Genomic DNA, 144179 nt, shown 5'->3' on the forward strand with positions numbered 1-144179 from the left:
GGCGTAAAACCCACCTCCCGATAGCTGTCTTGTTGATGATTCAGCCTATTGATACCTGATTTATATGATTCAGTACTATGACCTGTTGAACATATTCATGAGTAGCATATATGTTGACTTGATTATTCCATATATGCTTCAGATGAGTTGATATTGATTGTGGTGATATTGATGACTTACTCCATATTCTCTATGTTGAGTTCATGTTCATCTTGTTATTGATCTTGAGATTTCATCTCGAGCCATGATTATATTCTGTCTCATGTGCATAGTACTCTCTACTCCACTCACTGAGTATTCATATACTCACTCCCCAGTTTGGTGTTTTTGATTGCAGGGCAGGTATTGTATAGAGAGGAGCAGGGTTAGAGATTGTCTGCTAGCTGTGCCGCTCCATAGTATAGTATAATGTAGATAGAGGTTTATTCCCTTTTGGTGTATTATAAACCTTCTGTTGTATTTAGTGTATAGTTACAGTCATAGATCCTGTTGTGGATATGGGTTTGACCATGGATAGAATGGGAACCAGATTTTTATACAGTTGAGTTATATGCCTGTGATGATGTATTGATATATATTGTCCAGGTTCGTTATGTGACAGGTTATGTGATTGCTGCTCTGACAGGTAGCGTTGTTGTATGTAATGAGATAATCCTGACAGGTCACCATAGGAAAGATGATCATTTTGTGCATGCATCATGCCAAAATTTTCAGAATTTATTGATGATTAATAGGTAGTAGGGTTCTACGCGGTGGCTGGTGGCCTTATGCCTACCCGCACCCTAGGACCGTCGCGGCGGCCCGCCGGGAACGGGGCGGGGGTCGTGACAAAGCTTGGTATCAGAGCAAAGGTTAAACAAGAGTCCTGTCAGAGCAATAGGGTGAGTCAGGATTAAGTATAGGATTATACTATGGAGCATAGGATTTTTCTGTATATTCATTTATGAGTCATTTACAATTCAGTAAAATATATTATGGCTCTGTGTAACGACTGCCCTCTCTTTTTGACTCTTTTAGAGACATATAAAGAATACTTCCAAGAAAAATGGAGCCAGATATAGCATTGGATGCGGGTTCTGCACATGTCGAGCCCCAAATAGAAAAATCTCCTCCTGCTGATAGACGGAGGGTTGATGATCAAGGAGAGGTAGGAAGTAGAGATGCATTGATGGAACAGTTACTGGCGGAGAATCAGGCTCTGAGGGAGCAGATTGCTCGGGGGAAATCTCCTGCCCCGTCAGTAGTATCCATCCCACCTCCTGTAGCTGTGCCAAGAAGTTTGGCCAGGCGGGCTCTAGATGATGAGGGGATTACTGTACAGGAATTTCTGAGGCTCAGAACCCCGGAGTTTAAGGGGGAAGAAGGTGAAGATCCTCAAAGATTCCTGGAAGAGACTGAAAAGATGATACGGAGACTGCCCTGTTCTGATGCAAGGGCAATAGAACTTGTAGGGCTCACAATGAAAGAAGATGCCTGGGGCTGGTACCAGAGGCACGTGGAGGACAGATTGTACAGTAGGAATCCTCCAACCTGGGAAGAGTTCAGGCAAGCAGTGATGGATGAGTTTTTGTCTCCGGCTGAGAGGCAGAATCGAGCTCTTCAGTTTGAGAGGCTGAAGCAGATGCCTGGAATGAGTGTATCTGAGTACGCTCGTGAGTTCACTAGATTGGGGAAGTATGCTCCTTACATCATTCCCACTGAAGCTGCCAGGATAGAAAGATTCAAGCGGGGCTTGATTTCCCCGCTGTATAATGCAGTACTGGCAGTAGAGGTCCCCACCTTGTCTAGGCTGATTGATAAAGCAAAACAGTGGGAGATCAGAAACAAAGAGGAAAGAGCTGAAAGAGAACAGAGGAAAATGAGTAAGGGAAAAGGGCAAAGCAGCCGAGGTAGATCTGAGGGAGCAAGTCTCCCGGAGGACCCGACGGAGCAGTCTGTACGCTCAGCTCCACCTGCCCCACGTAAGAGGAAGTGGAGGAGAAGAGGTCAGTCACAGGATGCTTCTCTACCATCAGCACCTCGTCCTCCGGTCACTATGGCCAGAACTGAATCCAAATTCCAATCATGGCCAGTGTGTGGCATATGTGGGAAGCAGCACCCTGGCATATGCAGAATGGGTCAGGGAGTGTGCTACAGATGTGGACAGCCGGGTCATTTTGTCAGAGAATGCCCGCAGGGTGTCACCCAGCAGTTTGTGCCTTTAACATCCTACCCTTCTGTGCAGATGGACAGGCCTAGTAGTAGGGGGCCTGTAGGCAGAGGCAGAGGTCAGACACCAGCGTCACAGCAGAGTGCCGGACCATCTCAGCCATTAGCCCCAGCAGGCAGAGGGCAAGGAAGAGTGTTCACGGTAAATCCACAGGAGGCACGGGCATCGAATGCAGTTATGATAGGTATGCTCCTCATTGATAAGATTAAAGCTAGAGTGTTATTTGATTGTGGAGCTACCCATTCATTTGTGTCCCCTTATTTTGCTAAAAAGTTAGCTAAGGATAAGATATTAATGCATATTCCCTTAGCTATTAGTACATCTGTAGGGGATAGTATAGAAGCGAAGTATGTGTATCCTACCTATGTGGTAGAGATAGAAGGTAAAACACTTCCAATTGATATGATTCCCAATACCACACCGAGCAGAATATGAAGACCAGATACACTCACCCCTTTGAGTAATCAGGTAATTTACTCTTTTAAATTCGAGGACGAATTTTATATAAGGAGGGGAGGATGTAATAACTCCAAAATTTTTTTATATATAAAAAAAAGGGATAGAATAGTCCTTTAAAATTGATATAAGGGGTAAAATTGGAAGGAATCAAAAGATAATGGCATAGTTGTAGATGCATTGAAGTGGTAAGGGTAAAATTGGAAGGAATCAAAAGTTAATGGCATAACGGTAGATATGTTGAAGTGTTAGGGGCAAAATGAGAATTTAATAATATTAAACAAAGGATGAATAGTGCTTTGATGTGATTTAAAGAGGGGTTTTACTGTGGCGTTGGAATGAAACCGAGAAAGAGAAGGAAGGGGGGAAATCTCATGCGGTGGAAACACAGAGAGAAAAGAAAGAAAGAAAAAGAGAAGAAGAAGAAGAAGAAAGAAGAAGAGGAAGGGGATTCGAGGAGGAGAGGAATCCCGGTTGTGCTCCGAGCTGAAGGGAAGAACGTAGATCTCCTTCCCCTCTACGCAAGGACCTCGATTTTCAAAAAAGAAAAAGGTAAATATCCATCCCTATCTAGTCTTTTGATGACATTAGGCTATACAAAGGGTGAATATAGTCTAGAGGGGTCGGATAAGGGTTGTAGAGGCGGTTAAAAGAAGAAGAATCGGATTTTGACAAATTTTTCCGGCACTACGGAAAAACTGTGTCGAAGTCCCAACTTCGGCGAATTATTTAGGGGGTCAAACGGCCTCCGATGATGATGCATGTTATCTCTTTGGAATCCTCTATGAGTGTAGAATGTTAGGTAAAAATTTCATCAAATTTGGAGTCTGGAAAGTGGATCAAACCCGGGATGAAGTAACCGGCTGTCGGTCCGGGTTACTGTTCATCCGGGTGGAAAATAAGGGATTTCATGCTATAATAGGGTATTAAGCCTAGATCAAGCTAAAAGGGACATTGTACTCGTGCAAGGGAGTCCCTAATACACATAAATGATGAGTTAATTAATAGAAAAAAGAAAAAGAGAAAGAAAAGAAAAGATTTAGGGAACGGGGGAGTTGAATCAATTAAAGTTTCCTATATTATAATTGGCACGTAGATTATAGCCCTTGATACAAAACTAAATGTATTGTAAATGCATGTCACAGTTGGGCAAGAAGTTAGGGAGCAAGAAGAAGAAGCCCCTACTGCCTACCATAAAGTTTTGGAGGCGTATCAGGGCTGTGCCAGATTGACAGGTGAGTGGGAGTCATGTACTTTGCACTATGAGCATCCTTAATTCATTTTCATGAATGTCGCCAAGTGTGAATTGATTCCACTTGAGCATATTGATTGATATTGTAGTAGATTCCTCTATAATCTTGATTCTCCATGCTTGATTATTCTGTACATGCATTTGAGGGAACATTGAGAGGAATTACGAAGGGTTGATGAGTAATCAAATTGATTCCGAATTGTGAAATGATTTCTTTTGTAAATTGATTTCATTTCCTATATTTCAAAGACTTGTGAGTCGTAGCTTGATTATACTCCTTTATGAGTAGTTAAATTTGATCTGAATTGTGAAATAACTTCTTTTGTAAATTGATTTCATTTCCTCCATTTCAAAGATTTGTAGAGCCTTTTTAGTGGTATATTGAGTTGTATTGCACTTCCTTGACCCTCACTTCTAACCCTGATATTAGTTTATGATTGGGTCATGATCAAGTGAGTGGTAGTCTTGATTATACTCATTTTTAGTAGAGTATTGGGAGGGTGCATTATGGCATTTATGCATGGCTTGGCAGTATCTGCAGGACACCTATAGTCGATGGGGGTTGAACATCGGCCTTTGTGCACATAGTAGCCTTCTGGGTGGGCGGAGCCCAGTCCCTTCCTAGGGGGGACACGGCCCTAGGCGTAGGATCGGCCGGTCCTACGACTTATATTCTGCTTGCCGCCGGGCATAGTAAGACCCCGCGAGGTGCAGTATGGCTTTCCGCGGATGTAGAATTCCCGCGAGGTGCCGTTTAGTATGTAGATGTGAGATGGATTTCTGTTCTGGATACTGGCCAGCATTTATATGATCAGTGTGGTGTCTTATCCTGCATATGCATGTGACAGTAGGGAGTTGTTGCTGGTTCGCCTGGGGCGTAAAACCCACCTCCCGACAGCTGTCTAGCATTTATGTTATCGGTATGGTGTCTTATCCTGCATATGCATGTGACAGTAGGGAGTTGTTGCTGGTTCGCCTGGGGCGTAAAACCCACCTCCCGACAGCTGTCTAGTGATGATTTACATATTGGTGTGGTGTCATATTCGATGTCCATATGACAGTAGGGAGTTGTTGCTGGTTCGCCTGGGGCGTAAAACCCACCTCCCGATAGCTGTCTTGTTGATGATTCAGCCTATTGATACCTGATTTATATGATTCAGTACTATGACCTGTTGAACATATTCATGAGTAGCATATATGTTGACTTGATTATTCCATATATGCTTCAGATGAGTTGATATTGATTGTGGTGATATTGATGACTTACTCCATATTCTCTATGTTGAGTTCATGTTCATCTTGTTATTGATCTTGAGATTTCATCTCGAGCCATGATTATATTCTGTCTCATGTGCATAGTACTCTCTACTCCACTCACTGAGTATTCATATACTCACTCCCCAGTTTGGTGTTTTTGATTGCAGGGCAGGTATTGTATAGAGAGGAGCAGGGTTAGAGATTGTCTGCTAGCTGTGCCGCTCCATAGTATAGTATAATGTAGATAGAGGTTTATTCCCTTTTGGTGTATTATAAACCTTCTGTTGTATTTAGTGTATAGTTACAGTCATAGATCCTGTTGTGGATATGGGTTTGACCATGGATAGAATGGGAACCAGATTTTTATACAGTTGAGTTATATGCCTGTGATGATGTATTGATATATATTGTCCAGGTTCGTTATGTGACAGGTTATGTGATTGCTGCTCTGACAGGTAGCGTTGTTGTATGTAATGAGATAATCCTGACAGGTCACCATAGGAAAGATGATCATTTTGTGCATGCATCATGCCAAAATTTTCAGAATTTATTGATGATTAATAGGTAGTAGGGTTCTACGTGGTGGCTGGTGGCCTTATGCCTACCCGCACCCTAGGACCGTCGCGGCGGCCCGCCGGGAACGGGGCGGGGGTCGTGACAATGAGCTTCCAGCCTATCGAAAAAATGTCTTGACTATGTTATCGTTACAGAATTTAGGATTTATGGTATGGATACCATAAGGAAGCCATGAATTTTGAAGGCTTAATTATATTCCAACGATTACCTTAAATGGGGATTAGTAGGTTGTAGGACATTTCTTATCCTTGGATAAGTGACCTTGTTAGGTGAGCAGTGTCTGCTTTGGCTCTATACACATAAAAGATAGGAGTGAGGATATAGTTTTTCCTCCTTTTTATTATTTCTCCTACATATGCTTATAGCTTTAGACATATCACATAACCTAGTCTCTTTATTCACTTTTCCGGGTTTTTAAGGAACGGTGATGTGTCCCAATTCCTCCCCTTCCGTGCCAACTCCTTATATTTGCATCTTCACAATAATTCTATATATATATATATATAGAACTTTAAGTAGCATTTAGTAGTGACTAAAATACACTTTTATTTTGGCATAAATAAATGACTGCCAGACCTAAAAAGCAATTTTATTCTGACGTAAATAAACACAAAACATAAAACTAAACTAACTAATCTTTTTATCTATAAATTATTTTAAGCATAAAGATGTTCTAAATTACAATTGTTCATGATAGGTACTCATGTCCTATAGCAAGAATTTGAAGTTGGTGTTGCCCTAAATAGAAGATCTGATTGAGAAGAAACTTACCCCCTCCATAATTCACTTTAGGCAGTAATCTGCGAAACTCATTATTTGTAATACGACAACCAAGAAAAAAAAAAAATATTATAGAAACCTAATATATGCAGCAACTCTGATTATTCTTTTTTTTTTAGAATAAGATCATCACCATTACTTTTGCATTGTTTCCACACATTTGTGACCATCAGAAGTAATTTTATGAAAATTGCTCCTTTCAAATAAGAGGCTACCCCCTATAATGACAATTGTGTTGGAACTTTTATTACAGAAAATAGATACATGAACTATTTTATTTACAATGCTCTCAATAGGTGTACATTTTTTGCACCATTGTTTACAGCTCTTTCCATTTGAGTATCTTTGTAAGCTGTTACCGATACTGACTTTTCTACTAGTAGCGTATGAATATTATGTTGTCATTCCCTATGCTTTGCAGTATGTTATTTTGGATTCTCTCCTTTCATAATTACAAGAATATTATGTTGTCATGTGTAATGAATGATCTTTGATCTTGGAATTATTTTGGTGGAGGCACCGGCTCTTATTGTACAAGTTCTGCCTATCAGACTGTGGACACAAACAGTGAACACCAATCATTCAAATTAGCCGGACATGAACTATTAGTAGTATTATAGAATTTAACCTTCATATTTAAATTTGTTCTTGAAATATAAATTAGCCTTCAGTGATTATAGATGATAAGGATTTTTTTTAAGGTACATCTATATAGAAGCTTTCAGATCTGCAAATACTGCAAATAACTTTATCAGATTACCTGATTATAAGAGCATTGACATAAATCATCAGCCTGATTAGATCATTATCAGAAGAAAGAATCACAAATCGTGTTCCAAAGCTTTATCATGGCTGTCTGCTAGATTCTGCAGCAATAAATTCAGGTATTTGGTTCGTTCCAGGGTGAGAAATGCAGGCATTTGTTGCTTCTGTTGTTGTATTAGTTACTAGGCACTGACAAGAACCTACTACAAATGAAGACACTCAGGATATGGATGTTTACTGCTTTCTGTTTCTCCCTAGCTAACCAGAATAGAACTGCAATTGAAACACTGATGCTACGTGCTGAACCAGTAGATTGGCTTAGTTTGTACTCTTTGAAAGACCGGCTTTTTTTCATTTGGTTAAAAAAACTGTAATGTGTAGTATTTTTAAACAGGGTTTAGAAATTTCAAAAATTATTTTTTAAAAAAAATTAATATTCTAACGACGCTTTGAAGCGTCGCTAAAATTGCGACCGGAAATCAATTAGCGACGCTTTAAAGCGTCGCTAAATTATCGACCAGAAATCAATTAGCGACGCTTTAAAGCGTCGCTAGCTACCGACGCTGTAAATCGTTACATTACAGCTAGCGACGCTTTAAAGCGTCGCTAAGTTTGAAATTGCCGACGCTGAAAAGCGTCGGGAAAGCCTTTTTTTAGCGACGCTTAAAAGCGTCGTTAAAGGCCAAAAAATGCGTCGCTAATGACCATTATTCTTGTAGTGCACGTATCTTCCGCACCGCAAGGCAAGGATTTTTGTGTGGTCAATTCTGCCTTATATGTGCTCTATAGTTGCACTCAGTCTTTCTTTATATATCACAAAGGAAAATGGTAGGACTATCTTTCTGAAGAGAATAGTTTGAAATAAAACGTTAATGTTTTGTTTCCTAGGAAAAGGTTTCCTTCCAAAAACCCGGCTCTTCCTGTTTGTCCCAGTGAAAGGTTTACGTGAGTCTCTGGTGGTCTTGTCACATCTTTCAGAGATTTGCTTTAAGCATCAAAATATAGCTTAAGTTTGAAAGCATTTTTAAGTCATTACCGACAATTGATAAGCCTTTTTTTTCTCACTTAAAAGAAATAAAGTTGGCATGCACCTTTTGGCCGAAGCATGCATGATTTGAGCCCGGAGGCGTTTTGTATTTTCTTTTCCTTTTTGAGGTTATATATATATATTTTTTCCCGTTTTGAGCGTAAGGGATGCAAGAACCACCCGAGGGTATAGTTAATGGACAAAGGAAACTCAGCTTAATTTCCATTTACATAAGAAATTTTAGTTTTTTCTAAGAAGAGTTATATTTCCAAATATTCTCAACTAGCTAGCTGTGGTGGAGAATATGCTCGTCTCAACCTGCCACTAGTAACTTACAAAATGCAGTACTATAACTTCTGAATCTTTTCGTTCTGTTTGCTAAATATTTCAGGATACATTGACACAAGAAGATCAGTTGGACCAAGCAACATCTTACATAAAGAAGCTGAAGGAAAGGATTGAAAGATTGAAGAAGGAGAAGGAAATGGCACTGAGCTCTCAAAGACTTGATACTACCACTGGCAGGGTCTTGAGTAGCTTTAGATTGCCGGTGATTGAAGTAAGACACTCGGATTCCAGCTTAGAGGTGTTTATAGTCAGTGGGCTGAGCAAGGGATTCATTTTCCATGACGTTCTTAGTGTCCTTGAGGAAGAAGGAGCCGAAGCCATTAACGCCAGCTTCTCCATTGTGGGCGACAAGATCTTCTGCTCCATCCATTCTCAAGTAATCACCAATTCCCTTACTGGTGGTATCATGCAGACATGGATGAAACAAATTTCAAGTTAGACCTTTCAATTTTTTTCTTTTTTAAAGAAAAACGAAGATCGATGAACCTCGAGACACGCCTTGAGACTCAAGAATTAATACAAAGATTCTAGCAAGCCAAAATATAACACATCAATCATAACTTTAGAACTTCATCTTTGGGATCAACGGTGGTGCTGACTTCGCAAACTGGAGCATCTAATATTGTTTTTCTTGCTAGTTTGGTGCTCCAGTTTGATCTTTGAAGAGCAGACCGGGATATCCAAAGTTCTAATTAAGCTTCTATCTATAATCAGGCTCATGCTTTGCTATCTATAATTTGGATAATTTAGTTATGTGAATTTGACTGATAGCAGATGTTAGGGAAAAGAAACGGTTGACAAAAGATTGGCTTGCTTCATTTCACAATATACTATGTACGAGTATATATATATATAACTGAAGCAGGTGGAAGCACATTCAGTAACTTACTTTAGGGACTGTGCTTCTTCTTAGCATGTCCCTTGATCAAACTAAGTGTAATCACCTCAACTAAGGTGTACAAACTTTAAGTTTGAAGGAAGGGTGAATGAACTTCTAATGCATTAACTAATGGTCACTTCACTATTTTAACTTACAATATTGGATTACTTGATCATATCTGCAGGCCATTTCCTCTAGAATTGGTTTTGAAGCCCCAAGGGTACGCGAGAGATTGAAGCAATTAGTTTTGTGAGCATCTTCTGATTAAGAGCTAACACATAAGGTACTGTCACCATACTTGTTCGTTCGTTGGGGAACTAATGAAAATAAAAGGGAGAAAATATGTAGAGCCTTACACGGTATGAGTCAATGTACGTCCTCTTTGTTGTTTGTGCCTCTTTTTTTTTTGCTAATGTACGTCCTCCATGTTGTTTGTGCCTTTTGAGCGTTGTAACCTTAAAAAGAAATTGTTGTATGGAAGTTTTATATAATATCAGATTAATCTTGGTAGATCTTTTTGCAGATTATATGACGGTAAGGGGTTATTAAAAGCTGGAATCCTTAAAGTTCGAGAATGGTTTTTTCTTCTAAAAACAGGAAAAAAATGGACAAGTCAAAATTAAGAAGAATAGATGCAGGTGTGCTTGGATTAATAGCCAGTTCCCTGCCACCTTGAGCAGTTCAGCAAAATCCCAGTCTAGGTGCGGGTCGTATTTTTCGTATGAAAGAGGGATCATCTTCTTTCGCATAAATTTACTGTTGGATCACCGACTGCACGAAGCTCAAAAATGCTTCCAACTCTTTCATTATCTACCTGCACAGATCTTAGTGTGATGAGTGGTTGATTTAATGGTAGATTCACACGAAAGAAGATGAATCTTCCTTCCATGTGAAAGATACGACCTCGACCCCGACCCCGCACGTAAAGTTGTCTTTCGTGTGGAAAGAAAAAGTAATTGCTATATATGGACTTGAAAAGACTGCCAATTTAATATGAAAAAGGATACATACCAAACTAGCTATAAACAACAGGTAAAATGCCGATAATAAAGAGGTAGTGATATAAGAATAAAGATGGCCAACTCCACATCCCTCCCTGATTCTCTACAGCTACTCTGAAACAAGTGATGCCCCTTGTCTATAAGCATAAGCAAAAGGGCTTGGATTATATCTTTTGCACGAAAGGATGATTGATCTTTTTTTGACAATGTCAACCATTGGATCACACCTCGCACAAATATCAAAACACTCAAATATTCTCTTCCATCTGCTCACATAGATCTTAAGATAATCATTGCATGATTCAATGGTTGATGTTGCGAAAGAAGATGGATTATTCTTTTGTACGAAAGATACAACCCAAACCCTAAACAAGAAGCCATACTGATTGGATGACACATGAATTGTGCGCTTGGAATATGGTTTGCTGATTTTCTCAATAACAAACCAGAGTGTTTCTGGACATCTGTTCATGAGATAAACACCAAAAGTGGGCCACCATATGAGTACTTTAATTTAGATGAATTGGTGAGGAAGAAAATTGATAAGTCTAAAATGGGCTAACGTGGATAGTACTTTAAACTTAAGAGGTATTTATTAGGACACAAATGTTCACTGTTATGGTGTGGATACCAAGTCTCATGAACCACCCTAAAACTAGCTATTTTGACCTCAAGGCTTCATACATCCCAAGCCTGCAATAAAGAGGGAGAAAGAAGACCTAACATATTTTTAGCATGAATTCAATCGCAATAAGCCCTTAATATTCTGATGACATCCCTTTGTCTTTCAGCAGCATAGAAAACTGGGGAATGAGTGCTTCCTTGCATTTTACACTAATAGCCATCATTCTTGTAGAGGGCCACAATAAAGTTTAATTACAAACCAAGCATCCTTTACATGATACTAAACCACATTATTCATGATCTTAATCATTTCCTTGAAAAGAATAAAAAGTTAATCCACACAATATTGAAAAATAGAATAAAGGTTCCCTTGTTACTGAGATTGATGAACTGGTCACCCATCTAATAATGTCCTAACCATCAAATCAAGATAGAACATTGCCCTAGTCTGCTGAATTCTCTGATTCTTGGCCCTCACAATGAAGTGTGACATTAATTATTTTACTGCATTATCTTATGCTAACAAACTTTATTAACATAAAAAAGAAATAAAGAATCCTTCCCCTTGGACACAAATACCCCTCTACCTCATTACTAGAACTCGAAAGGCATTAGGGTCTTTTGGTCATTTCCTCTTCCATTCCGAGTATCACAGAGAGGAACCAAGAAAACACGACGGTTCCGACTGGCTCAGAGTCCCTCGGAAAAACTCCACTGGTTCTCTCTTTCGTCATTCCCTTCCCCACCTCGTGCTCTTGTTAATCTTTTCTCATGCCCAAGTTTTCGACAAATTCAAATCTTCTGAGGCCTTATATGACACTATTCTGGGTCATGTTTAATTATGTTCTTTTTTTGGCCTTCTTCTTGATCTCTGGTTCATCTTGGAATAGATAAGGGGAAGCATCACAAGGCCTCGTTTGTGAATTTTCCGACTTCAGTTTACCTATTCTTGGATCAAGTATAGGAGAATCTTTCTGTTTTTCAGGTAAAGATGAGAGTTTTATGGTTTCCGTTTTCTATAATTTAATCACTCGGTTTTATAATCATGTGGACTTTTTTCTTACATGAATGAAAACAAGAGCGGCCATCATTTTTTCGATGATTCTACTGAATTCTGTTTTCTTGTTGGTTGTGGTAACCCGAAGGTAATTTCAGGTTAATTCTTGATAGGTGTTTAAAGAATTGTATTTTTTTTGGGTTAAAGCAGTATTACCATCACCTGTTTGATTAAAGTTCTTGATAGGTCTTAATTTACGATAAGTACAACCAATTGTTTCCTATTCTACAGACTTGGAGTTGGATTTCTTCATAGTTTTCATTACTCTACACTGCATGTAGTTTTCTGAATACTCTCTCTCACAAAGAATTTATAGAACCATTTGCTTTTTTACAGTGGTATTTCATGATGACTTATGTTTAATGAAGAATTTATAGGAATATAGAGAAGATTTTAACTGTTGCAGCTAAATTGTGAGTATTTGCTATTGTATGCTGATGGTTATTACGGATTTTGATATATAATGAGGCCACCTTTTTTGGTTAGAAGTTTTGTTACATGACCTTCTATCACACTCTGCTAATATTCTACTTATTTTGACACTCATCTTGTAATACTCCTACGCTGTAAATATCTATTCTTTTCAATGAAGTCTTGGGTGGCTATTCGCCTCCCTTACGGTCAATATATATATCGATACATATATAATGCGGCCAATTCTTACAATTTGTACATTGGCATTTTGCTTCGTTACTTTTCCCCCGCTTTAAAGATAAGATGTCGACAATGGCTCCAAGAACTCTACTGAAGCTCCTTGATGGCATGAACGCGGGTGCCACCAAACCGATCAGGGAGCATCGGAGTGCACTCTTGCAAGTGACCGACATCGCGCCAATAGACCTTGATGAAAAGGATCTGATTTTTCCTGTTTTATCTATGCTAGCCTAACATTTGAACAAAATGACCTTGTCCTCAGCAACAAGATGCAGCTTGGGCAGTTCATGTATGTCAATAGTTTAGAGCTGGGATTGCCTGTTCTTATTGTCAAGGGTTCAAGGCAATAGTTTAGAGCTGGGATTGCCTGTTCTTATTGTCAAGGGTTCAAGGCCACTGCCTGGAAGAGTCCCATTGGTGGATCAGCCACAACCTATCGTGCCAATGATGCAGAATGGAGAAGGATCAGATACAATACTTACTAATTGTATGGCCTCTTCCACTCGTAGAAGAAGCTTATGGGGACCGAACATGATCCCGACAAGTGGCGTTTCTTCACCTGAGATAGGGAAGTCAACCATGTTGGATTTTGGTGGACCAGGCACAACCTATCGTGCCAATTATGCAGAATGGAGAAGGATCAGATACAATTCTTACTAATTGTGTGGCCTCTTCCACTCGTAGAAGAAGCTTATGGGGACCGAACATGATCCCGACAAATGCCGTTTCTTCACTTGAGATAGGGAAGTCAACCATGTTGGATTTTGGAGAAACAACGCCAGCTAAGGAAATAAATGGGGGACTGGGTAAGGAAGGATCAGAGATAGCTTTTAGATCACCAATGAGTGGGAACGTTCTAAGGTAATACATTGGAAGAAAAAAATGCCACTACAATATGGGAAAGCATCATCACTTCAAAATTTCGAAGGATGCAAAGCATGAGCAATGAAGGACTTGGAATCCTAAAGACTCGTTTATCCACTGTAGGTGCACTTATCCTCTTTCCTTTCATTTAATGAATTATTATTTTTATATTATGCTAGCACATTTTATAGTATTGAAAAAATTTACAGGACAAAGGTTGCTAGTAATAGCTGTAAATCTTTTGCCAATCATTCCTGTTCTTATCGATCTGCTAAAGTTAATCCATATGATTGAGAAGAAGTACTGCTCTTGGTCTAAGTAAATGGGAATCTAAGTAATTGGCAAAGAATGAAAAGTTTTGCTAAGACTAGAAAATACAATTCTATTATATAATTTTATATCTATAAATATCTTTGGACTCTACAAAATGTAATATGAGCACATATCAATTGGCTTTTGCTTAATTTAGTGTGCTAAGATAGGTTACAAACCCTTGTATGGCCGATTCGATCGAAATCTCAATTCATGGACAGGTTTTATCATATACTGAGTTTTCTTCTTCAATGCCCATGTGCTCAGGTTATATGGAATCACTACCGACATGTCAGTGAAAAAGAATATTATAAATGCAATACTTGCAATTTTATGTTTTCAAGTAATATGTTCTCATTGCAGTTATATTTGACCAAACCCAAGAAAAAAAGAAAAAGAAAAGAAAGCAGACACATGCTCTTTGCCCTAATACTTGCTAATCGTCATATATTTAGACATTTGAAAATTGCTCACTGCCCATTATAAGGTCTTTCACCATATAACCTGTTAATTATGTCAATGGATATGTGTACCTCCAGAGAAATGGTTTGGTTAGAGTGTGTTTTTACTTCTTTTTCTTTGAAGGAAAAATTAATGAAGGGGGAGGATGAAAACATCTAGGGTCGCAGGCATGAGGACAGAACAAAGAAATATGTTAACCTTATGTTCTGCCTGGCACTATTGAGATACTGAAAAATGAATAAGTTCTCTAAAAGATGTGAACATCCATTTGCCTATATTAGCTTATTCAGCTTATTTATAGGAGAACTCAGCGACGTCCCCCCAAGTGTTCAAAGTGTGAGAAGGGCAGCCTCCTTCCATGCATTTGATGAAAATTTCAAGTCAAGCAAACCTCACCAATTGCAAGGAACTCCAAAAAACTACAATTTTCTCACAATACCTGGAAAGCTCAGCGTACCAGGAAAGATATGGTGTCTTATTTTCTGCTTCTAGTTCTTTACTTGCATCTGTGAAAAGATTTGCTGACAACGCAATAAACTTTCAGGAGGCTATACAGCGGACGGCAGCATCAAGAAACACAGCTCCTTTTCTTTTTTCTTTTTTTTGGTGAAAAACGGCATTTTAAATTACTCTAATGTGAGCACATCCAGCCAAGCCATAAGAAAGTAAAGAGTATAAGGGAGTGGGAATGTCTGCTGCAGACGTCCAAAAAAACTCCGTAGAATACCGAGCTGCAAAGGAGGCAACCTAGTCTGCAACCCTGTTTGCCTTCCGGAACACATGTGTAATCTGAGAATCGCACATCTCCTGAACCAACCTTCTGATATTTCGAATGAGTAGGTGACCGTTCCCATACCTGTCCACGCCCTGGATCCAATCAAGCACCAAGGAAGAATCCCCCTTTAAATACACTCGCTCAGCACAAAAAACCTGCCTCGCATAAGACGAACTCTTTTAGGTCGTCTGAAGCTCTACCCCAATGATGCAGAACAGGAGGGCGTTGCTAATTGTTCGAGCAAGATGAAGGATCCAAAGACTCTGTGAACGCGTGGAAATCCCAGGAAATCTGGAAGAGATATGGCTGAATAATTCCTATTTCTGTTAGCTGGTTATTTGCTGAGAAATTTCTGTTTCTGTTTCGTTTCAGCGTCCTATTTAGTTTCTATTTCTGTTTCTTAGTTTATTTCTTAGTTTGTTTTAGTTTCCTATTATAGAGTTCTAATTTAGTTAGGACTCTAAATCTTAGGAGTGGCCTATAAAAGGGGCAGCGTCATGTTTGCAAGGGTCAAAAAAAGTTCATCAATGAAATTGTTTCCGGGAGTTTTCTGAAACTCTGAATTTATTCTGTTTTTTTTTTTTGGTTCAGCGTTTGTTGAATCCAATCCCTATTGTTTCCTCTGCGTCACCCAACAACCGGAAGGCCTGGTGTATGATGCCCACCTGCTGCGACCAACCTGCCCAGATAGTTTCTGATCATGAAATCAACACCTTCTGATATACCATCCGCCGACACACTGCCATCGAAGTTCACTTTGAGATAACCAGGAGGTGAGGGCACCCAAGAGACAAAGGAACCTAGGCGTTGTGACAGTAGTATGAGTGCCTTAAATGTCCCTAGTCATCTCAGAGGAAAACGTGACAATAGTAGCAGAGACCTTCCCCGCATGCAGCATGGCTCTATCCGCCACCAACCTCGGTAAGGACCTCCTGCCCTCGAAAATACTGGCGTTCCTATCCAGCCAAATATAGTGTGCCAAGTATGCTCTATGGATCCCCTCAGTAGCCGAATTGGGACTCCGTACGGAAGCTCTCAGCAGCTGAAACAAATCCTGCACAGACTTCACCGAGTGGGGAAGTGGCGCAAGTGCCTACCTCCATATCTCTCTAGCCCTAGAACATCGCTAAAGAATATAGTCACTGGTCTTCTCGATATCCGTACACAGCTCACAGCACTGCGTAACCCGCATACCTCGCTTGGCAAGCAGGCTCCTGGTCGGTAGGCATCTCCATGCTACCTTCCAGATAAAGAGTGCCACTCGCTGGTGAATCCGCATCCTCTAAATCCAGCCTCCATCAATCTGCCTAACAGGCTCCTTGCTGATTAGTGTATAGAGATCCCTGGCCTGCACTCACGACTGCCCCGACGGCAACTATACCAGCCTATTTGACTCCTCTCAGGCAGAAATCGATAGAGCCAATATTCTCTTTGTCAGCTGCTCCCCAAACACCTTCTGGACCACCCCGTCCCTCCACCGACCCCCATCTGGGTCCAACAAGTCACTGACCCTGCATCCTGCCAATCTCGCCGAATCCACCAGGGTTGGCAAGTGTCTGATCGGCTGCTCTATCACCCAGCTATCTTCCAAAATATCAATGGATCGCCCGTCCCCAATGGCCCATCTAATCTCTGGAAGCACTAAAGCTGCTCTAGCACACATCTCCCTCCAGACCGGTGAATGGTAACGGCCAGCTCGTGTCCCGGGAAACACAGCTCTTCAAGCACTAAGATGCTTCTGCAATTGAAGCTTTAGCTTGGGTTCTGGAGTAAGATAACCTATATGCTTTCCATATCATAAATCCTAAAAGTATTTAGATTTTGTGTAGGTCTCAGAGATGTTTTGGCCACTTGTAGGATGTTTTCGGACTCGAGCACGTCTGCAAGACCAGATGCTCCAGCTGTTTGTTTGGATCAGTTTCTAACCTTTCACAATAACATTGCAAGGGAAGTGATGAATATGGAGGCAATCCAAACTTCTACTGTTGTGGCCTGTGATAGAGAGCCCATCATGAACAAACCAATCATCAAGAAATATTTGCTTATTTTGCATGGAATAGCAGACAACGTCTGGTTGTACGGGCTCGCTAATGTTGAAGGAAGAGCAGAAGCATTATCCAAATTGGTTTCGTTCATTCCTGACAAACTGAGAGTAAACCTTGGCAAAAGTCCAAGATTAGATGTAAACAAGAGGTGGATCCTTGGCTAGACAACAACCAGGTTCTGCAGTTACTGATGAAAAGAAAGAACAGACTACTGGCTTGTTTAGCTTGATTAAATTGGCTAATCAGATACAAGCAGGCTTGTAATTGGTTATGGAGTTCTTGGAGGAAGCACTAGCAGCAGGTCTGAAGAATGCAATGGAATCATCAATGGTTGCTGATGGGAAGAAGCTGGACAGCTCTCCACAAGTCTTTAATCATGAAGGTCATCAACTGGGTAGAGGTGGAGCAAAGTGACAGCAGCAAGAGACCATTAGGGCAGCAGTGGTAGCAAGAAAGTTGAGGATAAAAGTAAAGAATCCTTACATCGGATTCCGGGATTGCATTAATTACATCATCCTATCTGTCTGTGACATACGATAATTTTTCTTTTTCTTCTCAAAATGATTAAGGATGGAAGTAAAGAATCTTTAAATTGGATTTTTTTTTCTTGTGCAATATATACTTTTAAGCAGAATTACACATTTTTTTAATGATTGATGAGATAAGGCTCTTCTGTTAGAAGCACAGATTGGTATGACTTCAAAGTAAAGCAAGAAATCTGGAGAAAGCAAGAGACAGGAAGGTCAACTGAGTGTTACAGGTAGTTATCAAAAAAACTAGTACAGGAAATCTGCCAAAAAAATAAAAGTATAGGAAATTATCAATCACTGTTTTGTGTTTGGTCTCAAATGCTGCGAGTTAGATTACTCAAGACATTCAATGATTGAAGACGCGTTGATGCCTTGATGCATAACTTGCCATAATAAACATCTGCATGCAATCATGATGGATGATATGATATTGATGTATTCCCCTGTACATTACCATTTGATGGGAGACGAAATCTAAATTATCAGATATTCATTACTTGGACCTAAAAGAAAACTTATAACATGGTATAACAATTGATGTGGAGGGAGAAATAAAAAATACATTAGGCATGGTGCTATAAGAAACTCTGGATTAATCTTAGCTTTTTTATTCATTTTGCTTAGGATAACAAAGGAAGCATCATGTAGACCAATGCATAAAATTTTCTTCTGGACCAACAGACAAAAATTCTGCATACAAGAAGATCAGCTTGAGTTTTTTCTTTTCTGTTTCAAGAGCTCAAGGTCCTTCATTTGCCGCTGGACAGCTTCTTTGGACAGAGGTTTTTTCTCTGGATAACTTGTTCTCTCACCTGCAGCAATTTGTTTTGCCATGGAACTTACTATCCTATCTATCTCAGATTTCCCAACTGAAGGAAAAACTGCATTCAGCATAATGCACAGTAATCTCTGATCCTCTCCTTCTATAGGATCTTTGCCAAAGCAGCACACATATATGGCCTCCAGAGCTTTCTCCACTCTGATCTCCATAGGAATTTCTGGAATTCCGGCCTTTAGATTTGCTCGTCTCTGCACAACCATATAGGATGTTTTAAGGCATTAAATCTCATTTTTAAGGCATTAAATCTCATGATTGAATATTAGTGAGAAAATAAAAAATGATGTAGGATCATAACCTTACAAGAAGACCCATTCGATCAGTGATGGTTGTATATGTAACTATGTCTAGAGTAGATAGCAATTCCAGAAACGCTTGTGGGTTTTGAACTTGATTATGATGATTATGGCTAACATGCGCAGTTTGAATAGTTGAAAGTAAATCCATAAACCACCAAGTGCTGAGGACATCTACAAAATGGCCAGAAGCCCCAAGCACAGGAGCACATCTGCCAGCATAACATCAGCGCAGGTTTGCAGAAGTTGAGCTTTAAGGGCTAGATCAAAGGCCAATCTTGGGCACAAGGCCTTATAATCCCTAGGCGCTAAAACAAATTTAAACCATGATCTTTCACGCTATGCACACAGTGTCACGAATGTCTACAAATGCCTCCAACAATGCCATACCAACAATGATGCAAGAAAACCTAGAGCATCTCAATGGGCCTCAGACACAAAACCTCCAAACAGAACAACTATTGAAACGCTTCCATTAAGCCCTGGTTAGTTTGCTCTGACTTGTTGGGAAAAAAGCACCTCAGTCGGCAAAGCTTATGCCTTCTCGTTCTCGCATGTCCACACTCCTCATCTGAAGGATTCAGATGCGTAACTTCAGAGCCACTAAACTGCTTGTCTGGTCATCATACTCATAAGATGTTGTACAGTTGTCCTAAAACCTGAGTCCAACTCCAGTTTGTGACAATTTCACAGATGACAGCTCCAGCAACCAATAAAAGTTCATATCAGGACAAAAATTAATTTTAGGAGCTAGAGGACAGCAGGACACCTAATATCCCCTCCCATCCACAGCTGGCGTAACTCAGTGGAATGGCATCTTCACAGAAGTATCTGAATATTTGAATCTAGGTACAACTACCGTGGCACTCTGATACATGCATGCCTATGCACGTACCCGCATGAAGAACAACCACACACCCGAGCGGGCTATTTGCCCGCGTGCACAGGTGTCCCATGATGTCCACGCAGTTATCTTAGGATTCTAGTTTGTTTCCTTGTTAACTTGGTCTCCTAGTTTGTTACGCAACGTGCAGGTTGTTTGGTGACTCATCCTACATAATAGGAATGAGAAGTAATAGTAGTAGTAGGGTAACGTGCAGGTCCTAACTTGTAGGATCATGCATGGACTCGATTGGCTATTTTAGAGTCCTTAATGTACTTTCCTAAGACATGAATATTAACATAGAAAACCGATCTTTGTGATCACTCTCGGAGATTCTGCCTCTCTCGAACGAGGCTACCCCTCTCACTTTCCATATTTTCTCTTTCCGTATCCACAAGAAAGCCACCACGGGTCGTAGAACTCGTAATAGTTCCAAGTCCTTGTTGACTGAGAGCTCTGCACGTAACACATTGGTATCAGAGCCAGGCATGGAGGACGAGCGGATCCACCGTATCGAGGTGGAGATCGGCAACCTCACTGTAGCTCAAGAGCAGGGTCGTTTCGAGATCCAAGAAATGTTTACCGCCTTGAATACCCGCCTCGACCAGCTCACCCCTCCACTTCCGTCCGACTGGGGAGAGACCTCCGCTGGTCACTCTATCGGTCAGCCCTCGGCTGGCTATTCTCTGGGTGGACGCTCCATTGTGCCGCGACTCACTAAGCTTGAATTCCCTAGATATGATGGGAAGGAGGACCCTACAAGCTGGGTTTGTCGGGCTGAGCAGTTTTTCAAATTTCAACACATCCAACCTCATGGACAAGTAGCCCTCGCTGCTTATCACTTGGATGGAGACGCTCAGCTATGGTACCAAATCGCGAAGGAGGATAGGCACTTATGCACGTGGACCACACTCAAATTCAGACTCCATGTCCGATTCGGTCCAACACAGTTCGAGGACTTCTTTGGCGATCTTACCAAGCTCCAGCAACGAGGAAGTGTTCGTGAGTACCAAACCCAATTTGAACGGCTTCTAACTCGTGCAAGTGCTCTTACTCCAAAGCAACAGATCGGGTGCTTCACAAGTGGGCTCAAGGAGCTCATCCGAGTGGAAGTGCAAGCCACCCAGCTCCTCTCCCTGTCAGCTGCGGTCGGCCTTGCTAGACTTTATGAAGCAAGGGCCGTGGCCGCCAACAAGAAGCCTCCTAGCTTCGCCAACCACGTCCCCTGTTAAGGAAGGTGGCATCACTCCCTCGATTACAACACCCACTATTCGAAGGTTCTCTCCCGCTGAGATCGAAGAGCGAAGGCAAAAGGGACTATGCTTTCATTGCAATGATAAGTACGGTCCCTGTCATGTGTGCAAAAACTTTTTTTCCTTGGAAGCTTGCTGGCCCGAGGAGGACAAGGAGGAATCCAAAGAACCACCAGACATAGGTCATGAGAACCCACTGGAGATCTCCCTTCACGCCATGTCTGGCATGTATGCACCACAAGCCATGCAGGTCTTGGGAAAGGTGTTGGTCCAACTGGTCACTGTTCTAGTGGACTCGAGGAGCATGCATAATTTTCTCAAGGAAGAGCTGGCGAAACGAGGGGGTTTAAAACCCGACTCGTGTGGAGGCTTGGAAGTCCAAGTAGCTAATGGCGAGAGGTTGTCCAACTTCGGCAAGTGCAAGGGGGTACCCATCGACCTCCAAGGAGTCCGCTTCGTGGTGGACTTCTATCTACTATCGCTTGAAGGCCACAAAATGGTCTTGGGCACCCAGTGGTTACCAACCTTGGGACCCATCTTATGGGACTTTTCTCAGCTCCAGATGCAATTTGAGATAGCTGGAGCGAAGGTATGTTTGCCTGGGTTATCAAATTCTCTTTCTAAACTTGTAAATGAGACAGATCTACACCGAGAATCCCAGCGACGCAAGGAGGGTCTAATCATTTAGCTGCATGCAATAGCTGGGGCACCCTCAGCTCACTCTCCGGAGGTTATGCATCTGGGTGTGCTTACCCTCTTGGAAGGCTTTTCGGATATCTTCGAAAAACCTACCCAGCTACCACCACCATAGGCCCACGACCATTGCATCCCTCTTCTACCCGGGAGCGCGCCCGTAAGCGTGCGTCCGTACCGATGCCCACACTTCCAGAAGATCGAGATTGAAAAGATGGTCAAGGAGATGCTATCATTAGGAGTCATCCGCCCCAGTCACAGCCCCTACTCCTCGCCAGTCATTTTGGTGAAGAAGCATGACGGATTGTGGCGCATGTGCATCGATTATCATGCCTTGAATAAGATCACGATTAAAGATAAGTTCCCTATCCCCATGATTGATGAATTATTGGATGAGCTTCATGGATCTCATTTTTTTCCAAACTCGATCTAAATCGAGGTACCATCAAACTCGGGTCCACCAAGAAGATGTGCCGAAGACCGCTTTTCGAACTCACCAGGGCATTATGAGTTTCTAGTAATGCCGTTAGGATTAAGCAACGCTCCCCCAACTTTTCAATCATTGATGAATGAGGTATTTCAACCTTATTTGCGCAAATTTGTGTTGGTCTTCTTCGATGATATTTTAATCTACAGCCGCATGATGCATGAGCATATACACCATCTTGATGTGGTGCTCACCACCTTGCGGGCCCATCACTTATTTGTGAAGAGGGAGAAGTGTACCTTCGGCCAGACCCAGGTGCTCTACCTGGGGCACGTCATCACCAGGGTGGGCGTCGAAGTGGACCAAGACAAAATCCAGGCGATGCTAGATTGGCTCAAGCCCATTAATCTCAAGTCTCTTCGTGGGTTTTTGGGGCTCATAGGGTACTACCGTAAATTTATCAAACATTATGGTAGTATTGTTGAACCTCTGACGGATATGCTCAAAAAGGACAATTTCATCTGGACATCCGCAACAGAGGAGGCCTTCGCAACTCTCAAAGCCGCAATGACCACCTCTTCTGTTTTGCGCCTCCCTGATTTCTCTCGGTCCTTTGTGGTCGAGTGCAACGCCAGCGGCTCCGACATCGGCGCAGTTCTGCAACAAGAAGGCCGACCCATTGCCTTCTTCAGCCAAGCCTTGCATGGACAGAATTTGGAGCTCTCCATCTATGACAAGGAGATGCTTGCCATCATCCTCGCCATTAGAAAGTGGCGACCTTACCTTCTTGGCCGGCCCTTTGTCATCAAAACCGACCAACGAAGCCTCAAGTACATGTGGGATCAACGTATTACAACAGATTCACAACAACGAGGTCTCTCCAAGCTAATTGGGTATTACTTCATAATTGAATAAAAAAAAGGGGTGAAAAACAAGGCCGCCGATGCTCTTTCTCAACAAGATCATGGAGATCTGCATGCCATATCCCAACCAATTTCTTGCTGGTTGAAACCGATCTGTGAAGAGATCGTTTCGAATCCAACACTGCAAAATTTGGTCAAGCTCATCAAGGAAGATGAAGACGTCGGCCCATGGAGGTATGAAGATGGAGTTCTTTTTTTTAAGAATCGGATATACTTGCTTCCCACGTCCGAGCTCCTCCCACTGATCCTCAAAGAATTCCATGCAACCATGCATGAGGGATTCCACAAAAATCTCCAGCGGATCCGAGCAATTTTTTTTTCTGGAAGGGGATGCGCAATTCTGTGTGACTTCATCCGGGATTGTGACATGTGTTAGCGTCACAAATCCCAGAATCTTTCACCTACTAGACTCCTTCAACCGCTCCCCATTCTAACAAAAATCTGGGCCCATATCTCAATGGATTTCACTGACGGACTCCCACAATCCAGGGGCAAATCGGTAATTTTTGTGGTGGTTGATCGCCTATCAAAATATGTGCACTTCATGGCATTGGCGCACCCTTACACTGCTATTAAGGTGGCGTAGGTCTTCTTCGAAAATATTTTTCAAACTTCATGGCATGCCAGAAAGCATCGTGTGCGATCGTGACCCCACATTCACAGGTGCGTTTTGTTCTAATCTTTTCAAACTACAGGGTATCAATTTCAATTTCAGCTCCGCCTATCATCCTCAAACCGATAGGCAAACCGAAATCGGACCCTTGAAATGTACCTTTGATGCGTCACATCCGATAGCCCCAAGGAATGGACTCCCTGGCTGCTGTGGATCGAGTACACCTACAACACCTCCTTCCACTCTTCCACTCGATCGACGCTATTCGAAGTCGTCTACAGTCGGCCGCCTCCATCCCTACTATCTTATGTGCTCGGGACGACCAAAATCGAGGCCGTCAATCAAGCCCTCAAGGGTCAAGATGAGATGTTAAAAATTATCTGTCAACGATTGATGATGAGTCAGAACTGAATGAAACAAATTTATGACCGCAAGCATCGTGAAGTGGAATTCTCCATGGGCGATTGGCTCTATTTAAAAAGGCAACCATATCGGCAAAAGAGCATGTCACGACAGATCAATCAAAAGTTATCTCCTAAATTTTATGATCTTATCAAATTGTCCTTAAAATTAGCCCAGTAGCCTACAAGCTTTCATTACCGTCTGGTTGCAAGCTACATCCAGTGTTCCACATCTCTCTACTCAAGAAGCAAGTTGGGCCACAGGAATTGGTCGAAGCTGTTCCACCCGATTATGAAACCCAAGATGATCTTCCCATCATCCCACAAGTAATCTTGGAGACGCGTGATCGACCATCCGGCAAACAAGTTCTGGTTCACTAGAAGAACCACTCACCAGCCGAAGCAACATGGGAAGACTTTCAAGATTTTACCACACGATTTCCCCATTTTGTCCTTGAGGACAAGGATATTCTCGGCATGGAGGAATGATACGTGCATGCCCATGCATGTACCCGCATGAAGAGCAACCACACACCCGAGAGGGCTATTTGCTCGTGTGGACAGGTGTCCCATGATGCCCACGCAGTTATCTTAGGATTCTATTTTGTTTCCTTGTTTACTTGGTCTCCTAGTTTGTTATGCAACGTGCAGGTTGTTTGGTGACTCATCCTGCATAATAGGAATGAGAAGTAATGGTAGTAGTAGTGTAATGTGCAGATCCTAACTTGTAGGGTCATGCATGGACTCGATTGGCTATTTAAGAGTCCTTAATGTACTTTCCTAAGACATGAATATTAACACAAAAAACCGATCTTTGTGATCACTCTCGAGATTCTACCTCTCTCGAACGAGGCTACCTCTCTCACTTTCCATATTTTTTCTTTCCTTATCCACAAGAAAGCCACCACGGGTCGTAGAACTCGTAACAGTTCCAAGTCCTTGCTGACTGAGAGCTCTACACGTAACACACTCAGCGTTCATCAGCAGGAGCGCACATCTCCATACCAAAACTGCACTAGCTAAAGGTCAAATTGTTGCAAAGTGATGCGCTCACATGTAAAAACATATATGTGGTGCTTCACCAGAACTACCCAGATGCTTGATACCGAGATGCCTTGGAACCGTTGACACTTGAAATATTTGCAATTAAGTATTCTTTGCAGGTCATTAAAAAATTATGACCAATGTCGGCACTCGAAGGGCACACCCTTTTTGAAGTGCCAAGGAGTGCCCTGCTATTTGTGAATGATGTTGATCCAATAAAATGCTGGGTCCATAGAGTTTTCTTTTCTTAAATTTGACATGATTATGTGAACAAAGTTTCGGTGATAAAAGATTATATAACAGAATTAAAATTATATATACTATCCTAAATTATAAATAGTTGTGCTGACCTCCTTTGCAGCAGACATTGCAGCAAAGAATGTCTCCTCTTCAAACTCAATATCATTGGAAATACGAAGCCTGGCTACTCCTTCCAATATTTCTTCAGACTTTAACAGGCCGGCACCAACAGCAGCCAACCAGCAGCACAAAAGAACATATAATGGATCCCCTGCCTATCCAAAAAAATAAAAAAAATAAAAAAAGTAAAGCTTGAGTCAAGTGAAGTTGCATGAATAGTGTAAAAGTCTCCTTCCTATTAAAAACTATATTAATTTCCATTTTCTTTTGATTATCTTGTCCTTATGATCATTAGCTGGAAAGTAGTCTATGGTGTCCTGAAAATCACAAATATAAAGCACAGCACATCAGAGACTCAAGAAAAATGCTAAAGCTGAAGTACTCCTTTTAAACTGTCTACTGTGCACAGGATAATCTATTGACTTAAAAACAGTGAAACTTATCACTAGCATTACTATGGAAAATGAAAATTCGATGGCTTTTCCATCTAAGTAAACAGAGAAATGGCTTATAATATTATAATTGCTGACACATTGACTAATATCGCATACAACAAACACAGCCAATGAAACTTCACTGGGAGGTGCAGTAGTTACTGAACTACATATTTCCAATAGATGCCACAAACTTAAATATTTCTCGTTTAGAGACTTCAAACAACTATTATAATTATGTGAGTCCACAAATGCCATTAAAGATATAAATTTTTGGAATACTAATATTAAGAACATACAGACATAAAAGATAGGTAACACGCAATAACCTAAAAGCCACCAACTAAAACTATTCTAAATTTAGTGTCGAAAACCGAACATTACTAAAAAGCGAACAAAAGGAAGAACATGACTGTTCAAAAATATGCCTTCTCGTTTTTTTTTGCCATTAACCATGAAAAGGGAATGTTCTACTGTAACTAGCGGTGCAACCATTAAAAAAAGGAGACTAATTTCTCAAAACTTAAATTTGTTCCAGATGGCGAACCCGGCCACGTCGGTCCTGGAACTCGTAGAAGGCACGGGAGTCGGTGATGCCGCACTTCTTGCCGACCCGCCGCCGGAACTCGGCGAAGTCCACGATGTCGCCGCCGACGCCCCCCTCGTCGCTGAAGATCCTCGTCAGGAGCCCCACCAACGGAAGCGACCCGATGACCTTGCTCGCAAACCCCGAGACTGAGTTGGGATTCCTCTCCATATACCCCACGACCCTAACGCTAACCCGACCCGACCGTCTTCTGCCGCCACCTCCGCCGCTGGAGGCGGAGCTCCGCCGAGAGGCGGAGAGGAAGACGAGGAAGGGCTTGGATTGGAGGAGGGAGGAGGAGAGATGAAGTTTTGGAGTTATCGTTATACTCTCCATGTCTCGCTGGAGAGTGGAGGTTGGTCGCGTCTGGCATTATCTCCTCTCGAACTAGGGGATGAGATCGAGGAACCGGACGGTATGGATACCTCCAGATACCTCTAGCTCTCTACCTTGTGGTCTCTCCCCTATTCCTAATTTCTGCAAAAATATTTTGGTTCGCGAAAAAAAAAGAAAAAAGTGCTGGGAGATGAAGAATCACCACTTATTTGATTAAAATTTTTAAATAAAAAATACAAAAATAGCATTTCTATAAAAATAAAATTATTATATTTTATAAAAAAATATAGAAAAGTCACTTTTCTGATTAGAAATTAATTTTTTTTTAAAAAACTACACTTAAACTATCAAAATTTATGAACTAATATATTTCAAACATTTTTTTTTAAATACTCAATCAAATATGCAAAAACTATTTTTAAAAAAAATATTCTGGTGAGAAAAAAGTTTCCAGCAAACTAAACAAATTCAAATTAATTTGATTTAATGATAATGATGAACTAATATCGAAAATGCAGAATATAAATGAACTTGGTTTAATTGAGCGAAATCTAGCTCTAGCTTGGTTCAATTTGCGATCGAACCAAGCTGAAGCTAGTTTATTGAAAACTTACGCTACTTGCAACTTGTTTAAGAGTTCTGATAAGCGCATAAGATCTCTCAAGCTATCGTACATGCACATGCGCATGTGCATGCAACAATTATATATTTTGCCAAAATTATGTCAGTTTGTAAAAGATAAAGATAAAAAATATTTTTATTTAAATATCAACTGAAAAAATTGTTTACTAATATTTTGAACAAAATCTAACAAAGCTCAAACAAGCCAAGCCACAAATAGATTAGCTTGTTTATTAATTCAAGAAGCTAAATTCAGGCCAAGCCCAAGCTGCTTACAAACCGCCCGGTTATTTGAAAGCCCTGCCCAGCACAAAGCACATCCGCTTAATATACCTAAAATAGCATTATAGGGCTCGTTTAGTTCGCGGGAAGAATTTTTTCTCCTAGGAATATGATTCCTGAAAAGCAGATTTCTAGAAAGAGGATGCCTAAGAAAGTACTTTTGCCATGTTTGGTTAACTATGGAAAAATGACAGATTTTCAAAATGCTTATGTTTGATTAACCATCTACTTTCCCGGAAAAGTTATGTATAATTTCTATCATACCCTTAATAAAAATTAGATCTTCAATGCCTCTTTAATGCTTCTTTAATGCCGAAGGGTCTTTTTGAAAAAAAATAAAAATGGAGTAATTTCCACCTCATGGGAAAATAACTTTCCCATGTTTCTCATGGGGAAATAACTTTCCCATGTTTCTCATGAGAAAGACTTTTCCATGAAATGTGGAAATCATATTTCCATAAAAATACAACTTTTCCATCTCTCTCTCTTGAAAACTCTAACCAAACAAAAGGCATCTCATTACTTTCCCGTTGACCACACTTTCCCCCCTTCTTTTCCCGCGAACCAAACGAGCCCATAGATGTAGGTAGACAACCTGGCCGAAGCACAATTTTAGCCCTCCTTTGTAAAGTAAGCAATATGAACATGCAAGGTACATGATCCTGCTGCGTTAATTAGATGCACCCATCAAAATGACCTTCAAGTAGGGTCAGCAATTTTACTAAGTATACAGTTAGCACAAACATCTCACAAGAAGTCAAGAATTGTTTTCTCAGTGAGAATTTGATTCCCTGAGACAAGAATGATGCAAGTTTTGACAAATTGACACATGATGCCCATCACAGCATCTATGGTATCTAACTTTTTGCTCTACTAATCTTAAATGTGTCATCTATAAGTTACTTCCTCATTCACTGATCTTCCTTTGATATCATACGGTCATTTGAAAATTGTTCAGGAACACGAAGTAACGGTAGCCGGATGTCACCAGGCTCCCCTAGCTGGCCACAAGCAGCCATCTGGTCATCCCCTCTGCTAAGTCGCAAGAAAACGACACACCCAGCTTCAGCCAGAATATTCCGGAACTCTATCATCTTCTCTTCGGGGGTAGGCTTGAAATGAGATCCATTGTGAGGGTTGAACGAGATGAGGTTGATCTTGCAAGGAATCCCATGAACGAGTTCTACAAGTCTCTTTGCATCCTCAATGCTTTCAAAGAAAGATGAAAACATCAAATTAGAGACCAGATACGAGAAACGAAAGAAAGGAAGAATAACCATTACGAAAGGCACACTCATGCATGAATTATATACACAACCAAATAATACTATCATTAGCTCTATCCAGTTCTTAAGGGACAACAAAATGGTTATTGAAGTAATCCTGAAGGCTTCCCTGTGTTTACTGGAGGTCATAGGTGCTAATTCAAAATATAACTAGGTGGAAATATAGGCGAACAAGCAAAATAAAAAGGTCACTAACATCCTATGATCAGTCTGTAATGCAATATCACATGGAGCACGCAATACATTGTTACTACAATTATTAAAATTATAATGCCATAAGAAGGCACTTGTGATGCTCTTGGACAAAAAAGAATTTGAGTTCCCTGCATCACCATGAACTCATAAAATTCTCATGCCATAAGAATGCACTAAGAAGCTAATGGATGACATAGCAGCTTAATTTATTAGTGTCCCGACCAAAAAAAATAAAAACACAGCCAGGAGTCAATTTTAACTGGAAAAGCAAATTGGACTATTGCAATCTTAAGAACAGTATCTGCAGTCCTAGAGAAAATTTCCCACATAAAGATGATTCAAGAGATCAGCACATCCCTGAATTTCTATCCATGTCTCCTAATTAATAGGCTTTCCTAAGGTGGACCAACACAATCAGGCTCAAACTGGCACATCTTAACGCAGATTTTGAACCAACACAATTGAAGCTACGTAATGCACTTTGCAATCTAAATCGTCATAGCTAAACCATGATAACTCTGGGCGAGAATATCTAAAATGCAAAATTGGTCAAATATAGTTGTGTCCTATATATATAAGTAAGATTTTTCTTATGGTCGAGTAGGTATCTGTCCTGCATGTGCCATTTAAAACTGTAATATGGAGTATGCAGAGTTCATATATTGATCTCAAACACAGCTCATCGTGTCGGTCAGAACCAAATCAGGATTTGATATTTGCAGTTACCTCTGAAAAAAAATTTGATATTTGCACACAATTTTCACCATTGTACTCCTTTGGTGTGAATCTTGCTAATGTTTTGAAAGGTGGCTGTGGCATGTGGGCAGTCAAGGGACTGCATAGCACATATTCATTGAGTGGATTGCATATGCAGGCACATATGCAGTTAGTATTTTAAGTATTTAAAAGTAAATAAAATGTGTTAAATACAATAACATAGCAATAATTCATACAAATAATAGCATTTTTAACAAGAGCAACATCTAGTAATTAGTGTTTATAACTTAATACTTAATTCCTAGCAGTAATAATGATCACATAATTAACATACTGATATTATTGATAATACAAGTGGCTAATCTGTGTGAAACCCAAATCCAACTAGAATATATGGTTGCACAATGTTCCATAAATGTGGTCAAGCAATGATATGGAGGCTGTGCATGCAGCTGCACAATTCTAACTGCATATGCATGCAGCCTGCTTGTAGTAACTGCATAAAGGGTATGCACCATGCAGTGTGGTCAGAGGACCACATATGCATGAGCGGCCACATATGCCACCGCATTTAAAACACTGAATCTAACTAAAAGATGGTTGTGCCTCATTAGAAATGCAAGAGTAGGAAAAGGTCTTACATATTGTCCCTATTAATGTCAGAATGGATCGAAATTACCACTGTCTATATGTCTTAGACAAATGGTCAGATGGGGTGTATTAGGTAGTCCTAGTCAGGAGTATTCACCATATCATAAATTGCATGGAGTACATGATTGTTACTCCTCTACCTTCTGGGGTAACATTTTGCAAACTTCGGCCCTGTAGTTTTTGCAAGATACAGCTTTGACTTTTGATAGCACAGAGCTTTATCAGACATGCCATCTGCAGGCTTATGTTGGTGCTTTATGAAGGTCACTAATGACTTCCAGCAAAATACGGTACAAGTATTATGACAGAAGATTATAATTTGGGAAGTTCAGAAGACTATTAAGCTAACTGGCAAGAGAAGCATAAATGCTGTGAAGAACAAAGCAGGTGATTCCAACCTGTCATTTACTCCTGCAAGCATCACATATTCAAATAGTATTTTATACTTAGGTTTGGACTGAAGTTCCACTCTTAAGGTCTCCAGCAGCAGGCTGAGATTGTATTTCCGGTTGATTGGCATGATCCAATTTCTGACCTGCATTTTTGTATTGGTCAAGCCATAGAAAACTTAGTTGCAGTGTAGTTGTCCATTGAAGTAAACTTGAAAATCACCTCATCTGTCGTGGCATTGAGACTAACTGCTAATGCACAGTTCGATTCACGAAGGAAGCGTTTCAATTGTGGGACAAGCCCACTGGTCGAGATGGTCACCTTGCGAGGGCTAAAATGAAGACCCTGCTCATCGACCATTATGGCTGCAGCTTTTATGACATTGTCAATGTTATGTAGTGGTTCACCCATACCCTAAACACAATAAATAGAAAAAAGAGATAGCTAGGAAGTATGAAATAAAATTGCCATCACTTGCATCAGAGTAAACAGAAGCCTGAAAAGAACTGATGTGGTGGAGGAAAATCAAATAAAACATATAATGAGGGTAAAGGGAAAGACATAACAGCGGAATGGTTGAATTTTCTTTAGAATTTTCTATAATTTACAATAAAGTTTCTTTTTGATCATAGAAAGTATAAAAGAAGGTGAGCCTTGGCGCAATGGTAAGGTTGCACCATTATGGCCTAGAAGTTATGGGTTCCAAATATGGAAAGAACCTTTCCTCATGCTAGGATAAGGCTGTGTACATCTGATACTCCCTAGACCTAGCAATGGCACAAGCCACATGTGATGGGTTGCCTTTTTTTTATTGCAAAAAGTATTATTGGTTTGAACTTAAAAATGATATATTATTAAAGAAAACAATCACATTACAAAATACCTATAGTCCATTTGCATAATACAAAACAACTTTACAAAATGCATATCCTTCATCCATTTTTTTTACATTTTAAATTTAATAATACCAGCATGCTTAATTTTTAATGTGACAAAAAGAACCATTAATTTGGGGGAGAACTCCTGACTATTTCAGCTGTTTCGGCATGACCACATTTATGATTGCAATTCAGTAGACAGAGGGTGCCCTAATATTTAATGTGGATCTAGCAAATCAGTTTTTATTTATCTTGATATGGATACTAAAGAACTAATGGCTTATGGATGTCTAGCTTCTTATGTCACTATTCAATCACTTTTCACCTCTCGCTTGCTTTGTTAACTTGCCTTTTTGTCTTAAAGTAATTAAATAATTTTTTACGGTGAATATTCCAGCAATTATCAGTTTCTGAAATTCACTTTAATACTTAATAATCAGGAAGGTGTGGTCAGCTGAAAGTTCTGCAACATGCACATTCCATGGGCTAGTCAGTTTTATTTCTACATCACATACGTTAGGTTCTTACTTTGGCTACAATCATCAGGTTATATAAATAGCAGTCCTACTCAAAGGCAAAGGAAATATGAGAAGTAAGACTTTAAAGAGGGAAAGAACTAAAGAGGTAGAATTAAAATTGCAACATATGATGATCCATATGATAAGCTAGCTCAAGGGAAAGCAACAAGAAGAAAATGTAAATTAGATAAATGCACGGGAGAGTAAACGGCGATTAATGGATCACTAGAGATGCATTAAGAGTGTCACAACTCACAAATACTATTTCAGTGGAATAGGGTACAACAAACAAAAATAAACATGGATATCTAAGAAAATTGATGAATTAAGGACTTCGATAAAAGTAATTAATTAGACAAACAACCAAGGGAGGATATGCATACCAAGACCCAATTCGGGCAACTGAATAAAGATACATTTGATTATGGTGCAAACAAACCAGATATGAGGACCAATATGGAATAACAGCAAAAGTTTAGGAATCATAGGGTAAAATAATGAAGTTTCATGACTAGATCAGTTGATGAGATATTGGAAAATAAGGTAATCAACCAACAGTCAAAAAGTATTGCAGTATTGATCTTCATAAAAATGAAGTTATTGGAGCAGGTGATGAAGCAAAGGTTAAGCAACATGAAAATATTCTGAGTGCTTACTTGGTTTTATGCCATGAAATGTCAGAAATTGTTGCCAATCCCTTAAAGAAATTGTTAGATACAATTAGAAAGAAGGAATGTCTCTCCATGGATTTTTATACAGTGCCATTAGAAGATTTTGATGTTCCGAAAGAAAGATGAATAATGGAGTCTAAGATCATGAAACTTTGTGGGAGGAAATGGTTGCAGCGAGACAACTAGCTCCTCATAGTCTCGTTGCACTCATCTAAACCAATTCAACCTTAGTAATGTTAAATAGGTAACAAGGTACATAACTTGCAAATGGCAAATTATTTCTTGATTTGTGAGAATAGTATGCAATAATAATCACAAGGAAACAGGTATCTATTTAAAGGCAATTACATCCATGCATATTGAGCATACTTGATGGAAAGGCATCACGAGTCATGGTGTCAGCCACTGATTGATTGGCTGCAAATCTTCTATGACACTGATGTCTCTAGCCATCACGAATCCTTGTCAACTTTTTTGTGATGTGCCAATAGGTGTAAAAAGTATGTCTAATTGATCATAAACATGCATCAAAAACAATTTCCTCTTTTACCTTTTCAATATATCATGTTCTTTACCGATATAATATATAAAAGAATCGCATGCTTACCATAAATACAACATTTGTAATAGATCCAAATTCACTGGAGAACAATCGGCGAGCAAAAACAGCCTGTTCAACTATTTCAGCTGTTGATAGATGTTTCCTTAAACCCATCCTACAAGTTTCTGAATCCAACTTAGCAAATCTGCAGCATATGCAAAACAAGAGGGGAGCATGAAGGTAGCCATACCTGCCAGTGTAGCAGAATTGACAATTCATAGCACAACCCACTTGACTTGAAACACAAACTGTAGTCCTCCCCCTACTGCAAGGAATCACAACTGTTTCTATCACCTGCCCGTCTTTCAAAACGAACAAAATCTGCAACCTCCTGTGAATTACAAAATTAATGAGGATATTCCCGGAATATGTGGAGAACGAGTTTCAGAAATCTGTGCCTCAAATTATAAGATTTGCTTAAGTGCAACCAAAAAGACATTTTATATAATTAGATGGGAGACCAAAACCACCTTTTGAGTTCCATCCGATGCTCTGAGAATTTCTTTCACTGACAATGCCTCTAGAATAGCATTTTCACTTATCATTTTCCTAAATTCTTTCTTTAAACCTGCAAAAGGTAAAAAGAAAGGTACAAAAATTTGTTTATGGACAATTTAAAATTTTAATTAAATTACTAAAAACAATATACTTAAGAAAAATATACACGTATATAAAAAATATACATGTATACACACACACATGTGTATGCGTGCATGCATATATGTATACAAATGTATATCTCTCCCTGCATCTGCGTGTGGGGCATACACGTAAGCCTTGACTCGCAAGCTTTATCTCATCTATGTGGGTTGAAGTTAGCTTAATGAGTCAAATCATGAATAAATAATGTTGAATGACGGCATAGGAATGAGACAGTGGTCTTGATGAGGAATTGGCATAGCTAAATGACTTGAGCCCTTTAGTATGTCTACCTAAAAAATCCTCTATCACATGCAAATCATGTAGATTTTATTTTGCCCATTAATGTCTAAGTTGCATCTTAATGCATAATGCAACAATGTTTTGATATTATAACAAGGTTCTCTAAGGTATGGGTCTGCACCGGGTCATTTTGGGAGGTACCAAAAACAGGAAGAGGAAAGGGGAGAGGGAGGAAAGGAGAGAGGAATTGAGAAAGGGAGAGGGAGAGGAAGGGTGGGAGGGAGAGGAACGGAGGGGGAGGATTAAACCTTAACCCTAACCCTAGCAGAGCACGAGAGAGAGAGAGAGAGAGAGAGAGAGGGGAGGAAGGAAGAGGGCCAAGAGGAACCCCAAAGAGAAAGAAAGAGAGGAGGATGCTTTCTAGTGACACCACGGGAGGGGTGATTGCAAGCATGCAGGGGTTGAGGCTTTCGAATGATCCAAGCCAGGGATGGTGGTGGGAGGCTTTTAACGAGCCAATGGTCGGGCTTTTTAACCAAACTAGGCTTTATTCAAATGTCAGGAGCCTCTAGGAGGATTTAATCGACTGGTTCTAATCCGACAGAGTGAACTCTCCCGATTTTCCATCAGTTTGGTTTTGGTACGCCTCAAACCAGGCAATTTGGGATGGTACAACAACCCTATACTATAAATTTCTTTTTTTCACTAAATAGGTGTTTACCTAGTGCCGCCCAAAATGCTTTCAAACATATAGTTCTAAGTAGTGTCTACTGAACCGACCTGTACCGGTCGGTTCAGCCCGTACCTGTACATGCTCGAACTGGTGCGAACCAATGGGGGGCAGCGCGTGGCTGTAGCCACATGCTAAGTACCAGCGCTGTGGCACTTTTTTTTAGAGCTGGCCAGAGGCACTTTCAAAAGTGCCACAGTGCCTCAACGGGTAGTTTTTCGGATGATTTCCACCCTGCCATGCGCTGTGGCACCATCAAAAGTGCCACAGCGAAGAGTAAATGGCGGCATTTGAAAGTGCCACAGCACTGGCCATTTACTTCACCCGTAGCGTGGTTGTCTTAGCATTTGTTCGGCTATAAAAGCCGAGCGATTTATCAGCCAAAGCCAGAAATAAGGTAAAAGAAAAAGCAGAGACAAAGGAGGAGGAAAAGAAGAGAAAGGCAAAGACAAAGACGTGAAAAAAATTTAGAAGGGTCAGAGAGCGTCGTTTTTCTTCAAGAAAAATCCAGCAAAACTAAATAAGGTAAAATTTCTTTCTCCTACATTGTTTTTTAATATTTCATTTAAATTGCTTAAAAAAATAAGTCAAAAATTGCCAAAAAAAAAGGAAATGATTAAATGATTCCATTTTGTCTTGAATTTTTTATATGTTGTCGATATATGGACGATGTTAATGGTGACATTAACTTTTGTTTTTACAGAATTTATATAATTTATAATTTAATTAAAAATTTTAAAATTAATTTTTAATTAAAAATAAATTTAAAATTTAAAAAAATTAATGTGGTCATAGAAATGGAGCCATCAAGGAGAGGGCAACCCCAAGAGCGTAATATTGGCTGAGAGCATGGGAAGATGCTCAGTGAACGACACTAGTTCCAATGCAATTATTGCCACAAGTGCTTCAAGGAAGAAGGCGTAACCAGATTAAAGCAACACTCAGCCGGTAATTCTTGTGAGATATCTGCGTGCTCAGAGTGCTCACCGAACATCCGTCAACTAATGAGGAAAAACCTCGCTGAGATCAAAGCAACCAAAGAGAGAGCTACAAAGCAGAAAGCGGACGTGGAATGCCAAACTGCAGAAGCACCTTCCTATCACTTCATGGAGTCACAGGAGGTCGATGGTCCAGATAAGGAGGCACAGATCTAGGCTGTCATGCAGGCGAGTCTGGATGATCGGTGGCAGCAGGAGGAGGTGGCGAGGCATCGGGCTCGATTTGAGCCTTCGTTTTTCGAGTCGGGCGCCGGTTCTGGTGGAAGCAGACAAGATCCAGAGTTTCAAAGGACCACCTCAGTCAGGGAGGGCGAGGGCAAAGGATGTAGCCGGATTGCATCTATCCTGGATGGTTTTGGTAGCCGAAAGAAGTCTTCCGGAGGAATTCCACCAGCAGTGTCAATTCATGATGTAGATCCACATGGCTTCCCCAGAAGAGATTCTAAGCAGCAAAGGGTAGACACAATATGGAAGAAGGAGAAGAAAAAGGATATATAACAAGCTATTGGATCCTGGTTCCACTTCAGCCACATCCCAGCAAATGCTGCAGATAATACATACTACAAGTCTGCCATTTCCGCCATACAGTCTGCCGGTCCCGATGTCGATCCTTCAGGCCCGAAGGACATCTACGGTGAGCTTCTTGACAACAATAAGGAGGAGCTACAGAATTGAATTGGCTCATATAAAAGCAAGTAGCCCACATATGGGCTCACTCTGATGTGTGATGGTTGGACCGGTCCGACAAAGCGGGCCATTATCAACTTTCTGAAATACTGTGATACGAAGACATTCTTCCACAAGTCAGTTGATGCTTCGGATAAGGTGCACAATGCCTCATACATCCTCAGACTTATGGAGGAGGTGATTGATTAAATTGGAAAGGAGAATGTCGTGCAGGTCGTCACTGATAATGGGACGCAATATAAGTTGGCTGGAGAGGTCTTGATGGAGCGGCGACCACAAATTTTCTGGACCCCATGTGCTGCACAATGCACCGACCTCATCCTAATGGACATTAGAAAGATCCGTAGGGTGCAATATACGGTGGAGATAGCCCAACGCATCACCAGGTATATTTATAGCCATACTTGGATTCTTTCATTAATGAGAAAGTATACAGGAGGAGAGATTTTTAGACCAGGAGTCATATGGTTTGCTACGAACTACATTGCACTTGATAGCCTTATCGAGAAGAAAGGAGCCCTACATCAGATGTTTGTCAGTCCCGAGTGGCAGAAAAGTAGATATGCCCAGGCCGGCACTGAAGAAAGCAGGATGGAAGACTTGGTAAGTAGACAGTCATTCTGGCAGTGGACCAATGTGATAGTCAAGGCTATCAAACCATTATATGAAGTACTGCGGGCCGTGGATAGCGAGAGGTACCCCCAGATGGGCTTGTTGTTTCACATGATGGAGAAGGCAAAGGCTCAGATCATGGAGGCAGATGTAGCCCATGCCCACGAGTACATCGACATTATTGAGCGGCGATGGGGAGCCCAAATGAGTAGAAAATTGCATCTAGCAGGTAAGCGATAATATTGATAATTATACTGATTGATATATTTGTATAATTATACTAAGATGGTGTCATCTATGTGCAGCATACTACCTAAATATCCGATTCCAGTACGAGAGTGGAATTGGTATGGATGATGAACTTCTTGATGCTCTGCGTAATGTTATTTATAAGATGGAGCCTGATCCAGAAGTCGTTGCGTCATGTATAGAAGAGATAACTATGATTTAGTAGCATATGCAAATATATTGGATCTTATATTCTTAATATACTACAAGTTTCTTTTTACTGACCAAATTATTTAGAGAGGGCAGCCACAGCTTTGGACAGCGACCAGCTGTCGTGAGCAAAATAACTATGAATTCAAGTACAATACAAATCTGCAAGACATTTTTGCAGCTGAATTATCTTCAACTATGAGGCCATCATATATGTAAAATGTAATTATCTTCAATATTTTTGCAGCTGCGTGGTGGATTCATTTTGGCGGATCCGCAAAAAATCTTAGGTGGATAGCTATCCGGATCCTCTCCCAAACGGTCTCTTCAAGTAGTTGTGAGCGCAACTGGTCCACCTTCGCCCTCATCCACAACAAACAGAGGAACTGTTTAACACAAAAGCGCCTCAACGACCTAGTTTATGTGCACTACAATCTGCGGTTGAGGCTAAAATGCATTCAGAAGAAAGTGAAGCTCAAGAATGCAGATCCTATCTATAGGATTTTTACAGATGATGATGATAATCCTATGCTCGACTGGCTTACGACCCAGTAGCAGGAGCCCGAGCTTGATGAGCTAGGATCGCCTCGACGACCAGCCAGCATCATAGCCGCCGAGGCTATGGTCGATCCACAGCAATGGACTGAGCACAACATTCCACGCACTCCTACAGCTGATAGGATGTGGCTAGAGGAGAGCCAGTCACCGCATGACTGGTACGACGCTTCCATTTAGAGAGATGATCCTCTCATGCGAGGACGAGGACGCTTTAGTACTTAATCGATTCGATCAGGAGGGCGTCTATCCCAGCAAACGAGAAAAGGAAAGAAAATGGCCCCAATGGAGAGTGTCAAGGAGACTTGGAGCAGCAGCAATCAAGGTTCTGGTGGTGATGGATCTACTAGCCATGGAGGAAGTGGAGGACAATATGGTACTACTTATGAGACACAACCGGAGGAAGGTTTTTGATACACCGGTGAGTCTCTATTTACACATGCTACACAAAATATGGACCACGGTAGGCCGTCTGATATAGGCCGGTCGGATACCATTGAATATCAAAGAAGAGCTCCTCGAGGTTGTTCAGGAGGCCAGGATGCAGCTGCAGATGACCTCCCATATGGAGTCGGATCCATTGATGTATCAAGTTCCAAGTCTTCCTATTATCCGCGACCTCAGCCAGCCTATGGATATGGTGCATCGAAGTCATCTTCTGATGGCTACTATCCTGCGCAGCCCGGAGGGTCTTACAGGTCGAATTTTGGTGCCGACATATTCGGATGGGCCCCTTCACAGCCATATTATCAAGACACCTCTCAGAGCCAGAGCTTCAGCAAGAGATCCGAGAGTTCTTATGACCCGACGCGCATTCCTCGGAGATTGAGTATACAAGACTACAACGCCGCTTGATTAGAGGGATGGGTTGATCTGCCTCTATATTATGCTGATGATCCAGATATAGACGAGAAGCATCGCCACTCGACCCGATTTTAGATATACGAGAGTGCTTTAAATGTATATAATTGATTGTATCTTAATTTCAAGATATTTTATGTTCTTCATCTCATTATTTGAATCATTTGGAAGTAATAAGTTGCATCATGTAGTTTTAATCTTAAACCTAAACATAGAAACATCAAAAAAAAATCCAAAAGTGAGAGAACTCCACAAAAAAAAATGACGATGGGGTCGAAACCAGGCCGAACCAGCCCCATCGTACGGTATCGGTTCGGCTCAGTTCGGCACCGATACCGTACTGTTACCGGAGCCGACCGGTACGTCAGTATGCTCGGTACCGCGTCCCTTGGTTCTAAGCAACATAAAACATAAATGCCTTCCGCAATAATGTTATCTCTGGATGTGCTAGAGAACTACTTTCAAAACTATACTTCACCTCCTATCCTAGTGCACCAAAATGCTTACCACACACCTTCCCTCACCTTTGCCACATGATTATTTTCATTTTCACTATTTGTAAATGACTGAATCAATAATTTCTACTGTTTGGCATTCCTTCAATATGACTTCTTCAATCCCCTTATAGCATATCAAGAAACTGAATGATGAAGAATGATTGTGGCTTTGATAAAGGACTTACAACCCAACCATGCCTTAAGAGTGATCCTATTTCAAGCATAACTTGCCTAACACTAAGTTACTAAGGTACTTGGTTTTAGTGCATTAAGAGCTTCATTCCCCAGCCAAAGAGGAAAAAGAACAAAGAACAAAAGAAAAGAAATCAAGTTCCTACCATTGCAAGTGCTTAGAGTAAGAACAGCATTTCAAGTACCAGTTGAGTGATTTAACAGAAAATTTCTTTTTCTAAGACTTTCTTTAGATAGACATATTATAAAAGAAAATGATGTGGAACACCCGAATGAAGCAAACAACAAAAAATAAGTTGCCTGGAGTATCTGTTCGATTTTTAGAATTAATAAATCGAATACTGTAAAGTATAAACCGAATTTAAAAAGGTCCATCAACCAATGCATGCAAGAAGGTGTTATCATAAGGGGGCGGGAGGATAGAGAGACCTGTCAATTCATCATAACAATGTGCCCAGCTGTTGTTTCCATATAGGCACTTCCACAACATCATGGCCTGCCCAGATCTAAATCCATATGATTGAACCCATTTCTGTCCAAAAAAAAAAAGATTGAGTTTTACCAGAACAAGTTTCTAGTAAACAACTACAGGCATATAAAAATGCACCCAAGATTACAAGAAAGCTCTCCAGTACTCCAAAATTGGATTTCTATTTTTTTTTCCCTTAATTTATACTAACATAACTCCGCATTTTCATTCGGGGAAAAAGAAGGTACTGCGAGTTATTAGTTAAAAGTAAGCGCGTTAAGGGATAGCAAGAAGAAAGAAGGTGAGGAAACGGTTAAAAAGAACAGCGCGCTTACTTCTAGTTCCGGGAATTCCATCTCCTTCAGCACAACCTTCGAGCTCGCTGGCTCACCGAAAACCAAGAAATGGATCATTGAACAAAAATGGAAGAAAAACACCGCAGAAAAGATGGGGATTTGTTGAGGATTCGAGAGGCAATACCCGATTCGGAACGGCTCCCGGATGGAGGAAGCGGGCGGCGAGGGAATCGAGAGAAGCAACGCCGGGGAAGAGCGAGGCGAGGATTGGAGGAAGGAAAGATGCCGAGAGAGGAGAGAGAGGTGGCGGTCCATCGGATCAAAGCCATGAGAGGAGGAGGAGGAGGAAGCGGGGATGGCGAACGGAGCTGCTCATATTATTTCCTTTTTAGGGGCGGGACTCCTCATTTTATCTTCTTTGTAGGGTTTGGGAGAGGGATTTGGGGCTAGGGCTTTTGGTGGACCGGGCCGGGCCCCAGACCGCGAGTGACCCGGAGAAAGGAAAGCCGGTTCGCATTTTGATGCTGGCCCCTTTCGGTGGATGATCGCAATGCACTACTTGCATTGGGGTTCTCCAATCAAGGTTAGTAACTTATGCTTAACATGGAGCTAAGTATTTAGCTAGCATAGGATCTAAATTATTAGGAGGGGCATCAATGTTTGACTAGTTTATAATTATTATTAGGATTTGAACTTTAAACCTTTTCCGCGTACAAATCCTTCAAAGAGGGACGCCAACGAACTAAGCTAAAATTATTATTGACCTTCTGAACCTCTTCGAAGTACATTATCCTAAAAGACAGTTGCCCAACTAAGCAAGCTAGATTGTTGTCGACTTTATCATTAGTTTCACATTTCTTGTTGATTATAGAAAAAAGGTAAAAAAATTTTGATCTCTCACCTCGGTAGGCAAGTTGCTTTTTTGCAACTTACATCGCTGCTACTGGAAGGTATGAACCCCCAAATCTAAGTGAGACGATGGTGGGGAACTCTAATAGGTTTTGGCTTCCCTCTTACTGATATGGAGCCCAAGACTGCTTGATGACTTTCGGTGTGGGGTCAGCTCGAGCGGAGATCGTCTGAAAAAATAGCAAACAAGCACACAAACAAGAATAGAAATATTGGCTATCACTATCTTTTGGCTAGCAATCAACTACCAAGTTGGCAACTCGTAAACCAGCAAGTCAACCTCTGTTAGATTTTCGGTCCAGTTTATTAAAGAAATTAACTCCACTTTCTCATTTAGGCTGATATGAACTGAAAAAGAAAGAAAGCCCTCATCTTTAGCATGGATATCGCTGGTATAAATGAATGAGGCTGGTTTGGATTTTTTTATAGAATTAGGCTGAAATTTTTTTAGGATTTGTGAATTGGACCAATACAACTAGCAAGATCACATGCTACATGTTGGGTTAGGCCTGTATTTATAAAATATCTTGAAGTGGGTCTGTCTGAATTCTATAAAAAGAAGAAAAAGACCAACACAGCCTGAATCCCACATGAAGAAAAAAAAAAAAAGACCAACACCGCCCATTCCAAAGCTATTCATGCATATTTTTTCTAACCTAGTCTACAACCTACGATTTTTCTAGTTATATTGGCCCAATCCATAAATTCTACAGAATTTTCAGCCCAATAGCATAGAAAAATCCAAACATCCCTTTATTTTTTTTCCTGAGTTTTTATATTTGTCTCACGACTTATCTGTTGACAATAAAACATAGACATGGCTGCTATGGATTTTGTCTTCGAGATATTATTCATAATATCTTCACACCGTTTTGTTTTGTTGAGAGAACTCTAATCCCTAAAGTAGGAAGGATAATTTTATGAGACTTTCCAATCGAGTCATCTCAAACCATGTCATTATCTATTCCACCACGTATCTCCTCTAGTTTTTCCGTGAAGAACCTTATGGAAGCATGACACCTTCTCCCACCAGTCCTAGGATTCCTCGCCCAATCCCTTTTCCCTGAGTCTCCCCATTCTAGAGGACAACTGCAATGTTGCATCCAATTCTGTTATATAGCTCTGAATGGTGCACTTTTCTCATACTGTTCTCATCCCCCCCCTCCCCCCCCCCCCCCCCCCCCCCCCCCAAAAAAAAAAAAAAAATTGAGGAGGAGGAGGGGGAGGAGAGCAATCCGGTCACGGGACATCTTCCCGTCCGGTGTCTTTTCCTCGGGCAACAAAGTCAAATAAAGATAAGCCCAGAGGTGAGTTTTCATGATGCTTCAAAGAACGAACCTCCCCCGTATAAAACTTCACCCATAAATGCATCCACCCGTGCGTCCTACCACGTCAACAATGGAAGTCCAACTAAAATCCGACATGTACGTCACGTTTTTGTCCACTTATTTGACCATTTTTCCTTGATACAACCTTCACTGCGCCATACCCAACGACCATGCCTCTAAAATACAAGCAGCGCTTCCCAGTATCGGAGGAGGCAGAGTCTTTAAAAACTAGGAAAAAACTTTCAACGTAAGAGATTGCAAGCAAAGTCAAATAGTACATAATCTTCTACTCTCTCTCTCTCCAGACATGGCTTAATCCATGGATTAAATAACAGCCATTATAAAATTATAAGATGACCATTGTAATGGTTTTAGATGTGGTTTACCATGTTATGTATGTCGATGATCAGCATCCAAATAATGACTGTTATATGTTTAACCATTATTTGATCAACTTTTGAATAAAGCAGTATATCTGAATTAAAATTTTCTGTTTTAATACACTTACCATGATCATGTAATATTAAAAATGATATTTTTTATGTATTTATTAAATATAATTATAAATATATTAGAATATATAAAATAAAAAATAATATAGAATTAATATAAAGCAATAAAAAATAAATATAAAGTATTAAATAATTATTAATAAATTTAATGTAATATAAATTGAACATATTTTTCTAAGAATAAATTTGAGAATTCGACTAAGGTTCCATTTGATAGAGATTTTGGTTGGCTAGAAAGCACTTTCTGATCCTCCAAAGGTACTTTTGGATGGAGTAGAGATGTTTAGTAAAAAAATCGGAAAGCTCTTTTAGCTTTCTAGCTAAAATAGTTTTTTTGGGAGAAGCTCAAAAATAAAGCTTATTTGAAACAGAATTTTTAGCGTGCGTCGGAAAGCTGTTTTGATTTATATTTTTTACTTTTTAGATCAAAATACCTATAATAAAATATTATAATTACAAAAAATAATTTTTTTTAATTTATTAATATATAATGATAATAATTATAATATTTTATATCTTTATTATATATTACATTACATTATATCATAATACATTGATATGTTATATTATATAATATCAAATTATGTTATATTATTATGCTACAGTATATAATATTATATTATAATAATATAATAATATAATATTATATTATAATAATTATATTATATTATATTATATTATAGTAATTTATACTATATGATATATTTATGTATCAACATCTATTATATTTTATTATGCTTTGTTGTATAATATTTGTAATATTTTTTATTATCATTTTGTCATACTCAAAATACTTTCTTACTTTGTTTACTAAACACATATTAAAATTATATGGCACTTTATAAGTGTAGTTACCAAACAGCAAATAGTTTTTTTATAAAAGTTCTACTTGAAAAAGCTATGCTTCAAAAAAATTTTATTATCAACGGCAAAATGAGGCCTAAGGTGGATCATCCATCAAGACTGAGTTGGATTACTGGAGTTTTTGATTAAAATATTTACTCGGGTACCATCGGACTACAAATCTTACTACCCGATCCGGATCGGGTGATCTTTGCATTGGACTCACGGTAATCTAGAGAGAGAAAGAAGGCAAGACCGTGGCAAACGAAAATTGACCGCGAGTATGCTTCCAACGCTGACAGAAAAAGTCACATTTGAGAGATACGTGTAATGGAAATGACGAGTCTTTGAGACTCTAAATATAGAGAGAGAAAGAGAATGAGAAAGATAATAAAAAAAAGAACACTGAGAGACCCCAACTGGGTCAGAGACACGTTGTCTTCAGGCAACCCATGTGCTCACATGGAACATAGAGCAAAGAGAAGCAGGAGAAGAGCAGGAGGCGAAGAGAGAAGAAGGGAGAGAAGGGAAGAGCTCTCATAGCTGCTAAGTTGATAAGGACGAAGAAGAAAACAAGAACTCGCACTTCTTGTAAACTCTTCTTGAGAGAACAGAGAGAGAGAGAAGGAGAGGAGATGAGGGAGGGGGGAGATGGGTTCCTGCGGGCGGACCAGATCGATCTGAAGAGCCTGGACGAGCAGCTGGAGAGGCACCTGAGTCGGGCATGGACGATGGAGAAGAAGAAGGAGGAGGAGAGAGAGGGCGGCGGCGGCCGAGGGGAGAGGCAGAGGCAAGAATGGGAGATCGATCCCTCTAAGCTGGTCATCAAAGGGGCCATCGCCCGGGGCACCTTCGGCACCGTCCACCGCGGTGTCTACGACGGCCAGGACGTCGCAGGTGAGACGACGACAAGAGTAAAAATCCAATCTTTAGCCACTCTGTCTGCTCTTTGTTTTGGTTCTTGGTACCAATTCGATCAGTTGTTTCTATTCTTGGTTTCTTGGTTCTTTGATCGTCCATCGGTACTCCGATTGATTTTTTCGCTCAGAAAGTTGGTAAAGTTTGATCTTTCATCGCTGGGAATATTTTTCTTTTCTTCTCTTGGCTTAATTTTTGAGATATCCGATTTGTTTTTGTTTCTTTGTTGTTTTTCTACGTTCAAATTTCGCTGTCTTTGTTGCCCAGTCTTTAATCTGTATCCTGTGAAGTTCCTGTCAATGTCGAATAAGTCACTTATCCTAAATGTGGGATATATTTGGTATTGTTTCTGTTTTGTCTTCATGGCATTTGGAAATTTTTCGTTCTTGATTTTATCGTTACGGCATTTGGATTTTTTTTTTCTTTTTTGAAGTGTGCTATATCCCGATTTTTTTTAGTATTTAGAAGCCTGCGAGTCTCACGGGTTGGGTTGGATCTGCTAATTGCTCCCGTGACCTTGGTTGGATAGGGTTTCTTGCTTTGAAACTTTCATGTGAACTCAACTAACCTCCAACCAATAGTAACTTTGAAGCAGGTGCGTACAGCAGTCATATTAGATATCAGCAAAATTGTGGAAAGACACTAACTTTTTATATTTTCTTTCATTATATATATATATATATATATATATATATATATATATATATATATATATATATATATATATATATATATATATTGACAGGCGAGAATATCCCCTTTGCTTAGGTCTAAAATCAATAATTAGGCACTGAAATCATAGATCTACGCTATTGTTCATGATCTATGCTACTAAAATACCTAGAAACTAAAACTTGTGTATTTTGATGTTCTCTAATTTATGCATCAAGTAGACACAAAAAATAATATGAGACCATATGTTGCTATGATCTAAGCATTAAAATCTATTGATTTTCAATCTATATAGAGTAGATTCTTAATTTAAATGCTTTATCATATATTTTGCACATTAGCACAATTAAAAAAATCCCTTTTTTGCCAACTTGATGCCTTTGTTAGAGACCATTGAAACACATGATTTTTAGTTTCTAAACATTTTTAGTGGTATAGATCATGATCAACAGTTTGGATTTTCAATTTGGGTGTCTAATTATTGATTTTTTGGATCCAAGATTAGATATTCTCTTCTCTCGGGAGGAGCATAGTCCATCCTATATATAAAGATGGAGATAGTGTGAGGATGTACAAACAAATACATACATACATACATACATGTGTGTGTGTATATACATAGGGAGACATATAGACTTGGCTATACTTAAGTGGATCTCTACTCAAATCTGGTCAGGTTTTGATCGGACAATGGATGTCCCACATCAATGATCCAAGCCATTGGATGTGATTGACCACTTCTAAACTGCTTACATACCAAGTCATATGATTTAGAGACCCTAGTCTATGCATCAAGTGGTCTGTAACCCCCCCTTCCTCCCAAAACAGAAAACAATGTCGTATTTTTTGGAACCTAACATTATAACATTTATCTTCCCACCAAAAAAAAAGAAGTAGCACTCTCTATTCTGACACTCACAAGATCTAAGCTGGATCTGGAGAAAATGCCTCCCGATATTTAAAAAGATAGAATGAAGGCAAATTTAGCATAAATTGCTCACATATAAATTTTATTTTGACCCAATAAAATAGTCATGTTGGATAAAATTTTGAAGTGGGCCCAAGTTTCAAATCAATTCTGGCTGAAATCTTGACTTTTCAGCTTCAATATCAAAATTTTGAATGGCATATCGAACCATGTTTAAGATGATAAAAAACATTAGATCACCATGTTCCTACATCCTTGGAGTTAAACTAGATGGGCTATATTTAAGTTCAGTAACTCAGAGCTGCAATCATTGCCAGAACTTATTTCTTTTATTTTTCTTCGAGTGAATGGTGGAAAATAGACAGTACCAAAACATATTTCATCAACATGTAAACCAAAGTGGTACAAGAGAGGTATTTGCCAAGTAAAAGTTTGATTTTCCTTAGAAATATCCAAACTAGTAGAATTCATACTCTGAGGTGGGACTTATATCAATAATAAACAACTGAGGGTCGTCATTACATTAAGCTAAAATATTCCATCCTTTCTTTGTTTCACTTCTTTGTGTCCCTGATAACCTGTCTTTAAGAGCACTCTGGACCACTTTTGTGTCAGTTCTTTTTGAAAATTCTTTGCACTCCATTTCCTATTTTCATAGTTTAAAAGTCCACATATGTGTTTTGCTCTTTTTTAGCAAAAAAAGCATAAAGCATAACCATCAGCACATGGAATGATTTTTGTGAATTGATTAATAATTCCATACTATTCTTTTGCAAATACTGGAGATAAATAATGCAATCTACTTACTGTGGTTATCTTTTTTCCTTGTTCTATTTGATAGATAATTTATCCAGAATGACATAAGCAAAAAAGTCTGATTATGTATTGTATCTTCATTCACTGTTGACTGTGAGCATCTTTTTTTGTTCTTTCTTTTCCACAGTGAAGCTGCTTGATTGGGGAGAAGAGGGTCACAGGACAGAAGCTGAAATTTCTGCACTCAGGACAGCTTTTTCTCAGGAAGTTTCTGTTTGGCATAAGTTAGATCATCCCAATGTAACCAAGGTAAAGTTTCATCGCATAAATGCATTTACTTTTCAAACAAACCCATTTAGGCATTGCCATGCTAAGTTACAGTTCTTTCTGTGCATTCAATGGATGTGGTGGGGGTCCTCTTCCATGCTTAGCAAGGTAAAAATCATGTTGTGAAAGTTAAGTGCTTCATTGATGAAGGCTACTATTTGGGCTAAACAAAGACTAGCATGCCGCATAGAAGGCGCAACTAAACAAATTTTCTTCTATTTAGTGGAGTTAAACCTTAATTCTACCTCGTCCAAACCTTAATTATATCAGTTTGACTTGTTGAGTTTCCAGTGTGTCATTTAATTGGGAAACAACTTAGTGTATGACATTAAAATTAATTTCTTAATTGTCTTTCATGTTTTCAACTCCCAGCAATGTTCTAGAGAAAGATAATTTAGGATAACATATGATATCTTCAAAGATTGGTGGGAGCAAAAGCAGAATCTAAAAACTTGACCTCTAGTTCAAATAAGTCGCCTTGCTGGATAAGACCACTTGGTTGAAGTGCGTTATATCCACATTTTCCACCGCATCTTTTTAAAGTTTTATGGTAAGTTATGACAGATTCATTCATGAGATCCTATTATCATAGACAATATTGAAAAAATGCTTCAGATCTTAAATCGCTCTTATTTTATTCAGGTGATATGGAATGTACTAGTACATATGCATGCTTATTACATGAGGAGATTAAAAAACAAGGTGTTCTTCTTTTAGATTTTTATAATTTCACAAAGCTATGACACCTTAAAATTCTCTTTTTTTGTTACTATGTTAGAATGATTGTTGTAACTTCCATTTTTGCATGCAGAAATATCGGGTCAATGGCTTCCTTCGTCAAATAATAACAACTTTTTATTATAACAATAATAACTATTTTTGATAGGGTCATAGGCAATATTAGTCTTATATTTTTGTCAAAATTCGATTCAAATGGATCACCAGACTCGATGTGGATCATCTTGGCCACTACGGGTATCCAAAAGGATCACTAGACTCGATGTGAATCACTTTGGCCAATATGAGTAGGGCTGGACAGGGTGCACGAGCAAGATCTGCCACATTAGGAAGCCAAATTGTGAGCTAAAATTTTGGAGCCTATAACTTGGTCATACGAATTCCAATTAAGATATATATTTTTTTTAATTGAGTAACTTTTCTACATCTCCAACTTAGGGCCAACCTGCTAAGGGGTTGAAATGGGCCGAAATTTCATCATTTAAGTCTCAAAATAGGCTGATCAAACCAAAAGTTTCTTTTCGAAAAAGACTTTGGTTAGGTGTATCTCTCAATCTGTGAAGAATTAGGTGAAGCAATAGAAGGCAAAATTGATGTAGAACTCGAGATCTACCTCTTGTACGATTTTATTTTTTTGGTGATTATTTCTATTAGTTCTATTTATTTTTGGAAAGTTAGTCTTATTTGAACTAGAAGAAAAATCCGACCCAAACTATACAAGGGAAGACCTCACTACTATTATAAATAGAGGCTATGAACCACAGTTTATGAGGGATGGATCATCAATAAAAGAAAAGGGAACCTTACTTTCATAATTTTTTCATCTTTTTCTATTTTTTTTAGAGATTCGAGATAGCGGGTTGGGAAAATTCTTCCTTCTCCTAAATCAGATCCAAATCTTAATTTATATATAGAAAAAGATCTCATACAGAAAACGTAGCACATTACTCTTTTAGTTTTCCTCTTGATATGTTTTATGTGTTACCTTTTTTCTGGCTACATTATTAGTAATCTTGCCTTTTCCATGATTACCATCTTAGTTACATGGAATTATGTACCTCTGAAATAACCCTAAGCCCCTAAAACCCTAGTGAAGGCACGATTCAATCCAAAGTCATTTCGTATAATTGGTGAAGATTTTACTATTTTAGTAAGTTGCCAAGGGGGAATGTGGGAGAAAATTGTGTGCAGTTTTGAGCTAGTTAACATTAGTGATTTTATATATCACCACAAACATTAGTGATTTTAAAGGTGGGGGATGAGGGGATTAGTGGTTTTGGTCAAGGATATTTTGAGGAAAAAAGTGACAGATGGAATCTGCTAAAGGAAATTTTCCAAATTCAAGATTCCCACTATGATAAGGTACAAGTAAAACAAAATATTATCATATTTGTCATACCTGGAGGATTAATTATGGCCGTAAGGGACAGTCTGATTGCCTATGATTCCATTTGCTTGCAATAAGGTTTGTACTGCAAATAGAAAAGCCACAATTTATATTTGCAAGTATCTATTTAATTTGCCAGCAATTATTGTAAGAGCCATTTTTTCTGTTTGAATTCTTGCAACTAACAAAGGCAAGGGAAATCATTGTGTTTGGTTGTCTCATGTTGAAAGAGGTGGGAAACTTGCAGTTAACTGCACAAGGTTACCCCCTTCAAAAGCAACAAATATCTTGACACTTCACAGAACTGACTCGGTATGGTCCGACTTGGATGGGTTGCCTGCGCCCAATCAATCCACTTATTCAAGAGTAAGGATGACATGGCACTTGGAGCTGATCAGGAAAACTAGCATATGTAATTCCTGCACTTTCTCACTTGATAATGATAAGATTAGGATAATTAATTGCTGCATTTCGATTAGAAGACTTTCTATCCTGTTACCAAGAATAAGGAATTAAGAAAAGAAATCTAAGACAAATATTGGGGGATTAAATGCTTAACTTTACTCTTACCATCTTGCCATAATAATTGAATACTTAGGATATTATCAGAATTTAGCATTGTTTGTGGCAAGGTTTTAAGTACTGACCTGTACTGGGTGGTTTGGGGGTTAAGGGTCTTGTATGCTGCTGTATTGACATATGGTATAAGTGTTGTGCCAACTTTGGTAGCATACCATGCGTTGGTACAAGGATGTACAGTACCATATCCTCCCGGTATGGAACTTGATATTGAGACTTAAAACCTTGATTTGTTGCAAATTTTGGAGGTGTTGGCATACGAGTTATGGCTTTTAGGATTGTTCCTTTACTTAAGCTACATATGATCGCCTAACGTTTGATTAGATCATCAATGGTCAAGATCGAGATTACATTATACCCAGAGTGGTTGGATGCAACTGCTTAAAAGGGCAGGCAGGTGAATCAGCTTTGTCTGGTCCACCTTGGACAACTCACCCCAGCTGACTTGATCCACTTGTTCAAGAATAAGGATGATGTGGCATTTCATAAGCCATCAAATTCACATGGTTTCTAGTAGTTGGAGTATGATATAAACAAGGGCCACACTAGCACTAGGTTCGCTAAATTGACCGGAAAGATGAAGTGGAGCAAATTCCGTAGATAAAACTTGTCCAAGGTAAGTCATGCATCATTTCTCTATCACTCTATCTACTTCTAACTATACTAGCAACCTGGCATGTTTGATGTGCTTTATAAAAAATTAATAAATCCTAACACTCTATAAAATTTTAGTATCTCTCAATCCTCTACATTTCCAGCAGTATCCTTATCCTTGAAGACCTACTCTTAAACTAGCACTATTTCCCAACTTCTTTTCAATTCCAAATTGCCCGTTTTTCTTTTCATAAACTTTCTCTAATTAAGCCCACCTTCTAATATAACTAGATGTTTTGCTAACCCTTGGGCTGTGCTCCCTTAGCAAGATCGAATGATGCACTAAAATAAGGAGTATGAGAAATTGCAGCCTAGAAATATATAGGTAGTATCTGAAGCCATGGCCTAGAAAAATCCTATGGCTAGGAAAATATATCTCCAAACTCCAGACTCCGCATACGTCAACAAATCTTGGACTCTTTGTCAATGGCACACATCAAAAACAAACTCATACTTCTGGGCATCCATTGGCTACCTCAAAATATTTAGACTCAATAAAAACAAAGTGCTCCTTCCTTATAAAAAAAAGAAGAGGAAAAGCAATAGAGTCACCTTCATACTCTTGCATACTTGCTAGCTTGCAGGATCTAGCTTTCTGTTCCAAATGGAATCCTATATCTTTCCTGCCATGTACCTCGAAAGACCCAACCTCGCCCACCAAGTATTTTAATCATCATCTTTCATAAAACTAGGGTGTCAAATCCCTTTTGTTCACCTAGATTTTGTCTCTTAGTGTTTGGCACAACAACATGCTTTTGTTGTTATTCTTTCTAATCTCTATGCATTTCATTGCTCCACTGAAATCTCCTATGCCCTACCATAAACACTCAATGCTCAATCATTCTGGAAAAGCTCCCATCCTAAGACTATATAAAAATGGGAATATTTTCTAAATTTTCAAGTCCCATGATTACCCATATTTCACCCTTAGATGGTGTCCTCACTCTAATCACAGCACGCCTTTCTAATCCTAGTCTGCTTGGATTCCTTGCCAATCTTCCTGCCCACCTTTCTGTCTCTCTGTTCATCCCATTTTATAGCTTATAGGAAACATACTCCAAAAGTAAACACAAGGTTTATATAATTTCTACATGTCATGGCAATCCATGAAATCGTACACTCCACACATTAACTTGTTCTTAATCAAAGCTGCTACTATGTAATTTAGTCTTCCAGTTAATAGTTGTAATTACCCTACGAGAACCACAAGATCTATTTATTTTCTTGGATTTTGAAATTCTTGATCTTAAAAAGAAGTCCATTTGCTTAAAGCTTACAGCGATCTCGCATATAACTATAACTATAGCTATATATATAGTTATAGTATTCTGCAGATTCCTTCTCTTTTAAATCCACTGCCATGTATATCTAATTTACAACAATTTGTGGATTATGCTGTGTATAATATCATCCATCACATGCACAAACTGCAGACAAGCTGATGCCCACTTTGTTTATCTGACATCCAAACATACTCGTATAATCCAATGTAAGCATGTATTTTGTACTTTTTTGGGGGGAAATGAAAAGGTGCACAAGCTCCTACCCTGTTGGTAAATGTTTTCCCTTTCAATTTGTTCAACTGACAATCTTAACATTAATTTAACCAGTCAATTTACTTTTCTACAGTTTATAGGTGCTACAATGGGTGCCGGAGATCTAAATATACAAACAGAAAATGGCCTTCTTGGCATACCAAGTAATGTATGCTGTGTTGTCGTCGAGTACCTTCCTGGTGGTGCACTGAAAACATTTCTTATCAAAAACCGGAGAAGAAAATTAGCCTTCAAAGTTGTCGTTCAATTGGCTCTTGATATTGCAAGAGGGTAATATCAGCGTCATCTGACTTATTTTATGGTTCGCTACTTACTACTATCTTTTAATATTAAGCTGTCTTGGAGAGAGGCAGTTAGTGCACCAAGAAAGAAAAAAAAAAGAGGCAGTCAAAGCAAATGAATATCTAATATATTACAGCTTCTAGCCTTCTGAAGAATTTGCTTCTTCTGCAGACTGAGTTATCTGCATTCAAAAAAGATCGTGCACAGAGATGTGAAGACAGAGAATATGCTTCTGGATAAGACAAGAACAGTAAAAATTGCTGACTTTGGCGTTGCTCGTGTTGAGGCTCAAAATCCTAATGACATGACGGGTGAAACAGGAACACTTGGTTACATGGCACCTGAGGTATGCCACCATCCTTTTCTGCAGGAATTGTTCAATGTCTGGCATAGCGTATTCCCTTCATTGACCTTTTTAAGGCATCATTTTTTTCGCAGATTAAATTGATCATGTAGGCTGAGAAATGATCCTCTTTTACTCCTGTACCTTGCTGATACAAGTACTGGGATGGTACAGTACATGCTGTACTGGCTAGTACAAGTCAGTAGTTTTAAACCTTGATTTGAATTGATTTGTATGAAACATTTAAAATATTTCAGTTGTTAATATCCTAGAAAGCTTTCCTACACACGAGAAAAAGGCCATCAGAACCAAACAGTGATTCCCAAATCAAAACCAAATAGTAATTCTATCTTACAAATGCAGTACCTTTTGAATATAACGTAAGATTAACTAGATGAGTTATTTCCAATATGCATTCTTCAGTTTCTATGGACCCATGTGCAGCTACTGTTTTTCTTTTTTTCATAGAAGCCTGTAGGGAAGGGAAAAAAAGAGGAGAAAAAAAAAAAATCCAATGCACGGCTCTTTTCCCACCAGAACTGCACTAAGAGATGCTTAAGAAGGATATAAGCAGGTTTCAAACTCATATTTTATTTTTTAACTGACCCTTCAATATTTTCACTCTATGGTAGTCTGCAAACTGCTGGTCTTCAGCTGGAAGCATCAAATTTTGGCGTAGTTATGTTTTCCGTTATTACCTGAAAAGATTTATAATTCCTTGGAAAATTTCAAGATCTTTTTAGCTGAATAATAAGTAGAAACATGGATTTCTTTCAATGTTCAATTTGGCTGATCTTTGCTTACAAGGAAAAAAAGATGTACTAAGAAAAGCATGTGACATTTTTTTCTAGCATGATGATTTTTCTGTGCAAGCTGCATTACCGTTCACCCATGACACTTCCTCTTATGCTCTTTAGTTTTGTATAGTCCAACTTATCACCAATGACTTGGCATCTAAATTGCATGCAGGTCCTCAATGGCAGTCCCTACAACAGAAAATGTGATGTTTACAGTTTCGGCATTTGCTTATGGGAAATATACTGCTGTGATATGCCATATCCTGATCTTAGCTTCTCAGAGGTTACGTCTGCAGTTGTTCGGCAGGTATACTTTCAATCCATGCATGCATCTTCACATCACTGCTAGAATGAATAGTTTCCAGCACTTAAAAGGTTGGACTTTGTTAATCGCAGAACTTGAGGCCAGAGATACCAAGATGTTGCCCAAGCTCTCTGGCCAATATAATGAAGAGATGCTGGGATGCGAACCCTGACAAGAGACCCGAGATGGATGGAGCGGTGGCTTTGTTGGAGGCGATAGACACATCAAAGGGTGGAGGAATGATCCCTCTTGATCAGCCCCAAGGATGTCTCTCATGCTTTCGCAAGAAGAGAGGCCCTTGATAACTCAAGACAGCAAACCAGGGCCCTTTAATCGCTCCAAGGATATAGACCTCGGCGATCAGATTGTACCTACCTAGGTAGACGAACCTGGTTTCCTGGAGCTGAGGCAGTGGGATCCTTGTTTTAGTTGAGGAGCTCTGCACATCTCTCAGTTCTATAAGATGATGTAAAGAATTTTTCATCTTTGTGTGCATTAAATCATTGGCCGGCCAGTTTTAGGATTAGCTGACTTTTCAGATGTCCTGTAAGATGATTCACATATAACCTATTCTAGTTTATTTTAATCTTCTTTTTAAATCTCCTTCTTTACAGAAAAGAAAGCAAGGTGCTCGCAATGAAGGAATTGTAATAAGAAATCGTTAGATGGTACTGCCTGTTGTATGCCATTTAGTGTTCCAAATAAGGATCAGGTGAAGATGGGACGAAGATGAGTTTTTCTCCGGTGACATTGTCATAATGTTTTCCAGTACCACCTCTTGCCACTTTCAAGGGTTGGGGCGGAGATAAGGGTAAAAAGGTGGAGATTAGCCCCTCTTGATCTTTAAAAAAAAATCACAATATTTTCTGGTTAATTATTTTTTCTGATATTTTTCTTCTCAAATATTCCTTGTTAACACCAGGTGTCAACTCCAGTGACCTCCATTTGCTTTGAGTCAGGCTTCCTCTTGTCCTATTTATTTTTCTGAAAAAAGAGGCGCACACATATTCACAAACAGCCACATCCATATTTGCGAGCTGCATAGACTAGGAAATAAATAGTATGATTATTAACAGAAACTATCATCATAGTTGGCAGGCATGATTGCATTTCTGCCCTTTAACCCCTCTTTATTCACCAACGAGATCTACAGTGCTGAAAAGCACATTTTAGAAGTTATGCTGGCATTCAAAGCTGCTCTAATATGTCACCATCAGCGCCGCTGAGGATTGAAATGCTACCTTGCAAAGCAACAAATACTTGCCAGAAGAATCCACATATGGTGAGCCTGCATACAAGATAACCAAACCAAAGCGTATCTCTTTCCGTAAAATTAGAGCTTGCCTTGATGGCAAGCTCTGGGTTTGATTATTCAAATGTGCATCCCCCGAAATCTAGAATTGGGTAATTAAATCATCGCCTGCCCTCCCTCCATTTCTCTCAGAAAAAAAAGTACCTTTTCCATTAAAGCACCAACAACTACCCTCCATTTTGGTTGTTGATTCAGAAATCTGAAAACGGCTTGTGTGTCCAAGTAATATCCGCTGCTAGATGGCTTATTCCCAAGGAAAAAACAGATGTCAAATTAGAGCTATATGAAGAGAACCTACTATATAGAATTAGTAAAATGTATAAACATAAAGGGATAGACTGCTCTTGGTAAGGAAAATATATTTTACTCAGACATTCAAAATATAATTGAGGAAGACTGAATTAGTCTGCAAGGATATAAATTGGGCGCCATTCTAAACATCCACTCTAACAATCATAACTCTATCAACATTAGATGCCTTTACATCTGTCAAGATTTTCTTTGTACAGACAATCTGGTTAAAGGCGGTCCACTGCATGAGGGATCTGGAAAGGGTCGGATGTATGCAGCATTATGCCTGCGTGCAGAGAGGCCGTTTGTGCTTTAAATCCATAAAACCTAGGCCACAATGGAGCAACCTTACCATTATACCAACGCTCACCCTCTACAAACCATCTAGTTGAGATCAAGAAAGGGACTGCTGAACAGTCACGATTCATTAGTATTTGCGGCCGCACCTAACCTGCGATTTCCCCCTGCTGAGGAAACTACCTTTTATGTGAAGAACTCTAAAGTATTTTCCAATCCTCCAAATGAAGAAGTCCACACATCTTCTCTTAATGCTTTAACCACCTTGATTTATTAGCTTTAATCACCTTCAGATATATTTAGAAAATCCTTCCAGCTGGTATGCTTCAGCTGCAGAATTGTTGCCGATCAACTTCAACAAAAATTTGCTCCTCCCGCAGCTATTTACTGCCAGTTCAGTTGCTTCGGAGTCTTCAGTTTTGTGATGATATGCAATCTTCAAAAAACAAAGACAGATGACAAACTGTTGCAGTTCCTGAATCCCTTAATACTGGTCACTATTCTCGTTAATTGCTGTCACTTTCAGAACTAGCAGAGGATGTGGATGATTCTTTTCCATCCTCCAGCCTAGCACTCTCAAGTTCTTCAAGTAGCAGCTTTTGGACTCTTTTTCTCAATCCAGATGCCTCTTCAGGTTTAAACCACTTGCGATCGAACTGTCAAAACAAAATGCCAGAGTGTAAAAAGCAAGGGGAATGAGTTGGCACCTGAATTTAAAGCACTATTAAATATTCTCAATTGCCTAACCCTGTCAAGGTCTTCCTTTCTCAGCCTTTCAGGAGCCTCTCTTATAAACCGCTCCATGAAGTATAGCACAAAGAGGCCACAGTCATACTCATTTTTCTGCTGGGGCACCTGTTAACGTAAGCAGGTAATATTCATTAAGTAATCTAGAACTATGGTATCTGGATTTCAGTTTTCGCAACTAGAAATGCAGAGAACATTGTAACATGAAGAATCACAACATCGCCCCCACAACACCGCCCCCCACCCCCCCAAATCAGATCTTGTCATCCGGGCGGGCAGCTTCCGGTCCGGGTGCTCAACTTTACTTTAGCCCCCAACAAAAAAAAAAAGGAAAAGGGAAAAGGGAAAATAAAACAACTAGAAGTCTATGAAATTGGAAAGAAAAATGTGCTGCGGCTAACAAGGTTGCAGAACCACATGGGATTACAAATAAATGTAGACAAGGGACCAAAGAGAGGAGCATGCATAAACACAATAAATAACCAGGTGGCAGGCAAATTACACCATTTAAACATGTAAATAGAAATAAAGTTGACTTATGCACTGCAGCTTGTGTGCATTGCAGCTTTCATGTAAATCTTATGTCATTTTAATCAGTCATAATTAACATCCTCATGTACCATTTAGATGTCATTCCCAAGCATCAATGCAGGTAAGAGGACATTCACATCAAAGATACAGTTGTCAGAAGAGGCCAAATGATCAAAAGAAAGCCAACCATTTTACAGGTTAGATAAGGATCAATAGTCATGGATACCGGACTTTATCCTCTCGTGAACAAATAAGCCCTTCAAACTAGAATGCATGCTTCGGTAAGAAGGGATAATTTGATTGATGAGGTTGCACTTCAAAAATAAACATGCAAACAGAAGTAAGTTGGATCGAAGAACCCTTTGCTTGGTGAAGGAAATTCTTTCGAAGAACTTTATTAATTTGTCAAAGGCTGCCCCTTACCATGCATTAGATGCATATTTATAGGATATGGTCCCCTAACCTTAATTCAGGCATTAAACTCGTGACAGAATCATACTCGAAATAGAACTCAACAATAAGAAAACATGCTAGAGTTATTCTACTATAGATATAGAAACATGGCTAAAATTTAATATTCTCCCTAATAAAATATTCATAATAAAATCCAGCAAAATCAAATATTTGTTTATTGAAGTCGTTGCCAACGACTCCGCTGGCTCTTGCGATGCTTAATATGGTCTAGCTGGTCATAATACTTGTTGGCTGCACCCTATGCTGCATCACTTAACCTCCAATGTACCAAGTCAAATATCTCAACATGCAATGAATACTTTTATGCCCGCATCAAGATGACATGGATGCAGATGAGTACTGCTCCAATATCGAGGATTTCAAAGGTACTCTACTTTTTTATATAGTTGGACATGGAAGATTCATGACTCAAAAAAGAGGGGTAACTCCTTTCTTTTACCAACATAAATAATACATTCTTGCTAGCCTTTCTAGATGAGATCTTGGGTTGTTACAATTTTGTACACTATATACCTTCATTTTTTGGGGTGAAAGTGTGCATCAGTGCAAATCCATGTATACCTTGGTTTAAAGTATGAACAAGGTGTGCCAAAAATTTAGACAAGGTACTAATAAGGATGTAGTTCAGAAATTGGTGAATGCTGAGGCTATCAATGGCTTGGGCATGGACTTGCCAAATCTGAAGTGGTACAATATTTTGTTTGATTCTTGACCCACACAAGGACCTTATGTGGCACAAAGTGCTACAATTGTTGTTTCACAATTGTTTGACCTTTAGGGTGACGTGGTTTGGGCCACTTCAGGTTTGCTTTTTCTCCCTATTATTTTTTTTCAATTATGAGTTACCCACACCGGTCTTAATTAATAAAAAATCAAGAGACCATATCTTAGAGGACATTGCAGGTTTCGCCTAGTTCATGTTTAATAGTTTATTAACAAAAACAAAATATAAAAAGAGTTAGTTGAACATTTTTTGCACATTCTTGTAATAGGCAAACATGCTCTTGTATGGTGCATATCATATCATACTAACACAGTATAGCAGTTGGTGCTGGCACAAAAAAAAGGTGACACCAACTACCATGTGTCAGTACATTATGGTACTGACAGGTGTATTCAGTATGGCACGATGCAATTAGTATGACCAAGTACAAATCAGTACTTGAATCGTTGAGTCTAAGCACATGCCAAGTCACTTGTCTTTCTAGAAATGAACATGTGATTATCCATCAGACTATCACAAAAGCATGTATCATACAAACATCTAGAACGAACGATTTCATGTAGCACATTTATGCACATCTTTGAAAGATAGCATATTGTTCCTAGAAATCAACATGTAACATCTATTTCAATCAACACAATTGTACGTGATTTCTAAATATGAGTCATACATTATACAGGATATACTTTGTATCATGTACATGGTTTTCTTGCATAGCAGCAAAGGAATTTGTTATAACAGACAGTTTAAAACCTTAAAGTGGCTTGCTGAAAAGAGATTTACCTTTACTCTTTCCTTCTGGATCCTACAAGGAAGATGTCTCCATATCCTATCAGAAAAAGCATGATCTGGTGGTGGAGCATTTTGATTTACGTAGTTCCATTCTTCTTTTAGGTAGCTAGGATGCATGATACAGATTCAGATCTTAGAAAGATATCTTTATTGATAATCATTTCAAAATAATGAAACTGTATTTTTTGAATTTTTAATCCATGGTGCAAACTGAATAAATTCAAGGATCTGCTTTTCCTTGGTAACATGTCATCAACAATTCAACATGCAATTAAGAAAGAAGTGATAAGTTGATAATGCAACAAGCATGAAACTTCTCTTTAAACATATTATATGTTTAAAAATTAAAGTACTTTATCGGAAACATTCCTCTTTCTCTCATTCTCTAGATCCCTCGTGATCCATTTCTGATAGTCCATAGAGAGAGGTTTTCCTATGAAATAATAGTTGTTATTCCTCTAGCATATGTGTCATACAATAGATGTCCTATGCAACACCTTGTGCAGGTCCATACATGTGAAATAGAACAAGAAGCAATAGCTGCAACATGTTCACATTCACCGCCGCTGCTTTTGACACATAAACAAAAAGAACTGTCACATTTTTTATTATCTTTGATATGGGATTCAGTCCTATGCTTTTTGGAAGAAAGTAGATTTGTTCTTGCTAGCACCCTAGAGATACCATATAATAGAAACTTAAACTTCCCAACAAATACGCAATGACAAATGAAACTAATCTTAAGTGACAATTGATCAATAAAAAGTTGGTAATGTTTTTTTCGTGCATAAATGTAAATCAAGTATTAGTAATTAAAAAACTTAGCAAATTACTTACCTACCAATAGTATCGAATATTTGACCACTGGGATGAATCCCCAGTGAATCCAAGTGAAGGATGATGAGACCTGATTCATCTTCCTTTGAAGGAATACAAATAATCACCAAGCTCCAGTGCAGACTGGCTCCATGTAATCATAACATATGCCAAGAAATTTCACAAGGATTCAGAGTCATTACATCTTCCTCTAGAAAGTAGCTTTATATACATCTATTTCTATGAGAGCTTTGTAAGTACATACATAGTGGATGAAGAAAAAGATGACAGCTTTATACCAGGAAGACTCAACTAACAATAAAACTATTATATTCAGAGGAGCAGCAAAAAGTAATGTCAACCAATATAAAGATTAGAGTGTTTGTTGCTGAAGGCAAGGTCAAAATTCAACATCAAGGAAAAAACCACATATGCAGAAGTGAGAGGAGACCGACATTTTCTAATACTTACAGGCAGTGCAATGATTCTAATCTTCTATATCATAAATGATAACGAACTATTCCTCTTTCCACCGCAATTGCACTCTACAGAAGCCTAGGCTAAAAGTGAGTCCATGTTTCCAAAGACCTAATTGGTTATGAGGTCACAGCCATTTATTGAATGTATCTTCTCTGTCATATCAATCATCTATACCTCCCATCAATAAAGACATATTGTATGTTTGAATGAATGATGAAATATGGGATGTTATAGGCTCCTTATCAATGATTATTTAAAAAAAAATTTGTGCACATTTTATCATTCCTGTAAGTAGTACTTAATTGAGTATCATATTTTGTTGGCTAACCAGCCCTGTCTCAGCTGGTCGGCACCCCTCTCCACCAACAACAAGAGGTCTAGGGTTCAAACCCTACTAGTGGTGCCCAACCATAATTCTCATTAAAAATTATAGTATTTCGTTGTTTGGAAACCTGAGAATCTATTTCTACTATCATAATGCAAACTTTAATTCCCACTCTCCTGTATTAGGTATCCTATCTTCACCAACTCTATCAATTCTCCCGTTTTTGTAATCACGCCCTCATTCAGCTCTTCCTCATCAGCCAAAAGAGGGAGGATATATATCAAGTCACATGTTACCATCAATATTACCTGAATACATGACACACGTGTCAAGTGCCCAACTGTCTAGAAGAGTCAGACATTAGATATTTCAGAAGAATTGGCCATAAGAACATTCCATAAAATATAAGTGTGCCTGTAAAGATGCATACAAGCATATAATAATCTGTTTGACTGATTGTTTTGTAATTTGGGAAAATTCAACTTTTGCAAAATGGTACATTAGACTCGAAAATTACTAGCACGACATTGACATATAACAGTGACGGCATCATAGTTTTCTTCTTTTAAGTGTCAAGGAGTGTCAGGAAATATTCAGGTGCCAAGTGTTTGGAGGCCATAAACACTGATTTTCAAATATCCAGGTGACACTTTTTGACCCTTTGCAATGACAATCTGGGATAAGTTCTAGCTCCTCCAGGCATAGAAAATTCTATGACGTACATATAATGTTTATGCATGTCAGACTATCGTTTTGATAGATCAGACTCTAATACAGCAGGTTCACCATTGGACAAGTATACTTAACCACTGCACGCATGTCGTCATTGTGCATGTGTAGGTTGCATTCCTTGAGACTAAACCTCGGGATGGCGCAACTAAATTACTGGAGAGCTAGCCATGGGCTCAGAGGCATCCACTGGGGACCAACTTTGCTGCCTCACTTTTCTCTGTGTCTTTTTGTCTTTCATAGAAGTAACTTATTTTCACTTTCAGTGACATTGTGTTAGGGTTTCTTTAAGGGGAAGCAGCATAGAAGCTTCAACACAGACTTCTACGTGACAAGGACTAGGCATGCAATTTGTGATATGCGTGATTTACTGCCCTCCAAATTTTAAGCTATTGTATACCTTGCAATGAGACAAATGTCAAATGCAAGCTCTAATCACAATTTCCAGGTTACCATCATGGGCGGTAAAATCCACAACTAGGGACGATACCGATCAGGTACCAGTATGATAAGGTACCAAGCTGAAGCACACCGATACTCGATATGCAAATGGGTACTAGTTTGGTATCAGTTCAATATTCTTGTCTTTTTTTTCAATATTTTGAATTTTTGATTCTCAATATTATATTAAGGTTCGTGGATCTTTACATTATAATTTTAAGGGTGCTTTCGTGTTTATTTCACATTGGTCCCAAGAAACTGTATGATTGCTTAACAGATGCAACTATGATACTTAAACAAAGATTTGTAACTCGATGGCCAGATGCATATCATTGTATGCCCTAGGTTATTCATATTTGTTAAGCAACACAAAAGCTCAGATAGTGGTGAATTGTTTTAATTAAGGGCATCAAATAGGTTATGAAAAAGGCTATAATGGTGGACAAGACTTTTATTCAACTAAATGTTGTGGTTGCCCGTCTTCAACAAACCTTCTTCTAGATGAACTAAAGAGAGTCTCTTTCATGGGGTCTAATGTTAGATCTACATGTCCTAGCCTTTGTCATCCTCTACAGATTTGGAAATTGATTATGTTCAGGACCATCTCCATTTCAATGCCTCTTAATTAGGGCAAGGGTTTTAAGCTTTTATTACAAACCTAATCTTGTGGTAGTGATGCGGGAGCGTGGAGAAGATGATTATTCAACGCTGCCGGATTAGAGAAAAACTCAGAACTTAGCAAGCGTCGCGAAGATGCCACGGAAACGCTGCTTGGGAAGGAGGATTAATCCTCAAATGAGGCTGCCGTGGTGTTGGATCGTCCCGCAAAGGCCTGTATCAAGGCGTCCAAGCAGGGGATTCAACGTTGCTCCAAACATCAAACCAAACTCTGTTTCGCTGAACAAGAACAGAGCATAAAACAGGGGGAATTCACGCTGCACTCTCAAGCATTCCTTTCCTTCATTCCTTGACGGCTGAAAAAAACAATAACCAAGAAGAAGGGCACAACCCCTTTCCAACGATCCTTATATAGGATCACAACTCACCCTAAAACCTCACAACGGGACCCAATAACAACCAAATCCTAATTCAACATGGACACCTAATTCCCAACTTAATTCAGACCCAAAAACAAACTTAATTCAGCAATCAAACAAAGACAACACTTGACTCAACCAAAACATAATTCTAAAGCAAAATGACTCTCCTAATCACAGCTCCACGACGGGGTTTCAATGAGTTCATCCCCCTGGATCAATGTCTTCTCCTCTAACGCTTCCATCTTCATCGCTGTTGATTCCCTGTCCTGCATCAGGTAGAATATACGAGTTTTTCCTTACAAAACCCACCTTTCCTGATGTAGCACAGGGTGCAGCCAATAGGAATAATGACCTGCTAGACCATGCCAAGTTTCGTAGGAGCCAACGGATTCATAGGCAAAGACTTTGATAAGCAAACTTTTCTATAAATTTTCTATTAGAGACAAAATCAAATTTTAGCTGGGTTTCTATATTTGTGTCGAATAATTCTAACATATTTTTATTATTGGATCCAAGTTCTAGTATAATTTTGTATAGATTTAAAGTTTGAATTAGGGGTCATATCTTATACATACTTCTAATATATTGTATGAAGGGTTGCTTTTGATAATATTAATAAAAAATTCTCGGAGAAAACTTTCTTCATCAAAAAAAAGGATTCTTCAATCCAGTTTGCCTTCAATTTGTGTGTTGATCTTCAAATTAAGTCCCGATTTCGAATCGCCCTTTGCACCTCACGTTGCTTCACTTACCTTCACAATCTTTTGAAGAAAAGTGAGGAAAATGGTATTTCATGGCCTCCTTTCTTTTCGGTCGAGATGACCCAAACTGCTCCAAACATAGGAGAATCGAGCAGTTCCACTGGGTTCAGAGTGGTTTAAGCCAATTCGCACTAATTCTCAAACTAAGAGGTCAAACCGACCAAGTTCTGCACCAATTTGAGTCAATATGCCACAAACTGAGTGATTTATGTCAGATTGGCAGACCATGATGAGCAGAGCTACATTAGCTCCAGGGGGAGGCCCCCTAATTCCATAAACTTCTTTACATTCTTTCTTTTTCACCACACGGGCCTGATATACTCTTTAGTTTGCCACGTGCCCACGTCTAAGAATCATGGATTGATAAAATGTGCCCCGACCTTTTAACAAGCACATTTAAGATCCCACTATCAAAGGAATCTCCTCCCATAACAGCCCAACTACTAAATAGGTGACCATATCACTAGGGACTCCAATAGGAATCTTTTTATTTTTTTTTATTGTTTTCACTTTTCAGTCAATACATATACAAATTCAGGAAACAAAGACTAACACTATTTGTTTATTTTATTTTTCTAAAAGAAGAAATAGTAGAAATTTTCTTTTAATGGTTAGAGCGTGGAATCTGGTACCGGTAGCTTATCGTTGAAGAACCGGCATGGGGCCGGTACGGAACCGGTATGGGATTAGCATGGATCATGGATCAGCATTGAATCCGGAACCGGTACGGACCGGTACACATAGACACATCCTTCTATAACAATGTAATGTTTCTTTATATTCATAAAATAATTGCCCCCCTCCTGGTCACTATTGATAAAAGCCGGATTACACACAAACACATCAACTTCCAAAAGAAAAACTATAACAACAATATGTCAAACATCTAACATTTTATGAATCAGCAACTTACTCTCCATGAACTGGCAAAAAGATGTATGCCTTTTGAAATATATCCACACCTTTCCACCATCGTCTCAACTTCAAGAAACATGAAATATGATCACCCTAGAAATCAAGATAAATCCAAATCAGATATGTATTTAGGTAGAAAATTAGCCTTCTTTTGTAATCAATGTATTAAACTAAGCACAAAAAAGATATTTATGATATTTTCACAAAATACTGTTATAGACAATAAATGAAATTGGGGTAGATGAGTACAAATTTAGAATAGGATTGAACAGTTGCAAATCATCAGACAACTATGAAAAAAAAACTGGGAGAACTGTTTATAAGTAATGTAAGTATGAAATAGGAAATTTACAACTAGCATAAAGTCAGTTACAATCACTGAAAAGCATGGTTTGAAAGACCAGCCACAGTGGTCACATCTCAGCATGTATTATACTAGCCAACTACCAGTACATCGAGGCTCGGTAAGTGCTGGTTTCGGTGAAGCGGGCATGAACCGCCTGGATCGCACCAGTTAAAGGTAGATTGATCTAAACATTCAGTAGCAAGCGAGACTCCCTTTAAAGGGTTTCTATTCTGTTTTGCACCATTTGAAGGTGGGAATGCAATGAGAAACATTAGAAAGGTTTGGAGATTTGCATTATTGGAGATCATGTCATAGGAAAATCGTCCATTACAGGATAGAACATTGTTCCCAGGTAGATAATGCATTTAGTGCTCTATTTATTTTAAAAAAATTCATCCCAAAATTCCCACTCAAAGCTAAGGGAGGTTTGGATTTGAGTAGGGACTGCATTTTAGGTTAATTGCATAGTTTACGAATGTCAAGCTCATGCATTAGAGCATCAACACAACATCAAAATCAAAGATTTTCACAGTTTTGTGTTGATTACAACGTTGGCGGAACCGACCCGAACTGGCCATTCCGCCCGAACCGTACCGGTAAGCCATAGTTTACAAATGTCAAGCTTATGCACTAGAGCATCAACATAACATCAAAATCAAAGATTTTCGCAGTTTTGTATTGATTACAATGTTGGCGGAACCGACCCGAACTGGCCCGTTCCGCCCGTTTCGAACCGTACCGCTGGCTCACCGGTACGGTTTCGATTCAGAAAACGGGACGTGTTCTCGGAGACGGAGAAGAAGGAAAGAGAGAGCAAGGGAGGGAGGGAGGGAGGGAGAGGAAGAGGACGCCGGTGGAGGGCCGGTGGAGCCCGAGGGGCAGGCGCCGAGAAAGAAGGGCCGCTTAAGCGGCCAACCCTTGGGAGAGGCAGAACGAGAGAGGAAAAATGAGAGAGAGAGAGAGAGAGAGCGGGGGAGGGAGGGAAGGAGGCGGAGCCCGCGAGGGGCCCAGCTTAAGCGGCCTTCTTCCCCATCGTTGGACCCCTCGCAGCCTCCGTTGGGCCTCCTCTGGCGTCCTCTCCCTCCCTTCCCCGCTCTCTCTTTCTTTTTCTCTCTTGTTTTGCCTCTCCCCCGTTTGTTCGTTGTGTCAGTACAGGCCCAGCACGGCACGACGTAGGCCCGTACCGAGCCATCCCGCCGGAGACCCGATACGGGGTCTGGTACCGATTTCTCCGACCTTGGTGTTGAACATTATACTTATATAGCATATAGTATATTGGTTATTAGTAATAATAGAGCATAAAGTGAAAATACTTGTGGTGGGATTATCTATTATAATGGATTATCTACAGCGATAGTGGCATGTCACAACTCACAACACATATAATGGCCATCATTTGGTATCTGTATTGTTTCCGTAGTAAAATATCATTTCTTTTTTCAAATTAATTTCTTTGCCAATTTTTTCTCCAAAAAGTTTGTACCACTTGAAAAATAATGAAGTAAATAGTGATCTAAACAATAACATTGTTATTCTTTATTTTTTCATTACTTTTCATTATACAATGCTAATATAACAATCATTAGAAATAGTCATTATTTTGACTTAAATAATTTCAAATAGCATAAGATGAGACAAGTAATGACTATCACATATGATAACAGGAAAACACCATTACTGAAACCTTGCCTTCATCTTTTAGCTTGAAACCATATTTCAGTGATGGCGTTGTTCTATTATAATAGAGCCCATCGAAATTGTTATTGACTTATTACAGTTGGCATTTACTCCATCTGGTGTGATCTGGAATTATTTAATGCCAAAATAATACCTATTATAAAGAATCACAATAACAACATTATAAAAGAAAATACTGAATGATAAGAAAAGGAATGGTATCTCTCTGAATCATCAATTAATAAAAAAAATCTTTAGACGGGGCAATATTTTATGGAAAAAAATTCTATATGTTATTTTATTAAATGGTAAAAAAACCAAGCAATTGATGTTATTTGTAACACTTACAACCAAGATCGGCAGAACTGGTACTGGGCACTGTACTGGTTCTCTGGCGGCACGAGTCGGTACAGATTGTGCCGGGTCTGTACCGACAGAGGAGACGGCACACAGACCGTGGGAGAGAGGAAGAGAGAGAGAAGGGGGAGGGAGGAAGGCCGGCGGACGCCAGCGAAGGCCAACTGAGGCCGGCCAAGGCCGCGACCGCTTTTTCTGTTTTGAGCGAAACAGGGGCCCAACCGCTGCCTTAAAAAATTTTGCGATTTTTAAGTGAAGTTGGTCTCGCTTCCAGCGGCCTCCGTCGGCCCTCCATCGTCGTCTCGTTCTCTCCCTCTCCCTCCCTTTTCTGTTCGCTCTCTCTTTCCTTCTTCTCTGGCTCCGGCAACGGATTTCGTTTTTGTTGCCGGAACCGTACCAGTGAGCCACCGGTATGGCTCGGGACGGCCGGAACCGCCCGGCTCGGGACAGTTCTACCGACCCTGCTTACAAAATTGTTAAAAAAATATTGTTTAATAAAAATCAATATTTAGTAGGTAGGTTTTTCTGAGAGGAAAATTTAAAAAATAAAGTTTGAAAATATTTTATCAAATGAAAAAGCGCAAACCCTAAATGAGGGATTCATTAGTGGTTGCTCTATCACTACATAACTTGTCATGAAAACATTTAGCCTTTATCCCAATATTATGTATCTTATAATGAAAGGTAAGGGTTCAAATAATGGTTTTGTAACCATTAGAACGGCTGTTATATCAGTTTTTGCATCCCAAATTATTTATTTATAAAATAAAAAGGAAAAGTTAAATGCCATTATAACACATTATTTAGCACTTCAGCATGATAATGGTCCATTATAAAATGAATAATGGTCATTCTTTTCTTGTGCACCTTCCTTTAAATAAAAATTGTTTTCAAAGTTTCAATTTTTTCATCAAATCAGTTTCAGCGTTTCCGAACTTTGTTATTTTTATATAATAACGAGGGAAAGATGATGGCTACTAGAACACATTATTTAGCATTATAATGATCCATTATAACATAAATAACGGCCATTACCTTCATGTGTACCTTTCTATAAAAAAAATATGATTTCTCAAATTTATTTTTTATCAGATTACCTCCAAAAATAATTATACAGTCCAAAAAATAATTTTATAATACTATTATAGCAGCCATTATAATAGTGATTTTTTTAATATTAAAAATTTGAAATGTCACATTTTAAGCAAAAAATGGGTTGAGAGAAGAGAAGGTAGTGTAAAGTGTTTTTTTTCCCGAAAGAAGAGGGGAGATGTCATGCTAAAAGAGCATTGGGAAAAGATAAGAGTGTACTGGATAGTGAAACAGGATGAGGAACTACGGTAAGCTGAGGAATTGGGAAGGAAATATTCCCTTCCACTTTTAGACAAAAGTTATGGATGCATCAAAACATATGATCAAAATAACAGACTAGCCTGCTAGCTAATCTGAAAACCCTCCTCCCCTCTCAATCTCACGGAGTATAATACACCAACAGTTTGTCGAATCGAGGACCACACTTGTCAGGCCCTTTAGGCATAGGACCAGATTGGCCTGAATCCTGCTGGATAGCAGGTGATTCATAGAAAAGGCCTGCAGTAAACTGGATATGCATGACTGATCAGAAGGTCTAAAGCCTCGCCAGAATGGTATGATCCCGCAAGTCAGAAAAGAAAAAAAAAACTCCTGCTTTTTTTTTTCCTACTGCAACTGTTAGTGACTCAAAAGTGATGCTAAAACAGAAAAGTTACCAAGAAATATCAAAAAAGACAAGGATGGTGGCTCGATCGTGATGCAAGCATCTGAAAATTATGATGTTTTGTAGAAAACCAAAATGGAGGCTTTTGCATGAGTGGTATAAGCTTCTCTCAAAGATATCCACATACTGAGGCTGTAAAGACAAGGATTGACAATTCAAATAGTCTAATTCATCATTTAGGATTTAGTGTAACACGAACCATGAAGCATCCTCAAGAATGAAGGCTATAACAACATTAAGAAAATACAAATTGAGATAAAAGATAGAATCATAGCAGAGGTTGCAAAAAGGTCAAACCAAAAGGAGATAAGACAAAACGAAAAACAAGATAGCCAAGAATAATGTCAAAGAAAACCATGCAATGGAAGGTCATGGGCTAACAGATGATGAAATTCATGAATGAGGAACAGAACATAGTCAACAGAATGTGAGTTGCTGTTAAGGGTAGAAGACATTACATAATGGTAATGAAACATTAAAAGCAATGGTTAAACTGTAAGTTTGATGGAGTTTGAAATTGTAGAGTGCTTTGACAAAAAGAAGTCTAAAAGAAAGCCCAAGGAAATTGTAGAGCCTAAAAGGCAAAGTTGTCCAGCTAGCATGTTCCACACAAAGTTAAGAGGGGAGCTGAAGACAGAAGAAAGACACTGACTAGAAGAGTTGGAGATTGCCAGATGGACAAGATGGTGATGACCCAAGGGCTAGTGGTTGGTCCCACAACACAACAAAGGTCAACTATTAAAAAAATCACCTGACTGGGAGACAGGCAGAGTACCATTATGTATTAATGGTGGGCAAATGTAATCTAAGTCATATGACTCATGAATTTGCAAGGTAGTTCCACTAGATACTAAAAGCAAGTTCAAAACCATGATAAAGATGAAATGAATGTGTAGAACTAGAATGGAAAGGACGGGTACCGAGAAAAATCGTCATTACCACTCATGTAATGTGGCAACGAAGGTCGGTCCATCATCCATCGACTATGCAAATACATGGTGCACAATTGAGCAGAGAAGAAGCTGTCGAGTGCAGGAACATGGTTGTTGTGTGACAGACATAATTGTTCATGATTCACCAAATCAGTGGGTGCATAAGTGGATCCAGCACTCAAGAAAGAGAGAAGAAATCTCAAGACAGTAAATTAGGCCCAAAATGGTAAAAGCATGGTCTGCCATACCGGTCCGTACCGGCCGGTACGGGACAGTACGTACTGGTCCGGCTTGGGACCAGTACTGGATCAGCGTGAAATCCGGTACCAGTAGCTTATCGTTGGAGAACCGGTATGGGACTGGTACGGACCGGTACAGACCGGTATATGCCGACCGATACCGATACGGTGGACCTTAGGTAAAAGATCGCCGGGGAAGTGGTTTGTGATCAAAATTCTTTTGATTTTAATAAGTAATTTGCATTCAATTTTATGATGTTGAAAATGGATTTCATTCACCACGAATTTGCTTATATTTACTATTCATAGGAGAGGATATTTATGGTCAGTCAACTACCAAAGACTCTAAAAAGAAGCCACAATCAATAAAACATTAATTTGATAAGAAAGGAGAACAGGAAGTGTAAGATTTGACACAGTTGTAATTCAGATTCATAAGCAGGGGAATCCACCTTGTGCTTGCAGATGGCCACATGAAGGCATGGTTCTGCAAGAGAATGAAACTATGGCATTGTGCAACCCTTCATGGCTGGAGAATGAGGTAAGCCACATAATTGACCAACTAAGATGGCATTCACTCTGACTGCTCTAACAATTGTCCATCTAATCATAAAATAAAGTTAGGTCCCCCTCAAGGATAGAAACAAGCGCCCTAAGGTATGGGATGCACTATATCATCTTGATACTGGATCATAGGTATATGGGGACATTCCAAGCGATTTTAGCTGGGAAAGACAAAAATAGCATAGGTTCTAGGTAGTGAATTAGTCCAACTGCACCAAATTATAGGTGGATCTCCCACAAAGGTCGCCACAACATTTATAATCCTGGAGGCATCATTTTGAACTGGAATACTATGAAGAGCAAGGATCATCGTCCTGGTCCTGGTACCCATCCCATTTTGGTCCTTGGTCAGTATAATATCAAGAAAACCAGGATGGATTGGAACTATCATTAACAACACAAATGAAGGGGAGAAAATGCCTTGGAATGCCAAGCTGTCTGACCAGACAACTATCCTATTCTATTCGATTGGTACCCACCAGGATGTCCTAAATGTCCTAATCCATAAGAAAACCAACATCCTAGGTGACTCCATGGTATGCTGAACCGGTCCATACTGGCCGGTTCATCAAGTACCGTATCGGTCCGGGCCCTGACCGGTACGGCGGAGCCGTGGAAACCGGTACAAGGCCCGTAGATGCCGAACCCAGTTGGAGCCGAAAAAGAAGAAGAGAAGGAGAGAGCGAGCAGGGGAGGTAGGGAGAAGGAGAGGCCTCCACCGTCCACAGAGGGCTGGCGGAGGCCGAGGGGGGGCAGCGGAGCCTACGCAGGGGGGTGGCGGTGGAGCCCGCGGTTTTTTAATTTGGAGATTTTTAAGTGAAGTTGGCAAGTTTGCCCCTGCGGGCTCGGCCTCCACCGCCCCCCAGCGGACCTCCACGGGCGGCGGAGGCCTCTCCTCCCTCCCTCCCTCCCCCGCTCGCTCTCTTTTTCTCTTCTTCCCCGGCTCCGGCTGGGCGCACCCGCTTCCGCAGAAAAGAGCTAGCCGATTCGGTCTCGGTTTAAACCGGTTCGAACCAGAACCATACCAGTCCGGTAGGCGACCGGTACGCCTACCGATACCGGTACGATGTACCTTGGGTGACTCCGAGGTACCGCTCTTTCATTTGAATGATATGGTATTTGTGGGATTGGGACATGCCAAGATGCATCAAAACCCAAATCCTTGATGAAGAGCATATGCCAAAGGGAATCTTAACAAAGGTAAAACTACCACACTCAAATATGGCACTGCTCAAGGAGTATAGTACGTATAGACTATGAACTCTATGAAAAGCCTCATATAGAGCAATACTCTATGAATCTAATGATCAGACACTACTAAATACTAATAATGCAAACTCATATAAATCAAATGCTAAGATATAAGGCAACCCACAGTATATAACCTTTGAAGAATAACAGCACGTATAACACCTATATTCGTTTTTATTAAGTTATAACATGTTCTCTGTCATGAATTTGAGCTATCATTCTGATAGAAGTGGTTACACAATGCAAGGTTGGCCAAACCGGTACCGAGACCCATACCAATCGACATCCGGTACGGGTCAGTACCGATTCGAACCGAGTCGAATCGGACGGAACCGTCCGGTTCCGGAAACATTTTCTATTGCCGAACCGACCCGGTCTCCGACCGGGTTGGCTCGGTTCAGTTTTCCTTAGCACAACATAAGTTTCTCTGATAAATGAACTTGAAACTATACAATGCACATTTAGAAGAACAACCATCACAGATATCTACAATGGTAAATGATGCTTGACTTTTACAGATCAATTAAAAAGATATGTTTTTTATCAGAACGTGTTCATAGACTGGTCAAAAAAGGAACAAAAAATCAGTTTCTTTTCAAGTCATCATATGTGTGAAGTGTTGGCATTGGATAGCACAATATATGAAACATGCCACCCCCTAGCAAGTGCAGGTAGGATATCCAATATTGTAACTCTTGGGTATTGGATCAATATGAGTTAGATCTACAACATTGCTAATTTTGTATTATACTCATGCAATAGGAAATACTGCATTGACATGAAAATTACTTTTGCCAAGATGAACTGAACTGAATCATCATCATTTCCGTGTGCTCTAGACAAGCATACCTTGCTAGACACAGCTTCCTCAAGTTTTTTGTAGAAGTATGTGTTAAAAATATAGTAGTCGCTGCTTGGCCTACCTAAATAAGACAGGGATCTTTGAAGGTACCTGCCAAAAAACTGATGGTTTAGAAAACAAACAAACAGAACAGGCATGACCATTACAAGCTTAAAAGATATGAAATATAAAAAGACAATTCTGGAGTATCAAAATTTACAACATTGAACCCGACTTGCTAAGCCAGGAATAATATAAAAACTACTCAAAAGTGCACCTCACTAAAATACTAGATCTGCCCGATATTCTAGAATACTTCTGCAGAAGTTAACTATGATTCTATGAATAATATAACTCATCTAAGAAAAATGCAGATGCATATCAACATTAGTAATATGATAATTAAATATAGAAATTAGATGCAAAGCCTTGTAACAATGAAAACACTGGCCATGGCCCTCAACCAAAATTGCCTAAATCATTGGTAAGACAACAGGTGATATAGCAGTGCTTCCAGGAAATACAAAGATGTTTCTGAACTTACTCCTGTTGCTGATTTGACTCCTCAAACTTATTTTTGTTCAGCGGTTTTAACTAAATTCCTAATTTGAAGCAATTTTTTAAGCAATCATTTTGCAAGTTATACAAATTTCAAGAAGTGGAGAAAAATTTGATGATCCAATAATTAGGAGAATAAGAGGTCCGAGTCTTTCACAGCTATAGCAATGTTAATAAACCTCCAAACAAGTCAGAAAAAGTTCTAGTAACTCTAGATCCATGTTTCCACTATAATGGAAGCACAAGAATGTGCAACCTACATTATAGCTGAGCATTAAATGCCTATGTAAAAATGTCAATCATTTTTCCATGCAAATATAAACACATTTGGCAACCGTTCCCTGAGTGACCATTGTGGCTTTTCATAACTCCAACATATTGCTTTCCGATGAATCTCCTTTGGTTTAACAACCTGACCATCTTCATTTCTTCTCAGTTATCAGCATCATCTTTTCAGTTAAAATCCTGCAGTTGACTCTCTCCTACACCAAGAAGTTGCTACATGGCCCAGGAGTTCTAATGCAACCAGTTTCAGCTTCTAGACATTCACATCTTTACTAATTCTGTATTGATAAACATAAAAAAGAAATCCTCCAATCAAAATACATAACCAGGAAATCTTCTGCCTCACCCGTGCAGTTCATATATCTAATAGTTGGTCAATAAACAACATTACCACATTTATTAACTTAATATATTATATTTTCAATTTTAGCATCACTTAAAGCAAGAATAACCAACTCACATGCCTACAGGTACATTGCTTGATCCTGAACCCTGTCATCACTCATCACACAAAGATTGTGAATGTGTGAAATGACTGAATTCCTTGTCTAAACCAAAATCTTGTTTTAATATGCATCATTTAAGTATTAATCCCCTCTGCACCATTCTATAATGTGATATTTTGCTGCATGCTTCCCAGTACAGAACCATCCATCAAACAGGTATATATACAGAACCATCTGGCCAAATTCAGTAACAGGGTTTGCTAGGATAGATTTTGGCTAGCTCCATGCAGACCCGTTAATACCCCTATAATTTTTCAACCACTTGGAAGGATAAAATCAAACCTCCCACGTGCTGTAATGTGAATGCTCATTCTCATACCACAAAATTAAAATAATAGCCAATAAGCACCTCTCCCCTGGGAAAACACACACACACACACATGGACAGACACAAAAAGAAGTAAAGAAAAAAAAGAAAAAAACTTAGATGCGATTTTGTGCAAAAGATTGTAATGGACGAAAAACACAGAAGTAACATCAAGATAACCAACAAATTGAACTTAATGCAAAAGCAATAAGTAAAGTAAAATGAATCACTTACTGAATGTAAAAGTTCATTATAGGTGAAGACAAATATGATTCAGGATTTAGGCATTTTATGTCAGAATAAGTAAGCTCAACACATTCTGGGTCCTCCCTGTAAGAAAGATAGAGAGCACAAGATAGTAAACTGGAAGCTGCAAATAGTGCCATTAGATGGTACAAAACCTGCATCATCCTTCAATCTTAAATAAATCTCACCTAGAAGGATAATAGATTTTCGTCTCCTTCCTAGAACACAAGTAGAATAGGTCAAACAAGCAGGAGAACCTAAATAATAAATTTTGGATCCAAAACAAAAGAAAATGAACCACACTTTGACAAAAAAATGATGCTCGTGTAGAAAAGGTCTTACCATTCATTATGTGTATCTCCCTGTGTCGACTGAACAGGTTCTATGTCTTCATCATCCAAAAGAACCACATCTTCAATCTGCTATTAAACTTAAAAATCATGTCAGTCAAAAGAAAAAAAGTCCTGTTCAAGACTTATCAAGCTTAAATAATTGAAGACAAAGCTTATTCTTATTAGATGTATCAGGTTCAGATGACCTCACACGTGGAGTAGAATCCATAGACGTATCAGATTCCGAGTCGTAAATATGATTCTATTATCCGCAGCCACATGCAACATATAACCCATACAGATACGAATATTGATATGGTGTGTCTGAGGCATCTTCCGGTAACTACTAGTCTACGCAGCCCGGAGCATCTCATGGGTCGCATTTTACCGCCGATATATTCGGATGGGCCCCTCCATAGCCGTATTATCAGCCAGAGAATACCTCTCAGAGCCAAAGCTCAGCAAGAGATCCGAGAATGTTTATAACCCGGCGCACGTTCCTTATGGGATGAACGTACAAGACTACAATGCTACTTGATTAGAGAGGTAGGCTGATGGGCCTCCTGACTATGCTGATGATCCGGATATTTACGAGAGGCATCGCCACTCGATCCGACTTTAGATATCGGCATGCATGTTGTACTTTAAATGTATGTAATTGATTGGACTATTTTTTTAATTTTCACGCCCCTACTTGATTTGAGGATATTTTATATTTTTCATCATAGTATGCAACATCTCACTAATTATTTTATGATTTGTATCATTTTAAAACAATAAGATGCATCATTTGATTAAACAGCAATCATAAAAACATCAAAAAATATCAAAAAAATATTAAAAAAATATCAAATTAGACTTCAAAATATTGAAAAAGTTCAAAAAAAGTGATTACTAATTAAAATTTTTTGAAAACACCAAAAAAATGGACGTGCCAGTACAGAACCAACATGCTCTACCCGTACCGAGACGGTACAGGTCCGAACCGGTACCAAACCGTACTGGGCGCCGACTGGTACGGGTCCCGGTATCGGTTCGGCGGACCTTGGTCTATAGTATGAGCAGTAAGCTGCAACCACCTAATCCATTTGCTTACACCACCTCTTCATATCTCAGTATCAGGTGCTCACATATCCCCCATGGGGCCTTTGCTCAACCAATAACATTATCTTGTCCAACACTTGGTATCGAGACATAGTAGTAAGAAACACTGATATTGTAGCGGCGGGGAATGGAGCACATCCTTGATGGCATAGGACATGGGGTTACATCCTCAAATGATGGAGAAGGGTGACTACAACAGCCAAAAATCAGGTGATAAAGAAATATGGAGGGGGGAGAGGAAGAGGATTGGTGGTGAAGTGGATGAGCAAGTTAGATAGGAGAGAGGTGGACAGATAGATTCTCTTGAGCCAATGAGATAGCTATAAGTTTCTAGGACATGCTGAGCCAGTCTTCCCAAAAAAAAAAAGCATGGCGTCTGCTTCTTTATACCCCATGTTCCAAAGCGATGGGAATTCAGTACATTTATTTCGTAATAGATGCATTTCTTTTGCCTCCATAAAACATGTGTAGACAAACAAAATATGGTTATAAGGCAAACATCCACATATAAGACATGATTTCGGGTTATCTCTATCATACCTAGCAGAATGACAAACCTAAAATCAAATAAGTATTATATGCAGGACCAAACATGCCAAAAGCAAAACAGGTCCAATTGTCAGTATATGAACCCATTCACTTCCTAATAATTGGGCAAGTTATTGAGTAGCGTTTACAAGCACCATAGGTTGTTTGTAGGGACAAATGAACTAGCATACAAAACATGTGTTTGCAACTTAATGAGGTGGAAGTCATTTTCAACGGATCTAGTTAATATTACCCATATCAAAAAAAGCACATGGTGTCAAATTCTCTTACTTAAAAGATATTTCCCAACAATATTGATATTTGAAATGAAATAATAGACAAATATAATAGCAGTCATACCATGCAATAGAAAAACTATGGTGCACTAGGCAAACATTACATGATAATGGTAAATAAATTATGACACCAAAAAATAGAAGATTCAAAAAAAAAAAAGCAGGCATCACAAGATGTGTAGAGCGAAAAGTAGTTATAAATACAAGGGTATGCAAAAGAAATGATGAGTAGTATTCCAGAATAAGTAAGGGAAAGCATATACACCTTCTTAAACTCCAAATCCAATGAGTCCTGCAATTCAGAAATTCTCTTCCTGAAAGAGAGTAGCATACACGTCAGAAAACCATCATTTTATATTATGAAAGAGCATATAGAGTAGTGTACATGCCAGAATACCTTCTTTCCAGATCATGAAGGACCCTAAGGGTATAGCTAGACCATATTTGATCGCACACACAATAAAAAGCATAAAAAAGAAATCATGAGGCCAAGTAGATTTCACATAGCATATGGTCTGAAAAGAACCAACACTCTTCCATGATTAACAACTAAAAAACCATTTTTGACTGAATCAATTAGCTGGAAAATTAACATGCGTATTCTGCAAATGTTAATTTTTTTGTCTGATAAAAATCCATATAGTTGCCATCAGAATATGCATTGTGCTAGCCTAAGCATAGAGAGATTCAAATTTCATGAATGAAGATGGCAAAGTGTCTTTCTATATTAATATTCACTTATATTTTGTTAACAAGTGTGCAAAAAAAAAAGCTTTATTTCAATAAACTGCTTTTCAAGCATCACCAAAATTATCTTAGACCAAGAAGTTTATCCTAAGAAAAGGCACCCATAGAAACTGTATGCTTTCCAGCCTATTAGATTGCTGGATGGCTTTGATAGAGTGGTTCAAATCTCTTTCAGACCAAAAGCAATTCTAGATAAAACGATGAGTTCAATTCGGTCATTCTCTATACAAGAATAGATCCTAATAGTGTAGGAGTATGCCACCTAAAGACAAGTGCAAATATGCAAAGGACTGCCTGAGCTCGATAGCACAACTTGTAGAACAAAGCTGACCTGATTTTTTGCTTAATACGTGGATAGCACAGCTTTCCTAGAAAATGCTGCCTGAATGTTCCAGCCAAGGTTTAAAGTACCAAGCGTACCAGCCCTGTAGTGACTGGTATGTACCATACCAGCCTTGAGCTGGTAGAACAGACCTCGATGTCTTTGGATTGGGTCTCAATTGTTGTCTCGCACTGGATTGAGGCATATCAATGGTTCAAAAACCAACCATACCACAGCATGCACTACCCGTTAACACACTACATGCCCACTCCATAACAGCAAAGCATGAGTTGATATGAGGGCATCCTATGACACGTACCACATCAATACATGACCAGTACACATCCATACCACAGTATTCTAAATTTTGGAAAACACTCGACACCAAGCAGGATAGCTATAAGCATGGTATGCTGAACCGGCATGTACCGGCCGGTTCAGTCCGTACTAGACCGGTCCGATACAGAGGTGAAAAACGGATGGCATACCGGTGCGAATCGGACCGGTTCACATCGGTACAAGGCCGAACCAGACGGAACATGTACCGGCCAGTTCAGCCCGTACTGGACCGGTCCGATACAGAGGTGAAAAACGGATGGCGTACCAGTGCCATTAGGACCGGTTCACATCGGTACCAGGCCGAACCGAACCAGTTCCATCCGGTTCGGCCAGAACTCGGTGCAAACCGGCACCGAGTCCGATCCACTATGGCATTTAATGCCACTATAGGCATTAAATGCATTGTAGCAATGCTACAGTATCATTACAGTACAGCTACAGTGCAGCTACAGTATCATTACAGTGGCATTTAATACTGAGTTATAGTGGCATTATTAAATACCACTGTAACAGCTACAGTGCAGCTACAGTGGCATTTAATGCTGAGCTACAGTGGCATTAAATGCCACTGTAACAACTACAGTGCAGCTACAGTGGCATTACAATAGCATTTAATACCAATGTAACAGCTACAGTGCAGCTACCGTAGCCGAAACCAGGCCGAACCAGCCGAATCGGTTCGGTGCCTAAACCGGTACCGAACCGGTCTGGGTTGTCACCGATACGCCGACCGGTATCGGTTCGGCGTACCTTGCCCACTTGTTTTTTGGTTTCATGTGAAAGTGATCAAAGTTTGCAAAACCAGTACTGAGAACCGTACAGGTACGTTATTGGTACGATACGATATGCACCTCATATTAAGACAAGTTTTTAATACTTTTTCTCACTCCCAGCCATGGTATTGCTTGAAATAGAGTGGTACAGAGCGGTACTAGGCAACATGGGATGGTTCTGCTTGGTTCAGACCTATAGGCCAGTTTGGTTCATATACTAAACCTAACATTGATAGTTGATACTATGGTCTACCGAACCGGAGTTCAAGTGGTTCCGAGCCAACTCGGTGCAAAACCGGGTCGGTTCGTCTTTTATTTTCTGTTCCCGCCTCATACCGGCCGAAACCCGTACCGAACCGGTCGGATCAGTGCAGACTTGGTGCAAATCAGTCAGCCTGGTCCCGAGCCAGATTGTCATTGTGGACTAATCTGATGCTTTTAAAGCATCAGATTGTTGTTGGGAAGGCCTTCTGTAAATGAAAGCGGCAAAAAAATTTCCGTCACTTTTCTTCCCAAACAATCAAAACACTCGCCGATTCAGCAGCTTAGAAAAAAATCCAAGCCTAAATCAGATGTGCTTACTCTCCCCTATCTCATTTCCTTAATTTTTTTTTTCGAGTTAAAAAAAAAGCTCAAAAATTATAACAAAAGGAAAGATCATGCCAAAATTTTTAATTTGGGCTTGATTTTATTATATGTTGTAGATCTATGGACGATCTACACAATGACATTAAAAAATTTAATTTTTAAATTACATATAATTTTTAAAAATTATATATATATATATATATATTTGGATTAAAAAATATTTTTTTAAAAAATAAAAATTAAAAAAGCTGTAAAATCATAAACATATTTAGGAGTATACAACCTACTCTCTATAAATATTTGGTATCCATTTATTCAAGTTTCTACGCGATCATGCGCACAATGACATAGGCCTAAATTTAAAAAAAAATTGAAAAACAAGTTTTCTTTGATGCATGCCTAAAGGTCTAAAAAAATATATGTAGCATCCATTATTAGGTTTTACATGGATCTGAGCTGGAATTAATTTTTTAAAATATTAATATTTTAATATTATTTTTAAATTCAAAAAATAATTAAAAAAATATAAATAATACCAAAAATTACAAAAAATTAGTAGTACGTATTACATAATTCAGAAATAATTTTTGAGGTTGAAATCATATTTCTCTGAATGTATGATATTTAAACATATTTTTAAATTTAAAAATCATTAAAAATATATAAACAAATTAAAAAATATAAAAAATTAGTATTATGTATTAGATAAATAAGATATATTTTTTGAGATAACAAATTATTAGAGATCATAATTGTGATTAGCTTTTTTTTTGCGAACTTTTTCTCACGACGCTACTCCATCTAGAGTTTTTTTTTGGGAACCACAGCGCCTCGCGCTGTGGTTTTTGAAACCACCGCGTGGCGCGTGGTTTTTGCGCGGCGTGGTTTTAAGGAAGAAGTGGCCCACTCCTTCCCATCAAAAAACAAAGAAGTGGCCGAGAGGCCACTTCATTTCGTGCTGTCAACTCAAAAAAAGAAGTGGCCGAGAGATAGCCAGACTCTAGAGGCCAGAGTAACTAAAATCCAGGAGTGAGCCTCTGAAGAGTAATCAGAGACGGGAAGATTTGAGAGATAGCCCACAAATTGAGAAGGAGGTTCTGCCCAAAAAATCCAGCGGAGACTATTTAAGGTGTGGTTTTTTTGTCCTATGTTATTTCATTAATTTTGTTAATAGGTAACTTAAAAAAAATAGTTTATAAATTACTTAAATAATAAGATAATGCAAAAATTTACTTTATTAGCTTAATTTTTTGATAAGTTGTCCTTTTATGATAGAAATGGAGCTATCAAGAAAAACGAACCCTGCAAAGCGTAATATTGGCTGGTCTTATGGGCGAAGACTTGGAAGTGAGGGGCAACGACACCAGTTTCAATGCAAGTTTTGCGACAAGATTTTCAAGGGAGGAGGGGTAACCAGGTTGAAGCAACACTTAGCCGGAAATTCCGGTGAGGTTGCTACGTGCCGAAATTGTCCTAGCGAGATTCGTGTGCTGATAAGGCAGAATCTCGTTGAGGTCAAAGAAGCGAAGGAGATGGCTTCCAAGAAGAGGGCGAAGGTCGATCGCCGAGCGGCAGAGCCACCTTCCTATCACTCTAGGAAGCCAGAGGAGGTCGAGGATCTAGATGAGGAGGAGGCAGATATTCAGGCGGCCATGCATGCAAGCCTGGATGATCAGTGGCAACAAGAGGAGGTGGCCAGGCATATGGCTCGATTTGGGCCCTCAGCATACGAGTCGGGCGGCGGTTCTGGGAGCACTAGACAAGATCCAGAGTTCTTGAGGACAACTTCAGTCAGGAAGGGCGTCGGCAAAGAACGTGGCCGGATTGCATCTATGCTGGGTAGTTTGGGTAGCCAAAAGAAGTCATCTAGAGGAATTCCACAAGGAGCGACAATTCATGATGTAGATCCGCATGCTCTCCCCAGTAGAGATTTAAGGCAGCAGAGGGTAGACACAATGTGGATGAAGGATAAGAAGAAAACTATGTGGCGAGCTATTGGATCCTGGTTTCACTTCAGCCACATCCCAGCGAATGTGGCAGACAATACATACTACAGGTCTGCCATTGCCGCCATACAAGCTGCCGGTTCCGGTGTAGCTCCTCCAGGCCCGAAGGACATATACGGTGAGCTTCTTGACAACAATAAGGAGGAGCTGGAGATTTGGATTGACTCCTACAAGAGCAAATGGCCCATATATGGACTAACCATCATGTGCGATGGTTGGACCGGTCCGACCAGGCGGAGCATCATCAACTTTCTGACATACTGTGATGCTAAGACCTTCTTCCACAAGTCGGTTGATGCTTCGGCTTATGTGCACAACACCTCGTACATGCTGAAACTTATGGAGGATGTGATTGATCTGGTAGGAGAGGAGAATGTCGTGCAGGTCGTCACTGATAATGGGCCGCAATATAAGGCTGCCGGGCAGGTCTTGATGGAGCGGCGACCACATATTTTCTGGACCCCATGTGCTGCACATTGTATCGATCTTATGTTGATGGACATTGGAAAGATCCGTAAGGTGCAACATACGGTGGAGACAGCCCAACGCATTACCAGGTATATTTATAACCATAACTGGGTTCTTTCACTGATGAGAAAGTATGCAGGGGAGAGATTCTGAGACCAGGAGTCACACGGTTTGCTACCAACTTCATCACACTTGATAGCATACTCGAGAAGAGAGGAGCCCTACGTCAGATGTTTGCCAGTCCCGAGTGGTATGATAGTAGATATTCTTATGCCGGTACTGAAGGAAGCAAGATAGAAGACTTGGTGACGAGACAGCCATTCTGGCAGCGGGCTACTACAATAGTCAAGGCTATCAAATCATTATATGAAGTGCTACGGGCCGTAGATAGTGAGATCTACCCCCAGATGGGGTTTTTGTATCACATGATGGTCAAGACAAAGGATCAGATTATGGAGGCAGATCCAGCACATGGCCGGTCGTACATCAACATCATTGAGCAACGGTGGGGAGCGCAAATGGGTACGGAATTACATCTAGCAGGTATGCTAAGATATAATTATAGTGACAATTATAGTGATGTTATTATATAATTATGCTAAGATAGTCTCGTATATGTGCAGCATACTACCTAAACCCCCGGTTTCAGTACAGCATAGATGGAATTGGTATGGATGAAACACTTCTGGATGCTTTGCGTAATGTGATTTACAAGATGGAGCATGATCCAGAAAAAGCGGCCCTATGTCTTGAAGAGGTAATTATGATTTAGTAATTACCAGCATGTGTAAGTATATCGGCATCTTCAATTATTAACATGGTTTTCTTATGCTTATTTTTCACAGAGCAAATTATTTAGAGAGGGCAGCTACAGTTTTGGCCAACGAGCGGCTGTCGTCAGCAAACACAATATGAATCCAGGTACGTGACACATCAGGAAAACATTCACCTGGTGTTACTTAGTTACTATTATGAAACTATCATATATGTAATTTTCATAAATATTTTTGCAGCTGAATGGTGGGTGCATTTTGGCGGATCCGCGAGAAATCTAAAGCGGATAGCTATCCGGATCCTGTCCCAAACAGTTTCCTCTAGTGGATGTGAGCGCAATTGGTCCACCTTCGCCCTTATCCACAGCAAACAAAGAAACCATTTGACGCAAAAGCGCCTCAACGACCTTGTTTATGTGCATTACAATTTGCGGTTGAGGCTAAAGTGCATCCAAGAGGAAGTGGAGCTCAAGTATACAGATCCGATTTACGGGACCTTCACCGCTGATGACGATGATCCATTACTCGGCTGGCTTGTAGGCCAGCAGCAGGAGCCCGAGCTTGACGAGCCAGGATCGCCTCCACGACCAGCTACCTTCATAGCCACCGAAGCTGGGGTCGATCCAGAGCAATGGGCTGAGCACAATATTCCACGCACTCCCAGAACTGATCAGCTGCAAGCACAGGGAAGCCAGACAAAGAGGGCCAGGAAAGGAAAATAAAAGGTCCCAATAGAGAGTATCGAGGAAGAAACTTGGACTAGCAGCGATGAAGGTTCTGGTGATGATGGATCTTCTAGCCATGGAGGGAGCGGAGGACAGTATGGTACTCATGAGAGACAGCCGGAGGGTGGTCTTTATTTCACCGGTAAGTCCCAATTTACGGATGCTACACAGGATACGGACCATGGTCGACCACCTGATAGATTTCGTGAGGATATCATTGGATATAGAAGACGGGCTCCTCGAGGTCGTTCAGGAAGACAGGATACGACTGCAGATCCGACAACATACGGATACGGATTCTATTATTCACAGCCTCAGCCTGACGAATATGGATATGATGCATTGGATTTTGCTTCCGCCATATTTGGATAGGCCCCTACACAATCAGAAGACACCTTTCAGAGCCAGAGCGTGAGCGAGAGATCAGACAGTTCTTATAACCTGGCGCGCGTTTTTTCTGATTGGATTGATTTGCCTCCTCCTGATTATACTTATGATCCGGATATCTACGAGAGCCATCGGCACTCGTCCCGATTTTAGATATCCTAGAGTACTTTAAATGTATGTAAATGATTGTATCTTAATTTGAAGATATTTTATCATTTTTATGTGTATCATTTTATCATTTGGAACGGGAGGAAAACATAACATGCATCATCTATGTTTCAAATTTGAACCCTAAATTTAAATATAAAAACATCAAAAATCATGAAAAAAGCAATAAAAAAACATCAATCTTCACTTAATTTAAGATCCAACAGAGACAATATTTAAAAAAAAAATTAAAATGTTTGGCTCGTGGTACCGGCCGGTACCGTACCGGTCCGACCGGCCACCGGTACCGTATCGGTCCGGCCGGCCACCGGTACCGGTACGGCGGACCTTGATCTGAGGTATCTTCCGGTAGCTACTATCCTACGTAGCTCGGAGCATCTCATAAGTCGAATTTTGCTGCCGGCATATTCGAATGGCCCCTCTACGGTCATATTATCAACCAGAGGATACCTCTCAGAGTCAGAGCTTCAGTGAGAGATCCGAGAGTGCTTACAACTCGGCGTGCATTTCTTATGGGATGAGTATACAAGACTATAATGCCACTTGGTTAGAGAGGTGGATTGATGTGCCTCCTGACTATACTGATGATCCAGATATCTACGAGAGTCATCACCACTTGATCCGATTTTAGATATCGGTATATATATTGTACTTTAAATGTATGTAATTGATTTTATTATTTTACAATTTTTACGTCACTACTTGATTTGAGAATATTTTATATTGTTCTTTGTAGCATACAACATCTCACTAATCATTTTATGATTTATATCATTTTAAAACATAAGGCACATCATTTAAGTTAAACCGAAATCATAGAAACATCAAAAAATATCAAGAAAACACCAAAAAAATATCAAATTAGACTTAAAATCATTGAAAAAATTCAAAAAGAATGATTATCAATTAAATATTTATAAAACTCTAAAAAAAATTGGGCGTGTCAACACCGGGATCCGGTACCAGCCGCAGACTGGTATGAGTCCCAGTACCAATTTGGCGGACCTTAGTTAATACCACACTAGTACTATACAGTCAGTTCGACAAATCTTGGATGGGGGGAGAGAGAGAGAGAGAGAGAGAGAGTGGTGAGGAACTCTCCGGTTCCTGAATTTGCACAATCAAAATCCTCATGAACAACTCAAAAGAAATAAAGAAAGATGATTGCCAAGATAAACCATTAACACAAGAATCAACAAATGTTCCTTATGGAATCCCATGTACTAAAACACCTAAAACTTGATCTTTCAATACAGATGTGTTTAAAACTTTCAAATTTTCATTATACATGATGATTAAACTGTGAAAAATAAACAAAATGGAAAAAATAATTTGGGAGATCAAAATAGACTTGCCGCTCATGTACCAGCCGACCACAGCTGCAATCAGAGTTGTGCTAGCTGGCATAGTGTTGATGCTGTATGCAACAGCAAATATCATATCTAAATCCTTGATTACAACTAAGTTTTCAATTATTAATGTATTCCATTTTTTTGCTATTGCAAGTCAATTATACCGGTCTTATAAAAAGGAACTTAATGTCTCCTTAATTCATAACAGTCATTATTCTGAACAATAATTTCTTTTGCAGGACAACTATTTTATGATTATCAAGCGTCCAAAATTGCAACATACTGATAAGCCTGAGTCATCTATATTTCAAGATGTTGCCATCAAATGATGAGCCACTTTTATCTATAGTCTGCTTCATACTTCAAAGGGATGTGGGGAGAGCAAAGGAAGCAAAATAGAACCACTGCATTACAGTTTAGTCTGCAGAATGTCATGTGTTATAATCAAATATGGGTCTTCAAGTGTAAACTATCTTATCATCTTAACTACGATTTCGAGATTTAAAGGATTATAAATAGTTTGGTAGGTTGAAGGACAAGCATCATCTTTCTAAACATAAAATCACTTTATTACAATTCGTGTGTCCTAACCTTCAAACCCATTTTCAGTATTCTTACAAAATTCAACAATTGTTCTTGAGATGATTCACTCAATAGAAATGAAATCCTTTAGGGAGACAAAGATTAGAACTTTGAAGTGCAAGAAAAAGCACTTTTTGATTAAATGATTAGGAAATTAAGAAAAATTAGACCATCTCAGGAGTTGGAATGCTAACATCCTGATACCATACCATTCCGGGATAGAACAGATAGGAGCTTGGTACTGGTATTTTTATTCTTGAGTTCTTGAGCCGATGTGATTATTTGTAGGTTCTTCTGAAACTCATGTCTACTTTAATAAACCCTATGAAGTCAAATATCTTACAACTATTTTCAACCTTGTCAGAGAAGAGGTATTCAGATGCTCGGCAAGTCAGAGGGTTTTGTAGTCTATCACCATTCAGATTCCTTCATTATATAACCAAGCTGATACCCCATATTGAACCTCTGTTCAACATTCACCTGCTACAAGAGAGACTCTTCAAAATCCAGCACTTTGAATGTTTCAGCAGTTGCTTCCATATTCATTTCTGCTGACCCAAAGAATTTTCAACTTAATCTTCTTCACCATTATCTTCAGTATTCGTAACAAGTTTCTGTTCTCCTCACTAGCCTCAAAAATTTTCTTAATTAACAAATTGATTTTCTTTATAAATATCTTCAATATTTTAAAAAAATAACATTATTTTACTTTTTGCCTTGCAGATGATCAGCGTTTCCTTATATTAAATAAAACTAGAAATTTCTCAAACCTAAAGAGTCAATTTACTAACTAGTCAGAAGTCTTGTCTAAACAAATTATTAGAAAAGTGAGCTTGGATGTCTTTGTCCACAACAAATTGGTCGATGTCCAATTTAATAACTCTACGGCAAGATGATTATTCAACAAGAACTTTGGGTAGACAAAGACAAGTCAGCTTATTCTCCTCCATCTACTCGTTTTAAGTTTATACCTCAACTAAGAAAGAGCCCAGCATGGTTCCTCTCCAAGCAAGAAACGCTGGGATAGTAAACAACAAAAAAGCTTCCAATCTCAACGGGAATCCAGTAGAATATCTACGTACTGTCTCTAAATTAATTGGCATTCTCAGAAATCAAAATGGAACTCATAGAGGAAATTATCGTGATCAAAATAACATTTGATGACATGATGATGCTGTTCCTCAATAACAAAATTTCAACTTAACAAACACTGCACTTATTCAATGCCCAACCTGCAAACCATAAGATATATAAACACAAGTACACAACAGATACAGATTTTTGCCTTATTTCCTGCAAGACACACAATAGATGTGCCAGACTTGCAAGCTAGATCCAGCAAGCAGCAAGACCTCCCTTTCCAACCTTTGAAGAAAGCATTTTGACAAGAAACTAACAAGTCAGCTTTCCTTTTTCTTAATCCTATCATTTCTCACTAATTTCCATTACCACCACCTAAGGGAAGAAAGAACCTGCTTTGTCATGCATGTACAAATAACCACTATCACCCAGTATTTTAACCTTAGAGGGCACTAGGATGAAATTAATCAGAAGAAAAACCTAATACCTAGTCAGATGGGCCAAACAATCAAAGACCCTATCTCCCAACCCCTTATTGAATCAAAACTAGAAGGGAGGAAACTCGCAACCCAAAAGCAATACAATCTGGATGATTTAAAATGGCCATAATAATCCAGAAGCCTGAAAGGAATAAATTATAGATGGTTATTAAATAACATGGTGAAACATCAACATTTTATCATTGAGGATGCCTGCAAAATTTTCTAAAAATCAAGAAAGCTTGGTTCTAAAAGATCGCAAAGTTTGGTTTGAAATATCAACACACAAAAAATATCTTTGGGGCTTGCATCATCTAAAAAATGTTAAACAAACACCAGATCAAAATAATGAAAAATTGAATAGGCACAATTTAATACAGTTTAAAGAAATCAAAAGGTAATAGTTTGGTTGAATGTAGTATCAGATACTCGAGAAGTTGGAAACATCTTATAAAGCTCATTCACCAGCAAATACCTCTTAGAGAAATGCCTGGGTAAGGTTCTGCCTTCATGCAAAGATAAGTTGGAGACTCTGTCCTTCTGATCACCATTGGGAATTCTCTTTTTAACTTCACTGTAAAAGCACAAAGAAGGGATGTCCGTAAAAGACCTTTTAGCCCGCTGTGAAGACATTCTAGGTGGCTGAAATCCCTCATGCCTTTGCTCTCCACTTTTCTTTAAACTTTTGTGCTTCTCTTGGCTAATAAAACTCAATTCCTTGCTAAATGCAGCATCAGCCTGATTATAAGAGGAAAAATGAGTACCTCTACCAGCAATAACAAAAAGGTAGGTGTACACTTGAGCTAGGTGACTATCGTCTTACCTTGCCTTCAAGCTTTTTAGTAAACGTAAAGGCAAATGAAGATTGTGAATCGGGTTTACATGGTGCAGTGTCGAGGCTGAACTCACTAAACAAATCTGCAACTAAAAGGCATCAGTAACTTGAAATACAAAAATCCATGATTACTTAGAAAAATACCTCCTAGTATATATCAGGTTATCAAATGTCCCCATCTTTCCTTTTTGTGTTGAGGGACAATTTTTTTAAATGATAAATGTCAGTTATCAATTACCACATTATAACAACTGATATACGACCTTTTTACTCTTCCTTTCATTTAAATAATATTTTACAATTCAGATTTCCATGTCAATTAAGAAAACAGTAAAAAGTAATAATCAAATGACACAACTATTTTATCATTATTGTCCATTATTCCCTGGTTTAGCAGCTTATAACAGATGTTTTAACAGCTGTTACCTAATTCTGATATGTTCGAGTTTAAGGTTGAAAGGGGCAACTAATGGCTTTGATATGCGAGATAGTCAATAATGGTCTCAAGGGGGCATTCTGACGGGATAAAAGGTGTCCACAAAATCTTGCTTGCACTGTACCAATAGGTCTTCTATCAAGTTCTTTTCCTGAAAAGGAAAACTAGAACAAACATATGCATATTATGTGTTTTTTGATATAAATTATTAATTTTCATGCACCGATTCTTCTCAATGTTTTAAACACAATGATTTGCAGCATACCATTTTAGTCACCAGGTCATGGGTCAACAACAAATGCAATTAGGCAATGGAGATAAAATAAAAAATCAAAGAGATTCCAGATCTTAAAGCCCTTCTCACTATTTCCATTCTCACTCCATGGCCTGCTCTCTTGTTCTCCACTACCTACAATAACGATGTTGAGACCACCCAATATCTGCCCCTTCCCTTCACTGCTCCAAGGATGAATTCATGCCTCCCTCTCCCCTCCTCGTCACCATGCCCTTCTCTTCTACCGCTCTAATGACATGGCAATGCACATTAGGTATTGCCACAAGCAACCTTTTGCATCTCAACTGATAATCGGGTAATCTTGTGTTTCTTTTTCATCATCTTTAGATCAAAGAGGCCTACTATACCAATTCATCCACTTTTTTTATCAAAAACACTTCCCAATGAAGCAAGGAGAAACATAATTGTTTTTATCCTTCTGTTATATTGACTTAATAATATCAACAGGTTGTTCATTTGCAAAACAGACATTCCACTTTCATTCCTAGCTAATTACAGCTTTTGGTTTTGTTTCAACTCATCGGATATAATCAAATTTATAGCTCTTTAAAACTTAGAGAACCTAAAAGACCTATGAGACAAATTCAGAAGGGAACAAATTATTGAGTGTGGGACCACATCAAGCCAGTAACTGCGCCCAGCATGGATTAGCACATGACCTATTAATTTTGTAATATTTTTAATAAAGAGGCTATTGGATCCATTATTTTTGTTTTGGCATGACACAGCATGTGTGCCAGCACAGCACATATCATACCAGCCAATTATATTCTTCCAAAGGAACAAAAAATGCATTCCACTCTTGGAAACAAGAAGCGGTTGTTTAACTGATAGAAATCCCATTGTCCTTCAAAACTGATGGTGGTCTCCACTATTTAACTTAAAATTGCATTCAAGAAATCAGTTTTTTTAACAACAATGTTCATAATAAATAAATTTTTAAATTTTAAATTTGCGAAAAAAGAATGAACAACTTATAGAAGTGGTTGGTCTTACGAAAAAGACAAAAAGTTGGAAAAACAATTCAAGTTTCCACAAGTACACCAGGGCTCAACATCTAATACTGACCCTTTCTGGCTAGTATACATAAGTAGTGAAGAAACAATACGGCATACTTATATTGAATTCATTCCTCTTCCTATATCTATATTCACTGTAGTCAAGCATACATTCTACATTGTTCATGTTAGCCTAAGTCCAGCCCAACACTCTGCTTTCTGCATGTATCATAAATGTTTTCTCACTAGTTTATATTAGTGCAAAATATGTTTTATGCATAATCTAGGTTCTCTAGCCAGAATGACAAATAAAGCTTATAAGTTAGAACAAGATCAAATTTACAAAAAAGCTAAGATCTAGATGAACTAACCCCAGCAAACATAAAATGAAAAGTATTTTCTTGCAACAGCAATAATAATAAAACTCACCAGATGTTTCTTTGATATTACATTGTCTTGCCTTCTCGCATATTCCATTATCCTACAAACATATTCTGTCATTAGATGAACAAAACAGGTAAACATTACAATAAGCATCCACAAGAAACTCCGATAGTTTGTTCCCCAGTTCACTCTCCAAAGACAGAAAGCCTGAACAAAATTTGTGCCGTTTTCCTCCTGGTGATAAGGGATTCTTGCACCGATCACTATTTTAAGCCCTTTTCTCTCGAAAGATAAATGCTCACGAGAATCTCACATTTAGGACAAGCTCCATACCGTAATGCTGTTACAGCCGACAGTGCATTTTGAGCTGAAACTCTTTATATGTAAGAAATATTAATTAGTTTGCTACCAAAGCTAAAAAAATTCTCAGAATCTTTTCTGTCTTATAAACTCAAGATGCACAATATCCATGTGGTGCGGGCACCAGAATCCAGAAAAGACTCCAATCAATTAACTCAAGGTCACTGTGGCTTTGATCGAGTCCTGTAAATAAATTCAATAAGTCAGAAAGCAAGCCTCAATAAGTCAGAAAGCAAGCCAAGTCAGGACATGTTGCATGTTTCTACCACCACCTTTGCACACCCTTGGAGCACCACCTCGGCATCCACATCAACATCAGCTGGCCACCTCACCACCACTCCAACCAATGGAAGCACGCCAACCAGGATGAAGTCAAGCATAAGGAGCCGACCACATCATCTCATCAAAGAAACCAATGCAACGTCATGCCACCTCATCAGAAGAACCAATCACCATGCCACCTCATACAAGTTGACACGTCACCCAAATTCAAAGTCCAAGAGGTCGGCCACAATTTAAATGCAAGAAAATTTCAAATGGGAGCCAACAACTTTTCAAATCCTCCCCCTTAAAGCCGGCCAACTTTCTTTCCTTTTCTCTAGCAACCAAGCCTTCAAATGTGGAGCGCCATTCATTATGTGTTTAAATTTCAAATCATGAGGAAAGTCTATAAATACCTCCTCATGATATCTTGTAATTTCAATTGATGAATGAATAAAAAGTGCTTCTTTCTTCCTTAGCAATCTTGCTTTGTCACCTTGAGAGAAGGTTGGGCGTGAGGCCCTTGTTCCAAGTTGGGCGTGAGGCCCTAAAGCCACTACCACATCCACCGCTGCCCTACCTCCTCTCGCCTCCTTTTTCTTTTGTGATTTCCATTCCCCTCTCACGCCAAAGTTCTAATCCCTATTTCTTTGCAGATCCTTAAAGTACTCCATGTCATTGGGTCAATTATCCTTCCAAACCAATAGCAAAAGGGCCCTGTTGCAACAGAAGATGAAGCTTGGTCATCCAATCATCAACCTTCGAGAGTGAGATCAAGGATCCTCCTCCAAAAAAATTTCAGAAGTTCAATGTTTGGTAAACCTCAACTCTAGGTCTGATTTATTGAAGGAAGTGTCCTAATCAAGTGGTTTCTCAACCACAACGGTCCATTCTTCTAAGTCCTAAATGAATTAGTACATGCGGGTAACTAGTCTTGAAATTACTATGCTCATGTTAATGTTTTCTTATCCCATATGTGACTGAATTTTCTGCTGCTATTAGGCTAGTTAATCAACATAACTTACTGATAATCCTTATGTTTAAATCCCTCGCATTCATCCCGCATCATTTTTGGTATCAGAGCAAGGTTAATTAGGACACGCACATTGATTATGCTGAAATTCTGCACTTGCTGAAATTTCTGCACTTTCCTGAAATCCATTGATGCCAAAATCCTAGTTTGCATGCCTTATTAAGTTTATGAATTAAATCTGAATATTTCAAATTTTAATTCCGAATTTTAGTTATTAAAGTTGAGATCTGATCTCCACAAATTTAGGATTTGAAGTTAACAATTTCAAAGTTAAATTTGAAATTCTAGGTTTGGGCTCCAAATCTGAAATTTCCAAATCTAAAATTTCCAAATCTGAAATTTCCAATATGACTTTTGCATTCGAATTTCAAAACTTGAAATTTTGAAATATTAGATCTGAAATCCAAATTTGAAATTCAAAATTCGAAATTAAAAATGGGAACTTAAATTGAAACAAAAAAAATTTGAGATTCAAAATTTAAATTTGAAATTTAAACTTGAAATTTGAAATTTGAAATTCAAAAGCTGAAAACTAAAATTCAAATCTGAAATTCAAAATTCAAAAGTTTAAATTCGAAATTTGAAATTTGAAATTTTAAATCTCAACTTGTGTGGACATTTAAAATAGTTGCATCCATCATAAATCATATTAAGGGCACTCTAATTGCAACATAAGGGAAGGATTTCATCACCTTTCCTTAGCCCAAAACAACCACCCTCATAAATCTAGAACCTAAGCCTAATTTAAAACTCAACTAGCCAACTTAACTTAGAAACCACAACGAGTCTTTAGGCTAATTGAATTTGGCTAATTCCTTGCTGTCTAGAAAAGTTCCGATCAGGGTCGTGGCTACCATCTTATCTGCCCAGCCCCGTTAAGCGGTTGGTGTCAGCTAAGTATGGTTAATGGCGGTTACACGAACTCTTGGTCCAACTGGCCTGGGCAAGTGGTGAACCAATTTTGATTAGATAAGTCTTTGATTTAGATTTAGCAAACCCTAGCATAGGCTAGTCATTTTGTTTTGTCTTGAGCCTTGTATGACAACTAGATCAGGATCACCCTACAACCCATCACATACACAACCCATTGAAGCCATGGACCCCAATCTTGAGACCATCCTAAGGACTATGACTGAGCAGTTCAAACAATTGAACAATAGGTTTGATCAAGTTGAGGAGAGGCTAGGAACCCTAGAGGAAAATCAACAGACCCGCGTGGAACCTGAATTGACACCCCAACCCCATCGCCACCTTTTCACTCCTGAACATAATCAGCGACGACCACAACAGGATCATGTAGACCAGGATGAACGAGCCCTTAGGAGTATCAGACTTGATGCACCCTCCTTCGAAGGAAGTCTAGACCCTAAGGTATACATTGATTGGGAAAATGACATGGATCAATATTTTGAGTGGTATGAAATGTCGGAAGAAAGAAAATTCAAATTTGCCAAGCTTAGGTTGACACGACATGCAAGGTTATACTGGGGAAATATTGAGAGGATCACTAGGCAAAGAGAAGAACTACCTATCAATACATGGAGACAGATGAAAATTAAGCTAAGAGAGAAATACGTCCCATTATCCTACGAACAGAGGTTACTAGATCAATGGCAAAGATTAAATCAAGGAGGGAAAACTGTATCTGAATACATTGCCAAATTTGATGAGTTCGCTATGAGGTGCAACATAGTCGAGTCAGAAGCCGTAACCCTATCTAGGTTTAGAGCTGGTCTTAAGGAGGACATTCAAAGGGAATTGTTCTTAAGGGAAATTCATGATTTAGACCAAGCCTACCAGATTGCCAGAGACTGCGAACGATTCCAGAGGGGACCCATTTTTCGACGACCTGAACCCAATAGGATTAGCAACCTTGGAAGCAGGCCAAACCCAAGTTCAAACCCATCACACAGACCCAATCCTATCACTCCACAGGCTCGTAGGGACGACAAAGGAAAAGCCCCTGAAGGTAGAAAGGAAAACAATGTCCCTTGTTTTAGGTGTCATAAAATAGGACATTATGCAAGCCAATGCCCCACTAGAGCGTTACACATAGGAGAAGTAGAAGAAGAAGATCCTGAGACCCTAGAGAATTATGGAGAAGAAGTCTACGAAGCAGAGACCAATTTGGTAGATGAATATGAAGAAGAGGAAGAAATCATTGAGACGTCTGAATTTCTAGGAGTTGTGAGATGTATATTGACCCAGGCTAAAGAACAAGAAGATTGGCGTAGGACCAACATCCTACAAACCTTTATCAAAATAGGAGAAAAAGCCTGCAAAATCATCTTAGATAGTGGAAGCTGTGTCAATGCCATATCAACCAACACCATCAAGAGTTTAGGGTTGCCTACCGTACCCCATCCCAATCCCTATAAGGTATCTTGGATAAATTCGACCTCAATACCCATTAAACTTAGATGCCAAGTCCAGATACAATTCCAATCCTATCAGGAGAAGGTATGGTGTGATGTCCTTCCTATGGGAGTAAGTAGCATTATCCTAGGCAGACCATGGCTATACGATCATGATGCTACCCTGTTTGGACGATCAAATTCATGTTCCTTCAATCATAATGGAAAGAAAATTGTAGTTCACCCTACCCCACCTAAGGACAACATTAAGAGGGGAGCTAGTAGTAGTCTGAAGGAAAAGAAACCTGGATTGAACCTAATCAATGCTAAGGAATTAGAGCAAGAGATCAATGAAGGTTCACCCATTTGGATGTTGGCTGTTAAGGAGACCCTGGACCAAACCCCAGTAGCACACCCTCAAGAAGTGGTTGAAATCTTAGAGGAGTTCAAAGATGTATTTCCTAAAGATCTTCCTGACAACCTACCACCTTTAAGGGACATTCAGCATGCCATAGACCTAGTTCCAGGAGCCACCTTGCCCAATCTACCCCATTATAGGATGAATCCTTCAGAGCACCAAGAATTGCAAAAGCAAGTTGGCGAGTTACTTAGGAAAGGGTTCATTAGGGAGAGTTTAAGTCCTTGTGCAGTACCTGCCCTTCTGACCCCTAAGAAAGATGGCACTTGGAGAATGTGTGTAGATAGTCGTGCCATCAATAAGATTACCGTCAAATACCGTTTTCCTATTCCCCGTCTAGACGACATGTTAGATATGATAGCCGGAGCCACGGTATTCTCCAAAATCGATCTTAAGAGTGGCTATCATCAAGTAAGAATTAGGCCGGGGGATGAATGGAAAACCGCCTTTAAGACTAAGGACGGCTTATTTGAATGGGTAGTGATGCCTTTCGGTTTATCCAACGCACCTAGTACCTTTATGAGGATCATGACCCAAGTTTTAAGGACATTCATTGGAAAGTTTGTAGTGGTCTATTTCGATGACATTCTCATATATAGCAAAACAAAAGATGACCACTTAAATCACCTTAGACAAGTTTGTCAATCACTTAGACAAGATAGCCTCTATGCTAATCGAAAGAAATGTGAATTCATGACACATAGGACTATCTTTTTAGGATTTGTCGTGACCACTGAAGGAGTATCTGCCGATCCCGAAAAAGTCAAATCCATAATCGAGTGGCCAGTACCCAAAAACATTCATGACGTTCGTAGCTTTCATGGTCTAGCCACATTCTACAGGAGATTCATTAGAGGATTCAGCACAATTGTCGCCCCCATTACTGATTGCCTTAAGAGAGGAAATTTTGAGTGGACCAAGGCAGCTGAAAAGGCCTTTAGAGAGATTAAGGACAAGATGACACAAGCACCTATATTGAGATTACCCGACTTTTCCAAAGTTTTCGAGGTTGCCTGTGATGCATCAGGAGTCGGGATTGGAGGCGTTCTAAGTCAGGAAAACCACCCAGTAGCATTCTTTAGTGAGAAATTAAACGATGCCAAGCTAAGGTATTCTACCTACGATAGAGAGTTGTATGCAGTGGTCCAAGCCCTAAGGTACTGGAGACACTACCTTCTGCCACTAGAGTTTGTCCTATACTCCGATCATGAAGCCCTACGTTTCCTCAACTCTCAGAAAAAGTTGAACCCTAGACATGCGAAATGGGTAGAGTACATCCAGGCCTATACCTTCGTCCTGAAACATAAGGCTGGAAAAGAAAATCGTGTTGCCGACGCCCTTAGTAGACGATCTATGCTCCTCACTTCTGTTAGTACCGAAGTCATAGGTTTTGAAAGGCTCAAGGAGGAGTATGAACATTGCCCCGACTTTAAGGAAACCTACCAATCAATCCGTCAAGGACCCTCGAGCCAATTTTCCGATTTTACCATTCACGACGGATTCCTCTTCAAAGGAAATAAGTTGTGCATTCCCCGTACCTCCACCCGAGACTTTCTAGTTTGGGAAATCCACGCAGGAGGCCTAGCTGGTCATTTTGGTAGGAACAAAACCATCTTAGAAGTTGAAGACCAGTTCTTTTGGCCAGGTCTAAAGAAAAACGTTGCCCAAATAGTAGCCCGATGTCGAACCTGCACCACAGCAAAGCAACAACGACAAAACACCGGTCTATACACTCCCCTACCAGTCCCCGAATGCCCTTGGCAAGATATTAGCATGGACTTTGTGTTAGGATTACCCAAAACCCTGAGAAAACATGATTCAGTATATGTCGTGGTAGACCGATTCTCCAAAATGGCACATTTCATACCTTGTTCCCAGACTTATGATGCCTCAAAAATAGCTAAACTTTTTCTAAATGAAGTGGTTAGGCTACATGGTTTACCCAAGACCATCGTATCAGATAGAGACGTTAAGTTCACTAGCTATTTCTGGAAGACCCTTTGGCATATGCTAGGAACCAAACTCAAATTCTCCACTGCCTACCACCCTCAAACTGATGGTCAGACCGAAGTCGTTAATCGGAGTCTAGGGAACTTATTGAGATGCCTTGTCGGTGACAACCTAAGAAACTGGGATCTCCTATTATCACGCGCTGAATTCGCTTATAACAGCTCAGTCAATAGATCCACAGGAAAGAGTCCCTTTGAGATTGTCCATGGATATAAACCTAGGAAACCTGTAGATCTTATTCCATTACCCTCACATGCACGAGTCTCAGAGACAGCAGAATCATATGCACAACATGTCAGGGATTTACATAATGAAATCAGTAAGAAAATTGACATGAGTAACAAAGCTTATGCGCAAGCAGCTAATCGTCACAAACGGGCTAAGGAATTCATTGAAGGAGACTATGTAATGATTAGACTAAAACCTGAAAGGTTTCCCCCGGGAACTATGAAAAAATTGCATGCCCGCAGTGCAGGTCCATTTAGGATATTAAAGAAAATTGAACCTAACGCTTATGTGGTTGACTTACCCCTTGATTTTGGTATTAGCTCGACCTTCAACATCTCAGACCTTATAGAGTATAAGGGACCAACATTGATACCTAGTGAGCCTTTTGATCATGCTCCCATTGAGAGTGAACCCACACCTGAGTGCCCTCCAGCCACATTTCCAGAATCGAGAGATAGGGTTGAACATGTTTTGGATGATCAAGCTATCACCACCCGGAACAAAGGGTACCAACGCTATTTGGTTCACTGGGAGGGTCGACCAAAATCTGATGATTCATGGATTACTCGAGAGGACCTACAGAGACTTAACCCAGATCTCCTAGAAAAGTACCACAGCCAAACCAACCCCTGTTCGACAGAGTCGAATTCTTCCCACCCCGGGAGAATTGGTGCGGGCACCAGAATCCAGAAAAGACTCCAATCAATTAACTCAAGGTCACTGTGGCTTTGATCGAGTCCTGTAAATAAATTCAATAAGTCAGAAAGCAAGCCTCAATAAGTCAGAAAGCAAGCCAAGTCAGGACATGTTGCATGTTTCTACCACCACCTTTGCACACCCTTGGAGCACCACCTCGGCATCCACATCAACATCAGCTGGCCACCTCACCACCACTCCAACCAATGGAAGCACGCCAACCAGGATGAAGTCAAGCATAAGGAGCCGACCACATCATCTCATCAAAGAAACCAATGCAACGTCATGCCACCTCATCAGAAGAACCAATCACCATGCCACCTCATACAAGTTGACACGTCACCCAAATTCAAAGTCCAAGAGGTCGGCCACAATTTAAATGCAAGAAAATTTCAAATGGGAGCCAACAACTTTTCAAATCCTCCCCCTTAAAGCCGGCCAACTTTCTTTCCTTTTCTCTAGCAACCAAGCCTTCAAATGTGGAGCGCCATTCATTATGTGTTTAAATTTCAAATCATGAGGAAAGTCTATAAATACCTCCTCATGATATCTTGTAATTTCAATTGATGAATGAATAAAAAGTGCTTCTTTCTTCCTTAGCAATCTTGCTTTGTCACCTTGAGAGAAGGTTGGGCGTGAGGCCCTTGTTCCAAGTTGGGCGTGAGGCCCTAAAGCCACTACCACATCCACCGCTGCCCTACCTCCTCTCGCCTCCTTTTTCTTTTGTGATTTCCATTCCCCTCTCACGCCAAAGTTCTAATCCCTATTTCTTTGCAGGTCCTTAAAGTACTCCATGTCATTGGGTCAATTATCCTTCCAAACCAATAGCAAAAGGGCCCTGTTGCAACGGAAGATGAAGCTTGGTCATCCAATCATCAACCTTCGAGAGTGAGATCAAGGATCCTCCTCCAAAAAAATTTCAGAAGTTCAATGTTTGGTAAACCTCAACTCTAGGTCTGATTTATTGAAGGAAGTGTCCTAATCAAGTGGTTTCTCAACCACAACGGTCCATTCTTCTAAGTCCTAAATGAATTAGTACATGCGGGTAACTAGTCTTGAAATTACTATGCTCATGTTAATGTTTTCTTATCCCATATGTGACTGAATTTTCTGCTGCTATTAGGCTAGTTAATCAACATAACTTACTGATAATCCTTATGTTTAAATCCCTCGCATTCATCCCGCATCACCATGCTGTCACCGAGACAACAAATTATTATGCAGTGCAATTGCTAACCACAATTTTCCTTCCAAGTCAGCACCTCAACTGAATAATTCCCTCTCAACTCTTCTAATACTACTCGTAACATTCTTCAAGCTTCTAGTTTATCAGGACATGCTTCCATCGGCGATCAAAAAAATATTAATGATAACAACACCAAAGAAGAGGAGAAACCGGTGCTGTTCATAAGACATGATTCATCTTTCTGCTCGCCGGTCCATCTTCCTCACCCCAAAAAGCTCAAGGAAAGGAATTATCTGTATCTGTCTCCATGTTCATTCATAAATTCCTTTTTCCTCACTCTAGTGAGGCATTACGTTTCTTATGATATAAATTAGTCCAACTCCCTAATCGTTTATTCAAGAATTTTCTTGAAACTACCAAAGCCCCTAACAAACAATACCCATATAGCTCTATTCCTTTCAACGCTATCTATCTACATACCTTCTTGATCTTTGCAAGCGTCCTTCGGTCGCGCTCGTCGTGGAACTTCCGGAGCCTGGACCGCAGTTTCTCCCCTCGGTCCGGCAGCCTGTCCAGCATCGGCGAGGCAAGATTCTTCACCGCCCGGTTGATCTTCTCCTCCAGTACGTGATCGGAGATCTCCGCCAACATCCGCGCGTCACCCTGAACCGTTTCCGCCCCTACGCCGCCGTCCGCCGCGTCGGCGACCACCACCACCTCCGGCGGCGGGGGCTCGTCCCGGCCGGGGAGCAGCTCGTCCCAGTCCAAGTTTAGGGGCTTCTTCGCCATCGCTCCGTCCTCCAAACCGCCAAGGCGGAATTCCAAGTGAGGGAGAGACCGATGGCTTTTATTCTTATACGAATGTGAGAGGGTCTATGGGGAGGCGCGCACGAAGTGTGAAGGAATCGAAGAGAGGAGTCATGTGCGGGTGCGGCGCACGAACACTTTTCGTTCAAAATTACGAAGACGGAGGACGTTCTTGAATAATAATAATAATAATAATAATAATTCAAAGAAAACGTTCCCATGGAAAAAAAAAACCGAAAAAAATCTTGGCCGAGATCTTATTTGGGAATATAGTATTGATATTTCTGTCAAGATGCTTCAAGGTTCGTAATTAATCTTTAATTTTTTAAAAGTACTACCGGGCGCTCTCGAATAATATCACCTCCTGCCACTTCCAATTCTAATTGGAGAACCCTCAAAAAATTCGGATGGCTCCCTTCTAATCTCAAAAAAAATAAATTTGGAATCTCCAATCATTTTCCGATCTTCTTCGTTTGTTTCATCAGTTTGTAATTGAAAAGTGTATATATATATATATATATATATATATATATATATATATATATATATATATATATATATATATATATATATATATAATATCAAACCATGCAGAGCCATTGTATTGTATAATTGCATCAGGGCTATGTCAAAGAATGCCTGAACTTATGGCGGGCTGGACTTGGGCCCGGCCCATTATTAGCCTATCGCACTAAACCATGCGCACAACCTAACCCACGGGCTCTCCAAATCCCGGTAAACCTCACGGATTTTGAATGTTAAATCCCGCCACAAATGAAGCTAAGCGCCAACCACCGACCAGCCTGCCCTCACAAGGGAATGAGACCTAAATTATCAGCATCTAGGCCGTCACATTAAAAGCGAGATTTTTAGGTGCATAGAATATAGTGAATTTTACGAGATTATGCACCATTACAACAGGTAACCAGCCCCCCCACTTGAACCTAATACAGAGGTTCAACAGGAAGAATTGGCAGATGCAGACAAATGAAAGACTTTTTTGAACAACCAACTAAAATTGGTTCTTAGGGTCTGTTTCTTTTCATGAAAAATTACTCAGAAAACTTGTTTTCCCTAGAAAATCTTTTTTTTATTTGTTTGATAAAAAAAGGAACAAATTTAGAAAATCTATATCTAATTTTCTGAATTTTTTTCAAATTTCCTTTTCCAATTTTTCTTGTCCATGGATTTCGTTGTGACCAACCAAACCCTTAATAAAAAAATGAAAATTTGTGCAATGCTGCAGCAGAAAGTCTTTTGCCAAAAAAAAAAAACAAAAGAAAAATAAAAAGAAAACCCATGAATGTTTATTTACTGTATTACTATCTCAAACAGTTTAGCTGCTTGTACTAAGACAAGACATTATTTTTACTTGAATACATCGGTTCTTTTATTCTTAGTTGAGATGGACATATTACCTTTTATTTTGAACTTATATGTGAAATGCAGACACGTTGGACCTCCTTTTGCCTTGCCTTCACGGGATCAATGGTGTCTCTTGGGCGAGCGGTCTTCCATTTCTTTTGCTTTATGTTGTTTACTTGATGCTGATGTAGCTGGCTATGCTCATGCTAGGATAGTGTGAGCAGCCGATTCACAAATATATATATATATATATATATATATATATATATATATATATATATATATATATATATATATATATTGCTTGCTCCTGTCTCATGGATTTATCACCAAATAGCAGCAGGGAAGTTGACAGAGTACAAGGGCCCTCACGCGCGTTACCCATGGGTTAAACTGCTGGACCCCTGCCGAATCAACATCAGAATTTTCTCTCTTTGGCTTACTGGGTCTGTTTCCATTCAGAAAGTCTAGAACCAGGCCTGTTTCAATTTACAAGTGGGCATGTTTTCCAACATCTGCCCTGTATTTGGATATCTCATTTTGCAAACAGTCATTGGTGTTTTGCTCTACATGCACAAATCATCCAGTTTTATGCATATGCACAAAGATCACATACATGTTCAAGCCTTGAACAGTGCCAAGGACTTCATTTCATAAACTCGAGCATACCGCTGCAGGCCATTATAAAGATATGAACTAATAAAAACAACCACTAAAACCACAATTGTTTAGGGCTGTCGATGCATGCCATTTTCTGGAAAAACAAGCAAATAATGTCATCTTTCGGCCATAATGTAAACCATGTGACTAATAATAAGGAATAGATTAGGCTGATTTATGGCTTAATTAATATTTCCTCATACTGTCATACAGCTTACCTCACGTGGCTAAAAAGATACAACAACCTAGTATAAAATTCTGGTTCAACCTGCTTAGATTCTGGTAGTTTCAATCGATCTCATAAACAGACAATACAAGCAAATGTGCAGATAGTATTGCTTACATACTGGATTCAACAAATTTCTAAGATTTGAATTAACTGCTGTGCAAGTCATGTTTTTAAATATTCAAAAGAATTTGAGGCTCCGGTGCATGTCCACCGTAAGAATGCTCCAAAGCCCACATAGATGCTGAGAGAACCAAACTGAAAAATGGACCATCGAGTAAGTCTAACCCACAATCTTGTAACTTGGGTTTACAAGGTTATCGAGGCCCGAGACAACTTGGATTGATTCAATGACATCTCCCACCTTGAGATCTGCTAAATAATCCTCATTCTCAGTAACATATCCAAACACAGCATACCGCCCATCCAATATATTAGCATTACTAGGAGTCAGTTCACTTTCTTTTAACAGCCAAAAGACCTGGCTGGAAGCAGAATTGTCGTCAAATTCCTGTTTCAAGTACAGCAATGCAGACATGGTGTCAGGACTGACAAATATAAGACTTTACTATTGAAAAGGGGATCCAAGGTCCGCCGTACCGGTACCGGTCGGCGTACCGGTGGCCGGCCGGACCGGTATGGTACCGGTCCGGTCCGGTACATACCGGCTAGTACCGGTCCCGTACCGGCCGGTACGCGGTGGTTTCAAAAACCACAGCGCGCGGCACTGTGGTTCTAAAAAAAAAAAAAAAAAATCGTACCGGTGCGAACCGGCCGGTTCGCACCGGTACGAGGCCGGTACCGGCCGGTACGGGCTCCGAACCGGCCGGTACGGGCTCGAACCGGCCGGTACGCACCCGTACCGGCCGGTTCGGATAAAAAACCGGAAAATACCGGTTTTTTATCCGTTCCGGTACCGGTCCACGGCCAGACCAGTACGTACCGGCCCGTACCGGCCGGTACGGGCCGGTACGGCATTCCATGAGGGGATCTTTGCATGACTTACATCTCTAGCCATTGCCATTGTTCCAAATGCGTTAAATGGAAGTCGGGTTTGAGCCTTATATCGACCAAGTTCCTGATAATCAAAATGAAATAATGAAGAATCAGGACATGCGCCGCTGAGTTAAATACGGATGAGAAAAGCCACACATCACCGATCATGCTGAAAGAGTAATTTTTGAAATCCGTTATGAGTTTACCAGACAAGAGTTTTTGAATGCGTACAATGAGTGGGATAAAGATGATCTGAATTTTACGTTTAACCTTTATATAGATGTTCAGACTCTCCAAACCTACCTTACAATACATGCCAGGCACCAATAACCAGCAAGTTATGAAGTACAGCAGTTCTGAGAATTGATTGATGTTGTTAATGTGAAAAGGCAGAAAAAAACATTTTAACAGTAATCCAGCAGAAAGATGCCAAAAGTATTCCAGATTCAAGTGTTATGCAAAATGTGCTCAGTGTGGTACCATGAGGTGATTGGCAGTGCAAAATAAATTGACTTCCCAGAGGCGGTCATCATATACTACGATTCAGCATGTGTGATGTCAACATGAACAACTCAAGAGCAAGGACACTTGATGGCTGACCACAATCCCATTTATCAATGAGATAGATGGAGTGAGATCTTTTTTCATCCATTGATGAAATGGACGCCTGTTATTATCACTGTATTGGACTGCAATGATCCCATAACTAACATTCGGTACTTCTAGCTTTCCTGCCATGAAGCTCTATTTAGCTTTGTGTGCATGTGCATTAACTAACATTTGGCACCATTTGTCCTGTGAAGAAGCATTTTTGATTTGGGCGTGTTTGGTACTAGCTTTCCGGCCATGAAGATTTCTTTAATTGCATGTGCATGATCATGCATACATGTGTGTGCATGCTTGCAAGTTTGATCATGCATGCATGTATGCAAGTGTATGCACATGCATGCATGCCCATGGTTGTTGTGCTCAGCCTTGGAGCATGAGACAATCGGTAAAAATAACTTGAGATCCTAGGGGTGGTCATCATGGACTAGTATTCAGAATCTGGGATGCCAACATGAGCACTTGAACAGGAAGGAATACTTGATGGCTAATCACAAACCCATTCAATGAGATAGCTGAAGTGAGATCCTTTTCATCAATTGATGAAAAGGAATGCCTACTATTATTGTTTCTACTTTGGCATGTGTAATGCAGGTCGCAGATCTGAGCGAACCAAGAGCTTGATGGTCTGCTGGAACCCTATCAACTAATGGTTGGTACTAGATTTCCTGCCACAGTTTTTTTAAAAAAAAATGTATGAGAGTGTATGCTCTTCCTCATTCCCTCGATGGATGTGTGTGTATGTTCTCATTATTGGTTGAAATGCTCTTCCTCATTCTCTCGATGGATGTGTGTGTATGCTCTCATTATTGGTTGAAATGCTCTTCCTAGTTCTCTTGAAAGATGTGTGCATGCTCTCTAGCTTTTTATGCTCTCATTATTGTTTGAAACGTTCTTCCCAGTTCTCTTGACTGATGTGTGTCTATGCTCGTCATTGGTTGAATTGTTTTTCTTATTTCTCTCGACTAATGACTTGGAACCCATTTAACAAAGTTTTAAATCTCAGTCTTGGACCTAATATTGGTCAGTACTGTTCTGACACTGGGAATGGATTGGTCATTGGCATCCCATTGATTCATTAGGACACTTTTTTCTGCTTTTATTTGTTCCTTACCACGGTCTGCCGTACCGGTACCGGTGGCGGCCCGGACCGGTACATACCAGTCCCGTACTGGTACGGTAGTCGTACCGGCTGGTTTTCCAATGAAAAACTTCCGGTACTGGATCCCAACCCGGACCGGTTCGTACCGGCCCATACCAGCCGGTACGGGCCGGTACGACAAACCCTGTTCCTTACTATTGTTTACCGTTTCTAATGATTGTTTAGTTTTTAGAATGGGTTTATCATAATTTGAGATTAGACGAGGCTTTTGAGCTCATGATTGGATTTATGGTGCGGAAATCAATACCAGTACCAATTTGGTATTAGGTTTATGGTGCCCATGATCGAACTCTCACCTTCTTCCTCTTTTTCTTTCTTTTCTAGTTATTTGTGTCATATCTCTAGAGGATGTACTGACATAGGACCTCTCCTTGAGGATTAAGTCCAAACCCTCAAAAACATCCCCTAATTCTAAATCATGATATAAATAAATATCAAATAAGTCTTTAAACAACCATTAAAAACAATAAACAAGAGAGAAAAATTAGAAATAAAGAAAAAATATCATCCTAGCAAATTACCAAGAAGCAAGCCCATCCTAAGTGTTGGGAGTTGGGACAATTGGTACCGGTCATCCTGGTAACTGTCCTAGTTTGTCCTACACAGTACAAAGTAGAGCAACCCAGTTTTCATCCCAAGACAATATCTCACAATTCTGATTTGGGGTAACCGCAACAGACAGAGACTTCAATCCTTGACATCAACCAATATTTGGATTATATTTCCTACCAAGAAACTCTATTTAGCTTAATCAGTGATATGATCCTCCTCTTGTTTCTCTCCATAGTGCAGGTAATTAGTCTCTTAACAGATGCATTCTATAAGAAAGAGAGTGTATTTGTTAGCCACGGGCCTTGAGACCTCAAGCAAAGGCGTCCAATCAAGGTTGGGAACCTCACATTTTATGCAGTAAAGTTTAGCTAATTTTTTCATTTATCCAGGCATTCGAAAGATGCCATCACTAATAAGATGCTAGCACTTAAGGCTTCAAAGTGTTAAACAATAATATAACCAGGTTATTAAAGATGAGGTATCAAAATTACTTCATAAAGCAAGTAAAGCAACTTACTTCCAACGTTGCACCATAGACAGGTGTTTTGTCACCAGCAACCATGATTTCTAAAGGTATTGATCGGATTTTTTCTGTACTTGGATCAATAAAACCTTCAGCAGGTCCCTCAGGATCTCCAGTTTGAACAACAAAGCCATCAGCTGCATAAGAACCACATCAAATTTTGATTATTGCATGCTTGAAAGAAATAAGACAAGTATGCAGCCATCATGAATTAAAAATACAGAACAGGAACATGAAAATGAGACACATACAAACATAGCTGAAGTTTCTTAATATACAAAGCTGATGATAAATGTCATCTCGCACATATCCACTAATTTTATATAGTTGGATATTATCGTTGATGAATCAGATACAAGGGCTCATTTTCAATAATGAGACAAGGATCTACCTCTTTGGATTTCCATTCCATCATAGAAGTGCCTTTCCACTAGATCTAAAAAGTTCCCAGCTGTCACGGGGGCATTGTACCCATCAAGAACTATGCGAAATACACAGTCCTGTATATTAGGATTGTCCTTAACTTTAACCTTCATATCGACAGTTGCCCTTCCCTTTAAAAGAGGCAAACTGCTGTATTCCTCTGGCACTTCATACGGGAAACCATCCACCATATCCTCTTCAACACTGCAGAAATCCAATGTCGCAGGAAGATCTCAGCTGCAGTCAATGACAAGGGTATATATGAGAACTGTGCCTTTTAAGAAGGCTTATGCCCATGTTCTCGTGTCAGATATTTCTCACCCAGATAACCAAGGAAAGTTAAACATCACATGACGTCTTATAAGCAAGTAGAATACAGTTCAATGCTTTTAGCGACTACCAAACAGAAAAATGGTAATAAGAATATCACATGAATTTTCAGTACAAAAAATAACAATTATATTTATAAGGAAAAGTGTCATGCAGGAAAGAAAACACTAAGTTAACAGATTTAAGAGGAATGAGAAGGCAAAAAGAAATGCCTAGACTGTCCAGCCTTCAAAAGCCACAACACCGTATGGAATTGTGAACAACATGAGCCTTAAGTTCATGCATATTTTGAAAACATGACATTATTCATGGTATAAAGTGAATTATCTCCATGCTTACTGTTTTAAATAATAAAAAAACATAACATCAGGTCCTGCAGCTGTTGTAAAAAAACATTAAAGCACAATCATGACTTGTTAACTTAGTAGATGGGATTTTCTTCCTTAGGTGCCGCACCCATTTCATAATCTCATTCTCACACCTGCTTCCTGGGTGCTTCCTTTTATTTTTTTTGAAGCTCAGCTTCCCACTCTGGCATCCAAAAACTCTCCAGCACCGACTCACAAGTCTAGTAACTAAGCTAGGAAGCAATTTAAGCAAAAGTGACATTCTTTTTTTAATTTCTCATGTCATGCTTATTTAGAATTGGCACCCTGGCTTTAATTTAGTAACTCAAAACTGCAAATAATGAAGTTCATTTGTGGCCTATAGCCCAAATTTATAGTTGATACTAGTATCTTAAATCATCCGCTATTCCAGGAGAAACTTACATGTAAGTTATTTGCAAATAATGTACTATTACTAGTACTATATACTTCACTACTACCTTTTGTTTAAAGTCTGTAAATTTCTCTTAAGTGACACTAGAGCCAAAGCTTGCTCTTCTAATTCACAGAACACAGGTCCAAAGTTAGGCATCTTGCTCCCTATCTATCAATGTTGACTAGGTAACAAAATGCAGTAAACATGAAATGGAAAAATATAAGAAAACTGTAAAACATCAACATGCAAGATCAGGAGATAAGGTTAGTTTTGCTGATATGCATATGAAATAATTGTCATATAATTCAACATAAACATTTTACATAATAGAAATATCTTACTCTCCAACATATTGTAGAAGCTCCTTTTGTTTTGGTGCAATTGCATCTCTATCCCGTTCCTCTATAATACGTTGGAGCTCTTCCATTCCAGCGGCCAGCTTGTCAACCAGCACTTGTCCATGTTCTTTTTTTGATTCAGCCACACTTGACAGAATCAAAGTTCTCCCCTGACTGAGAGCACGAGATGCCTGCCTTACATTCTACAGTTCAAAGCAGGAAAATATCTTATTTATTTAATTTTCTTTTTTATGTAATTGCATAATGTATTGACCAAAAGAATCTAGTTTAACAGGGAATCACCTGGCTAAAGTATGCATAACTATTTTTAAAGTTTTGAAATAATGAATAATAGGTGGCAGATAATAAAGCCATGGTGCAACCTATAATCGATTACTACATGTGTAGATTGATTTCATAATAATCAATTATGGTGCGATTGATTAGACACTTCAGCAAATACTCATCATCCCAAAAGATTATCATAGGGGTATGTAAACACAAAACAGAACATGATAGATATCTTATTACTGAAGCCTAATCAATGAAATATAACTAGTGCAACAAACTGAAAATAACCACAACAGAACAATAAAAAAAAATACTGCCAGTAAACTTGAGTTTCAAGGATGTGATAGATGGCAACGATGGTAATGATGATGGGTGGAGATAATGATTAATGGATGACGAACCTTCAGGCCGCGCTCCACCAAGATATCGAGATGAAGGATGATGGGGTCAAGAAGGTGGCTCCAAGAAGAAATAGGTCAAGAAGTAGGATGAAAGTGGAAGGAAAAGAGTCTCTCAGGGCTTTGTCCATGGTGGCACTCACCTTTCTAGAATTTTTTTTCTGATATTGCCTTCCCTTTTAATAGGCCGAGTTACTGTTCTGTGAAGAGTAACCGGGTCGGGTTACTAGTCCATGAACGGTAACGGTCAGGTTACTATTTCGTGAACAGTAACAGGTCGGGTTACTGTTCATGTGAATAGTATTTTTTTCTTTTTTTTTTTCTCTTTGCTGTTTTTTGCAGATTTCTGCGTATTTCTGCAGATTTATATTGGATCCTTTTTTTCTCTTCTAAGTTCCTTCCCCCTTTCTTCCATACATTCAACAATTCTCTTTCCAAGACTATCATACATCCTCCTTCGTTCCTAAAAATGAGTGATGACCGTGGGCATTGAAAAAAGGCTAAGGCTTAAGCAATTAAGTATGGTGGTTTGGAGTTGGGTTAGGTTTTCTATCACACCTAGGTAGACCCTTTTTGTTTGGCAGTACTAGTACATGACTCGACTGAAAATCCAAGCCTAAACATGGCTTTGGATGAAAAATACAGAAACAACAAAAAATATAAACTAAGTATAAGATAGAGTCCTGAGACTACATTAGTTCCCCCCAAATGGAAAGAACTCGACTCCTGACGAGTAGGTCTCCTGTATGCGCTGCGACAAACCAGGTCTCTAGCGCCTCGACTCGTCCTCACTGATCCATGAATTGTCTGACATAGGTCTCCCTTGCCAATGCACAAGGAATCTACGGTACTGCCCACGCCTAGTGTCTATTACTCGCACATCAAGAATATCCTCAATACCCTCATTGAAACTGGACTCTGAGTTGGTGCTGGGTAGATCTGGAACTGCAACTGCCTCTGGTGGATCTCCATGAAACTAATACAGGTCAACAACGTTGAAAATTGCAGAAGTCTAGACGTTGTCTGGAAGCTTCAATAGGCATTCTTCCCCAGCTTTCGACGTATATGGAATGGACCATACTTTCGCGGGCTGAGTTTGCTGTAACTGCCCAATGAAAATCTCTCTCTCTTGAAATAGGCCATCACCAAATCACCCTCTGCAAAGTGAACCTCCTGCGATGACGGTCAACATCATCCTTATACATAGCACTGGAGTCGAGCAAACGCTGATGAACTTTCCGTTGGATATGACGGACCTACTCAATATTGTCATTTGCTTCGGCACTTATCCGACCATGATAGAGAATGGAAGCACGATCAAGTATGTGTGGAATAGAAAAATCATAGATGATTTTAAATGGAGACTTACCAGTAGTACGATTTATAGAACTATTGTATGCAAATTCAGCCTATGCTAAAACCAAATCTCACTGAGTAGGACGCTCACTAACCAAACATCTAAGCATGTTACCGAGTGTACGGTTCACTACCTCTGTCTGACCATCTGTTTGGGGGGTGATAAGCACTGCTGAAGTTTAGTTTTGTTCCTAATTTGCTCTAAAGAGTTTTCCAAAAATAACTAGTGAATTTTGTGTCCCTATCAGATGTGAATGACCTTGGGATACCATACAATCTAACAATTTCTTTAAAAAAAAATGTGCCATATGAGATGCATCAGATGTTTTCCTGCATGGAATGAAATGTGCTATTTTTGAAAACCAGTCCACCATAACAAAAATCGAATCAACCTTCCTAGCAGTCATGGGTAGTCCTACAATGAGGTCCATGGTGACATCCTCCCAAGAGCCACTAGCGATAGACAACAGGGTGTACAATCCTGTATTCTCTTTTGGTTCAGCCTTGATAAGCCAGTCATCAAAGGGGCTTTTAGTCCCTTGTCCCGGGGTAGCAAAAAAGTGCGCTATAGTATCGCGGTAGCAGCCCTGTTTCAATAGTCGTTTTTCTAGGTACTTCCAACTTGGGTTACGCCTGTCTTCCTGAAGCGCGTGACAATTTGGTGTTGGAAAGGAAACAAGGCTCTTTGAGTAGGTTCTTTGCCTTTTTCTTTCATAAATTTTTTTGTGTTATTCCCATACAATTCCTTTTGTGGATAAAGTGTGATATTCATTTTATCTTTCACAAAGAAATATGTATTCTTTTCTCCATCATGCTGAGACTTCCTATCGTACTGCCAAGGCTTATCTAACAATATGTGGCACACCTCCATAGGCATAACGTCACACCATACCTGATCTTAGTATCGTTTTTCAATGAAAAACTCTACTAGACACCTGTGGGTGACCGGAACCTCAACTCTCTCCTTAAACCAAGATACCTTATATGGTTTATGAATCTTTTGTGTAGGTATCTTTAGTTTATCAACCATGTATTGAGACACGAAGTTTTCAGTACTGCCACTATCAATCAAGATAGAACATCTATATCCCCCCACAGTACCTATAGTCAAGAAAATACTTCGCCTCAACCAATTATCCTAGACAAATTGCTTAGGCGCGACCATGACACGGTGAGTCACCATGAGTGGGCCCACCTCATCACCTGTAATGTGGACATCGTCGTTCTTCGACCCATCCTGTTGTTCAGACTTACCCTCATTTGCCTCTAGATTGGACTCATCTGAATCGTCCTTGCTCAATCAGATGTGACTGAGACTGGAATTTTCTCAGGGGGCATTTAAAGAAGTTATGTCCGGGTTGTCGGCACTTATAGCAAATGATAGTGGAATCAGGTGCCGGTGCCGGTGCCAGTATGCCTTTGCCCTTGTCCCATAAGTCCTTGTTAAAATTGGGCTTTAAGGTAGTTGTGGTCTTGGTAGAGTTCTGAAAACTTACTTTCTTGTCGAACTGACTCTTTCCTTGGGTAATAGAGTTTCTGTTTGAGTCCCACTTTCGACCACTAGTTCGCCCTTGTTGTGTTTCCACTTTCAGTGCACGGCAATGGGCATCATCAATACTCAAGACATCGAACATCACCACTAGGTCCAGAATATCCCGTCTTAAGCCATTGATAAATCTACTAGTAACATGAATGGGGTCCTCACTAAGATCGTTTTCTGCTTGGAGCTTATAGAACTTCTCGGTGTACTCATCCACGATTCTAGTCCCTTGTCGAAGGTTTTAGAATTTCAAGTAGAGATTTTGGCGATAATCCAATGGGACAAATCTCTTCCTTAACTTCTCCTTTATCTTACTCCAGGTACGAATATTATCCTTACCTTGTTGAACTCTTCATTCTTGGAGTTGCTTCCACCAAACCAGAGCGTGTCCCTTTAATTTGAGGGTCACAAATTTGACCTCTTTATCCTCAGGGATTTCATTCCAATCAAAATATTGGTCGGTTTTGTTGACCCAATCAAGAAAAGCATCTAGTTGGAAACGCCCCTTAAAATCCCCAATATCAATCTTAATGCCATCATCCCAACGTCTGGCACGAGGGGGTTCTCTATGTGGTGGTCTCTCTTTATTTCTACGTGGTGGTCGGTCATCTAATTTATTTTCTATCTCATCTGATTTACTACTCTCAACTACCCTCTGATGGATCTTTGTCTACCTTGAGGTCTGACTCTACGTCTTGGTTTATCCTGATAGTTTTTCTCTCTCCTAGGTCTCACTATCTCAGGTATGTTCAATTCTAGTCTAGTCATGAAGTTGGAGAGGTGTTCTACCTGTCGTTGGATCTGCTCTAAGGTCTGTTGTTGGATTTTAAATGCATCTTGCCAATTATCAAACATGATTGTAGGCTAAGATTCGACCCAAAACTGTTTCGGAGGTGCTTCCAATGTTATGGAGGTGACACAAAATTTTTTCAGAAATTTTTTTTCGGATTTTTTTCATTTTTTAATTCCGAAAATGAATATTTTAATACAGAAATTAATATTTTAATGCAGAAATATTTTTTCATTTTTTAAATGTGGAAAATGAATGCAGAATTTTTTGTAAGTGCAGAAACTAATTTTTCTGCATTTTTAACTCCAAAAATTAAAATTTTTGTAGTTTTAAATGCAGAAAATATAATTTACTATTTTGTTAATTCAGAAAATATATTTCTCTATTTGGAAGTGCAGAAATTTAATTCTCAAAATTTAAAGTGTAGAAAAAATGAACGTTATGATGCAAACACAATAATAAATATTTCTAGATATGCAGGATCTATTTGCTCTGATACTACTTTGGTGCAACCTATAATCGATTACTACAGTTGAGATTGATTTCATAATAATCAATTATGGTACGATTGATTAGACACTTTAGCAAATACCCATTATCTCAAAAGATCATCATAGAGGTATGTGAACGCAAAACAGAATATGATAGATATCTTATTACTAAAACTTAATCAATGAAATATAACTAGTGCAGCAAACTGAAAATAACCACAACAGAACAATAAAAAAAATACTGCCAGTAAACTCGAATTTCAAGGATGTGATAGATGGCAACGAGGGTAATGATGATGGGTGGAAATAATGATTGATGGACGAAAAAACGAGGGATGGGCAAAAGATGGTGATAGAACTAGTCGGATAATTACCTCTGCGAGTTTGGTCCCTCCAATCCAATAAGAACTTTCAGACCGCGCTCCACCAAGATATCGAGATGAAGGGTCATGGAGTCAAGAAAGTGGCTCCAAGAAGAAATAGGTCAAGAAGCAGGATGAAAGTGGAAGAAAAAAGGTCTCTCAGGGCTTTGCCCATGGTGACACTCACCTTTGTAGGATTTCTTCTCTTTTTTTTTGGATGTTGTCCTCCCTTTTTATAGGCCGAGTTACTGTTCTGTGAATGGTAACCAGGTCGGGTTACTGTTCTGTGAACAGCAACGGTCGGGTTACTGTTCATGTGAACAGTATTTTTTTCTTTTCTTTTTTTTATATTGTTTTCTGCAGATTTCTGCATATTTTTGCAGATTTATATTGTATTTTTTTTTCTCTTCTAACTTCCTTCCCCCCTTCTTCCAGACATTCAACAATTTTATTTCCAAGACTATCATACATTCTCCTCCATTCCTATAGATGAGTGATGACCGTGGGCATTGAAGAAAGGCTAAGGCTCAAGCAATTAAGTGTAGTAGTTTGGAGTTGGGTTAGGCTTTCTATCACACCTAGGTGGACCCCTTTTGCTTGGCAGTACTAGTACATGACTCGACTGAAAATCCAAGCCTAAACATGGCTTTGGATGAAAAACACAGAAATAACAAAAAACATAAACTAAGTATAAGATGGAGTCCTGAGACTACATCAAGCCAGAATCAGTAAATTGTTATAGTTGAGTTGTAATCATCCAAGAGATGAACCAATAGGGCAAGAATATCATCATCTGATAAAAAAGCAGCAAGACATTATCTAGCTCATCAACATTATGAGAGGTAGAGTCAAACAAGTAAGCTATTCATGATAATCCTGTGTTCAGCATAAAACTCAGATAAGTAACAGACTGCCTCATCAGTAAACAAGGAAAGTTTGATATTGGCCAGCTCACTTATGTTGAGCTTGATTAAATAAGTATATCACATAGTATGTCAATGTTATTTCAGTTATTATTTGTAAATTTATAAATAAGATTTTTATATATGTCTGCCCTGACTCTTTGTATGTACAGAAGAATGCAATAAGCCATCAGATTAAGATCTCACAACTGAAATGTATTCAAATTATATATTTTAAAGCCCTGGCTCAGGAAGGATGGGGTTATTTTTTTTCCCTATGAGTTACAGTAGAATTTGGTTGAGCTGCACTTAAGCTCAGCCTGTTTATGATACAAAATGATCTTGAGCATGATTTGATTTGCCTAAAATTTCACTCACTTACAGCCATAGGGTTAGGTCAAGGATGCCTCATCATTGCATGCAAGGCAACATGCCTTTAAACCACATTATGCACTAGAATTCAACTAGTTTAGATAGTGGTACTGGAAATGTAGCATAAATGGGTTCCTTTTCCAGATACACGATTAATTTAATAAGTGATAGAAAGTCATCATCTTAGGTTATAGAATATCACCAACCACTCCAATCTCATTGTATTTGTTCAAAATTCCTCCAGCTGTTGTCTATCACATTAATGTTGCTAGGTGTTTTCCAGTTAGAAAAATAATATGCCAGCATGCTATAATTACAATGGCATAATGGGGCATCCATACTCAGGGCATGTTTCACTTTGCTTCTGCTATTTAAAGAATGCTTTTCATGAAGCACCTCCACAGAAGTATTTTAAAGAGAATGGCTCCTCTTGTTTGGTGTTTGCTAGCACAAAGATGGAAGTAGTTTTCAGTCTATTTGGTTTCAACTGGGTTGTATGTAACTAACATGGACTTAAGTCCAACTTTGTTGAGATTTTGGTTTGGATTAAGGACTTTGAGATGACTAACATAATCAAGTTTCGGGTTTGGGTGCACATTGAGTTGGTTAAATTTAAGTTTGTCTAATCCATTTGCATCTCCACCATTCCTGCTCTTAGGTGAGGCAAATCCAATTATATTTATGAAAACATAATGTGATTGATACAAGCATGAAATGAAAACTAGTTTCTCTAGCATCTCGCAGAAGAAGCTATTTGACCTCTGCTTGTGTGAGAAGCACTTTTTATTAAGCATTATGAAAATCAGCTTCTTTCAAACTAATTGCTTTTTATTTTTAAGTTGAAGAATGGTGAAAGTGCTTTTTGTAAAGCAAAGTCAAAGATGAGCACAATGTACTCATTTAAGAACATCATTTTACATGACATACTGTAACATGTATAATTCAGTAATTATAAAACAAAAATCACTTGAGTGATTGCAGAAATTGTAAGGAATAGCAAATAAGATCTCAGAATGAGACTTTTGTTAGTTATGCTTACTCTCTGAACTAAATCCAATGCTCTAACCCCGGAGATTTTGAGACTGTCTGTGATATCCTCAAGAGGCTTTTGAACCTCCCGAATGGCTTTGTTATTGATTGGCAATGCATACCTCAACAAGGCACCAGGATCCTTAATAGGTGGTCCAGAAATTAGCACTGACAGATCAGGCAGCACAGGGCCTAAAGGGGATGCATGTGCAGGCCAGTCCAATGTAGGAACACCAGTGACCAATCCAATTGCCAATGCTATGGAAATTGCACATTCCTTTAGGTGAAATGAGTTCTTCTTCTGCCCAAGAATTCAAAAGATATACAAACTGCTCTCAGCATTTACCAAAAGAAACTGTTTGTGGTTTTAATAAGAGAACACATTAAAGTGACTGCCACAGAGAATGATATTGAATTGGCAGAATTAATTCTATTCTCCCCAGTAAGAAAAGAAAGAAATTCAACCTATATCTCATGAAAGAATCCATGTCAAGCACCAAGAAGGCAAGCTGATCTAATGGTACAAAAATATAAATGAAAGTGGTTCGAAAATCGGAGCATAGTTCAAGGAACGATTTTGATAAGAATTTTACTATGGAGATGGAAAGTTAAATTTTGTAATATAGAATAAAACTGTCCAATCTAACCAACAAACTCTGGAACATGGTATGCTGTACCGGTCAGTACAGATCGGTATCGAGCGTACCGTAACCGTACCGATGGATACCGGTATCGGTACGCCAATGTCGGTACGCCTGGCGTACCGTATACCGTACCGTACTGACACTCGGTACGCCTATACTAGTACGGCACCGGTACGGAGTTCCTACCGGTACGGCGAACCTTGCTCTGAAAGAAATGAATGAAAACAACTGATTATTCATCTGACCCACGAAGAACTTCTCTCTCTCAAACACTTTCATCTTCTTCAAAGGAAATATGGCCATATTGATTTCCAGTTCATAGTAAGCATATCAGGTAGGCAGGAGATCTATCTTATGAAACCAAAAAAAAAAGCAGGAGAAATATCTCAAGTCTCAGCATTCTTACCAAAGCGGGAACTATTTTACTAGAAAAAACAAGTTAACTTTACAAAGAAAAATAAATCAAAATTGTGCAACTAATTCAACCATCTACGGTGCAAAAAGAGAGGATTTTCATCAAACCCATCAAGAATTAGTCTCTCTCTTTAGAAAATTCAATTTCTTGGTCAAGAAAAGCACTATGCATTGCTGCAAAGGCCATACCAAACACAACGAAGAAAATCTAATATAGTGGAGAAGAAAATCATGAGAAGTGATCCAAGAATCTCAGCCTTCTTACCGAATGGAACTATTCAAAAGGTGATTTTCACAGAACATATGATACGATTATAAAAAAATAATCCCATTTCCTCCTATGAGGAAACAAATAGCATTAATTATCCAACATACGAGAAATTTGTCTTTATTTTAATATTACACTGCCTACTTGAAGAAAGCATCTCTTTGTGACTCAAGAATCTTTACAATGTGGAAATTATGATGTAACAGAAATTGAGAGAGAGAGAGAGAGAGAGAGAGAGAGAGAGAGAGAAAGAGGAGAAATTTGCTCTAAAATCCTCAGCAATCTTACTCGAAGGAACTCTTTTAGTCAGAATTTTGACAATGACACAGGAAAGAAGTCTTCTCGAGTGAATAGTTCATAAATAGTAGCTGATTCGACTATGGTAACAAAAAAGCGAATATTAATCGAATTGCTCATCCAATTCATTCAGATTATGCCAACTTCCCGATCGTATACATCTCTACATTGCTCATATTTCCATTTAAAGCTCTAGTTGCATATAAATAAGTGGAAAATAATCTAAAAACGCCTACGTTGGAAGAGAACTGGACCAACCGGAACATCTCCCCATCCGGAATCGAGTTTGCGAAACCTCGATGAAGAAGAAGAGCAGCAGAACCCTAGGCGGCGGAACCAGAGGGGTCTCCGGTGGCCATCGAAGCAGCTCCGCCTGGCCGAGACGGAGGATCTCGGGGCGGCAGCGGAGAAGCGGCACTGGGACTGGGAGGATAGGAGGGCCGCCATGGGAGCTAGGGTTTCGAGGGGAGAGGGATTGGAGAAGGTAGGGTTTTGGAGTTAGCGCAAAGGAAAGAGGATCAAATAGTGGTGAGAAGGGATAGTGGAAATCGGAGAGCCGCTAGACGTCCCCACGGTGCGGATAAGGCTGTCCGGAAGACGAAAGGTTTTGCTCGTCCCAGCCTCCCGAGGGTTCGGGTTGTATCTTTCGCGCGAAAGAGTGATTTCTCTTCTTTCAACCGTTGGATCGTACAATAACCGCTTCGGGATCTATGCAGCAGAAAACAGAGAAATTGGAGTGCTTTGAGAGTTGTGCAAGGAGCCATCCAACGGTTGACATTCTTCCGTGCGAAAGATACAACCCGAACTCCGTCCCAAATCTGGTTGCTTAAGCTTCGCCGTATTTGGAAGTTTGGAGAATTTTATTGCGATTGGGCCGGCCGCTGGGGCACATCAGATGCCCCGGCACGTGTGACAGGGAAAGACTACCCTTTCTTCCTCCAATTCCATCGGAGGGAGGAGTCTAAGGTGATCGGATCTTTCCTTGTTTGAGCCAATCTTCTTCTATAAAAGAGTCTTTTTCCGTCTCTTTTGGTATCACCCAGGGGAGTTCTTCCATTAGAGGCTTGGATCTCTAAGTATTTTATGGGAGGAACTTGAGGTTTTCGCGATCGATCCGACCGAGGAGCTCATTGGAGGCAAAATGAGCTACCTCTCCTTCTTTTTCCGATCTTTGGGCCACTATTCCGCCTTGACTCTGGTCGGTGAGTCGTCTGATTGATGATAAACATAACTCCCCTATTTCGATATTTTCTTCTTGCATTTTGGCTAGTCGTTGTCGGGTGTGGCACGCCGCCGGCACCGTCATGGGTCATCGATCACTGGGAGTCACCGACTATGGGTGGCTACCCACCGCCAAACACGTTCCTCCATTTGGGAAGAAGGAAGAAAGAAAGAGAGCCTCCCCATTCTCTCTTCTTCTTTTCTTGTTTTCTCTCTCTCCTCTCTCTAATTTCTCTCTCTTCCTATTTTTTCTCTTGGTATTTTCTCTCTCTAGCTTGATCCGAAAAAAATTTGGTTAAAGGGACTCAGAGGGTAGTCCTAGCTTACCACATGATGGTGAACCCTTTAGTGGATCAGTAGAGGATTTTGAGTTATCGAATACCTCGAATAATATTTGATATTCATTTGGTTGTATAGTAGAACAATCTTTTGGGCTAGAGAACGTTGAGCATGGTTCTGCGCATCCCGCTTCGTAAATCGCGGTGTGGGCAGGTGATTAGTTTGTCTGGCTTATCAGCAAAAAGGTTAGAATTATTGTACACTGACCTGCATAATTATAGATATTTTGTACATAATATATATATATATATGTTGTAGTAATCAACTCAAGAACTCAAATAAAACACTAATAATTTAATATCACTGAAACAACTGATTCCGATGCGTACCTCTTTGATGTCGTTTTCTTTAGATCCAAAATAAAATAGATAATACCTGTAGATCGGTCCGAGGCGTGTAATCACTGTCTTTGAAAGAGATTCGCCTCCTTACATGCACCGGATTCTGGCGATCCCTCCCCAAGATACAACGGACCGTTGAATTTGTAGATGTGCACAATACTACAAATTTTCTTGAACTCGGCAGGACCTTTTTTGCATGCTCGTACCCAATATTTTGGTGGGTGATCAAGAGAAGATAGAGAAAACAAAAGAAAGGAAGACTTAAAAGGATTTTTTTTCTTTTTCTTCAAACCGTCAGGAAGCCGAGAAGCTCTCTGTTTTTCTTTTTAAAAGATGGCCAAGGAAAGCCCAAAAATAAGAATGAGAGGCTGTTCTCTCATTTCCCCTGGAGGAACGTTGGATCCCAACGTCTCCCTCTTTAAGGCCACCTTAATTGAGTTGTCCGTTGAGTTCTTCAATGGACAGCTCTTCAAATATTACTTTAATTGGAGGGATGGTTTCATGACCGTTCAAAATGAGGAGCAACGTATCAAATTTGAAAACCTCTTACATTCCCCACCATTTTGAAATTTTGATTTTTTTTTTTGAGATAATTTGGAAAATGTCAAAAATTTTGAAAAATTTAAAGTACGAACATTCAATACACTTAGTTTTCGATGAAAGGTGTCTTCCGGACTTGAACCTTCATCTAGTTGGTATTTCGCCATCCACACCGGTCCAAAGTGAACAAAGTCTTGAACTTGGACTTTATGTATAGATTTTGAAAATACCGAACAACTAAGAGTTGACCCTGCATGTGAGTTCCATCGAGGTAGCGCATTACGGCCGTGCGTAGGTATCTTGTTTTGTGAGTGTCTCTTAGAAAACAAGCCCTCATTCTCTATTTGACTGCGGCCCCACAGTCTCACTCACATCGGTGATATCTCCAAGGGTATACTGCAACTCTATACCCTGCTATAATAGCCTTGATATCATTAAGGCATTACGCCATCCTCCTGTCTAGTGCAGTTGAGCACCTGCTCCATAGAGATGGGTAGTGAACTGAGTTCACTTTAAATTTGGTGCTCCTACCAGCCACTTAGTCAGCTTGTTTGTCCCATTGAACCTACATCTTGGGATCTCCAGTCAGATAGGTTGGGTTGCCGCTGACGGTGACTCAAAAATAGGCTTTAAACCCATCCCCCTCGAAGCATATTGAACTTGTCCTCTCGACAAGCCCTTGGTCAGATGATCTGCGAAGTTCTCCACTGATTTAATATAACTTAAAGTTATAACTCCAGTAGAGGTGATCTTCCTTAAAATTTTATATCGAAGCTCAATATGCCTAGACGACTTTGAGTTGTGATTTTTACTTTTCACTTTTGCTATAGTCGCCTGATTATCACAGTTAATTAGAACAGCAGGAATAGGCTTATCCATCATGGGAATATCTGATAACAGACCCTTAAGCCAATCTGCTTCTCCACCAGCTAACTCTAAGGCTACCATCTCAGCCTCCATGGTGGATCTAGTAATCAAGGTCTGCTTGGAAGATTTCCAAGCGACTGCACCACCACCTAGTGTAAAGACAAATCCACTAGTGGCCTTTGTATCTTCAGAATCAGAAATCCAGTTAGCATCACTATACCCTTCTAGTACAGTAGGAAAACCAGAATAGTATATCCCGTAGTTAATGGTACCCTTCAAATATTTAAGAAGCCTTTCTATTGCATTTCAATGTGTTTTATCGGGATTACTAGTGTATCTACTTAGTCTTCCTACAGCATAGGAGATATCTGGTCTTGTACAGTTAGATAAATACATAAGACTTCCAATTAATTGAGAATATTTTAATTGGGAAACACTATCCCCACCATTTTTCTTTAATTTTATGCTAGGATCATATGGGGTACTAACTGGCTTGTAATTTTCATACCCAAATTTCTTTAACACCTTTTCAACATAGTGAGATTGACTTAGAACAATCTCATTTTGTGTCCTTCTAATTTTGATTCCTAAGATTACTTTAGCTAATCCTAGATCTTTCATGTCAAAATTATCACTTAAGTATTTCTTCACTTCAAAAATTGTGACATGTTCACTACCAAAAATTAAAATGTCATCTACGTATAAACATAGGATAATAATAGACCTATCAAATATTTTCCAATATACACATTTATCGAAGTCACAAATATTAAAGCCATATGATAAAATGACTTGGTCAAACTTTTCATGCCACTGTCTAGGAGCTTGTTTTAATCTATATAAGGATTTGACTAGCTTACACACTTTATTCTCTTGACCAGGAACTACAAAACCTTCTGGCTGCTCCTTATAAATTTCTTCATCTAACTCACCATTAAGAAAGGCTGTTTTCACATCCATCTGATGGATTTCAAGTTTATAAGATGCCGCCAATGCTATAAGCACTCGAATTGTAGTTATCCTAGTGACTGGAGAATAAGTGTCAAAATAGTCCATTCCTTCTCTTTGACTAAAACCTTTAGCAACTAATCTAGCTTTGTATTTTTCAATGGATCCATCAGGATTTTGTTTCCTTTTAAATACCCATTTGCATCCTAGTGGTCTAGACCCTGGAGGTAAGTCGGTTAACACCCATGTATTGTGTGAAAGGATTGATTCCATCTCACTTTTAATGGCTTCCTTCCATAGAGGTGCATCACTAGATTTCATTGCTTCAGCATAAGTCAAAGGTTCATCTTCAACAAGGAATGTGTAGAAGTCATCTCCTAGGTTTTTCTCTATTCTAGGCCTCTTGCTCCTTCTAAGTTCAACTTGGGATTCTATTTCAGTGTTATCATTTTGTGATTTAGAGGATTCTCCTATTTCTAACTTTCTCTTTTCTTTCATAGAAAACACATTCTCAAAAAATATTGCATCATTCGATTCTTTAATAGTGTTCGGTGTAATGTCAGGTACATCTGATCGTACTACTAAGAATCGGTATGCGTTACTATTTTTCGCGTATCCTATGAAAGCTGCATCGAAAGTCTTAGAAGACAGTTTAGTCATCTTGCTAGAGTTAATTTTAACTTTTGCAAGGCAACCCCAAACTTTAAAATATTTTAGACTAGGTTTTCTACCCCACCATAACTCATATGGTGTTTTCTGGTTATCTTTAAATGGTATACGATTAAGTATTTTACATGCTGAAATTAGAGCTTCACCCCATAAATTGTTGGAAAGACCAGAACTAATAAGCATTGAGTTAATCATGTCAAGAAAAGTTCTATTTTTTCTTTCAGCAACTCCATTTGACTGAGGAGAATAAGGGGCAGTAGTCTCATGTATAATCCCATGTTCCTCACAGAATTTTCCAAATTCTGTTGAACTATATTCTCCTCCTCTATCTGACCTGAGTCTTTTTATTATTTTCTGGGTTTGATTTTCAACCTCTGATTTATAAATTTTAAATTTTTCTAAGGCTTCATCCTTAGTTTTTATTAAATATACATAGCAGTATTTTGACATATCATCTATAAAGGTAATAAAGTATCTTTTTCCTCCTCTCGTCAAAATACCGCTCATCTCGCAAATATCACTATGTATTAAATCAAGAAGGTTAGTACTTCTACTTGTTGATTTAAATGGTTTCCTAGGTTGTTTAGCTTGAACACAAATTTCACATTTTTTGTTCTTCTCTAAATTATATTTAGGAATTAAATCTAAACTCATCATTCTTTTGAGAGTATTGTTATTCACGTGTCCAAGTCTACTATGCCACATCTCTAAAGAGTCAATATGCATAACAAGTGGAGAAGAAACATTTTTATTCATATTGTTGCATGGTAATACACTCAATTTAAATAGCCCATCAGCAACATAACCCCTCCCTACAAATGTCCCACCTTTGGTAATTACAACCTTATTTGATTCAAACACTAATTTAAAGCCTAACTACTCAAAAGAAAACCACTAACAAGATTCTTGCGAACATCTGGCACATGTTGCATGTTGTGGAGAGTAATAATTTTTCCAGATGTGAACTTCAATTTTACTTCTCCTTCTCCAATCACTTGTGCAACACTGGAGTTGCCCATGGTCACAGTTCTCCCTTTAACTTCCTGGTAGAAAGAAAAAGAGAAAATATCAGAACATATATGGACAGTAGCTCCTGTATCAATCCACCATTCGGTTGGATTGTAGGCCAGATTTAACTCAAGTTTTGAGATTACTAACCTGTCCTCGGTTCCAGTAGAGCCAGAACCTGTTATCATATTTGCCTGAGGAGTCACTTTGTCACCTTGCCCCTTGATTTTGTCCTTTCTATGTCTACACTGTTTGGCAAAGTGTCCTGGTTTTCCACAGACATAACATGTTCTCTTGCTCTGTTCCTTTTGAATCTTTGGTTTTGGCTTCTCAAAGTGTTTCTTGGGTTTATTTCTCCAGAAGTTAGTTTTCTTCGTTTCTACTAAGTTTGCCTTTGCATTAACTTCTAAGTCAATACCCAAATCCTGTTTATGGTTATTCCTGTGTTTTTCTTCTATTTGAAGGGACACAAGTACTTGATCCAAAGAGAGGGTGTGTCTCTTATGCTTCAAAGAGACTTTAAAATTTGTCCAGGAAGATGGAAGCTTTTCTATAAGGGCTGCCGCCTGAATTCTCTCATCTATAGAAATTTCCATTGCGATGATCTTCGCCACTATATTCTGGACTTCATGTGCTTGATCAATTACTGATTTTTGATCTACCATTTTGCAAGAAAAATATTCTCCTATGATGAACTTTTCTTCTGATTCAGTTTCTTTACCATATTTCGACTCAAGTTCATCCCACAATGTCTTAGCTGTACCCTCAGCTCTAGAGTAGATGTCGTATAAGTTATCATTTAGTGCACTAAGTATCAAACTTTTGCACAAACGATCATCTTTATCAAATTTGTATTTAGCAGCTGATCTGTCGGGTTCATGATCCATTGGGTCCTTAGTTGAAGGATTGTTTGAAACCACATAAAATAAATCTAATGTGTCTAACCAAGACTCCATCTTTGTTTGCCATCTAACAAAATTCTTTCCATCAAATGACTCGGGTTTCAGGATATCGTTTAATGAGTTCTTAACTTTATCCATCTTTGTATTTCAGAAGCGAAAATCTCTTTCAAAAATGTTGTAGTAATCAACTCAAGAACTCAAATAAAACACTAATAATTTAATATCACTGAAACAACTGATTCCGATGCGTACCTCTTTGATGTCGTTTTCTTTAGATCCAAAATAAAATAGATAATACCTGTAGATCGGTCCGAGGCGTGTAATCACTGTCTTTGAAAGAGATTCGCCTCCTTACATGCACCGGATTCTGGCGATCCCTCCCCAAGATACAACGGACCGTTGAATTTGTAGATGTGCACAATACTACAAATTTTCTTGAACTCGGCAGGACCTTTTTTGCATGCTCGTACCCAATATTTTGGTGGGTGATCAAGAGAAGATAGAGAAAACAAAAGAAAGGAAGACTTAAAAGGATTTTTTTTCTTTTCCTTCAAACCGTTAGGAAGCCGAGAAGCTCTCTGTTTTTCTTTTTAAAAGATGGCCAAGGAAAGCCCAAAAATAAGAATGAGAGGCTGTTCTCTCATTTCCCCTGGAGGAACGTTGGATCCCAACATCTCCCTCTTTAAGGCCATCTTAATTGAGTTGTCCGTTGAGTTCTTCAATGGACAGCTCTTCAAATATTACTTTAATTGGAGGGATGGTTTCATGACCGTTCAAAATGAGGAGCAACGTATCAAATTTGAAAACCTCTTACAATATATATATATATGCATGCTAATGATCAAGATAAGTAAGAAGCTAGAATACTTTTATGATGGTTTGTGTATTAAATCATGTTTTGATCATGTATGCTTGTGATTGATAGTATATGGATGTATATATAAGTATAACTTATACTTGCATAATCGAACTAATGGATGTGGTGCTCGGACTAACTATGTTATGTTGATTGCCTTATCACAAGCAGAAAACGTGACCATGGTTAATCTAAAATTGGAAATAGAAAAAAAGAATTCATGTGTGGATGTAAACTTAATTGAATGAATAAAAACTTTGGGCTGATCTCGTTATCATTGATTACCCCGTCACAGTTTGGAGATATGATACCATTGAAGCCCTATCATAAGTTGAAAATGTGATACTATCAGTTGCCTAGTCACGGGCTGGAAACGTGACACCTATTGATGGCCCCATCATGGGCAGAAATTATGATCAGGATTTGGCCCAAAGTCGAAAAGATAATTAATTTAGATCAAGTTAAAAAGAAATGGAATGAAAAGTATTAAAAACACTATCGAAGAATTATAAGATACCATATGATATATCACTCTTAAGTGGCTGGATTTCTATCGATATTTGATGTACATATGTATATATATGTATATATATATATATATGTTGTTTATTTGAGTATTATTGATAGTCAATTTGTGATTGCACGATGTGTGTAATAATTTCTTATTATTTTCAAACTTATATTATTGTGTTGGTATAGATGTGTGAGGATTCTTACTAGATTGTAAAGCTCACACCATCTCTTTTATTTCTTTTTAGAGTCACAGGATGCATAGTTTTGGATGGGTTAGGTATGGAGTTCGAGCATCAAAGTTATTATTTAGTTTATTTTTTGATACCGACAAATATTTGAAGATCTTATAACTGAACCAATTTGATTCTTTGGACATGATGGATTTATTTATTTAGATTAATTGATTAATCGTGAAATTATTATTTTTTTTTTGTTCATCTTAGGTCTTGCATGATTTTTAGGGCACTATTCTAGAACTCATGCGGCCGTATCATATGGTCGACCCAGGTGATGGGTTCGGGGCGTAAGAGGATCCCCTAGATTTTTCTAGATAATATAGTTCTAGATAAAATAAAATATTGTTTAATTTATATAGTTTTAAGAAACTAAGGAGAATTCAAAGCATATATATTATGCTGAATATTACGTGGTGTTTTAACAACACTATAAATGATCATCATTTTAATCTCACAAGATGGAAAACTATACCATTTGGGCCCTCTTTTTGCTCATTGTCAAGGATACTCGGATGCAGCATGGTTCCTTAATTCGAATACGTAAAAACTGCAACTTCGTATCTCTCCTATTCCATATCCACCACATATCTAAGATGAAATGATCCTAGCGCGTATGGTTATTACACGAGAAAAAAAAAAGAGAGAAGAAAACATTTCATCCTACGTCTATGGTGGATCTGATCCATCTTATAATTTTTACTGAGGGAAAGAAAATGGTGATAACTGGTCTCTATACTAAGAAATGCAGAAGGGAAAAGAAAGAAGCAGTTTTTATAACAACAACAACAACATCTGCTGTTTAGATTTTGGTGTATTAAATAACATCATGATCAACAGTCGATGCATGGCAGATATAATTAGAACCAAGTTCTCAAACTGGTAATGCAAAAATGTTGAGAACCCTCCCTAACTATAATCTCGCATTCCGATTTATAACAAATAACAAATGGAAGAGCAATATTTTGATACCTTTTAACCTTTTTACCGTTGTATATACTAAGAATATTGTAGACACATTAATTAAAAACCATTATCGTCAAAATGGAAGAAGATGATCTCTTCAGACAGCCAATCAAAGGAACTAAAAAAAATTTAGCATAACCCGTCCGTAATGCAGTAAGAAATGTGTTACGTGGACTAAGATTGGAACTACCTAGAATTTATATTATTTTACTACTCTTATCAATGATTGTTGGACGCAAGCGTAGGCATATATATATAGAACCCAGTAATTCAGTACAAACGGATGGAAATGTTTGATGGAAGAGAAAAAGAAACGGGGTGGATCCGACCTCCGGTTCGATGAAGGGACTAGTTCAAATCTGGGGCTTTTATTTATGATAAACGTTTGTTATGAGAAGTTTCTACTGAAAAAACTCAATAAAAGCATATACAACTCCATGCAGAGGCACAAATATCATTTTCTTTTTTTAAAAAAAGCCTGGTTATTAAGACGTTTCTAGTCATGACCCTCGTGAACTTTTGAGACCATATATTATAGGGGTAATTAATTCACCACCCTTCAAACCCTATATTATACCTAACGAGCAACAAACCTTGGAGCGTAGGATGCAGTGAACCGTGCTATATCCATGCATGCCACCAGCTTTCCTCGTGAGCCCCACTATTAGACAACTCCAAGAAAACAATTTTACTCCCAAATCACAAACCAATAAGTTTTAGCTCGTGCATTCCAACCCAACCCTTAGCATAAAACATCTCTGCGATCCTAATCCGCTAGCACCGTTTGGAGCCAACAAAACAGAAATACGTTAGGTGTTTCATTTCAGAGACCAGTACGTAAAGCTAAGAATTCACAGTAGGAGATAACCATCAGAATCAGTAACATATTCCAATCTTCAGAAGAACAGCCCCCAGTAAGACAATAACAATTCAATCATCATGTGGTGCAGTGCAAACAGTGTCGGTGTAAATACCGGGCGAGGTAGGATTCTGAGTCGGGGCTTGATCATTTTGTTGCATTCAAATTAAAGTCTTGGACTAATTTTTCTTGCCAAGTTCTAATAATCATCCAGCATTGACATGAACCAAGTTTGGCACGCTTACAACCCTTATCGGGTGCGCTCCACCTTTACATTAAATCAGATAATAAGTGCTGTTGCTGGAAATTGGACCCGGGGGCGACCGTGAGCCGAGAGGGGAGGAGCTCCGCTGCTGGAACAGTGGGTGACGGCGCGCCGGCTGGTGGCGTCCTCCTGGAAGATCCTGCAAGAAAGCCGGTGGCCGGGATCTCCGGCGCCGGCCCTCCGATGCTTAAGTCAGAGGGGGGCTGGTATATGAGTAGAGTAAAAGAGGAGAATGTTTGTTCCTGTCCCCCTTTCTTCCCCCCCAGGTTTCTTTTTATAGAAGGGTATTATGTTACCTGAGAGGTGACAGGTGTTGCTTGTCTTTTTGTGATAATTGGGCACGATCATGCTCATTGATGGCGTTGTGGAGAATAAAGCCGGATCAGACCGGAGTCAGCGAACTGTCATGGTTGATCGAACCTGTTGGAGTGGTTGAACCGCCGGCCGTGGTGGGCCTAGGGTTCGTAGATAGCAAGTGCATTGATTGCTGAGTGAACCAGTGATCAAGGAGAGCCATACGCTTTGATGGTCCAGTGATCCGGAGATCATCTTGAGCCATGTTCATTTAATGGTTGTGTTCATTTAATGGTTGAGTGCATCGGAGGCCCGCAGGGGTCACACGTATTAATGATAGGGCGTGCCGAAGGCCTGCGGAGGTCACGTGCCCTAATGGCTTGAGGACAGTAACAGAGTACGGTGGAGTTGGGTATCTGGTTGTCAAATCCCCTAGAGGATTAGACGAGAGTTGGATATTTGGTTAAGGCATGGGCTCGGCACGGGTGCCGAGCCGAGCCAGTTGCTCAGCGGGGTGCCTCCAGCTTGAGCGCTGTAAGGCCGGGCGCCTTTCTGGTCGGCGCTCCCTGGCCGAGCGCCTCTCTAGTCGGCGCTCCCTGGTCGAGCGCCATTCTGGTCGGCGCTCCCTGGCCGAGCGCCTCTCTGGTCGGGCGCCTTTGAACTGGCATGACTTGGGTTCTCCCCCCAACACTACCCCCCGACTTCCGAGTTCCAGCTGGCCACCAGCTTGAGCGCGGGAAGTAGTCTTAGTCGAGCTATCATGAGTTAAGAAAATTTCGAATTATCGTGCGTTTCGAATTATCGCGCGCTTCGAATTATCGCGCGCTTCGAGGTGCTTTTAATATGCGGCGTCTCTTCTTTCCCGAAATGTCCCATTATTAGGGTGCCTTCTCCGAAGTGTCCCCGCGTCGTGGGCTCATGATAGGGCCACACAATCCGACGAGGCGCTTCTGTATTCGAAGCGTCAGCCCGAATTAAATGTCGCGCTCCGTCTTTCGGGCCGACACGCATCGCGATCTGAACGGGGAGCAGCGTTTTTTCTCGCTGATCTGGGCCATTGGAGGGATTTATATAAATCCTCGCCTGGCCTCCTGCTATTTTCTTATTGTCTCCTTCCTCCAGCTTTTCTCAGTCCGAAGCTTCTTATCTCCGGCATCCTTCAAAGGCCCCCCCCCTTTTTTTTATTCTCTCAGAATCTTTCTTCCCAATGGGTTCCGGTCCGAGTGATGTCGAGTCCACTATGAGTGAGTTGGAGGTTGAAATGGTCGAGGAATGGTTCTTTCCTCGACGAGGGTTCCATTTGGAGCCCGCCAGGTTGGGGGATCGGGTAACGAATCCCCTGGTAGGCCGGATCAGAGTGTATCTGGAGGCACTCTGGGCCGGCCTACGATTTCCTCTTCACGGGTTTGTGAACGAGTTGCTCACGGAGTATCAGTTGGTCCCGGCGCAACTCGCTCCGAACGCCTGGAGGACAGTAGTTGGTTTCCTGTCGCTATGTTTGGCGTTCGGAATTCCGACTTCTGTAAACGTTTTCCGGCGACTCTTCGTGCTGAAGTCAAACCCGGAAGACGGAGAGTGGCTCTACATCGCCCTTCGGGCGGGTCGGCCACTCTTCCAGGGCGCTCCTTCGTCCATTCACGAGTGAAAGAAGAAATTCTTCTTTCCGGGCTCTGAACGGACATGAGGTTTTGACCCTAGGTGGAGGCCGACCCGACTCAGGTCCGTCAATAAAGTCCCCAAGCTTTCTACGCGCGAGCAGGGGATCTTCGACACCGTTCGCAGCCTTGGGGACGGTATCCTACTGAGCGGCCTCATAAGTGAGGACGCTCTAGTGAATGTTGGCCTGAGCTCGGCGCGTCCTCAGGGTAAGGGTAACAATAGAAAAGTCGCTTTTTACTCTGCTATTGTTCCGTGTTCTAATCCTGCTCGCCCTTGCAGACATCGCAAAAATGGTGACCAAGAGCGAGGTCCTGTACGCCCGATTTCAGAAGAGGGCGGCCGAGCTCGCGGGGGAGCCGACCGAGCCGAAGAAGAAGGCGAAGGTCTCGGCGACCGCGGCGGCCGAGACGGGCGCTCCCAGCACCACGCACTCTGAAGCTGGTCGGAGGGAGGGCCCAGGTTCCAGGGGTGCGAGCTCCGGTGGGGCTACGATAGCGCTTCCGTGCCCGGCGCCAATTTCACAAATTCCTGGTCGGCAGGATGTCCCGAGCGCCGACCAGGGGGGAGGAGTTCTTCGGCGGGTTTGGCGCTTGCGCGCCCCGCCCCACCTTTGCGGCAGTCAGATCGGCCGCCTGTCCGACCCCAATTCCCCAGTCCCGAGCCGGGGAATAGTCAAGGAGCTGCGGGGTCGGCTCCGCCCAGGCCAGCCGAGGCCGGCCTTCCGGGCTCGTCGGGCCCCCGGGAGCGGGTGCCTTACGCTCCCGGGTGGGCGGTTTTTGAGGGCGACTCGGCCCTCGATAACCCCCAGGTAGCGCGTGAGGTTCTTCGGGCTGCGCTGCTCTCGGCCGACCAGGCCAAGATCCGGTCCATGAATTATAGCGCCTTCATGGACTCTGCCCTTTGCTCTGCCGTCCGGGTAAGTTCACCTCTTCGTTCATGCAACTATATTTGTGCAAGTTTTATTTTAAACTCGTTTCTCACGTCCCTTTTTTACAGCATCTGCACGAGACGGAGACGCTGATGCATATAATCCAAGATTATCGGGAGCGAGCCCGAAGGCATCAGCGGGGGCACGAGGAGGCCGAGGCGAGGCGCCTGGTGTCCGAGACCGAGCGCCTGGAGCTCCAGGCGAGAATAGGGGCGGCCGAGGGCGAGATTCGGGCTCTGACCGCCGAGCTCGAAGAGGAGAAGGGCGCGCACGCACTTGCCAGATCTGAAGTGCGCGCCGCGGAGGCTCGTCTGGCGGAGGCCGAGTCATCGCTTGCTATCTACGAGCAGGAGGTGGGGGAAGCTCACCTCAAGGCCCAAGAGCTCGAGGCCCGTCTGCTCGACGCGCAATCTTTGCTCGTTGATCGCGAACGGAAAATAAAAAATTTGGAGCGGAAGGCCGCCTACCACGAGGCTCGGGAGAAGGAGGCTCGGGAGCAGGCGCAAGACGCCATTAAACTCTTCCGTGAATCGGAAGAGTTTCGCGACTTACTGGAAGAGGAAGGCGTAAACGGGCTCATCCAGGGCTTCAAGGACTTCCGCAACCAGCTACGGCGACTTCTTCCAGACTTCGACCTTAACCTGCTTCAACCAGGAGCGGGGGTCGAGGAATTCGAGGCGGAGGCGGAAGCGGAAGCTCCGGCATCTGACGGGGCTGACCAGGAGGGCTCGGCCGAGGCGGGCGAGGCTGCTCCCGAGGTCGCCGAGGCTGCTCCTGAGGCTGCTCCTAAGGTCGCCGAGGCTACCTCTACCGAGGTAGAGGCCTCGATCGCGGAGGAGCCAGCCGTTCCTGAAGTCGCCGAGGACAGTAGGGCTGAGCCTTAAAGTTTTTCGTTTTCCTTTTTGTAAATTGGGATGGCCTCCATACTGTTAAGGTCGAGCCCAAACTTTGTACTTAGCCTTCGGGCTCCTTTAAATAAATATTTTTTCGTAACTTGCAATTGGTTTGTGTTTTCGATTTTCAGTAGACCTAAGTTTCTTCACTCGGGTCCGCTTTAGGTTCCAGGGACTTGGGCTCTACAGCCCCAACTTCGTCCGCTACATAGTTAGACCTGCGTTTAGGCTCGGCGTATTTATCCAGTCCAAGCTCAGGTCCGAGTTTCCGCTGCTCGGACCTTCGACCAGCGATATCGCGATGCTTGTGTCTAAGAGGATACGCTTGGGCTCGGCAAGCCTTCTCGAGCTTAGCTCAGAATTCGGCCGAGCCCTAGGACCGAAGATCGCTAAACTCGAATTTTATTCAAACTTTGAACTCGGACCTTAGGTTGCCGAGGCGGATTGTCGGACTTCTTTCAACAACCGAGTCAGATGTCCCGAAGTTCGGGATGAGGACTCATCGAGCTGCCGGTATAAACTAGGCTATAGCTCGCTATCGAACAGTGCATGTGGGACGGGTGAGGCCAAGTAATGATTGGCCCGACCAGGTACCCCGACGCTGGTCGGGGTTTCATTCAGGTAATTAATTAACAAGGAATAAAGTAAATAAAATAAAGACATTAATCGAATGGGTACCTGGTACCATGAGCGTCTTACGCCGAGGCTGTGAACTTTGCTCGGCAATTTTGAGGACGCTCTTCCGCTCGGGGTCCGTTCTTTAAGGACGCCGGCATAATAGAAACCAATTGCCATCAGAGATTGTCGCCAATCACGGATGTTTCACTGGTCATAAGCAGGCTCGATGTTTGATGGAGATCGAGCCGAGCTCGATGTTTGATGGAGATCGAGCCGAGCTCGATGTTTGATGGAGATCGCATCTCGAACTCACGAACTCACGAACATCTTCAGGGAGACCGCGTAGGTGCTCCGTCATCCCGAAGTATCGGGGCATCCCGACCGTAGTCGAGGTATTTGATGGAGATCGAGCCGAGCTCGATGTTTGATGGAGATCGAGCCGAGCTCGATGTTTGATGGAGATCGCATCTCGAACTCACGAACTCACGAACTTACGAACTCATGAACTCACGAACATCTTCAGGGAGACCGCGTAGGTGCTCCGTCATCCCGAAGTATCGGGGCATCCCGACCGTAGTCGAGGTATTTGATGGAGATCGAGCCGAGCTCGATGTTTGATGGAGATCGAGCCGAGCTCGATGTTTGATGGAGATCGAGCCGGGCTCGATGTTTGATGGAGATCGCATCTCGAACTCACGAACTCACAAACTTACGAACTCACGAACTCACGAACATCTTCAGGGAGACCGCGTAGGTGCTCCGTCATCCCGAAATATCGGGGCATCCCGACCGTAGTCGAGGTATTTGATGGAGATCGAGCCGAGCTCGATGTTTGATGGAGATCGAGCCGAGCTCGATGTTTGGTGGTCCAAGGTTTCATCAAGGCGTCTGGCTCCGCTTTATGCTGATTGGCGAGCCGGGCCAGGTCTGGTACCATGAGACAATCATCAGGAGAATCGGCAAATTTGAACAAGTGCATATAAGCTGTTGTAAAATGAGATTTATGATTAAAAAATGGAGAACCCCTCAGGGTTCTACTAGTAGTACATGTAGAGATTTTCAGAACTCCAGCTTCGTGGAATGAGAGTCCCATCGAGAGATTCCAGCTTGTAAGTTTCGGGCCGCCAGACGCGTGTGACTTGGTAAGGTCCCTCCCAATTTGGAGCCAGTTTTTCTTGCTCGGTCGGTCGGGAGGCCTCGGCTCTTCTAAGGACGAGGTCTCCTGCTTTGAATGATTTAACTTTGACTCTGGCGTTGTAGTACTGCGCTGTCTTTTGCTGGTACCTTACCATGCGAACTTGGGCGGCCTCCCTTGTCTCCTCGATCAGGTTCAGGTTGTTTCTGAGCTGTGAGGAGTTGGAGCTGGCATCATAGTGTTCTACCCTCGGAGAAGGGAGTCCGATCTCCAACGGGATGACAGCTTCCGTTCCATATGTTAAATTGAAGGGAGTCTCGCCGGTGGGAACACGGAATGTGGTCCGGTAAGCCCACAGGACATTGTATAGGTCTTCGACCCACTGTCCTTTGGATTTGTCGAGCCTCGCTTTGAGCCCCTACAAAATAGTACGATTTGTTACCTCGGTTTCTCCGTTCGTCTGAGGGTGCGCGACCGAGGTGAAGTGGTGGTCGATGCCAAGCTCGGAGCAGAATTCTCTAAAGCGGAGGTTGTCGAACTGGCGGCCATTGTCCAATATGAGGATGCGGGGAAGCCCAAATCTGCAGATTATTGACTTCCAGACAAAATCCCGCATCTTCTGCTCGGTGATCCGGACGAGCGGCTCGGCTTCCACCCACTTGGTAAAATAGTCGATGGAGACGACTAGGAATTTTTTTTGCCCTGTCGCCAGAGGAAATGGTCCCAAAATGTCGATCCCCCACTGGGCAAAAGGCCAAGGGGAGCTGGTTAACGGAGCCGAGGGCCGGCGTTGGATATTGGCGTTTCTCTGGCATCGGTCGCACCTTCGGACGAAGTCCAAAGCATCCTTCTGGAGTGTCGGCCAGTAATATCCTTGGCGCAAGATCTTATGGGCCAATGCTCGTCCCCCCAGATGATTTCCACAAATTCCTTCATGGACCTCACGCATTGCATAATCAGCCTCTGTCGGGCGGAGACATCTGAGGAGGGGAGAGGTGAAAGATCTTCGATAAAGCTTTCCCTCGTGCAATATGTACCAGGCGGCGAAATGCTTTACTCGGCGAGCCTCACGTTCGTTGCTGGGGAGGACTTCGTTTTGCAGATAGCTGATGAGCTCGTCCATCCAGCTTGGCTCGAACTCGATGCAAAGGGCCTGCTCGAGCTCCTCCGTGCTGGATTTTTGGAGATACTCCAGTGCCGCCGCTCTGGGAAGCTCGCTCATGCGAGAGGACGCCAGCTTTGACAGCTGGTCAGCTCTAAGGTTCTCTGACCTGGCGACATGTTGGATATGGAAAGAATTCAAGGTCGAGGTGAGGTCTCGTACCTTCCGAAGATACTCCTGCATTGTGGGGTCTCTGGCTTCGAAGTCACCCAGGATTTGGTTGACGACGAGCTGAGAATCGCTGAAGGCCCTCAGGTCCTTCACTCCTAGCTCTCTGACTAGCTTGAGCCGGGCGACGAGTGCTTCGTATTCTGCGATGTTGTTGGAAGCAGGAAACTCGAGGCGTAAGGCTTGTTCGGCAACCACCCCATCCGGGCTGGTGAGGATGAGATCCGCTCCGCTACCCCCCGAGTTTGAAGAGCCATCAACGTGCAAAGTCCATGCCAAACTCGGGGTCTGCTCTGTTGGTGTAGGCTCAGGTTTGGGCTCGGCCTCGTCCGGTATGGTGCACTCGACTATAAAGTTGGCGAGTGCCTGCGCTTTGATCGCCGGTCTGGGTCGGTACTCGAGGTCAAATTCTCCGAGCTCGACGGCCCTCTTAGTAATCCGGCCTGCGCGGTCTGATCTTTGCAGGATCTGCTTTACTGGCTGGTCGGTCAGCACGGCCATCGTGTGGGCTTGGAAATAAGGTCGGAGCCTCCGAGCAGAGATGACCAAGGCATAAACAGTCTTCTCCAGCTTGGAGTATCGGGTCTCAGCATCCCTCAAGACCCGGCTGGCGTAATATACTGGCTTTTGGAGCTTGCCCTCCTCCCGAACCAGGACCGAGCTCACTGCTACAGGAGAAACAGCTAAGTACAGGTAGAGGAGTTCACCCTGCCGGGGCTTTGTGAGCAGGGGAGGGGAAACAAGAAGGTGCTTGAGCTCTTCAAAAGATTGCTGGCACTCGGCCGACCATAGGAAGTTCTTTGGCTTCTTAAGAGTTGCAAAAAATGGAAGGCAGCGCTCGGCCGATCAGAAGATGAATCTCCCGAGAGCTGCGATTCGGCCCGTAAGCCGTTGTACCTCCTTGACTGTCCTCGGAGACGTCATCTCTTGGAGTGCTCGGATCTTTTCGGGATTGGCCTCGATTCCCCGCTGCGTAATGATGAAGCCAAGGAATTTGCCCGAGGTGACTCCGAACGCACATTTGGCTGGGTTAAGCTTCATTTGGTACCTTCGGAGTATGGAGAATACTTCATCAAGGTCGGTCACATGGTCTTGCGCCACCTTGCTTTTCACCAGCATGTCATCAACATAGACCTCCATGTTTCGGCCTATTTGGTCTTTGAAGATCCGGCTGACCAGCCTCTGATAAGTTGCTCCGGCATTCTTTAAGCCGAATGGCATTACTTTGTAGCAGTAGGTACCCCCGTCGGTGATGAAGGCCGTCTTTTCTTCATCTTCTGGCGCCATACGGATCTGGTTGTATCCGGAGAAGGCGTCCATAAATGCCAACAGCTCCTGCCCCGAAGTGGAGTCCACAAGCTGGTCGATGCTGGAGAGCGGGAAGCTGTCCTTTGGACAGGCTTTATTCAAGTCGGTGTAGTCCACGCACATGCGCCATTTTCCGCTAGCCTTTTTGACGAGGACCACATTGGCGAGCCACTCTGGGTACGATATCTCCCGAATGAAGCTAGCCTTAAGGAGTTTGTCAACCTCCTCGGCTGCTGCTCGTTGTCGTTCAGGAGCGGTACCTCGCTTCTTTTGTCGCACAGGCTTGCAGGTTGGCTTTACTTGGAGCCGGTGGACCATGATCTCGGGATCTATCCCCGGCATATCCGCAGGCGACTATGCGAAGACATCCATGTTGTTCCGCAAGAAGTTGACGAGGCGATCCCTTTCGCGATCATTGAGGCATGAGCCGACCTGTATGGTTAGCTCGGGAAGGTTTTCGTGTAAAGGAACTTGGATTAGTAGCTCACCGGGCTCTACCCGATTCTTCTGAGGGTCGACCAGTGCCTTCAGGGTTTTAGCTGAAGGCTGGTCTGTTGCTGGGGTCGATACTTCGGCCGGTCGCTTCGCCTCATGGGTCGCCATGTAGCATCGTCTTGCTATCGCCTGGTCCCCACAAACTTCGCCAACTCCTTGGCTGGTGGGGAATCGCACGAGCAGGTGGCGAGTTGAGACCACGGCTTGAAGAGCGTTGAGACCTGGTCTTCCAAGGATGGCGTTATAAGCCGAGGGCAGGCGTATCACAAGGAAGGTCATTCTCACAGTACTTTCCCGAGGGGCAAGCCCGACTGTGACCAGGAGATCGACCTCGCCCTCTACTGGGACCGAATCCCCAGTAAATTCGACCAACGGAGCATTCATCCTCCGTAGTTGCTTTTCTGTCATTCCCATTTTACAATAGGCATTAAAATATAGAACGTTCGCCGAGCTTCCATTACCTTCCCTTTTTGTGCCGCACTCACGAGGGACTGCCAGTGAGATAGATTAAGATGCGTTTTATATCGAATCTATTCACAACTATAGAGATGACCACAGCATCATCATGGGGAATTTCGACTCCCTCCAAGTCATCATCTGAGAATGAGATGGCTTCCGAGGCAAGTAGGCGCTTCGAAGAGGTCATCTCCCCTGAAGCTTCTCCGACCGAGGCTCCGCCTCGGATGGTGTTGATGGTGCCAGCGATGGGCCTGTTGGCATTTGAATCTTCAGGCTGTATAGCTCTCTCCGCCGGCCTCTTTTCTTCACGCCGGCCTCGTACAAATCGATCGAGCACCCCTCGGCGGATGAGCGCTTCGATCTCGTTCCGGAGCTGGAAACAGTCCTCCGTATCATGGCCATGATCCCGATGGAAACGGCAGTACTTCCGGGGATCACGCCGGGCTCTGGGATCTCGTCTAGGAGGCGGGGGCCGGAAATAATCCCGACCCTCAATCTCCATGAGGATTTCGGCCTGAGGAGCAGTAAGGGGAGTGTAGTTTTCATACCTCCCTTCTGGTGCTTGAGCCCGTGGTGGAAACCTCGGGCGGAGTGGTAACCTCTGCTGAGGCGGTCCCCGTAATCGGGGTGGACTCTTCAAACGGGGCAGATTCTTGGCTCGGCGCGAGGACGGGCTTCTGGGCTGGCCACGCTCCTCGCGGCGTCTTTTCTGTTTTTTGGAAGTCTGCTCGGTCCCGCTCCGCCTAACGGCCACGGCTTCCTCGGCCTTCGCGTACTTCCGTGCCCGAACAAGCATTTCAGTGAGATCCGCAGGAAAATTCTTCTCGATGGAGAAGAGGAACCTGTAAGACCGGGCTCCAGCCTTTAGTGCCGACATGGCAATTGACTGGTCAAGCTCCCGGACTTTCCATGTCGCGGCGGTAAACCGGTCCAAATACTCCCTAAGGGACTCTCCCTCCTTTTGTTTTATATCAAGGAGGGAGTCCGATGTCCGCCGCTGGGGCTGGCTGGCGGCAAAATTGCTGGCGAACTGTCTGCCGAGCTGCTCGAAGGAGGAGACAGTACTCGGCTTCAACCCGGTAAACGAAAGCCGGGCTGGTCCTCGGAGCGTTGCTGGGAAAGCTTTGCATAGCATGGCCTCCGAGGCTCCCTGTAGGGCCATTAAGGTCCGATAACTTTCCAAGTGGTCAAGAGGGTCGGTCTTGCCGTTGTAAGGCTCCACCTGGGACATCTTGAATCATGGCGGGACCGGCTCATCCTCAATCTGTTGGGAGAAGGGGGACTTTGTGGTGAACTCGAAGTCACCATCACGTCCCGACTTCCTTCCCCGGAGCGCCTGAATCTGGCGCTCCAGCTTCTCGACCTTCTTGTCGAGTTCATCATTCTGGGGGATCACCGCGGCGGCCTGCTCCGGAGCAGGTTGCCCTGGGACCGACTCAGCCTCTGATGGTTGTGGCCAGCCACCAGGATCTCTAACTGGATGTTCTCTCCAGAGGGAGGCATGGGCTTGAGAGTCCTGTCTCGAAGGGGGAGTCCGCTTGCAGGAGGCACCGGCTGAACTGAGGCCGGAGGGAGCGGTGCCGTCGGAATGCCCCTGGGTTGCAAGCTTTGGACAGCGGTGGCCAAGGCCTGCACTTGTTGCACCAGGGCATCGAACTGCTCCGGCCGAACTTGAGTTGACTCAGCCGGAGGTGGCGAGTTCTGGACAGAGTGTCCAGGACTGGGGTGGAGGACGTCGAGAGGCATTGAAAGCCCCTTTACTTCTCAGTTTCATGGCCGCAACTCGTGCCCTTCCTCTAGCGCCAACTGTTGCTGGAAATTGGACCCGGGGGCGACCGTGAGCCGAGAGGGGAGGAGCTCCGCTGCTGGAACAGTGGGTGGCGGCGCGCCGGCTGGTGGCGTCCTCCTGGAAGATCCTGCAAGAAAGCCGGTAGCCGGGATCTCCGGTGCCGGCCCTCCGATGCTTAAGTCAGAGGGAGGCTGGTATATGAGTAGAGTAAAAGAGGAGAATGTTTGTTCCTGTCCCCCTTTCTTCCCTCCCAGGTTTCCTTTTATAGAAGGATATTATGTTACCTGAGAGGTGATAGGTGTTGCTTGTCTTTTTGAGATAATTGGGCACGATCATGCTCATTGATGGCGTTGTGGAGAATAAGGCCGGATCAGACCGGAGTCAGCGAACTGTCATAGTTGATCGGACCTGTTGGAGTGGTTGAACCGCCGGCCGTGGTGGGCCTGGGGTTCGTAGATAGCAAGTGCATTGATTGCTGAGTGAACCAGTGATCAAGGAGAGCCATACGCTTTGATAGTCCAGTGATCCGGAGATCATCTTGAGCCGTGTTCATTTAATGGTTGTGTTCATTTAATGGTTGAGTGCATCGGAGGCCCGCAGGGGTCACATGTATTAATGATAGGGCGTGCCGAAGGCCTGCGGAGGTCACGTGCCCTAATGGCTAGAGGACAGTAACAGAGTACGGTGGAGTTGGGTATCTGGTTGTCAGATCCCCTAGAGGATTAGACGAGAGTTGGATATTTGGTTAAGGCATGGGCTCGGCACGGGTGCCGAGCCGAGCCAGTTGCTCAGCGGGGTGCCTCCAGCTTGAGCGTTGTGAGGCCGGGCGCCTTTCTGGTCGGCGCTCCCTGGCCGAGCGCCTCTCTGGTCGGCGCTCCCTGGTCAAGCACCATTCTGGTCGGCGCTCCCTGGCCGAGCGCCTCTCTGGTCGGGTGCCTTTGAACTGGCATGACTTGGGTTCTCCCTCCAACAAGTGCACTCCATTTGGGTGCTAGACATTTGGTTCAGCTCATACTGCTCTCGCATGAGTACAGCCAGTTGGGACCAGAGGAATTCTCCAGAACAATGAGCAACGAATGAGGCGACATTTGGTTCTTCTCTATTCCAAAAAAACAAAAAAAAAAGTAGAAGAGAAGGACTTGATCAAAGCCCCTCAGGCAGCTGCTGCAGGTAAATCTCCTTTGGATGGAGCTTTGGAAGTCGAGTGGTGGTAGTAGAAGTAGATCAGCACCTGCACCGCACCAAGCAATGCCCCAAGCCCGTTCGGAATCTGCTTGCGAGAAACAAGAAAGCTCATCAATCATCCGAACATCTAGTATGCACGAGAAACTTCGTTGTGTGAGATAAATGATGAGAGGCCTTTACCAAGAGGAAAATGTCAAAGCGAATGAGTGCATATGTTGTCCAGCATGCGCCATTAAACAATCCAGCAAGGCAGAGGTAGAAGGGCAAGTACTCCACGCTCTTTGTGCTGATGACTAATCTCTGCGATGATGGAGACATCAAAGAGTCAGAAGGAGCATCAAGTAGAGATCCAGTTGGTAGTCAGCGGAAGCTAAAATACTCTCGCTCAAAACCTTAGCAATGCTAAAATTCTAGGGAACCTTCTTCCATTTTAGATTATAATGTTGATTTATAATTAGGGTTGCAAGTAGGTCGAGCTGGGAGAGAGTTTGGCATAATCCAAATTCAGTCCATACTTGAACTGGGTAAAAATTTTGAATCCAAGATTAATTCATTTCAATCTTGATGAGATCATGTTTTCCTTTATTTCTTTATTTATTTTATCGGTGCATCATGTTGAGATTAAGCCAAAAACAGATCATAAAAGCCGCATATAAATTGGTTACTTGGTTATATTCTAAATAAAGAATGCAATAAAATAAAATTAAAAATATAGTATAACATTATCACAAAATTAAAGTTAGTTGATAGCAACATGTGAATATTCATCACTTATGTATACTCATAATTGAAATTAATACATAAAAATCATTATTGAAAGAAATTTTCTGATTCCCATGGATATATTTTATACTCGATTAATTTAAATCATCCGGTTTACCAAAAAAAAAAAAAGGATAAATTGGTTGCTTAAGTTTAATGAGGGTGGTGAAAAATATACCATGCTAGTTTCAGGAAGGTTCAGGTTATTGGAGTCACAAAGTTATCTACATCCAATTCATTTTTGAGAAACATTATGATTTGCAATCATAAATTAATTCAATTAATTTCAGGTCAAACTAGATTAGTTCATTTTTATATTCATTCCAAACTAGAGGCACGGGAATCCAATACAACCCTAATTGCGATTTATTACGACTAAGAACGGAAGGCAATGTGAATATTTCATATTTTAAATATTAATTTTACCTTCATGCCTATACTAATATTATAGATAAAAATTTAAATATTATAATATGAAAACAATGTTGTTCTTAGTAATAGCTACTCTAATTGCCATACTTATTTGCTGGATGTGGTTCGGATGCACTATCAATGCATTATGTGCCGGACTATAGAGAAAAATATGAGCATGGATCCTATACGATGCACGAACGGCATCGCAGAATGCTACACAACTGTGGATGACCGCCATGAAGAGATGGACGACCATCAAAAACAACACATATCGTGTCATACATGGCTCCTATTGTTTGATAGTAGTCCATCTCCTGATGGTGGATCTCTAAGGATGCAGAACACTTTACGGTGTAGGTCGTGCACCGTAAAGGATCCTACTTGACATCCATGGTGCAGAAAAAAATGATAAAGCTAAGACAAAGTCTGTTGTGTATTATCATATGATCGATATATAATTTTTCTTGAATGGAGCTATAGTTTTATGATTTTTGAGCTATAGAAAGTGGTCCAAATTACATGATTTTTCTTTTCACTATCAATGCATTATGTGCCGGATTACAAAGAAAAATATGAGCACGGATCCTATACGATGCGCGAGCGGCATTGCAGAATGCTGCACAGCTGTGGATGACCACCATGAAGAGATGGACGACCATCAAACCAACACATATCGTGTCATACATGGCTCCTATTATTTGACAGCAGTCCATCTCCTGATGGTGGATCTCTAAGGATGCGGAACACTTTACGGTGTAGGTGGTGCACCGTAGAGGATCCTACTTGACATCTATGGTGCAGAAAAAAATGATAAGGCTAAGACAAAGTCTGTTGTGTATAATCATATGACCAATATATAATTTTTCTTGAATGGAGCTACAGTTTTATGATTTTTGAGCTATAGAAAGTGGTCCAAATTACATGATTTTTCTTCCTTTTTTTTTTGTATGCGTGCGTGCGTGTGTGTGTGTGTGTGTGTGTGTGTGTGTGAGAGAGAGAGAGAGAGAGAGAGAGAGAGAGAGAGAGAAGGAATAGGGTTGGCCCAATTCAAAAATTAGAAAAACATTATGTACTGCGTGACAATAGATTTTCAGTTTTTCCCTTTGAATTAGAATAGGTTGAACCTGCGAACTTGGGTCCCCTCTTGTCCCTTCATAAATAACCTCCCATTCAACCACCCCCCAGTCTTTAACGGAATTCAAAGGTAAAAATCCCTAGAGATTTAGCTCAACAAAGTCAGTCAAAGCGCTTCTGGGGATGATCAGAACTCTCATACCTCGTCTGGACATAAGACAGCAAGGAAACAGACAAAGCAAAACAAGAAGAAAAAAACCAAAAATAAAGCAATAAAGAAAGAAACGCGTAGGAAATGACTTCCGGACGTTCCCTTCTTGGTTGGTTCTTGTTATATAAGAAGAATTCAGTAGCTTTTTTATTTATTTTCCTCATTCGTACGAACCTGATAAAAAATGGAAACTTTAGGAAAACAATCTGGTTCCTTTTCTCTCCCGATATCTCCACTTGTTCAGTAAAGGGAAGATGGTTTTGTCTTCAGGAGCCATAACTCTCGCTTCTTTTCTTTCTTTCTTTTTTTTTTTTTTGTGGCTGAAGCGGATTCTTCATACAATTCGTATACGAATATATTCGATAAAATTTAAAAACACTAACTCGCAAGGTGCCTGTGGCAGACCAAAGGGTGTACCGTGACTCGCTGAGTGGTGAGCCGTATAGCCATAACTTTCTCTTTTCCTTATGTATAATAAACCAAACACGTAGCATTTGTCTTTTCCTCTCCGGACATGCGTAACCTTAGAACATAACCCAATACCGTGTAAACCAGTGCATGCCTTGCGAAATGTTTGATGGATGGCCATGGGCTACTTATTTTTGGGGAGGGGAGGGGAGGGGGAGGACGATGCCTGAAGAAGGCTTACCAAGATGAATAGGGGAGAGGCATACATGGCCGTGCACAAGACGACGGACAGCACCCCAACAATGACTTGCCTCTTCGAGTGAGTGTGAGCGCCCAGGATCACACCGATCACCACGCCTGCCATGGACACCAGCTCGAAGGCCAATAACTTCAGCACCCGTAACTGAAAATTACAAACCACGACAAATCTTGTCAGAAAATAGATCAGAACATACATAGATTCAACATGGCTCGGGAGCAGACAACCGAGAGCGACGTTACCTTCGAAAAACGACTGTTACAACGTTACAAAAGCCGTTATCATGAGGTTATATATAAATATTTCTAAATACAAACCTTTTGCATTACTTTTTCCTCCAAAACAGATTGTATGATCTAATAAAACAATATTTGTTTAACGAAGATTGTTTTATCTATAACACCATCATGACTGTGAATATTCTAATCCTAAAAAAATTATATATATATATATATATATATATATATATATATATATTATTAGAACAGTCATGAATGGTTGCAGACTTGCAGTGAAGATAGGTTGCAAGTGAACGTTGTTGTTAAAGAAGAAGAGCAAGAGGAGAGCATACACGGAGGCGGTTGGGGGAGTAAAAGAAGAAGATGCAAAGGTAGATGGTCTCG

The 144179-nt window shown here is 40.5% G+C and overlaps 8 protein-coding genes and 2 pseudogenes across 17 annotated transcripts in view; 5 read left to right on the top strand and 5 right to left on the bottom strand.

The window, feature by feature from the left end:
* LOC113463305 (transcription factor bHLH162-like) overlaps window positions 1-10086 on the top strand; it is a 23615-nt gene extending 13529 nt beyond the window's left edge. The window contains exons 2-3 of the mRNA XM_039125634.3: window positions 8714-9046; window positions 9735-10086. Of these exons, the coding sequence (XP_038981562.2) occupies window positions 8714-9046; window positions 9735-9803 (402 nt within the window). The 3' untranslated portion in view covers window positions 9804-10086. The remainder of the gene's footprint in view (window positions 1-8713; window positions 9047-9734) is intronic.
* Window positions 10087-18349: 8263 nt separating this feature from the next.
* PDE329 (calcium homeostasis regulator) lies at window positions 18350-27145 on the bottom strand. 2 transcript variants are annotated; one of them, XM_039125633.3, is made up of 3 exons: window positions 26587-27035; window positions 25596-25760; window positions 18463-18903 (listed from the first exon to the last, which is right to left on the bottom strand). In XM_039125633.3, the coding sequence occupies exons 1-3, from the start codon at window positions 26959-26961 to the stop codon at window positions 18580-18582; spliced, it is 864 nt and encodes a 287-aa protein (XP_038981561.2). In that variant the 5' UTR covers window positions 26962-27035; the 3' UTR covers window positions 18463-18579. The 2 variants fall into 2 exon arrangements, with proteins under 2 accessions (XP_088560506.2, XP_038981561.2); XM_088704380.2 differs by lacking the exon at window positions 25596-25760 and having other exon boundaries at window positions 18350-18903; window positions 26587-27145.
* LOC148715354 (uncharacterized) lies at window positions 20380-21832 on the top strand (annotated as a pseudogene).
* Window positions 27146-28551: 1406 nt separating the features above from the next.
* Window positions 28552-41381, bottom strand: LOC103723381 (Radical SAM superfamily protein). 2 transcript variants are annotated; one of them, XM_008814275.5, is made up of 9 exons: window positions 41173-41381; window positions 41028-41074; window positions 40653-40755; window positions 34242-34339; window positions 33962-34092; window positions 33778-33886; window positions 31326-31517; window positions 31112-31248; window positions 28552-29073 (listed from the first exon to the last, which is right to left on the bottom strand). In XM_008814275.5, exons 1-9 carry the CDS (start codon window positions 41315-41317, stop codon window positions 28776-28778), a joined length of 1260 nt encoding a protein of 419 aa, XP_008812497.1. In that variant the 5' UTR covers window positions 41318-41381; the 3' UTR covers window positions 28552-28775. The 2 variants fall into 2 exon arrangements, with proteins under 2 accessions (XP_008812497.1, XP_088560496.1); XM_088704370.2 differs by having other exon boundaries at window positions 33778-34092.
* LOC149768712 (uncharacterized) lies at window positions 37102-38750 on the top strand (annotated as a pseudogene).
* A 3591-nt stretch (window positions 41382-44972) lies between the features above and the next one.
* LOC103723380 (serine/threonine-protein kinase 52-like) lies at window positions 44973-55443 on the top strand. The gene is made up of 6 exons (XM_008814273.6): window positions 44973-45477; window positions 48042-48163; window positions 53169-53365; window positions 53549-53723; window positions 54690-54824; window positions 54914-55443. The coding sequence occupies exons 1-6, from the start codon at window positions 45216-45218 to the stop codon at window positions 55121-55123; spliced, it is 1101 nt and encodes a 366-aa protein (XP_008812495.3). The 5' UTR covers window positions 44973-45215; the 3' UTR covers window positions 55124-55443.
* A 974-nt stretch (window positions 55444-56417) lies between these two features.
* On the bottom strand, window positions 56418-100834 carry LOC103715955 (ubiquitin-like-specific protease 1D). Of its 6 annotated transcripts, none has more exons than XM_039125630.3 (14): window positions 100385-100830; window positions 91404-91455; window positions 89234-89328; window positions 88886-89148; window positions 77887-77935; window positions 75704-75783; window positions 75550-75579; window positions 75350-75445; window positions 73408-73570; window positions 65495-65589; window positions 60827-60949; window positions 59981-60095; window positions 57469-57576; window positions 56418-57377 (listed from the first exon to the last, which is right to left on the bottom strand). In XM_039125630.3, the coding sequence occupies exons 1-14, from the start codon at window positions 100691-100693 to the stop codon at window positions 57228-57230; spliced, it is 1728 nt and encodes a 575-aa protein (XP_038981558.3). In that variant the 5' UTR covers window positions 100694-100830; the 3' UTR covers window positions 56418-57227. The 6 variants fall into 6 exon arrangements, 5 of the variants coding, with proteins under 5 accessions (XP_038981558.3, XP_038981559.3, XP_038981560.3 ...); XM_039125631.3 differs by having other exon boundaries at window positions 75704-75780; window positions 100385-100829; XM_039125632.3 differs by having other exon boundaries at window positions 73468-73570; window positions 100385-100829.
* Window positions 81892-86598, top strand: LOC148714785 (uncharacterized). Its single transcript, XM_089927387.1, has 5 exons — window positions 81892-83407; window positions 83488-83621; window positions 83710-83785; window positions 83878-84173; window positions 86509-86598. The coding sequence occupies exons 1-5, from the start codon at window positions 83095-83097 to the stop codon at window positions 86596-86598; spliced, it is 909 nt and encodes a 302-aa protein (XP_089783513.1). The 5' UTR covers window positions 81892-83094.
* Window positions 100835-102880: 2046 nt separating the features above from the next.
* Window positions 102881-118485, bottom strand: LOC103715968 (peptidyl-prolyl cis-trans isomerase, chloroplastic). Of its 3 annotated transcripts, none has more exons than XM_039125627.3 (7): window positions 118067-118485; window positions 116196-116486; window positions 108658-108857; window positions 107193-107428; window positions 106796-106938; window positions 103969-104040; window positions 102881-103473 (listed from the first exon to the last, which is right to left on the bottom strand). In XM_039125627.3, the coding sequence occupies exons 1-7, from the start codon at window positions 118253-118255 to the stop codon at window positions 103246-103248; spliced, it is 1359 nt and encodes a 452-aa protein (XP_038981555.2). In that variant the 5' UTR covers window positions 118256-118485; the 3' UTR covers window positions 102881-103245. The 3 variants fall into 3 exon arrangements, with proteins under 3 accessions (XP_038981555.2, XP_038981557.1, XP_088560533.1); XM_039125629.3 differs by having other exon boundaries at window positions 118045-118138; XM_088704407.2 differs by lacking the exon at window positions 116196-116486 and having other exon boundaries at window positions 118067-118447.
* Window positions 118486-140396: 21911 nt separating this feature from the next.
* Window positions 140397-144179, bottom strand: part of LOC103715969 (bidirectional sugar transporter SWEET6b-like) — a 4340-nt gene continuing 557 nt past the window's right edge. The window contains exons 3-6 of the mRNA XM_088707184.1: window positions 144128-144179; window positions 143539-143700; window positions 140567-140785; window positions 140397-140513 (exon numbers count right to left, since the gene is read on the bottom strand). The exon at window positions 144128-144179 is cut by the window's right edge and continues 165 nt beyond it. Of these exons, the coding sequence (XP_088563310.1) occupies window positions 140397-140513; window positions 140567-140785; window positions 143539-143700; window positions 144128-144179 (550 nt within the window). The remainder of the gene's footprint in view (window positions 140514-140566; window positions 140786-143538; window positions 143701-144127) is intronic.

This window comes from Phoenix dactylifera, chromosome 1, assembly GCF_051530095.1.
Source record: "Phoenix dactylifera cultivar Ajwa chromosome 1, Ajwa_hap1_PhDact_Kaust_v1.1, whole genome shotgun sequence".
Classification (NCBI taxonomy): domain Eukaryota; kingdom Viridiplantae; phylum Streptophyta; class Magnoliopsida; order Arecales; family Arecaceae; genus Phoenix; species Phoenix dactylifera.

Coding starts and splice junctions, on each gene's coding strand:
- LOC103723381 (XM_088704370.2), bottom strand. CDS start 41,317: ATGGCTTTGATCCGATGGACCGCCACCTCTCTCTCCTCTCTCGGCATC. Junction 34,340..40,652: donor TTGTTATGATGAATTGACAG/GTCTCTCTATCC, acceptor TACCTTTTGCAG/GTTTAAAGAAAGAATTTAGG. Junction 31,249..31,325: donor TCAATGCCACGACAGATGAG/GTGATTTTCAAG, acceptor ACAAAAATGCAG/GTCAGAAATTGGATCATGCC.
- LOC103715968 (XM_039125627.3), bottom strand. CDS start 118,255: ATGGCGGCCCTCCTATCCTCCCAGTCCCAGTGCCGCTTCTCCGCTGCC. Junction 116,487..118,066: donor CCGGATGGGGAGATGTTCCG/GTTGGTCCAGTT, acceptor ATTCTTGGGCAG/AAGAAGAACTCATTTCACCT. Junction 106,939..107,192: donor TGGAATGGAAATCCAAAGAG/GTAGATCCTTGT, acceptor GTTCTTATGCAG/CTGATGGCTTTGTTGTTCAA.
- LOC148714785 (XM_089927387.1), top strand. CDS start 83,095: ATGTTTGCCAGTCCCGAGTGGTATGATAGTAGATATTCTTATGCCGGT. Junction 83,786..83,877: donor CAAACACAATATGAATCCAG/GTACGTGACACA, acceptor ATATTTTTGCAG/CTGAATGGTGGGTGCATTTT. Junction 84,174..86,508: donor ATCCATTACTCGGCTGGCTT/GTAGGCCAGCAG, acceptor TTTCTTTTGCAG/GACAACTATTTTATGATTAT.
- LOC103715955 (XM_039125630.3), bottom strand. CDS start 100,693: ATGGCGAAGAAGCCCCTAAACTTGGACTGGGACGAGCTGCTCCCCGGC. Junction 77,936..88,885: donor CCCAGGCATTTCTCTAAGAG/GTATTTGCTGGT, acceptor ACTCTCTTTCAG/GAAGAGAATTTCTGAATTGC. Junction 75,446..75,549: donor AAAATCTATTATCCTTCTAG/GTGAGATTTATT, acceptor TCTTTCTTACAG/GGAGGACCCAGAATGTGTTG.
- PDE329 (XM_039125633.3), bottom strand. CDS start 26,961: ATGGAGAGTATAACGATAACTCCAAAACTTCATCTCTCCTCCTCCCTC. Junction 25,761..26,586: donor TCCAGGACCGACGTGGCCGG/GTTCGCCATCTG, acceptor TTTTTTGGATAG/GCAGGGGATCCATTATATGT. Junction 18,904..25,595: donor CAATGTCTGCTGCAAAGGAG/GTCAGCACAACT, acceptor ATGGTTGTGCAG/AGACGAGCAAATCTAAAGGC.
- LOC103723380 (XM_008814273.6), top strand. CDS start 45,216: ATGAGGGAGGGGGGAGATGGGTTCCTGCGGGCGGACCAGATCGATCTG. Junction 45,478..48,041: donor CGACGGCCAGGACGTCGCAG/GTGAGACGACGA, acceptor TCTTTTCCACAG/TGAAGCTGCTTGATTGGGGA. Junction 48,164..53,168: donor ATCATCCCAATGTAACCAAG/GTAAAGTTTCAT, acceptor ACTTTTCTACAG/TTTATAGGTGCTACAATGGG.